Genomic DNA, 117,053 nt, shown 5'->3' on the forward strand with positions numbered 1-117,053 from the left:
ACCCTCAGATCAGAAGGACAGGCAGAGCAGGGATCACGTCAGGAGGCACAGCAGTGGCAGGGTGACAGCCAGGGCTGGCGACAGGAGGGAGGGCAGGGCTCCCTGGAGCCCCTTGCTGGAGTCAGTCTGCCTTGGGAAACTCCACGCTGAGGGTTTAATCTCCTGCTCCTGCAGATAGGCTTTTCCATATCAGCTTCCTTCTCCAGGCACAAGGCCCTTGGGACTTGTGAGCCAGCATGTCCCCCCACTCTTGGTGGCAGGAGGCAGAGGGCAGCAGGGGGTGGCACCAGCATGGTGCTGATTTCACACTGGTTTGTCTCCTGAGCTCCCAAAAACAGAGCAAAACTCTGGGTAACTCCCAGCCAGGCCCCTGCAGCCAAGCCTGACCCCCAGGCCATGAGCACAACCCAGACCACTGTGTGCTACCCTCCAACATAAAAACTTGGGGTTTACAGAGACTCTTCCACAGCCTCCAAGTTGTATTAAATCACTCCAACTGTAACCTCCACCCTCCACTTCCATCTTCAAGGTCCCTGTGCCTGCCAGGAGCTCTGGCCCATCCACACTGTCTGTGCCACCCAGACAGAGCACGGGCACCAGGTGCCAGTACAGCAGCTTCAAAGGCTGCCTTGCTAAACAGGGAGTCACTTAAGCAAGGCAGGGAGAGCCCCACACCTTTGAGTTAGGAGATCTGAGAGAAACACCTGTAGGATTGAGGAGCAGAGCAGAAGCTTTGAGAACACCTTCAGCCCCAAAAAGATGGGTAGGGGCAATCTCCCTTCCTCTGACACCTACACCTCTCTTGAAGTCCTGGCTCATGTGCTAAAAAGATGATAGTTACAAAGAAAAACAGAGAGGGAGGAAAGCATCTTCCAGCAAGGAGTAGTGAACACGCACATCCTACTGCTGTTCATTAAAAGTAGCTAATAATCTCTTTTTTTTCCCCACCCAGATAAAGCACTGTGTGTAAGTAGATAAGAGGCTTACATACCCAGGAGGCTCAATTAATGTTCTTAGTTCACACGGCCTCAGGTAGGCAGCATTGCTGACCCCCAGCTGCAGCTACTAAGTGTTTAAAAGAAATCTTTCTCTTAAGGCCTTAGAATCCATAGATTTTTATTTTTAGTTATCCCTATTACCCTCCTCATCTCCACAGCACTTCAGCACAATGCTCCCTGGCTCCACAGGCACTGCTGGCTGTACACCAGCAGTCTGACAAGAATTCTCTTCCCTCTCCTGTCACCTAAATCCTCACACAAAAGGAAGAGGCACCTGATGAGCCTGTTCCTATCAACCCCTGCTGCTGGGATGGGCAGGCTCAGGTAAGAGTTCAGGGTAAGGGCTGCTTTGCCCACCTGTGTCCTCTGTCCTGCAGAAAGCTGGAGCTGCCTCTAGTGCTGTTTTGAGCGAACATGGAATAGAAACATCTGCCTGTTTTTCCTAGTTGTACCCTGACCCACCTTCCAGGCTCAAGTTCCCTTCTGGAATCATTGGTGACCACATGTGAAGGTGACTTTCAGATGCTTTCAATTCACAACCTCATGCTCTCCCCACCACCCCATCTTGTAGCTAACGTCTCTCACAGGAGGGTGAAGCTGAACTAAACTCTGTGTTCCATCCCTAGGTGAGGTACACGCTATCCCAGTGCTCCTGGTTTCATCCTGCATGTATAAACTGGTGCCTGTTTCTGGAGCCAGCACACACCCTTCCCCTCCTGCCTGCTCCTCTCTGCCAGCTCAGCCCTCCCCTGGGACTGTCAGAAGACAATATGGGTGAGCTCTGCTGGCTGTCATGGCAGGGACACTTCAACAGCATCTACACTCAATGGGCTAGAGAAGATTAAGTGCTCTCTTTGCTTCTGAAAGGCCCATTTAATTCACTTTCACCCTCTCTTCCCCCTCCCCCAGACCTCCCTGGCATCCAGGACACAGGGACTTTTATTACACCACTGAAAATCTCGAAGAGGACTGATCTATTTTTTTTTTCCTGTTCCACCCCTTAGAGAAATATCTCTAGTGATGGGCCACCAAGCTTTTGTGCCTGCTGTCACACACATGCAGCTCCAGTCTCACGACAGTCTTCCAGGGGGTCTCAGCCAGCATCTGCCTTGGGCTCAGATGGCCCTAAGTGCAGAATTTAAATCTTGGCTATGGGTAGGGGTGTCTCTGAGAAATGCTGTCTTATCAGCCAGGGACAAAGATTGTCTCTTCCTGCTTGGTCCCCTTCAGTTTTTCAGTGCAGAAGCCCTGAGGTGCTGGCAGGGTGGCAATAAGATGGGCAGGAGGCTGCAGCTGGCACCAGGATGGGACCAGCCTGCCCCTGGCCTTCCCACCTCTGTTTCTCCCTGTGCTGAGCTTCCCTTCCAGCCCTTAGAGCTGAGCACCTGTGGCTGGCCACAGCTGCTTGATGGAGTAGTTGAAATTCCAGAAATGTCTGAAATTCATTCGGTTTCCTCAGCTTGTGCTGGGGCTGCTGAAACCCTCTTCACTCCACATTTGTCCTGCTGGATCTGAGCTTTCCTCGGCGTTGCACAGGCAGGAAGCTGGGCTGGGTTTATGCTTAGTGGGGGAAAGCAGGCTTCAGGAAAGAGAGGAATCATGGGCTTTGCATGCCTGTGCCTTCCTGTGGCTCAGCTCAGCAGCAAGTTTGCTGTGTTACCATGGGGCCAAGCCCTGCCTGGTGTAACAGCCCCGGGGATGCATTTGCTGATAAAGCAGCAGCTGTAGCTCAGCATCCCTTCACCTGCCAGGTGTGGGGTCTGGGTTTAACTGGGAACAGGCTGGATCCCACCAGGGCAGACAGCTGCAAGATGCACTGGCTGTTAGGGGCTTGATGTTGGTGTCCCTGGAGCTACCTCACTAAAACAAACTGGGAATCCAAAGGTTTCTATTAGGAGAGATATGAGCAGGGAAAGGCACATCTGTCTGTTTGGTGAGCTCCACATCCCAGAGCGGTTTCTGTATCTCCCCTGCCCTTAAGCAGGAGGGGTTTTGGGTTAATCCTGCATCCCCTGCCTGCTTTTAAAGTCCAGCACCCCTCCAGCCCTCTCATGACAGAGGCCAATGCCTGATGTGTGACAGTGACTCTGCACTGCTCTAATCACAGTTCCTGCAGTGGAGGAGAGCACCTGCAGAGAGGGATGCTGCTGCCTTCAGCCCTGTTCTCAGCTCTTTGCCTTAGACCAAGATTGTGTTCTTGTAGAAGACTGTGGCAAAACTCCAGCTGAGCTGGAAGATCTCCAGTTTCTTCTTAGGAAAACTTGCTGAAAGAATAGTGATAAAAACAGTATTTCTGAAAGAAAATCAAATGCCAAGCAGGAATAGTATTGTCTCCTAAAGATGAGCTAATAAAGAGAAAATCCTGATAATAAACTGCAAGAGAAATGCTGAGCTGCTAGAAATCTGGTGGGGCTGTCCCAAATTAGCCTGTTACCATGCAAATGCAGCACATCTGGATTTTCTTTTGTTGCTCTGACATTTCTTTTCCAAAAGCCGTAAGTGTCCAACATGGCTTTCTTCTTTTGTCCCCCCTCCAAGACAGTCCTGCCTTTCCCAGTGCTCAGTCCTCTGGCAGTTGTGCTTTCCTACTGTAAATGGGTGAGGTGCCAGCCTGCACCACTGCTGGGCTCTGGAGAGATTGTTATTTGTCCTGGCAGGTGAATCTGAGCTGTATGAGGAAATCTGAGCCTGTCACAGCAATGCCAACGTACCCTAAAGCAGCCTTCATGGGGAGGGGGGATATATGGCACATCTTCTGACCTCCACTGTGTGGGAAAGACAAAGATGTGAGTAAGGCAGGGTGGAATGAGTTGTCTCAAGACAATTGCAGGCTTTTAAGGTCAAGGATTCTTCCATGGAGTCCCTGCCATGGGCTTACCCAAAGGTTCCTGTAACTCTTGGCTCTGCCATGGGGGTTGCAGAGGGGGCATTTTCCACCCAATAAACTCTTGCAGATGAGTCAGGCTATGGACATGGGCAGAACTTCAGCACATCCTGGATCACCCACAATTTGGATAAGGCATGTTGACCAATACCTTCCCTTCACTCAGTTGAATTCGGGAGAAACTTATCAGCCAGTGGGTTGCTGAAGTTTTTTGCCTTTTCACTTACACATTGCTTGAGAAGAAAACACAGCTTTCTGCACAGCATGTGTTTATTCAAAATGAGTTCTTGAACTCCTTCCCTCCCCAGGTTTGGGACTGTAGGACCTCTGTGGTGACAAAGCTGCATTGCTTGCTCTGATGGGACACAGGTCAAATTTCTTTCTCAATCCCTCACTCCAAACAGCCTCTCCAATATTTGCTTTTAAAAAATCACCCTTTCCATGTCCATTCTGCCAGTAATTGCTCTTACTGGAGTCTTTCATAGTTCAAGTGCTGTCAAAAGAAGAAAAATTGCCCAAATAATCTTATTCCCTTAGTGTTATCACACACTGACTGCTCCATCCAGAATGTGTCTGCAGGAAGGTAGAGATGGAGTCACCATAATAATTTCTATAATGGCACAGCTGAAAGTCTTTAAAGGCCCCGTGGTTATGGGCAGGAAAACCTGCAGTTAGCAACCAGGTCCAGTTTATGCAAACACAACCTGACTCACAAAAGCCGTAGTCAGAGGAAGAGTTGAGAACTCCTTCTGTCATCCCAGGGCTCTTTCCAGCTTTCACTGGGCTGGCCAAGCTCAGGGAGGAGCCATAGCCTGGACTGTACTCTGTCCCAAAGCATGCTCTGTGTGTCCCAGCAATTCAAGCCCCTCTGTCCTTTCCCCAGGCCAGCCTGAGCTTGTCTGCACAGCCCCGACCCCTCTCACCACCCAGCCAGCTGCAGGGCAACACACAGGGCTGACACCTGGGCCATGAAGGCTGTCACTACTGCTAGGAGAGCAGCAAGAGAGCCCTGAAAAATGATTTTCAAGTAGCATAAACATTTTCCAAGCCCCAGTACAAATGGAGAGGATGTTTCTGTTTCCAGGTCTGTCCCATCATGTCAGGGCTGGGGAAATCTGGGGTATTCTTGACCTTCCCTGGGCAGAGTCCCTCAAGCCCACACTTCACCTGTTCACACTGTCATAGCAAGCATTATCTCAGTTCTCTGGCCATTCAGTAACAACTGTCTGATTGTGCTTTTTAAAGACATAAACTCCAGAATGTGCTGGAAAGAGGGCCCTGAGCTTCCTTTACAGTGCAGCAGTGCTGATGTTCTCTGAGTAGCACGGCTACCTTGAGACACTGGACAACACCCAGCACTCGTTGGGTGATGGATGGTCAGTGCAGGATATGTACTTGCCTCCTGGCCAGCCTATTCCTCTTGCCCGAGATCAAGTACAATCTCCTCCTGGTTCTCTCTTTTGTTAGGTTTTTTGGGTTGTTTTTTTTTTGGTGGGGGGCAGGAGGGAAGCAGAGGAAAAGCCAGATGAGCTTGTTCATGGCAGAGATGTGACTGCTGGGTGCCCGCAGCCTGTGTCTGTAGAAGGGATGATCCTGCTGGGCTCTCTTCCTCCAGAGATCCCTGTTGCTTTGATTATTATCCTTGCAGCCAGGTACATTGACCTGACAGGACCTTGTTCCTACCTCTTGTGCACATCTCTCTGTCTTCCCTTTCTCTGAGAACAGAGCTCTTGGCTGGAGGGTCAGGGTAGATTCTGTGCCATGGAAGTCTGGGGCTGGGATATTTAGAGGAGTATTCAATGTACACAAGTTTCAGAGCCATTATCTAAGCAGGAGAGGAGCAGGGGTCTGATATCAAAATCACCTACCTCTGCTTTTGTCCTGGTGCTTCTCTGCCCAGGCCAGGCAGGCAGGGGAGGAATGAAGTGCTGACCTCCGTGTGTGTGCAGCCGTCAGAGGCTGTTGGCTGGTCACAGAGGTGTTTCTGCTGCTGAACTCTGCGAGCAGGGGTAAAAGGTGATGCTGAAGGCAGCATTGCACCCAGGGCTGAGCCATCCGTGACTCGGGGGCAGACAATCTTGGCAGGGTCTGTGGTGTTTCCCTGTGTGCTGCATCATGCCAGAGACTCCCTGTTCACGAATGAGGGCACAGCTACCAGGACTCTAAAACGCACCACTGCCATCTTTCTCCCCAGACATCCTGGCTCCAACCTCCTCAGGTTACCATGGAAGCCACAAAGAGCTGCCAAAATTCGCACCTTGTAAGAACTTCAGAGTGGAAACTCCGAATCTGTGCAATTTCCACCCTTTCAGAGGCAACATCTCCATCCTTCTCCACATCCCCATCCTCCCTCCCAATACTTTGTTATCCTGCAGATCCACAGGCTGGACAGGCCCCCTCATTTCAGCACCCATGCCCTGCAGCTGTGTGCTCTGCCTGCCCCAGCCCTCAATGGAGTCATTGATAGCAAACCCTGGTTTGCTTTGGCCTCTGGTTCAGCTCCTCAGAAACCCTGAAAAAGAGACACCGGCATTTCCCCTATTTATATCTAGGAATTGGGCATTTCAGGAGGGACACACAGCCCCAGGCCTAGAAGTGCAGCAGGACCCAGAGGATTTGACTTCATCTCCTCCCTGTTCCTCCTCAGAGCTCCTCAGGGATGAAGAACCTTTGCTTTCCCAAAGCAGGCATCCCTTTCTCAGTACTGTGGGTACAGAGACCTCACCACTGCTGATCTCCCAGTATATTTGATATATATATTTGAAAGCCCTGGCTCTCCACCACATGTTGGCCAGCTCAGAGGCTGGTCTAATTTAGGGACTACCTGCATGTGTTGTGGGATGCCCCCAGTCCCCTCCTTCTTGCCCCTGAGGTGCCCTGGTGAAAAGGCACGTCCAGCTGGTTCACTGGCTGGTGCTTTTGGCTTTATGCTAATGGAAAGTTTTCCTTCACAAGGCATTTTTTTTTCCTCCAGCCAGTCACAACTGAAGTCCAGTCCTCAACTTAGCAAGGACAGAGCAAAGGTCTCTGTATATGACTTGCGGGTTCTGGCTGGCAAATATTAACATCATATATGGTTGTTGACTTTCCAGGTTTACAAATGTACAAGTCATACACTTTGTGGACCAGCTGGTGGGAGATATTTTCTTTAAGCTCTTTCAGAGCACCAGGGAAGAACACTGAACGTTTCTTATCCCCAGGCTACATACTTATTTTATCCTTAAATGTTCTTAGTAACTATTCACAGATTAACTCTTTAATTTTCTTGAGGAGGAAAGGTCAATAGATTATAGACAGCAAGGGCTACGAGCAGAGATAGGACAGCACAGGTGACAGCCTTTTTTATCACTACAGGGTGATGCAGAGAATTTAACAAGCTGTGTGTTGCAAGGTGAAAATTACACAGGACCAACATTTTGATGAGTTAGGTAAAGATTTATGTATCCATATTAAATATATGTATAAAAGCACACACACATGGAGAAAGTGAGCTTAGTTAATGGTTGAGCCTGGCATTTACATTGCCTTTGTCATATAAGGAGCCAAGCATGTTTTATCATGCTACACAAGGGCAGTTTTCCCTCACCACTGAAAAATGGGGGCAGATGTTTCAGTTTTTCATAGCAACAACTTGAAAGGGAAATGTCCAACAAAGCTGCTGGCCAGATTGGCAAGTTTTACTGGAGGCTGCTAGCACAGAGTTAGTGCTCTTCTTCCATCAGGTACCAGGGGAAACTTGAGAGGTATTCATCCCTCCATGTATCCAATGTGTTAGAGTCCAGTCACCCCAGTCCTGCCCAATGCCCCACTGTGCTTTGTTCTTACCCAATCAGCCAAACCCCCCTGGATTTTACTCCACATCGTGCCCTTCCTGATGAAGGATGTTGATTGATGGAGTTTTGCTGTCTGGATGTTCAGCCTAAGCTGTTTTTACCTTGGCACATCATCTTGCACCACCACACACGGACCAGGGCTGTCCTAACCCTGAGGGTTACTACTCCATCCCAGGGAGCAACTTTCCATCAGCAGGAGAATCGTGTGGTGCCCACAGAACAAGAGCATACCCTTACTTCTGCCTTCATCCTTACTGTTGCCCTCCTCTCAATCCTAATAGTTGTTCTTTCTTTTCCCCCTTGGTTCCCCTTTCACTTCCCTCCCTGTCTCTTCTCCCCATGCCTGCTCCAAGCCATCTCTTCTTACTTGCCTGCCTGTATTTTTTAAAATGAAAGGGCTATACAAACAGAACCCCGTGAGTGCCAGGCTAAATTCCTAAAACAAGCTTTCCCTTCCGGGAGGAGACTCAAACACTTTCGCTCATTGATTGGGCCGCTAGCTGATACTCAGCCTACCCCCCTCCTCCTGTATTTTAGATGGGTTTTCTTTTTTTATTAAATGTGTCTAAAAAGACCAACAGATTGCCCGTGAATGACCACACAGTAGAATCCTACAAAGCTCCCATTCATGGCCAAGAAATTTGTACAATCCCAGTGGTGCAACAGAAAGACAGCTCTTTATAAACCTACCTGAGTTAAAAGGTCAATGGCCATAAACTCCCCCTCCCTGCTTTCCTGCAGGGTTTAGGTTTTTAATAGTAATCAGTGCTTTTTTACTATCACAAGGAATAGGTCTTTTGAAGGGTGGGGGGAAGGATTATTTTTTTGCAGGAGGGCTGCAGGGAAAGAGCTGTATCATGCTGAGAGATGTGCCCCAGGACCCCTCCACTGCTGTCCTCTTTATCCAGGAAGGGATGGATGGATGAAACCTGTCTTGATTTGATTTTAGCTACTGGGTTTGGAAAGCAGGACAGTGCTTTGGCTTGAACATGATCTGAAACATGAGCTGAAAGAGCCTCCTGTAGATGATGACGATGGACATGGTCTCTGAGAGAAGACAGGAAATGGAGTTATGTGATCAAGAGTCCTAAAATCAGGCCAAATGTTTTGAACAGGCAAGAACAGACAACTTTTGATAGTGTCAAAAGTACTTCCAGCAGCATCCTTTCCTCTCAATCATCTGACCATGGAAAAGCTGTTCTATGTGCCTGAGACCCCTTTTAGCCTTCAGTTGCTTTGTTATAATGTACAGACAACACATAGGTCTCTGCAGTTTCATGTGCACTAACAAGAGGCCATAAAATAATGCCTGAAAAAGAAAAAACAGAAAAAAAACAGTTCATCATGGACAGAACATCCAGGTATGTGGGCAGCTAACACTGACATGTCTCTCCACAATGGCAGAGCTATGATAGAATTAGGTGCTTCCAAGAGATACTCATGGAGAGGCAGGTACAGCAGGCACCATTAGCTTTTCTACACCTCTGTGAAAGCAAACTCTGCCTTCTCTGAGCAGATTCCTCAGTCAGCAGGTTAAGAAGAGCCTATGAATGTTGCTCATTAAAACCTGGGGTGGCTTGCCAAGGAAGAAAGCATGTGAGTACTTTCTGCTGTGCTAAGTCAGGACCAGTGAGACCCATTAGCAGACAACACTCACAGGTTTGTCCAAGAATGAACATTTGCCACCCTCTTGGATTTATAGGAATTAACCTAGGTACTTTTATATCTCTGATAGTTGTAAAAATGTGATTCTGAAAATGTTAAGTAACTTTTATAGAAATTATAAAATCCTTTTCCTAAACATCTCTGAGGAGAGAGTCTCCACTGCAGTAAATAGCTCATGGGACCATAAATAAGAGGAGCTGCAGGTGATTTATGATTGTAGCATGTATTTCCTGTCTGAGAAACATGTTTTTATTCAGGAATTATTGGGAAAGAACTACAGTTCCCCATGGCAGTAGGGATAAAAGAATGGTTGGGTGTAGATGAAGGCAGGTGCATGTTTGTTTGAAGAAACTTCAAAGGCACCAGCACACAAACATACTTATTGTGGTGGGAATAAAGGGTTATTTAAGTTCTTCCATTAAAAAATATCATTCGTCAATTGTTTTAACATATTTAAGATGTTTAAGCCCTTATTAATATCCTTTAAATCTCCCTTTCACACACACTGTAAAGCCTTTCAACGAAGGACTCATTTTAATGGACTTAAATGTAATCTTGTTGTTTAGCAAATAAAATGAAGGTTTCACTAATTAAAAACGTTACAACATTTAGACTGGTCTTTTCTTTCCACTGCTTTAATTAAAAAGCATCTTGGGGGAAGGTTTCAAGAGCTGTACCCAAGTTTGATTTATTAATTCTAATACCAAGGCCAAAAAGGAACAAGCTGTTCTTGAAAGAATTTCATCCAGGAGATGTAGAGGGTGGGAAATAGAAAATGTAGAGGGTGGGGAAGGCTCGGCTTAGCTGTGAGCCACTGGTTCAGGTGGTGGGCTCTGAGCAAACCCTTCACAAGAACAACAAGGGGGCACGTGAGGCAGAGATGGCATTGCTTAGTCTCTGTTGCCATGGAGAGCAGGGTTAAAATAGACACACTCTGGAGTTCAAGGATGAGGAATGTGCTCTTTGGGTCCCTGAAGAGCAGCCATAGCGACGGCATCACCCATCAGGAGAGCTGCATCCCTCCCAGCTGGACAATGGGGGGACACCAGCACTTGCTTTGTAGGCTCCTGGGACACCCACACCACCCTGGCAGGAGGTTCAGGCACAGGGAAAGGAGCAGGGCTGAGATTTGGTGATGCCTGTGTGTGTGCTGAGAAAAGGTGGGTTACTCATAAGTGGGATTAGCTTCCTGCTAATCCTGGGCAGCATGAGTGCTCCCTGCAGAGCCCCTGCTGACTCCCACATGGATCTGAATCCATGTTTCAGTGGAAAACTAGCCAGGAGAGGTTCTACTGCCTCTGCTTTTTCCTTCCCTCACTCAAACTCCTGTTGATGAGCACCTGCTCTGTGCTCAAAATCAGTGAAATTTTCAAGGTTTGTAAGAAAGCTTGTGTTTATTCTCTAGGGCTATTTTTAAACACAGATCCTTGACCAAGTTAGACACAAGCTGGCACAATGGAGTAGGGTGACCAGCTGACTCGCTTCAGAGAAAAAGGAATAGCTGGAATAGTGGACTTCAACTGGCTTTGCCTTTAGGAAAATTACAGTGGCACCACACCCTGCACCTCCTCTCCCTTCTCCTCCTCCTGGCAGTGCTTGAACAAAGACCAAATTCCAGCCTGGTTTGCATGGACACCTTATTGGACTGTGCCACTCTGTGTTTGACTCCAAATCCCACTACCTTGACTTTCAGATGATGTGAGGCATTGAATCAGTGTTAAATGGCAGGGAGGCAGAGAGGTCCTGGAGTCCCTATAGTGCACAAGCTTATGAGGAATGGTATCCTAAGGGCTGAAGCTGTTTTTCCTTTCAGAGAATGGCAAAGGGATAGGGACTTGCTTTTCCCTATGGAAGTTGGGCAGGATGATCATTTTAGGTCCCTCTCAACTGAAATTATTCTATTCTATTCTATTCTAGTCTAGTCTATTCCACTCCATTCCATTCCACTCCATTCCATTCCATTCCACTCCATTCCATTCCATTCCACTCCATTCCATTCCATTCCATTCCATTCCATTCCATTCCATTCCATTCCATTCCACTCCATCATCTAAGCTAAGTTTCCTTTGATAAGTACAAAGATGGTTGCAGTCGTGGCTCCTGCCTTATTCTGAGGAGCAGGAATGGGTGAAGCCTGGTGATGAAGGTGAAGCTTCTCTAGCACTGACCTAGGCAGACGCCCACAGCTCTGACCGTGGCAGAGGGATGGCTCTTCCACCCCTCAGCACTGAATGCTTCTTCCATCCCTGGGTGGGGAAGCCCTGAAGAATCCTTTCAATCTTGTGCTTGTTTTACAACCTTCACCTCGCTCAGCACCTGAGCTGTGAAAACATAAAGGATGAGATGGTGGGAGTCTGAAGCTCAGATTCAGCATGGCACCTTGCCACTGACTAACACAGAAGATCTCTGGGTTCACTGCCTCATCCTTCCTAGACTATAAAAGATATTTTCAAAGCTTGGCCTCATGTGTCTTTACTGATGTTGAGCAATGACACCACTCTCCAGCTCAGTCACTTGCATCTCTCCCACACATCTATTAAAGGACCAGCAACAACTTTTAAAGGGAGCATGAGACATCATCCACTTCTGGAAAATGTTAATGTTTTCCTGCCTGATATGCTCAGCTAGGCTGGAATTATTTTTTTTTTTTTTAAAAAAAGGACTTTTCCACAAGATTTCTGGGAGGGGTCTGCAAAGAGGAACTTGTTGTCAGCCACAGTTCATGACTAATGTAATATAAAAAGCAACTGTTTGGCAAGACTTTTGACAAGGAACTGTTTCAGAAATGAGGGTATTATTTTATGTGCAAGGTTATATTTAGAATTTGTAGACTGCAGAGTCGCAAGAAAATAATTGCATCAAGGAAATCTGGTGGAGTCACAAACCATGAAAATGCAAAGCCTGAATCACCCCAGCCCTCAGGAGCCTGGGATTCATTCCACCAGTGCTCACAGCAGCTCATCCAGTTGTTGGAATTTCCTTGACTTTAAAGCAGTTTATGCTTCCCTGTTGATACATTTACAAAGGCAATAACTGCAGCATGTGAGAATGACTGAAGCTGTAAAATGGTTTCTAGACCCTTAGAGAACAGGATTCAAACTGTCTCGTTTTGAATTATACTTCCTCCTCCTGGCACGGGTGCCTCTGAGAGGTCTGAAGATAGGAATCCTCAGGAATTTGATTATTGTTCAGACGTGGCTTTCCACACTGTGATTCACACATTTGGGCATCCTGATGTCACTTCTTCCTAAGAATGTGTCTAGAATACAAAATGCCCCAAGATGAGATGGCAAAGCATTGGGCTGTGACACCCTCACCCTTTCACCTGGCAAGATCCTCTCATGGCAGCTAAAAGCCCCCCAAGCAGCTGTGGGCAGTTTGATAGTAGAGGCCACAAGGAAAGCTGAGAGATATTTCATTCCAAATTCTTGTGCTGGATCACAAAAGTGGTCTGATCTGGTGGTTTCATGTGTAGTCTTTCAGACACCTTAACTGTTTGCAGTTGGCTAAATGGATGCTTGATTTTTTTTTTAATTAAATAGGTAATTTTTTGAGATTTCACTTCTGTTGTACAGTGATGGGTCAGGTATGATCCTGACAGTCACTGATCTCACCTTTTCTAACTAAAAGCATGTGTTTATCCCAGGGAAGCGGGACACATGAATAGTGCCAAGGGTTGGCTCAGGTAAACTGGCTTTACAAAAAACCCATAATGTCTCCTCTTCACTCCTACCTCTGAGCTGAAGGGCATAATGACTTTCAGTTATTTTTATTTGGTCAGGAAAGACAAGACCCTTGTCACAGCATCCCAAGGGGCAGATGAATACAAACTGTCCATGGCTCCCAACCTCCCTCCTGCTGAGGGGCACGTATGGTACCTAAGAAGAGTCTCTTTCTTCACAGGTCAATACACTGCCATAGTGTCCTCAGCGAGCAGGAAGGAGGGATGGGGCAAAAGAGGGTTTCAGAGAAAGAGATGAGAGTGGTGGTGACATTTATTTCAAGACCTTCATGATGAAAGGTTCCCCATGCTGTGAGGACTCATTCATGCCATTTCAGAGCTGGCATTCAACCAGGGCTTAATCCGGGACAGAATGAAATCAGGCATTATGAAGAGATGGATGGTTCTAATTGAAATAATAACATAAATATAATTGAAATATAAATATATATATGGACAGACACATGCACACTGTGTAAAACCCTCGTGGAAACAACAATAACCTTTTAGCTCTGCAAGCCAACCAACCTATTCCTGTAACTGCCTCTAATCTGTATGTTTGCACCTGGGGTTCTTTAAGGAAATGCAGAGTTGTAATTAGCTGGGGGTGTGGAGAAGTCAGATGAGTGGGATATTCACACTCTGAGACCAGAGTGTGAATGTGCACTAGGTCACAGGCAGAAAGAGCCAGCGTGCCAGCCTCGTCCCAGGAGGACATTTTACGTGCTCTCCATCATCAAACAGCCACACACTGCAACTCACAAATTTCCTCCACTGACCATAAAGCTTTTCAAAAAACTTTCCTTCTGAGTTAGTCATTCAAAAAGTTACTCTGTGACATTAAAAAAAAAAGACCCTTGGATTTCTCTAGGCTGCTGCACAGCCGTGAAGCTGGTACCAAGCTGCCATGAGGCCTTACAGTGCCTACATTGTTGGTGGGAACCTTAGGGAAAGAGGTTTCTGGATGTGCCCTAGCGTCCACTTTCAGGTGATAACTTCTTGGCTAATAAACACATTTAAAACACAAAATATGAATTTCCCTTATAGCTCAGGACGGAGTGGCTGCCAAGCATTGGCAATTAGGATTATGTCTGGAGAGGGAAGGGGCTTAGCCAGCACCTTTGGACGTCCAGCACAGGAGAGTTGGCTCATGGCTGAGACTGCTCCCACATCTGGCTGAAATTGCTGGCTGGCTGTGACACTTAGGTGAAGTTTTAAACTGGGCCTAGGTCTGGCAAGGTAAGGCACAGCATGCCCCTACAGGTTCCTACAGGCCAATCCCTGGGTAAGCAGTTCCTTCTTTTCCCTGTTCACTGTTTCTGTCCTGGTTTTATCTTGGGGATTAAAGCTGTCTACAGAGTCTCCAGATCCACACCAGCAGTGTCAAAAGTGTTCAGGATGTTCCACGAACAAAACCGAGGCGTTTAGAAATCCAGATCTCCAATCAGTATAGCACAGCCCGCAAAGGGGCTCTTGTCTGTTCCTCTCCTGGACACTGCAGACCATAAAGACACTTTTGGAGGGAGAAGATGTTGATATTGTTTGTGAGAAGGATGCTTTGTAAACAACTGAGAGCTGTAGCTATCCTGAGGTAACATCGTGGTGTGACTAGTGGGGCAAACAGAGGACTTGACAGAGTGAATGGTGGAGCTGAGAGCAATGTGGAGACTTCATTTTGTCGAGGCAGATGTTGCCATTGGGTGGAGTGTCTGGTGTGTGTTCTTGTCAGTGACAAGTCTGAAAAATGCCAAAAAATTGTCATCGGTGATTAAGCTCCCTCACACAGGGAGGCTTTGGGAATAGCAGTCAATGGCTTTATAATTAGCAAAAATTACTGAGAAAAGTGTCATTTGGATGCTTCTTTCCTCTCATCAAAGACTTTCCGTCTCTAAGTCCCCTTCTGAGCTGGTCTGCCTCCCAGCCCATCTCTCCTGTGATGACAAGGGACAACAGACTGCCTCAGATCACACAAGGCAGGATGGATTCACAGTTGCCAATTTGTGAATCATGCAATGACTAAAGAATCTCCGCCGGAGTCTGCTCCTCTGAGTGCCAGTCAGCATTTGCATTGCACCTGATCCTGGCTGGGTGGTCAGTCCCAGGCACGGTGCTCCCTGCTGGGGCTCACTCCTGCCAGCTAAAGCAGTGGCTCGCTCAGTAGTCTTGGAGCTGACTAACACAGCCAGAAGTCTGTGCTCTTGAAACTCTTTGATCCTCCCTGCCTGCAGCCCAAAGATCTGAACTAGAACTAGGACCACATCAGGGCCTTCATCTCTGAGCTGGTCCTGCTGGATGGATCATGGCTCCTCTACTTGGTACCACTTCTCTAGCTGGATCACGTATGTGTGGCTGGAGGAACAGGAGCCTGGCAATGTTTAGAAGCAAGATTACTGACTTTTTCGGCATAAATTGCACTCAGGAAATATATCTGCTGTGGTTTGCATGCTTAGCTCCCCACTATACAAGTATAAAGCTTGGCCATCACAGCCCAGCCGATGTGCAGAGCGTGCAGAAGCCTGAGCTTTTCCTTCTGGAGATGATGAGCCCCAGGGAACTGTGACAAATTCACACCCATGCTGGATGAGGCCCCAGGAGAATGCACAACCCCTTCCACAGGCAGATTGCATACATTAGTGTAGGAATTTCTCAGGAAAACCCATTCTTGGAGAGAGCTGGCTTCTATTTAGCAAATGCCACATGAAACGAGCTGTCATGAGACTGCTGTCTTTTATAGCATGATGAAGCCGTTTATTTCTTGACCTCTTTTTTTTTCTTGAAGGAGTAGTTTTGAATATACAGATTTTATCTCCTCCTCAGAGGGAAATTCACCATCTTTGTGTCTGAGGCTATATTCTCCTTCCCTGGGGGCTGGGCAAGCCTGCCTGTGAACCTGCTGCCACTCCTACGAACCCAGGGAGTGTCACCAAAAAAGTGTGATTAGGGTTCAAGGGAGCTGGTGGCGCTGTGGTTGTGTGCTGGCCCCAGGTGAAACAGTGACAGCCAGAAGTGACATGCTGAAGTCCCATGTCAGTGGGAAAAGTGTGTATTCACTCACAGGTGAGTTGGCTGCTTGGATGTGACTCTGTTGATTGTAGGGTAATTGTAAGGGATGGGGGAGCAAAGAAGGAGGGAAGAGGGACACAACACCACGTGGAAGTGGCAGATGCTGCTTCTGCTGCATTCAGCAGCTGATCCTGTGAAACACACCACTGGAAACACCAGACAAAAGAAATCCCTGCCCACTGCTTCAGAGAGACAATTGGGTGAGGTCTGCAGAGGCATCAGTGGAGAGAGGGCTCCCACTGCAGCCAGCACTCAGCCCCCCCAAGTCCCACGGCCTCCAGCGAGCCCTGAGCAGCATCCTGCCAACAGACTGGAGCTTCTTAAGCCCCGAAGAGTGGAAGTGTTGTTCCAGGCACAAGGCAGCAGTGTTTAAGCCGCCGGCCCCCAGGGCTTTCTCTCTCAGCTCTGTGATTGCGTCATGTCTCCTGTGAGGTCAGCGCTCAGGTATCCACACGGAGTTTCTGCCACTCCCGGCTCTCCCCAGCAGGATGTGGCCAAACCATCACCAGGAGGGTGCAGTGGGATTGTCCCTCCTCAGTAGTCCTTTCTTCAGGGGCTGGCTTCCCCCTGCACGCCCATGAGAGTCCTGTGGTGGGAAGAAAGGGGCATTTGTTTCTTGCCTACCGTTAATAGAAAGGGCTGGAAGTGTAACCAGAAATGACAACCTGAGTGAAATGTGATGCCTCTAGAGGGGCCCAGAAGGCAGCAAAGTGGTGCCTTCCAGCACGCCAGAGACTCTTTTCTCCCCTTCTCCAAAGAAGCAGTCAGCTTGGGAAATCTTGTGCTCACAAACATATATTTTTCCCTCTAAAAACAATAAATGGTGTTACAGATGGGCATAGCTGACGTCCAATATGGCCACACACTGTGAAGCTTGGCAGGCTTCCTGTGCTGTTGGTAGGCTCTTCGTTTCCCAAGGAGACTTTAGATACTTCCTTCTGCTGCAAGGGCCACACATAGAGATGGAACAATCAGTTGGAGGATGCTCTATACCCCATCCCATCCAGGATCTGGGCAGAGGATGAGACACCAGAGCCTGACTGGAATTTGTGCCTCCAATTCCATCTGCCACTGCTGACCTGCAAAAGCAGAGCCTGCCTGGAGTGTAAAGGTCCAGTCCAAGCTGACCAACCCATTTCTCGAGGCTAAATTTCAGTAGACAAGGCTGTAAATTCATGCATACACAGAAATGACCATCATGTGGAGAAACAGCTGAGACCATCAGCTGCCCTTTCAGTCTCACATACTGCATGGCCTGGGCTGATTTAGACTCATCCTTATCTCTCAGGTACAAGTGTTTTGGGAGCCTTTCTAGGCACAGATGTTCAAGCAAAGGTCCAATTCCATCTGAATAAGGTGTAAGCAAGGAAAGAAACATTGCTTGGTGTCTGGCTTGGACAATGTCTAATTCTCAAAAGCTGTTCACAATTTTCCCCCAACACTGTCTTTGACCAATAGTTGCCAAAATTAAAATAAAAAAAATAAAATAAAATTAAAAAAAAAAAAATCAGACCCTAGACAGATGTTAGAAAAGTTAGAGCAAATAACTGGAATGTGGCTTCATACCAGGAATCTAAACTATGAACAAAACTCAGCATCCAGTTGTCATTGCAGCAAACATAGGACAAGAAAGCAGAAACTGACCCAAGACCTTGATCTTTTCCACACGTCTGCAACACCAACCTGCTTCCCTGATTCGCATCCCCTCCCGGCCCTCCCAGCTCCGGGCACCACATCGCCCGCACAGGCTGCCCTCGGTACAAACACCAGCACGCTCACACACCCACACACACTCAGAGACACTCTCACACACTCACGCTCCCTTTCCTCCGCCCCACCCAGCCCACAGCTCTGGTTCCCGGCGGTGCCCACGGCAGGGATGCTGCTGATTCACGCGTCGTCCCCGGGGCGGCCCTCCCGCATCCCCGGCTTTGCCCTCCCGCGTCCCTGGCTCTGCCCTTCCGCATCCCAGGCTCTGCCCTCCCGCATCCCGGGCTCTGCCCTCCCGCATCCCCGGCTCTGCCCTCATCATCCCCCGGCTCTGCCCTCCCGCATCCCGGACTCTGCCCTCCCGCATCCCCGGCTTTGCCCTCCCGCATCCCGGGCTCTGTCCTCCCTCATCCCCCGGCTCTGTCCTCCCGCATCCCGGGCTCTGTCCTCCCTCATCCCCCGGCTCTGCTCTCCCGCATCCCCGGCTCTGCCCTCCCGCACGTCGCTGGCACACGGCGGGCCCGGAGCACTCTGGTGTGAAGTGGGGCACTGGGGCAAACGCCGGCCGCATGGCAATGAGCAGAGAGCCGCCCGTGAGCAGACGCGGAGCAAAGGTTCCCTATTCTCCTTTCTTGGCCGCCGGCACATGTGGGGCAGCGGGGATGTGGGAGAGGAGGGAAGGAGCGGCGTGAGCCAGAGACAGCAGCAGTAGCTCGGCCGCGCTTTGGGATGAATGCTAAGCAGACCCCACCGAGCGGGAGTGCCCAGATGAATGGGATCCTTTCACATCAGCCTGACAGAGGAGGGATTTCATAGTTCTCCGAGCAGCACAGAGCTGCCTTAATCCAGCAGATACAATGCCCTGCTCATACGGCTCAGGAAACAAAATAAATATGTTCTTGCGAAGACATCACAATGAAGCTTTTAAGGACTCAGCATGAGAAGGCTCTACCTGGTTCTCGGGTCTCCTCGCATGTGTGGGAGTTAAGAGCCAGGCTTTTTATTTTCTCCCTCTCTTTGCTTTTCTCAACATTTTCCCCCATCGCTGAACCTGGCCCTGGGGTGGAGGAGGAAAAGAACATTTCCATATAGGCTGTCCTCTGAAAACAAACAGAAGCCATCACCCCCAGGCTAATTCTAAGGAAAGCAATCACAGATACGACCAAGAAAAAATTTACTCTGCAGATCAAGTAAAAATAGGCAGAAAAGACAATAGCTGAAGGGATAATGTCTTGGGAGTACAAAGAAGGTGTTTGCTCCCCATGTCTACCACTTTTACCATCTCTACCAATCAGCCTTCACTGCACCAGCAGGTTGCTGTAGTTGTGGCTGCAGGTTGACCGTGGAGTGAAGCTCTCTGTCAAGGACCAGTGGCTGTTCCTTCCACTTTCCCATTAATCCCACATGCAGGGATTCAGCCGAACAGGGTGCAGTGTAGCGATACCAAAGCCGGTTTATTTCAAAAGCAGCTGTGAAGCTGGAGATGAGTCCTTTGCACCGTGGCTCATTCCTCAGCATGTACCCAGGCCTGAAGGATTTCAGGCTGCTGCTCAGCAGAGACTGGTACCCAGCAAGCTTCAAATGGCTTTGAGACTCTTTCTGCACTTGTATCCAGCCATGGATGGAGAGGAGTCTTTAGCACTGGTGGCCAACCCAGCTGCCCTATTCTGGCCACACACTTGGTTTTAGATATTCTGGCCTTTTGTTGTGTGATCTTGCTGCATCAAAGAGCATTTACTCCACGGTGTAAGAGTGATGTTGTACAGGGCATCTACAGCACCCTCACTGTGCTCATGGGGTTGTTTATGGTGCTGCCATCAGTGATGCTTCGGTCCATCCTTCCCTTCTAAGACTTTTCTTTTCCAGGTGACACACTGCCTTGAGAAGTGACTGGGTGACTTCAGCACACTTAAGGTATATGTGGTCAATTTCTTATTTCTTTGCTGGTTTGGGTTCCCAGTTCAAGGTGACCTTTGTTGTGCTGGGAGAGGATATATTCATATCTCTGCTAAGAGATCATGAAGGCTCTTTGAAACACTGCAGCTGAAACCTCTCTGAGGAGATGGGCTTGTAATCCCCAGAGGTTGCAACAGAATTATACCACATATATGGACAAGTGACTGCCTTCACTGGCCATCTGTCCTGTCCCTGGAGTGGAGGACCAGGTAAGTGGGTACCTGGTACCTTTGGTACCTATCTGGAACAAATTTGAGCCTGCAGGACTCTGCTGTCATACATCAGCCCTGGAGGCTTCCTGCCTGTTCTGCATATGGCAGGTACCACACAGCAGCATAAAAATGTCAAATCCACCCCCAAGATGAAGAGCTTCTGTCAAACTAATCGAAGCATAAAGACATTAAAAAGCACAGAGGCAAAGGTTTTATGACCAGAACTGGTGGCTTCCCCACCAGACCTCCCTGAATAGACCCAGGCCACAAAATGTCAACTGACAAGGGCAGAAATTTTCTTTCTGTCAATGAGCAGAGACATGCCTTTTGGAGACAAAGCTCTGCTTCCCACAACCCTAGCAGCCTGTTAGCCCACTGAAAGACCTCTGGTCACATTTTGCTTTCCCAAAGTGTTAAGCTCTGCTGAGAACCATTGCTGATGCCCATTGCTAATGCCCATCACTGAAATGGAAACACTCTCTTCCCAAAATCAGCCTAAATGTGGCTCTTGCTGTTGGATGTGCTTTCGCTCCCATGCTCTGCAGCCTGTCTGGATGCAGAGCAAAATGCCCATTTCTCTGCCAGCTTCCCGTGCCCCTCCGTGTGCGAGCGCCGCCGTTCCCGTGCCAGAGCTGCCCAGATGAGGCGGAGGGCTTGGCTGGGATCGTGGCAGCCCCACGATTCCCCAGGCCCACGAGGTACCAGCACTGCCAGACTGTGTCAAACGACGTGTGAGTCACCACTCAGGCGAAGCAGAAATCCACAATTCTGGCAAAATTTAGGCCCTTTTATTATTCTCTCTAGCAGCCTTACCGAGCTGGCTTTTTTAGCGTCCCAAACCAGAGTTGAATAGAGCTGCCAAGGGCTGTCGTCCCAAGTTTCTGTTTCTAATTTCCTTGCAGTGGAGATGCTGAGATGGCTGAGAATATTTCATTTTGCCACCTGGCTGCCAAAGGGCTGGGTCTGCATTTTGGGTGATGTCACATTTCCTGAGTTTTGGAGAATGGTTGTCTCTCCTTTCTCTTTTGGCGCAAAATGAGCTCAATCATTCAAAAAAAGAAATCCCTCATGAGCTGCCAAGGAAATACCAATGAGAGAGACAGGAACAAAGGCACAACTGTAAAATCAGAGGAGACAAAAGGATTCAATAAATCTATTGGGTTTTTTTTCCCACACAGGCTGTAACATCCATGTCAACTAATGACAAGAATTATTTGGTGACGTTGGAAGGACTTGGAACAAATCTGTTCCTCCTTAACAGCCCTGTGTCTAAACCACCCACCCCAGTGGGTTTGTGGTTAATCTGGCTAAGGTCTATGCCCTCTTGGGCACAAGCTGTAGCTCCCATACAGCCCTTCCTAGCAGGATTCATCTCAGAGATGTCAGGGAGATGACTAATAACAAAATGTGCTCTCAAGCCCGGGGATTGAATTAATCTGTGTGGCCAAAAGCCCCATTAATAGTCTGTACACACAATATATATAGTTACCTTTTAAATATAGAGGCTTTGTCCAGAGGTATTTCCATTAGCCCTGTTTACTCCCTAACCACTTGGGCTCAGACATCTCGACGTCCTGAACCTAAATGTGGATAAAGTGCGAGGCAGCTGTCCAAAGGGTGAGACAGAAGGGAAATCACTGTGCCAGGCAGCTTTAATGGAAAAAAACATTTGGAGTTGCCACAGTTCAGTATTTCTTTTTTTTTTTTTTTTAACCTGGGTAGACCAAAAAGTTCAACAACTGGGTTACATCAGAGGTAGGGATTAGGTGCTCAGTTTTACCACCACATTAGGTGCTCATGGAAAAGGAAGAAATATCAGTCACAAAGAGAAAGCTAGATTTGGTTATTTGAATATCTCACTACTGGAAAATTTTGGAGTCTGATTTGCTGGGTATTCCCACAGGAGCAACAATCTCTTTATGTCATTATTTGCCAGAGCATAGCATTTCTATCAGTTTGCTAGTAAAGTGACCCCAACTTCTTTAAGAACATTTGCAACCTCAAAGCATCTATAAAAGAACCTCTCTTCGGTGATTTTTTTTGGGTTAAGAAGTATCCAATGGCTCCTTCCTGTTTGCTCCTTATGCTGTGCCACTTGGGATTCGAATTGCACCAAGTTTTGATTTTGGTTTGGTTTTGTTCTTGAGGGTGTTGACTTTGGGTTTTTCCCCTTTCTGAAGTAAGAACAGGAAATCAGTTTAGAAGAGCAACAGCAAAAAATAGCACCTCTATGGTGAGGACAAGTGAGCAGAGGACAGGTAATGCTTAATGAATACAGGGGTTAGCAAATATTTTCACCCAGAAACAACGTTCCACCACCTGTAAATAGCAGCAATTCAAACAGAGAGCTCAAGCTCAGAAATAAATACATGAATCACTGTTTTTATTCCTTAGTCACATTAGTTACTGAATCCTCGGGAACTCCAGATCTTCCACTCTCCTGGTTGGGCTGGGAAAAGCAGAGGTGTAAGGCCAAATGCTGACTCAGAGCAGCAAAGTAAAGCACATATGTGACAGAAGGGCTTTCAAGAGCAATCCTCCGTGCAGTCTGTTTTGTTCCTGCTAGAGCTCTTCTGAGGCTCTTGTTGAGGACTCGCAGCTTTAAAAATAAGGTTTGGTTTGATCAAAATAAAAACGAAGCTTTCCAGCTAAAGGAAAGCCTGAGAGTCTATGGCTCTGGGTGGTTCTGCTGGCTGGTGTGGAAAATGATGCAGTAGGGGTGTGATCCCAGCCATGGATGGCTGTGGGACTGCACTGCTCTGTGTTGCCATCACTGCCTTTAGACAGTCCTTTGGGCTGGCTGCAGGAGATCAGTGCAGGTCCCAGCTCACCAGGGAGGCTTCTGGAGCATCTCCCAACATGCCAGAAATGCCAGCCACAACACAAGCTTTTATTCCCACATTTAGCCCCATAGAGAAGCACTGTTGGTGGTTTTGGCAACGATGAAAACATGTGGGGAAAAAAAAAGGTTCTTGGGAAAGGAAATGGGGAGAAATGAAAAGGAAGACCCTGAGACTGGGTCTCTGTCACCTAAGGGACAAAGAGAAATAGGTATTGCTAATTAATGGGTGTGTTTCAACATTATGTAAAACGTTTTATAAAGTCTCCTTTGAGCAAGAGCTGCCCTGATGTGCTGGGGGGCGTTTGAGCCTTTTCAGGTCTCACACCTCGGCCCTGCCCAGCCCTCAGGGTGCTCCTGCAGGAGGGGGGTATTCACACTCCTGCAGTGCTAATGATTTCTAAATCATTAGATTTAGATCATCCGCCTAAACCCTGACACTCAACCCCGCTCCATGGACACACACCGACATGAAACACTCCCTTTGAAGGCCAGGAGGACACGACTGAAGTTTCTTCCTGGGAGAGTTTCATCTCCATCCCCAGGGAGGTGCCCATGGGAAGCATTGTTTCATTCCTACCAGCCACGGGAAAAGCTATCCCTCTTTGCCTCACTGGTACTGATCTATTTTAACATACTCAGACAGCCCTGGGCTCACAAGGCTGTCTGTGCCTGATCTAGAGCGTTTTCTTGGCTCCTGCTTTGAGAAAGGGGCATGGGGGCTCTGTAGAGCAGCAATGCCAGCACTGAGGGGCAGAACACCTTCTCATTGCTGAGCTCTCCACCCCAGACACACACAGTTAATTTCTTCCTCAAGCACTCTGTTGACAAATTTTACAGGAGGCTGGGAAAGTAATGAAAATAGTCTGCACTGCATGTTTATTTGAAAAATGCTATAAAACCCCCTGAATAATTTTCACACTGAGGTGATCTGACCAGCCAGACATGGAATACTTAAGTGGGTAACAGCCCCGGGGCTGCCTGCATCACCCATCTGGGCATGATGCTCTTTGTTGCTGGTGCTGCTCCAGCCATGCCTGGGGGTGAGACAGAATCTGCTGCTGGCTCTGGGCTGCTCCCATTGGAATCCAGCTGTGGGATTGACCATGTCAGTGTCAGGATAACTGTGCTCTGCAGTGCTCCTTGATCCACTCCCCTCACCCAGAGCACGGGATACAGGGAATGAACCTGAGCCAGGAATGCTCCTGCACTGGGAGAGTCTCATGTGGGGGCTTAGGGTAGCAAAGCAGCATCCCAAGGTGAGGAGAGTCAAGGGGAAAAGAGGCAGCAAGGAAAAAACAGGATTTCCTTTCTGATTTCAAGGAAAGAAAATGACTTAACCATTCAGATGTGGTGAATTAAATGTGATCTTATCTCACGATGAGAGCATCATGGGGAGCCATCCTTTCAGATGAAACTTCACAGGTTCCTCTCCCTAAAGACTGGACATTTGCAGATCAAAGGAACTACAGATTCCAGTGTGCAATGGTCCCTCTCCTTCTGGAAGGTCTGAAGGAATTGTGGATACTGCTGGATTGAAGTATTTTCACTAGTAAGGCTCCATGCCAGTACAGAAGTTTCTACAGTTGTTGTCCTTGCTCCATCCACTGACCTCAGAAGTATTTTCCTCTGTGATACACTAATGCTTTTCCCACAGATGTTAACAGAAGGAAGATCCAAACTCACCGTCCCTGTTGGTGAAGCAACTTTACATGATGGTCCCCTTCCAGCAGATCCTTCGTGGATGTGTTGGGGTAGTGAGAGGTGGCACTGAGAACTGGTAAAGAGCAAGGCTCTTCTCAAAGAAGGGGATGGACCACAGCAAGTCTTCTGGAAATCTTCTGGAACACTCATGATCCACAGTGGAAAAGCAGGAGGGGATCAACACCTTCATGAAACTACATGGCTCTTTTGGAGGGAGGGATTTCTCTCATGGGGTGGCTAAGATCAGAGTTTGGACCTGTGTAAGACAACAACTCAAGTTGTCCTGTGCTTCAGGAGGACCCAGCAATGCTTCTTGCAGTGACCAAACCTCTTCCTCCCTCTTCTGTGGCAAGAAATGCCAGTGCTCTGCCTTCCCACATCAGCACCTCTGTCCCCCAGTGAGGCAAGGAGCAGCCTCAGGAGGGTGGGCAAAATCCCTTAGCTGCTGGCACTCAGTGCAGGAAGGGGACAAACACTGCAGACTTCCTGAGCAAACAGGGAACTCCATCCTGTGCCTGACACAGCCCCTCCAGCCTCCCTTGCACGAGCCATCCTCTCCCCTCCACCAGACTGACCATCTGCCAGCCTTCCTGCCTGTTCCTCCTGTCCCCTCCTTCCTGCCTGCCCAGATAGGCTCTCCCACTGAGGGAAAGGAAACAGCTTCTGTTTATTCCCTTTCTTCCATCTGCTAGAGCATAATATGAGCTCACTCCACCATTTTCCCCCTTCTTTTCCCCCTTTTGCCTTGTTGAAGGAGCCATTCTCCACTGAGCCAAGGGACAGTCAGCTGCACTGCTCCACTGCACATGTCCACACTGAGACAAAGATGATTGTCCTTGGTCCAAAGAAGAAGATTTAAATGCAAGCAAAATCTTTCATTTGGCTTCACCACCTTTAGATATTTGTCACAGGAACATAAACTCAAAATACCGAAATAACATGAAAAATATCTCTTCTATTATTGACCTTCCAAGGTTTTTTAAAAAAGTGTGTCTGTCACCCAAATGAATTAAGAATGGATCTTTCAACAGAAGGAAAATTTTAAAAATTCTTAATGCTAATATCACTCTCTACTGAGCTGGACAGCCCCACACAGGACACTGCAAAGCTCTGTGGGATTTTGGGTCTGGGATGGAGTGGGAAAACATCATTAACTCCCTTGCAAGGCTCCTCCAGCACACAACACCTCTGTTATGGACTCATAACATGGCACTCGTGGTGTTTGCTCCGTTCCTACACAATTCCCTGCAACTTTCTGTGGAGCTTAAGCATGTAAATCCTGCATAAATACATAAACTGATCATTTCATAATGAAGCAATCTGCTCATAATTTTTGTAGGAAGAAATGGTTCAAGAACAGCTGGGGATGGGGAGGGTTGAAGGTTCATTCTTTTTTTTTTTCTATTTACCCAAGCCATGTTCTCTGTATGCAACATCAGATTAAGGTGTCCCTTGCAAGACTAGGGACTTGCAGCAGAGCCACATTCAGCACAACAGTATTTCTGTGACAGTGTGACAGCTCCCTGGGTGGGTGTTCTTGCTACGCTCTACGTGAGTCCCACCTCATATATTTCATTAATACTCACTGCAAGCCTCACCCGTGGGAAGTTGGGAGTGTGTTTGTCACATCTAGAGATGGCAAAACCCACCCCAGCACCTGGGAGCAAAAGGAGCTGCTGGAAGCATTTCTGCACTGCACAGGCAGCTCCCAAAAGCCAGCAAGGAGCCCAAGCCTCCTAAAACTAATTTTTTTTGGTAGTGGGTAGAGGTGGGAGGAGCTGTCCCACCCCCACTGCAAGTTATCCAAGGTGAGTCTCAACTATATTGGTCTGCTTCCAAATAAAAAATATGATTGCTTACACGTAGTATTTATATGTTCCTCCACCCTGGTTTTGGCTCCTTCCCCCTTTTCTTCAGAAACTGCAGGCTGAAAAGGGCCATTCAGGGAGGCTCAGCAGAGCGAGCACGGCTCTGGCCCTGCTGCCAGCTCCCTGCTCCACAGTGAGCACAACAGATTTTCAGCAGGAGAAAAAGCTTCCTTGGCCTGTGTTAACATTTTCACTTCTCACACTCAGACTATGTTCCCTTGGGCTTTTTTGTTTTTTTTCTCTCTCCTTTCCTCTTTTGACACTAATCATTGTAATAGAGACCATAGCAGCCACCAGGCAGCAGAGCAGTAGCCCATGTAAACTCCAGCTGAATTCTCTATATCCACATAAGCCTGAGGAAGCAGCACCTTCTTCCCACGACCCTGCTTCTGAGACTGCACTAAACTGACATAGAAGGTCCTTCGTTTCTGCCCCTGAAAAATATTTGTAGCTGGTTCACTATCAATAAGTGCAAAATGGAAAATAAACATGAATATGCATTTCCCTGTTGTGGATTTGGGCATATGTGAGGTTTTTCCTCTTGTTGGAAACGGAATTTCTTGCTCTCTATAGTATATTAACTATGTCCTAGTGATCAGATCTTCAGCCAGGACAAAGCAGTGTGGCTCCACTTACTCACTGGAGCATGGCTGATTTGCATTTCACAGCCAATTCACCCTCAATTCCAGTGCCCTACAGGCTTGTACAAACACACTTCCAGTGCCTCCATAATTGCTATGAAGCTGATTTTCAGGGGAAATCTGAAATCTCTTCGCTGTATGTCAACTCTCTGAAGACATTCGTAGATTTTGGGATTGATACCCTCTTGTTATCAGTGCAGGTAGTCTGGGCAGAACTGGGAAAGAAGCTTTTCATTGCTCAGGATGTTCAAAGATAAGCTGAACCTGGTGGGAGAAGCACATGGAAAACTCTGGAGCATACAGAGTTACCTTGATCCTTTTGCCAGTCACAAAGCCAGGAAACACAAAACTCCACAGCTTCTGTTTTTTAAGCATGTCGTCACTGGGATCAAAATTGGATTTCCCAACTCCTGCAACCAAAACTACTACCAAATTGTAATGGCTTTTGGACACAGCCTGTGTCAAAATAGAGGACACTGCTCTACAGAAAAGCTGTGTTCCTTCCCTGCTGGCTGTGCAGGAGACAACTCTTCCCCCAAAGGCACCAAGGTCCATTTGCTGTGATTCAGGGTCATGTTTGTTGTACACAAACACTCCTCCAGCCTTTGGGAACTTGCAAAAATATTTGTGAGTGCAATGACGGTGCACACAGCATCACAAAGATCTACCTGTGAAGGGAATGGCTATGGAGAAGCACATCATTATTGTCCTGTTTTTGAAAACATGCTTTATACAACCAGGGCGCTGGACCCTGGTGGCCAATTGCCAAAGGCAGATGAAAAGTGAGTGAAGGATGCAGCACACAGATTGCCCATGGGCTGGCTGGGGTGGTTCAATAACTCCATAAAAACATGAAGGAGAACATGTTGAGGGCCTGCTCCCATGCCAGGGTTTGTGGTTGGTCTGCCAGGATGCTGAAGAGCCATTCCCATCAATTCAATCCCAAGCTGCATCTCCTTTCCAGGCGGACTGAGACAAAGGAGCCAGAAAGTGAAGCTGGGTTTGTGCAAGATTTTGCATGGGAAACAGGGAGTAATGGCAAGCCGGGGGGAAGCTCTGCAATAAACCAAACTATGGGAAAGACACAATGCTCTTTGCTCCCACAGCAACACCCAGAGCTACACCATCCCTTGAGGACTGCTCATAAATCCCAGCCCATCTTCGCTCTCCAAAACCTCCCTGGAACAAAGGGTGCTGCCTGATGTAACCAGACCTTGTCCTGGTGAGCATGGCAGAGCAGCCCCCCAAGAGCAAAACCAGGCCACAGTGTCTCCCTGGCATCTGCCACAGCACTCCAAGTGCTGCCCAGTTTCAGGGACCTTACAAGCTTTTCTTCTCCCCATGCACTTGCAGTGTGTGTTTTCTTTGGCTGCCTGGCCCCAGTCTCCTTTTCATTTCTAATTTTTGCATTCAATCACTTTACGCACAGCAATTGGCTCCGGCTGGGGCAGACACAGGTCCTCACTTGTTCCAGCCAGAGCCATAGACCACAGAGTGTTCTGAGTCGTGAAGAGGAGGAAAATGGTGACAGAGAAGTCACTGACAGACCCAGGTAGATAAAGGACAGGGCAAGTGGAGGAGACTGAGTTGTGGGGATGTTGGCCCAAGGGGTTTGTGGAGCTGGGTGAGCTCCACTTTCCTCAAACAACTTTCTGTTGTCTACCCAAAGGAACATCATGTTTTTTAAAAATCCCAGCAAATCACAAGTGCCAGCTGAATACAAAATACAGTGTTCATGGTTGGGTTTTTCATCCAGGACTGGTTTTGACTGTATTTTTCCTGTTGTTTATTGCCACTTGTGTGCGTAAGATGGTGTTGGCATGCCCTGGTGAAATGAGACACTGCTGGTTTGGTTTGCTTGCTCTTCTCCAGGAAGTGTGGCTCCCCTGTGGGACCTGGTCCTGTTGCTCTCTTCTGCCTCATCATGTAAATGCAGAGGCTGTGATGGTGTCTGTGCTAAAAGCCATTACAGAACTGGACACAAGGGATGTCCCCAAGACCGTACAGAGGACTGCGGTGAAGGTGGGCACAGGATCCAGCTCTTTGCTCAAGTACAGCCTCTGTCCTCACACAGGGACAAGAAACTCATTGCCATGCAAGCCACTGAGGGAACTTTGAAGGGGTAAAGCCCCTGTAAAGTGGTGGCCATCCATACACCACACTCTGCATCACACCCTGCAGCTGCACCGGGACAGACCTTGTAACCTAATGGCAATTAGCAGGTGCACTGAAGATGGCTAAAGAATTAGATAACACTCTCTCTCCTTGAAGTGCTTATTGTTTGTGAAATGTCTACTGTGGGACACTGCCAGCTTGGTCAAGCAGGATTCTATAATGATCTTTACAAACATCAGTGGCCCCATCTATAATGTCACCAATGTCCTTAGGACTAGGTTAAAAATCTCCAGGTCTTAAGGCTAACATGGTTTCTCAAGACCTCTTTTCAATTTTGCTTTGACAGGTGACTTACTATTTACTTCTATTGATTTTACAGCATGGAAGGGTCCCATTATGAAATAAAACACTTCTGACCCAAGACACATATTGCTTCTGAAGTATTGCCCGAACACAGGCCAAAAACTGTCAAACTGTCTCAGCCACTCAGAAAGGCTCAGAAATGAGCCACAGAGCTTGTCCTGCCCTTGGGAAAATTCCAGACCTACTACTTTGATCACCATCTTTCAAAGCCTTGTGTCACAAGCAGATGAAAGGAGATGCCTTTTGAGAGGGAAAGGACCGTGGTCACCCCTGTGGTAGCCTGGCACTGCAGGAGTTAAACCAGCAGCACCTCCGAGGGGCTGGAATCCACAAAGGTGTGGAAATGGCAGCCAGCCCGTCTGAAGTGCTGAGTTTGCCCAGGGACTGCTAAATTCCTGCCTCTCCCCATGCAGTTGACATCTCCATCCCCACCAGCTTGCTGGCTGCCTTCCCCTCCCAGCAGAGCTGGGAGAGAGAAACGAAAACACAGATGACTGTGAGGCAGAAAATGCTCTGAAAAGGTGGTTTCTGGCACAGGAGGGTTTGCCGTGTCACGGGCACTTCTTGGCTGCAGCCCTACAAACAGCTCCCACCGAGGCAGCCAGCAGCCTGCGAGGAGGAGGAGGATGGAAAAGTACCGGGGAGTGCTCGCCCACAGCCCTCCTCCTCCTCTGCAGACACCCCGCATACACACACAGCCCTGCTGCGGTATTTAACACAGGGCTGTGGGACTGGGGTGCTTCCAGAGGGCCTCGAGGGGTCACAGACCCCTGCACTGGGAGCAGGGAGAGCACAGGGAATACACGACCTGGTCCTTGCAAAGCTGCATTAGGAAAAGGTCTCCGGCTGGCCCTGCTCCCACAGCTGACCCAGAACGTCACAGGGACAATGGAGGGGTCACTTGGACAGCCTCAAGATTTCCAAGCCTGTCTGCAGGCAGAGGTGCTAAATCTTTAAACAGCTCAAAGTCTGAGCCTCAGAAGCAGTGAGAGGACAGACAGCCTGATCTGAGAGCTGGATGGATATTTTGCAGTCACTATTTAAAAACGGGACATGAGCAATTTATAATGAAGCAGTGTCACCAGCTGGCATCTGAAAAGCATTTCCTCTCCGTCAACAAGCAGGAGAGAAACTGGAGGGAATTGTGCGAAACCAAATTTCATTTGCCTTTATTTATATAATTATTCCCCAGCTCAGCAGCTAAGCAGCCTCAGAATCAGTTTTGGGATCAGGGTTCAGATCAGGATGTCCCCTGATCCAGCAGCAGCAAGTGCCTTAAGCCCTGTTTGTGGTGTGGTGTGGTATGGTGCAAAAGCTTGCCAAGACAGCACCTGTGTATGAATATTGGCAGTGGAGTCGTGCCCATATTTTCTTAAGCTGATGCTATGTAGGAGATAAGAAAATTCAAATCTCATGTTTGTGGGCTTCATGCAGCCATGCAGAGAAAGAGAAACAGCTTTTCTCTACCTCTGAATCTGATTTGCCCATTATCTCCCAGCTCCTGTCCTCCTGCCTGGGGAATAATTGGAAATACAGATCTCTTTATAATTCTCCTCCATAAGCACATGAGTCAGAGCTGCTGCCTTCATTTGCAGGTAATCACACTAGTGAATGCAGCCACACTAGTTCCTTGTCTTTTAGCATCCTTAGAGGGAGTGTTTCAAGTTTTAATGCTTTGGATCTGAATTAGCTCTTTCAGCTCATTATTTATGGCCATTTCTCCTGACCTGAAATGGGTCCCACAAACTCTCTGGTAAGCTGAATGAGAGGTGTCCTAGGGTGACTTTATGATGCTTGTATCCCTAATCTCTTGTATCATCTAATTCCAAGGGAGTTTCTGGAAATGTCACTGCCCTCTACTCAAAACAGCATCATCAACAACATTTAGCTTCATGATTTTCCTGTCATTTAATGTCACAACTACCCCTTCTATGCCTCTGCAGCTATCAAGGAGTCCTGAGGCCTGTGCAAGTCACTCTTCTCTGTCACAGAAACACACAGTGCAAAGCATGTTCCTTCTGTCTTGGCAAAGGGCAAAGGTAACGTGCTGCACTGCTGCTCAAGTGATAAACCTTTAAACTGCTTCCCTGGTCATCTTCAGTGGGCAGTAGGTAGTCAGCTCTGAATTCACGCCTCAGTTTTCATTACTCCTGTGGCTCTGCTCTTCAAAGGCATTACCATCACATACCTGTGCTAGGGCAGTGCTGCCACAACTCTTTTGTAATAGGAAATCCAGTTATTGAGAGGACAAGACTCACCAGGGGTCACAATATCCCCTCAGAAGCAATGCAGGGAACTGAACAGGTCAACACTGAGCATCCTTCCTCCTACCAGGGTGTAGGTAACCTGTGGAAGGAGCAGCACTGCAATTAATAACTGCCCCTTAAGTACAAAGCATTAATGCCACTTGCAATCTGACTCACACCAGCCCTTAGAGTCATTTATGAATGAGTGGTGATTTGCTGTCAGTTGGGTTTCTGGTGTTGGACAGCAGGAAAAATTTCTTCATCAGAAGGACTGTCAAGTGCTGCAACAGGCTACCCCAGGGCAGTGGTCACGTCACCATCCCTGAGGATATTTAAAACCTGTGTAGATGGGGCACTAAGGGACATGGCTCAGTGGTGGACTGGGCATTGCTGGGTTCATGGTTGGGTTTGATCATCTTAGAGGTTTTCCCAGCCTTAATGACTCTGTGATGCTGTGACCTCCCAATCAGCAATCCTGCTCTTGTCTCTGAAGGTCCTGGTGTGGTAACACGGGAGGGAGGGAATTGGAGAGCAGCACTCCTCACACCTCCAACCACCTCACCAAGCTTGCAGCTTTGCTAACGCAGGAGAAGCAGTGGTGTCTCCATCAGATGCCATGGGGGCTGATTTCTGCACTGCCCAAGTGCAAGGCTGCTCTCAGACCCCACAAATAACCATCTAACCCCAGATAACAGTTTAACTCCCACTGAATTCCATTAAAGGATTGAACAGCATGTGTCTGTTGAGTTCTTCAGGGAAAAACACAAAAGCAGCAAGCAAAGGAGCCTGTTGATTTAGGAAGGGTGACAGGTAGAAAACAGCTGTCCAACTGAGCTGAGGAGCATGCAGCAAAGTGCAGGGCCCACTCTGAGCCTTGCTAGACAAGAGTGCTCTGTGCACTGAGAGCTGCAGGACTTCCAGTTCTTCCAGAAGTCCAGGTCTTCATCGCTGTTCCCTGCCAGATGCCTGTGGTCACCAGCTCCAGGGCACTGGCAGCCAGGACAAGATGACCAGAGCTGCCTCTTCTCTCCTCAAATCACAGAGTTATGCAAATTGCTCACTGGCTCAACAAACTGCTTTAAATTAAACATAGATGTCTTTCTGTTTTTTTTTCCTTTTTCACCTGAAGGTTGCAATGTTATCTGTGGTACCACTAAGACCAAGAGGGTATGTTAAATTTTTGTCCTCTTGCCCAGGGTCAAAAGAAAATCATGGCCAGCAGGCAGAGCTAATCCAGTTTGTACTCTAAGCCTACACAGTCCTCGGTGTTTTTGTTTTATCACCCAGAAAACCATCTCCATGTACTTTCATGCTGTTTTTCTGATGAATCTTAACCTTCTCCCAAAGTATTTCATCCTGCCATCACTGGCAGGAGCCCTGGGTTTACGTCCTCATTGGTACATTCAAACTCAAAGCAGGAGTGCTGTGTTAGGGCTACTTCTAGCATTCCCATAATATTTCTGCTGCTTTCCCCACACAGGCACTCTTTAAGGAGACTACCCTAAAACCCCTGTAGATTTCTGGTTAAGAGCTGCAGAAACTTTGGCTATTTTTATGCCACAGCACCCTACTGCTTTAAGTTCTGTTCCTGACTTTTCTGAAGCTGAGGAGTTTACCTTCTCTCCAGCCAGGACACCTCATGATATCTATTATAACAGACTCACTGATGTTTTTAGGAAGATTCACTGGTGAGTTCCTGGAACAAATACCTAGCAGCTGGAGCAGGGCCTGGAGAAAAGACATCCTCCATAAAATCCCTCTCTACAGCTGATTAGAGCTCAGCAGGCTTTTCTGTGAGACACTAATGCAATCCTTGCTTTCAAAGAGGGACTTTTCCATGGTCTGAAGTGGATTGTTTAGTGAACTAAGCACTGGACTGAGAACAAGACTCTGCTTTTCAGCCCCAGGGCTGCCTGCAGCTTTGGTCCCATCCTTTAAAGCCATTGAGTCAGTTTTTCATGAGTTTGTGTGAAGAGGCTGCTCTCAGGCTGTGTGTGCACTGCCAGCAGCACAGCCAAGCACAGTTACCCCAGGTAGCTTTAAATGAGTGATCTGGAAGGAGCCCAGCCCCAGCTGTCAGTGCTGTGGACTCAGCCCTGTCCCCCAGCAAGGAGCAGAACCCAGGCTCATTCCAGGGAGCTGGGAGGCTCCCAGTGCACCAGAGAGTCACCAGCAGAGATGTCCCACCACGCTGCTCAGCCCACAGTTCACATCACTGCTGTCTGGGGGTTTGACACTCAGAGCCACTAAATTAGGGCTGCCTTCATTTAATGTGTGAGTGCAGTAACACAGACCTGCCCAAACCCTGATGCCTGCTGCACCTGCAGCCCTTCATCCCAGACATACACCTGGCCAGACAGGTGCTTCTCCAGCCAACCCAGACAGGGGAAATGCATCTCTGATCAAATCTTAAAATCTCTTTTTCTCTTATTCTTGCTTTCTCTCTCCTGGTATTTTTTGGTCCCACTGGGTGCTGGAGCTTGTGCAGAGGTGTCTGATGTGTGAAGTGAAATATGAAGTCAGCCATGGGCCCTGCAGTCAGGATCTGTGAGTCTACAACAGCAGCAGGTTGGCAGCTTCTCAGAAGACAGCGCTAGCAATCACCCCAGGACAGAAAATTATGTCTGAGTGTGTTTGAGGTCAGTCTGCCCTGAGCTCTGCCAAGCATCCCATTGAGGCTTCAGCTCTTATTAACCAGTTCCTTCACTCCCCTGCAGCTCCTGGTCACACCTAGAAAGGAAACCTCTTTCTCCATCTTTGCACACTGAATTTCCCCAGCAAGAGCTCCCTGCAGTGCAGACTAAGCCCCATGGAGATTTTGGATCCAGGGTGGGGGAGGCAAATATATTGCTGTCCAGAAAGCCAGAAGCTGTTATACCAGAGCAGTCTCCTCTTCATCCAGCCTCATAAAGCTCACATCATTTCTTTTGCTGTACTGAAAAGTGACCATTTATTCCCAATCAACCCAAATTCTCTCATCTGGATTCTAATCCTGGATCTCTGATTTTGATCTTGGGGCAGCAGTTTCCCATCAACTCTCTGCAGGCTTGCTGCTTTGGGGGACCTTAAAATAATTGAATTGTTGTTTCATATTATATGCTTGTACTCATTTGCCAAGTGTTTTTCTAATGAGAATCCTGCTCAAAGTTGGGTTTCAGAAGAGGTCCTTGAGTCACTCCTTGTAACATAGAAAGGAGGAGGTTTTCCTCCTGTGCTCAAGCTGCCTTTAAGGTTAAAGTGATGCAGGCAAGATAAAATTACGGTGTCTTTGTTATGAGACTGTCAGAAAGGACAAAAGTGAGAGGATTTGGCAGGGCCAGCAGCAGGGAGGAGATGCTCTCAGCATCCACTTGAAAAAATGGCAGGAAGTGTGCTGGACTCTTACTCTGAGTGGGTAGGAACCATCAGCCCAGGGATCATGGACCTGCCCCAGGTATTCATGGAGGCAGGGTATGCCTGGGGCCAGAACTGTGGTTTGTGGGGTCAGTGGGAAGGACCCTGGGGTGTGGAGCAGCCCTGGTCCCAGGCAGTGGGAAGGGAGGATGCTTTGGGGCACTGGGTGAGGGTTAGCGTTAGGGTGAGGGTTAAGGTTAGGGTTTTAGTGTTGGGGGTTAGGGTTAGGATTAGGGTATGGGTTAGGACTAGGTCTCAGGGTTGGGTTAGGGTTAGTGTTAGGGGCACTGTTGCTTGATTTATGGGCAGCTAAATATGTGTGAAGCAGAGATTTTTGACATGGCTGTGGGCAGGGCTTTGCACTTCACATCCCTCTTTTTAAATCATGGTACTTGTGTGTTTCTGAAGTTAAAGTGAGACCTCAGTAAGGGTGGAGAGCTCAGACAGTTTAGGAGTAGGTGGCATGCAATAAGGTTCCAGTGTCAGTCTCATCAGTCCTCTACTCCTTTATCAGTGTCCCTCAAACTAGAAACCGAAGTTCTTCTTTTTTCAGGCATCTCACTGAGCCCCAGGGATCAAAAAATGCCACGTGGATAAGATCATACCTCACTCCCATAACGCTCTTTTTGGACATAAGCAACATCCACCAGGAAACTCAGAAATCCAGGGAGTGCAAAGCCCCCAGTGACTCATTTCATGGAAACACCCAGGGAGAGAGAGGCCTGTGATGGGCTTTTCACTAGAGTATGGATAAGGATGAGCAACTTGGGTTTGTCTTGGAAGTTTTTGCATTAAAAGAACTCCTGTTCTCTTTGGAATGGTTTCAGCAGATGGAGAAAACAGGCAAGAGCTCCTATATTAGGTTGGAGAGGTCTTCAAGATAGAAGGACTGGCTGGTTTTATACACTGACATGGGGTAAAACTGAAATTGGGTGGCTTTAGCTGAAGGAGACACCAAGCACTTTGATACTGAGCAGTAAACTGGGCTCTTGGCCCTTGCTCTCTCCATCCGTGGGAGTGGAGTTTCCCCAGAGCTGACCACCCAGGCTGGCAGCCTGCAGCCCTGACAGGGGCTGGGGGAGGGAAGCAGGAGCATCATGGCCAGCAGTAGCTTAGTCTAATCCCAGCCCCTGATGCACATGCTGCCCTCCTGAACAGTTTCTTTCTTGCAGCTTGAACACTCCGCATTGTCCTTCCCCACCATTTCGCAGGCAAGGTCCTTCTCCTGGCTGCTAGTGTTAACACAGGTTTCCCTTGTTCTGTCCCTTGAAATTTCCAGTAAAGCACCTTTAATACAATCTCTCTGTGGCTGTGCTAATTATGTGTGAAATATTTTTTTCCCCCATAAACCAAAGAAAACAAATCAACACAGTAAGATCCTTTCTCTCAGGCTCTTTGGCAGGTCTCACAGTCGTCAAAAAAGTTACCAAAGGTCCACACAGTCTCTGCTGTCTTTTCAAAACAGCTTCTTTTGGGTTCCTGTAAAAGGACCCAACAAAGGAAAGGGTAAAACAAATCACAAAGCCCTGAAAGGCTATTTCCCACCTGAGTAGTCCCAAGCGAAAGGACAGGCTGTCTGCAGAATGTTTGTGCTCCGTGTGGGGGCTGAAGAGAGCAGGGAAAAGGGGTAGGGTAGCACATATCCACAGCCCTCCCTCTCTAGTGTGGGGATTTCCTTGGTCTGCTAACGCTGCTTCCACCTTTGCAGCCTCAGCTGCTGCTCAGTTCCATTTTCCCATGCAGTGGATCCGGCTTTCCCTTGCCACCCAGGGCATGTATCCAGCCTTTTCTGACAGTGCTTGGGAAAAGAGGGGGCAGAAGCTGAAGCACAAGACCCACTGGAGAAAGCATGCATGTCACTCCTTCCAAGCAAGAAAATATTCTTATATATATATATATATATATTTATTTTTTTTTTAAGCCAATACCAAACACTTATCACTTAAGGGAACACTATTCCTATATTTAGGGAGGGAGGGAGGGAGGGAGGGAGGGAGGGAGGGAGGGAGGGAGGGAGGGAGGGAGGAAGGAAGGAAGGAAGGAAGGAAGGAAGGAAGGAAGGAAGGAAGGAAGGAAGGAAGGAAGGAAGGAAGGAAGGAAGGAAGGAAGGAAGGAAGGAAGGAAGGAAGGAAGGAAGGAAGGAAGGAAGGAAGGAAGGAAGGAAGGAAGGAAGGAAGGAAGGAAGGAAGGAAGGAAGGAAGGAAGGAAGGAAGGAAGGAAGGAAGGAAGGAAGGAAGGAAGGAAGGAAGGAAGGAAGGAAGGAAGGAAGGAAGGAAGGAAGGAAGGAAATTTTGACACAGTAGCTGTGCTATAGAGCATCATCCCTGAGCAGATATCAAGGCTTTTGGCTCCCCAGGCCCTCAGACAACTCTGCTGCAGTATCAAAGTCAACGCACGCCTGCATTTTGTTGAAACTCTACGGCACCAGAGCAATGCTTGCTGTCTGCTTCTCTGAAGAACAGGATAAATCTCACCCAAACCTCAAAGGGGCAGATTAGGGCTGTGAGTATAGCATCACTCTGCCTCCCCCAGCCCCACATGGCAGGAGTGGCCAGGGCTTTCTGCAGCACTGAGGGGTGTCCCAGGCTGAGCCCCAGCAGCTGCCCCAGCCCTGTGCACAGAGGTTTGTTTCTGGGAATGCTGCATCTGGCAGGGCCCTTCCTACTTCACAAATATTGACACTGGGATCTCAACATCCCAGCCGAGGAATAACATTTCCAGAGAGCCCTTGATCTGCAGAGCTGCACTGATGAAGATGGGGGAATTTGGATTTTAGTCCTTTGCTTTCCTCTCCATTCTAGCAACTTCTCAGGTGGATTTGTCCAACTCTGACCCAGATTCAGGTACCAGGAACCTCTGGAGAGAAGCTCAGCAATGCCTCCTTGGAGCTGCAGCCACCTCTTTGCAGGCCAGTGGGGGATGTTTCCCAAAAGTGTACAGATGCCAGGAGGCAGCAGTTGTCAAAGAGAGACCTGTTTGGAGCTCCAAGCATGGTCCCAGCTGGGTTTTTAGGAAAGCAATAGCAGTCAGTAAAGTAGAAGTGTACAGATTGCTGGGAAGGTGTCCTGAGGACTTTTCCCCTGCAGCCTTACTTGGTCCAGTGTTTGGCAGTGAGTGCAGATCTAATCCCAGCACGGACGCAAAAACCTGGGGCAGTTCAAAATGTTCTCTTCCAACACGAGCACAAGCCAAGGCAAGCTTTTCTTGCCAGCCACAGCACATGTGCCTCAACCCAGGCTCAAACCTCTGCTGTTCATCTTTTACACCTAGAAACTCAGCAGAAGGCAGAAAGAGACACCAGGCTGAGGGAAGGGTCCAGCAGCATTGAGCTGAGGAAGAGGAGGAGGCTGTCTGGAGCTGTGGTAATAATGGAGACGCATATGAGCATCTCCCTAACTCTGGATGCTTTCCTGGGAGCCACAGTCCAGTGCTGGGGAAAGGATGGGAGGGGTCACAACCCCCTCTCTAACCATGGTCTTGTTAATGGAAGGTTTGTCTATCCCCCTGAGAACTCAGAGCTATAAGGTGAGAGAGGTTATATATTCCACTGGCAGAAAAAGTAGAGGTGTACTATTAGGAGTAACCCCGAGGATATTTTTGGGCCTTCTGACCTAAAACTGCAGCTCCACCTACCCAACCTACAGTCCAGAAAGAGAAATATTTGTCCTCTCTTCTGCAGCAAACAAAAGACACATTTGCTGAAATCTGGAAAACAAAGAGTGATATTATGAAACCAGAGGGTGAGATTTCTTAGTTAAACTGAAAAAGAAAGAGAAAGACTAATAACAAATGCAAGAGAAGTGGAAGGAACAAGCTACCGACTCACTGCCAACCCCGAGGTTGGATAATTTATGGAGGTTTCCATGTGTCATGCCTTAAGAAGCCCCCTACATTCTTTTCCAGTTGTACAGGTTTGCAGCTGAATTCAGACAGCTCCAGCAGTTGCAGATAGCAACATCCAGCACTGATCTTACATCTACATCTGTTATAGGTGGGTCTGTGTAATTACTGTCCAGCTGAGTGAAGCTTTTAGTGGGGTTTTGGGTTTGAGATTGACTTTTTGACAACATTTTCTTGTTTACTAGAATGAAACCTCTTTTACTTGCAAATTAAGAAGTGAGATATAAATGGGAAAGGGAAAATGAATATTCTGGGCAGGACTGAGAGGGTTAAGAGGCTCAAGGGGATTGTTGTGTTAATAGGATGGCAGAAGAGGCCAAGAGATGAGTATACACTTCTTGTTTAGGACAGAAAACCAGTTAACTACTGTAACAAAAGCCCACTGCCTGCTGTGAATGTTCTTGGACAGTCTGCTTAAAAAATGACCTCTGGGCTGTTGCTTGCCAGCAGAGCCAAGTCTCCCTGCAATCCCTTTATTCCTCAGCTGAAGCTGCTCAGCCTGGAGGATTCCTGGAAAGCTCTTTGCCACCAAGTGCCTTGGCCTAGTTCTCTGCAGAGGCTTTAAATTACCAGCACAGTGACCATGACCTTCAGGGTGGGAAGTACAGAAGTTCTTTCCAGCTTTCAGGAGAAAGCTTTACCCCTCCAGAATAAGGGAGTGTGGGTGGGGAGCACCTCAGTCACCCCTCAGCACTGAGATGCCTGGGTTCATCCCTTCAGTTTTTCAGCAAAGCCTGTCCAGAGGACAAGCCATATCAGTGCTCTGGAGCAGCCCTTTCCATGGGTCAGGTTGCTGCTGGTGTTTCTGTTGAGCTTTCTTTTCATCACCAACAAATCAGCTCAATATTTCCTTGTGAAGGGGCATTGATCAGGTACTTCCAGTGACCTCTCCCACCTCCAAAGCACCTGGCACATCCCACCAAGCCCAGAGAAGCTTTTTGAGGAAGGCAGATGAAGCTACACCTGCTACCAGAGCCTATTTGTTTCCTGCTCTTTGCACTCCCACATCCACTGCCTGCCTCTTCCTCTTCCTGACCTCAGACAAGCAAACACTTTCCACTGGAACACAACAAATGCCGTAAAAAAACCTTGTTCCACAAAAAAAAGAGTAAACAAAGCTACAGAGGAACTCTCTGCAGAATTCCCTTGAACAGCAAATTTCACCAGGGGTCAGGGAGACCTCCAGGCTTCCCTGCTGCCACAGGCAGAGGTGGGCAGACCCCTTGGGAGCCCTGCAGGGAGCTGGGAGGGCTCAGTGTACGTCACCTCTTGCCAGAGCAAGAGGGTGCGAGACCGTAAATACCCAGCACAGCAAACCTGCCGGGCTTGACGTAACCCCCCGCCAGCTTCCAAGGTCAACAGCACCCTGTTTATACTGTGCAGGGTGAGAGGAGGCATTCTGGGAGAAAGGCAAACAGAGGAGATGTCCCATGCCCGTACAAAAGGGGCTGTATTCCCGTGTTGCTCCGTCCCGAGTTGGGAGGAACATAAAATTAGCACTGTTTTCATTTATTCATTGTACAAACATTCTGCGTGGTGCCCAGCCCCACGTTTCCTTGCTGAGCCTGCAAGTCTCCATCAGGGAGGCTGGGAGGGGGGCAAAGTTAGGTTCAGTCCAAGCAGCTGATTAACAAGGTGAGGTGAGGGCACGAAAGTGGCAAAAGGGGAAAAAAGGAGAAAGGGACAGCCGTGAGTTGTGTGTGCACAGCATTGCCCTGGCCAAGAGAGCAATCCACGCTGTGCCTCCTGTGCAAAAGCTATTTCACTGTCACCCAGGGATGGCCAGGAAGGCTGGACTTGTGTCACACACTGTGAGCATGGAGCTGGGCAATAAGAGGGACAGCAAGTCCCTTGTGCACCATGGACTGTGAAGTTACGTCCCATCCGATTAATAGCCCTGTGCCACCCCGGGCTGCCACCTCGCCACTGCCCTCTTCCCTCACCTAGGAGATGTCAGCCCTTCCCTGTACCTCCAAACACAAGAGCAAGTATCTCTGGGGAGCCCTCCTCAAGTGCAGAGGGGTGAGCAGCCCCAGGACGCTGGCCATCCCCCCTGTGTGCCCAGCCCCAGCCCAAATGCTGGTGTGAGCCCTGACACCACATATTTTAAGCTGGTGATGCCCATCACCTCCAGATTTTCCTTCTGGGCATCCAAGGATGAAGATGAGTTGCTGGGCAGCCAGGATAAGCATAAGAGGCCTCATCTTGATGATCTGGCATTGCCAGTGCCAGATCTTTAACCGAATGTGTCCATCCCCACTCCCGCCATACAGCCCCATTGCGCAATCGGAAAGACACCAAGGGGACAAGAGAAGCAAAAAGAAAAATATATTTATTTTAAAAATCCACTGCCAAACAGACCTCGGTCTGTGTGCACCATCCCACCCTCCAGCCCAGGATTCTATTTTTGTCAGGGGATGAACAAGCCACAATATCGGGGTGGGGGCGAGCCCCGCTGTTTACGTCTGCCAGCGCAGGGATGGGCTGAGAGCAGAAGGCAGCTCATTCAGCAGGAGTCCCAGCCTCCTGGCCACTGCAGGTTCAATAAGTACTTTGTCCAGCACAGGAGGTTCAGGAAGGGCAACGTTTCCAATCCGGGATGCAAACAGGGCTGGGAGAAGTCGTGTGTGTGAGTGGGGCTGGATTTTTAAATATGGAGTGAGTTTTCCACCTGCACCAACAAGGCTGATATTCACAGTGGAATAAAGGGGCACAGGTGCTGAGTTTGGTGGGGAAGTTCCTCTGTGTCCTTTTTACCCCCAGATGTTGACTCATTTTTTTTATCCCTTCCACTCTCTCAGGATAAAATTTAAGTAGGCAAAGCCTCTCCTGGGAGGTTTTAGGCCCCTCCTAATTTTTAGCTCGAGGTGTGTCAGCAGTGTCCCTTTTCATCCCTCCAGGGGGACTCCAAAGTAAGACCATACAATGACCCCCTCATGGATCAGTGACAAAAGCCATGACATGGACATTTCTATATTACAACATCCTTTCCCCATCACGGCATCTTGGCTTGGAGAAATCCAGAACCCAAGAGTGAGGGTCAAAGCTGACATTTTGGGGTGGCAGCTTCACCCTTACGGACCATCACTGCCCAGAGAAACAGCTTAGCAGAGCAGCAAACACACCCCTGGACTGCTGCAGCAGATAAGGGCTTTGCTGGCTTTGAAAGAAGGAAGAGGGCTGGGAATGGAGATGTTCAGATGTTTTGGCTCCACCACTGGCTTCACCCATAGCCTTGAGCAGGGCACTTTGCTTCTGTGTGCCTCAGCTCAGTGGGTGTCAGAGCTCTGGCAGCATCAAATATGGATCGCTGAAGGAAATTGTGGCAGCTGATCAAGAAGTGTCTGTTGCAATGTCAGACAACTGACTGTAAAAGCATGAACAACACTTCTGGACACTAGCCCAAGGGTCCTGGATTGACCCTAAATCTTCAGAACCTGAAGAGTGTTCACAGACTGAAATTGTGCACCTCACTCTACCTGTGCACAGAGCCACTGGGATCACACAGCCCCTTCTCACACCAGCAGGGTTTTTTAAAAAATGCCAAATTAGCTTTTAATAGGACACAACAATTCCAGAAATTATAAGGGTTTTAGGGACACAATACCCTCCTTTTCATTCTGAGAGTAAGACAAGCTGAGAGCTGTAGATGACTGCTCTGGTAGTTGTAGGGAAGAAGCAGCAGTTCACAGCCATGAGGGTTTGATTAGCACAAATTTTAAAAGCAGTTTGAAAGGTTTATTCTACTATTTTTCTACTTCTTTTTTCTTTCCTTCTTTCTTGGCTGAAAACCTACCCAAGCCCACCTGTCACAGTTTTTGACAACCTGCGACTATCACCTTAATTGACACAACCTTCTTCTGTCTGGTGTTTTTCTCTTTTCTGGCCATTTTCATTCAGTGACTGCTTCCAATATATACATTCTGGATATTCAATAGTTTTCACAGGAAAGCTATTATCCACTTTTTCTTAGCCACAGGGTTTATTCTCTGTTCAAATATTCATGCTCCCTGAAGGCTAAACTTGATTGGGAATAGACATAAGCCTCCTTTTAACTTTATAATGACATGTAAAAATCTTACCTAACTGCAAGCACTTTTGCAATGTGTTACCTGTATTTCAAAAAGCCATGAACTGTTGCTTTCTCTCTTTAAACAAAAAACAAAAGTCATCTATGCCACTTTTTTTTTACCTGGCCACTCCTCAGCTTAAAGAACAAACAAACACAAGAGCAGTTTATGAATCACTATTTCTCTGAACATATTTAGCTGTTTTTCCAATCCTTCCTGATGCAGACAAAAAACTGGGACAGCCAGCAGGTACTGAGCAGTTTCTACCCCTTTCCTGAAGCTGCTAAGAAACCGCTATGTGTAGAGCATCACATTTTCCTAACTGGTCAGCTCTGAAGTGGAATTTTCTCTGTTCCCTGGCTTAAGCTCACCAAAGGTTCAAATGAGGTTTTCTTTGCCAAACCACGGCAGCAGCAGTGGGTACAGAGGGCTCAGTTATTCCACATCAAAACAACTAAACCTGTACATTTCCCAAAAGATCTTTATGTTATGGGGAGAAAGGGCTGTGGCCAGGCATGAGCTGTTTCGGAGTGTCTCACGTACGTGAGTCTGAGCAAAATCAGCCAGGTCACATTTTATAGATCCTGTCTATGTGTCTTTTACACCCAGCTGGAAATACCGAGTCCTGCCTGGAGCATGAGCTGTCATGCCCCATCTGCAGCGTGTTTTGCCTGTCTCCTCTCATTGCTATGGCTACGCCGTGCTGCCCATGAGGAAACACCCCAGCTCACGGCGGGGACAGGCAGGGGATGATCCAGCACAGCCCTGTCTGTCCCAGCCCACCCAGCACCTGCAGGTGGTGGCAGCCCTTGGATAGATCCAACGTGCTTTGAGAAGGTGGGAAAGGCCCTGGTTAATCTCGGCAGATGAAGAATTAAATTTGATATGAACAGACAGCAGATGTATTGACTGACAGGTTTGTGAGGTGGGGGAAGCAAGCACAACCACAGGCTGGGCAGAGAACAGATTGAGGGTTCACTCTCACTGAGGAGCAGGACTTGGTGTGGGTAGATAAGAAGCTCAGAATGACCCAACAATGTGCACTTGCAGCCCAGAAAGCCAAACGTGTCCTTGGCTGCATCAAAGGCAGTGCTTCAGGTGGCAAAGACACTGTCCTTCCCAATGTCCTTTCCAAAGCTTTCCCTCACTGCCCTTTGGACTTTTAACATATGGGCACCCGGAAAGTTTCAAAATTGATATCTAGTGCTGCACTACTGGGGAAAAAAAAGGTGTGGGGGGATAATCCAAAGGGAAATTCACAACCAAAATTTGGTATTGAGTCTCTGGGATGGAATAAGGTGCTTGGAGGAAGAAGTGAGGCTCCATGCTCTGTGGTCTGGGAGCATTACCTGTCAGGATGATGGATGGTGGTTATGAGCCTCAGGTTAAAAAGTGAGGCAGTCAAGGAAGCAAGTTTTGAAGTGAGGCATGGGACCAAAATAATTTATGGAGAGAGGAGAAACTATAATATCACAAATCAGACGGAAAAGCAGGATCTTGGGAAAAGAGCGCGAAGTGCAGATATTAAAGATCATATTAAAAGAGAAATAGAAAGAGATACTGAGAGAGCTGTGTGGTTTTGGTGCAAGGGGGGCATGGGGGAGACCTGCCTGTGCTCAGTTTCAGGCTTTACCTTTACTTTAGGCTGATGGTGCTCTCTTCCATGTTAGAAACAACAGATTTTTCAAACAAAAGTGCTTTTCTCTACTGTGAACACCTCAGCAGCTTCTCACCTGCTCCCAGCTGTCATCTGGCCCCTTCAGAAGCCAAGGTCTGCAGTCACAGACCCATTTCCTCCTCCCCAGTCACAGCTTTTTATCCATCTCAAAGGTACCAGCAACCCCAAAGGGAAAAAAAAAAGGAAAAAAAAAACCTACTACAGTCCTGTCAGCACTTTCTCACAACTTCACTACTGCCAAGGATTCAGTTATGGAATCCTCTTTAGTTTTGGGGTAGTCTCCTCAGGCTCCAGCATTACTAGATGTGTGTGCAGGCTCTCCATTTCCACCCATTTCACCCCAAATAACCTTTAAGCAAACTCATTCCCAAATGCCTCCTTTCTCTGCCTTTATATCACTTATCAGTTCCTGATGCTGCAAGTGCCTCCCTTTTGCTGAGCATCCTTTCCTTCCCTCTATCACCTGCCTCCCTACCTCAGCAGCAAGTGGGGCCATGCAGGAGTTCCCTGAACTGTCCTGTTTGCTGCTCTCTTTGGACTTCCCAGTGGATCTGCTCCTTTCTGCTCACACTGCAGTGATATTGACTGCACTGCAGGCACACATACTTTGCTCAGGTTCCTTAATTAGCTTCATCTTATTTTAGTTTGCATAAACCACTTTTTCTTTTTATTACACAAACTATTTCTTCTCTCTCAACCACTTGTGGTGCCCCAGTCAGTTTGCTTCCAAACCAGAGGGCTAAATTTAATCCCCCACTCCCCATTCAGCTTTCTCCATTTACAGTATTTTTTTTTTGGTAATGCTTTTTTTTTTTCCCTTTCTTTTCTTTTCTGGGTTGAGTGTTTGGTTTGGGATTTTTTTTTCCTTCTTTCCAAGAGGCCGGGCTTCCTTTTTTGGTCCATAAGCCCTCCTATTTCCCCCTGCCCCCTGGATGCCTGCCTACCTTTACTCTAAAATCCAGAGGAGGATCCAATACACTTAGAGTGCCAGCTCTTCAAGAGGTATCTAAGGAGGCTGACAGGAGTTTGATGGTCTCTTTTGCAGCCAGTGGCAGCTAATGTGGTCTGAAACCCTCTCTCTCTTTTTTGCCATTCACACACAGTTCTTACTCTTCAAGCTTGCTGCTGCTGCCACTGCCTGAAAGGACCTGAAATACCACATAGGGAATTTTGATTTCTTCTGGGAAACCAGGGAAGGAAAGAAAAAAACCCCCAAAAAACGCAGGAACACTCATCTGGAGATTGTGAAGAAGACACACAGCAACAGCAAGAAGTGGCAAGCTCTTTACTTCTTGAACACTGAAAAAGACCTCATTTCTCTGCCAGGTGTATGGGACTTAGATTCTGGAAGCACTGCACTGAACTGTTAAAGGTAAAGTATCGCACTCTCCTCCCTTCTCTCTCTCTTTGGTGTCTTTTCCTTAACTTTCCTAAGTGCTCTACAGAAGCAGGCTCTCAGTCAGTGGATTGGTTGTTTCCCTGCTGAGCAACCAGCAGAGAAATGTGAGATAAGTTGTAAAATTGATTGAGCTTTTCCCTCCTGCAAGCAGCGCTGCTGTGGAGGGGAGCCTGGGCTTCACCTCGGCACATCCCCACCAGCACCCCACACCTGATGGGGAGCAGATCTATAGCCAGGGGCAGCAGCTGTGAGCCAAGTTTGTTGGTTGGCTTGGGGAAGGGAGGGGAAGCAAGGATGGATTCAGTGGTTCTACAGTCAGAACCGTGACGTGGGAGAGCAGAGACAGGGGTATCCCCATCCTCCCTCCCCAGACCACCCTCCGACCCGTCAGTGGTTGTTTGTGATGGGTTTCAGCTGCTGCTGGGGCTCGGGTGCTGTGTCTGATCCTGTTCCCGAGCTCTGGGGATGGAGGTGCTGTCCTGCTGATTTGTGGCCAGCGTCCCAGCCAGCACAGGGGTCTCCTGTGGCTGTGGCTTTGCTCGGTGTCATTGCCCTGCCACGGGGCAGGCAGAGGGTGACCCCTGAGCTAGAGTGGTGCTGAGCTCTGGAGGGGCTGACAAATTCAGAGAATGAAAAGAGCCAGGATGCCCGAGGGTTTGACAGCTCTCCCCTTATGTGAGGATGTCAGGGACTGGCTGCTGGCAGAGTCCCCTGGGCTGCTTCCAGTGAGCTGCTCCGTGTGTTCCTCAGGACCTGCCCGTTTTCCAAATCCATTCACAGACGAAGCATATTTTTAGAAATAGTTTTCAAGGAGCTGAGCTCTTCTCCAGAAGTAGAAAAAAGGTTTTATTTGTCAGAATCTCTGTCAGAAATTACTTTTTTCCATTCATTTACTACTCTTTAGGACTTCTCATTTGAATCTTGTGCTCAGTAGATCTCTGCACATAGCATAAAGAGCACATTTTAACCTTTCCCTTTGGAGTTGTTTAGCCAAGAAAACGTCAGTTTGTAAAGCTTTCCTGGGTTTCTAAAATAGCTTTGCCAGATGTGAAAAGGGGGAAATGTCCCACAATGAAATAGTTGGGAGAGAGGAATTTCTTAGCATTCCTCACTACTTTGGTTTTCATCTATAAGCTCCTGGTAAAGGATATTGGCTGGGCAGAGGGGCCAGTGGTTTGGGCACTGAAATTTGTGGGGTTTCAAATCCTGCGAAGGCACTATTGGAAGCTGAACTATTTCTTTCTTTGCCTTGGTTGTTTGATGTTATATTTTCCTGCTGGCTTGAAGAGACTGTCTCTGCCTGACAGGTCAAAGGGGACATTGCCTCTTTCTGAGATGTTTCAAGTTGTTGTCAGAGTGGAAAAGGGGAGGCATCACCTCCCACCATCACTGGACGGGACAGAGGCTGAGCTCTTTCTGCAGCCTGAGCAATCTTTGGGGGGAAGCTCCATCTGTTCCACTTGAACTGCTGTTTAATGTTTCATATAATCACCTCTGTGTACAGTAGCCAGGTTTGACAGCAGCATGAGGCCTGGAGGATGAATGGGCAAAGAGAGCAGACAGGATAGGAAATTGATGGTGTGAAAAGAGGGGGAGGGAAAAACTTACTAAGGAGAAGAGGACACTAAACAAAATTCAGCAGGCTTAGATTCCATCAGAGCAAACAGCTCGTCGCTGTAAAACATTCCCAGTAAGTGAGGAACATTAAGGGAAAAGAGAATGGATGGTATCACTTAAAAGACAGAATCAAATGAATGTACATGAAAAAAAAGGTCAAATTGTTGCTCAGTGGTCTTGCCCAGGAATGCACATAATGATGAGGAACCCCAGAACTCCAAAATCCACTCCATTACTGGTCTTCACTCTCCTTTCCCTCTCCGGTGGGGCAGATCCTGTGCCAGCCTGAGCTGCACGGACCTGGTGCCTTCAGTGCCTCCCCACGCTGCCCGACACCGCCGCCAGCGCGGGCTGGGGCACGGCCAGCTGGTCCCTTTGAAAAATCAACGGGACCTTTCTTAGCCGCCTGAGGCATCTTTTCCACCGACACCCGCCTCCGTCTCCTCGCTTCCCCTTTTCCCTTGCCAGTGGTGGGATGGCTGCTCTACCACAAGACAAGCTAACCCAAGCTGCTCTCCTCCGCCTCCTCCTCCTCCTCTCCCCCCCTTCCCGAGCCCTGTGCAGGCTCCACGTGTGGAACAAGCCGGGCTGTGTGTGCCGCTCGCAGGCAGCTTCCCAGCAGCGGCAACAAAAGCCGTGTTCATAGCGCCTCTGGACCACATAGGGAGCCAGCGCACGGCGGCTGCGAGCAGCCCAGAGAGCCGGGGCTGTTTAAAGAGCGAAGGGGAGAGAGGGACAGCAAAGAGAGGGAGCTGTTATATATTTAAAAAAAAAAAAATTACCTGAGCCCAGTGCAACAACGGAAACCTTACAGTTTACTTTTAAAAACTCAGAGCTTCCTTGTGAGTGGGCAGAACAGCCCGGCCTGTGTGTGCGGGGCAGGGCTGCGGGCTCCGCTGTGTGCACAAGGGCGGTGTGTGAGCGCTGCCGCCAGCCCTCCCCTCAATGGGCTCACAGTATAAATCTAAAGAAGCTTTTTGTTGGCCTGATGAATAGGCAGGGGGTTTTGTCGCGCTACCCGCGCAGCCTTTTTTGAGACACTTCACACCGAGATTTTTTTTCCTCCTCCGTGTGCTTTTCGCTGGACTTTCCTTTTTTAAGAAAAATTTCCACGTCTCGCTTGGCATGACATTCCACCTTCCCTGCGTACATTCCACCTTGATTGCTGCGTACAGAGCAGAGAGCAGAAGGGTGGGAGAAGGATGAGAAATACCAGAATCACTCTGCTAGGGCACCCCAAGCCCCTCCATGTGCTTCAGCTTTTGAAATGCCCTGAGGTGTTAAGTAGCAGCCCCACAGACCGCCTTGCTCCCACTTCCTTCCCCTGCTTTACAAGCCCAACTGCTGTGCCATCGGCTGTGGTGATCTAATGCTCCCAAAGGCTCCAGAACACGGATGGAGGCAGCAGAGCCATGTCCCTGCTGCTGGGACCAAGGATAAGGGAGATGCTGTGACTTGAGCATGTTGGGCACCCAGCGATGTCCAGCAGCCACCAGGACCCCATTCCTGCTGGACACACTGTCCTGGAAGGTGGCAGTAGCCTGGAAGCTGCTTTCCTGTGGGTTTCTGTAGTTCTGGCAGTTCCTGAGCTTGGGTGAGGGGAAAACCTTGCTGTGCTGGGGAGCTGGGCAGGAGGAGAGCCACAGAGAGAGTTCTGCTGAGAGAAGGGAGGAAGAGATGAAAGTGGGGTAATGAAAGACTTCTGCCAAGCATAATCCTTTGGGTTTTTCACCTTTGTAGTTGCTCTTTATGTTAACCAAGGCATAGCAACTCATGGCTTTTCCATGAGTTTATAGAGCAAGCCAGAGGATACCTGGGGCAGTAAAAGTGGGGAAAATTTTGGACAAGACCCAAAATTAACTCAAGTGAATGAATAATCCTGCCTTATTGCTCAGTTCCTGCCAGGTTGTCACTGATTGTGTGGGGGCTTCTGATGGCAAGGAGCAGTGACTGCTGTGAAGAACTTGGGTTAGGGGATGTCCCATGAGAGGCAGGTCTGGACAGCTTGACCCCAGTGCTTGCTGAGATATTAATGAGGCACTACATGACCCATGAACACAGGGATAGTCCTGGTTGCCTCTCTCTTATCAGGGAGATAAGATCACCTGGGAGCCACCTGGGAGCCACCTGGGAGCCAGGGATCTCCTGACACTGCTTGGTGTGGGGCAGCTGAACCCAGCCTCCCTCTGCGCCCAGCACGGCCTAGGGTGGGTCCTGGAGGAAAGGGACTGGCTTCAACAGAGGCCACATCAAGTGACAAGAGACAAAAGGGCAAGAGCAACCACCTCATGACATGGGGATGAAGTGATCAGGACAGGAAATCTCTTCTGGCAGGGTCGCGCTCACGGGTTAGGCCTGAGAGGAGTAAAATTGTCTATTAAGCCATGCCAAATAAACCTAGTGTGCATTAGAGGGAGAATATGGAATGTAAATACTCATGCTTCAAGGCAGAAGGCAACCACTAAGTGCCTCATGTTAAAAAGAAACTTCCTCCTCAGCAATTTACTCCCTATTTTTCGATGATGAAAACTTTGCTCTGAAGCTGGTAATATAGGTCTTGTCTAAGACAGGATACTGGTCTGAACACACACCATTGGTTTCATTGGGTCTGGCAATTTTCATGTGCCTTTGGCTTCTCCGGTGCCCTTGGTTACTGCCCAGTGGGAAGAAGACTTGGGCACTTTATTATTTGTTTATTTAGTAGTGTAGACAACCACTGAAAGACAAAAGGAATCGTTTGTCATGGCTGTAGGACATACAGATTTGACTTAATAGGAATAATTTGACAGGACACAGAAATCTGTTGGGGAAACTAAAAGGAAATAACCAAGGAACATCTCCTGCCTGAGGTTAGATCACAGACTGGATGAGAAAGGTGTGTGGAAAAAAATGCAAAGGCCAGCAGCTGATAAACAGATGAAGATGTTGCTGATCCCTTCCTGCTGGAGCTCCCATCCATCATTTGCACCTCTGCTGAGAGAGCAGTCGCTGTGCTGGTGATTGAATAACCTGTAATCCACAGCAAAACCTGTGGCTCCTGCTGGGATCCTGCACAGGGTCAGGGATAAACACCCCTGGAAATCCCCAGGCACCACAGGCTTTGCACAGGGCAGGGCAGATTCAGTAGTTTTGCTGGCATAAATATACTGACTGCAGAAGATTATTCCAGCTTAGCAGTCCTGTGGTAGAGCAGCTGTAGATCTCAGTATAATTAGCATTACATCATCTGTACCACAGCTTCAAGGTTGAAATAATCGTGTAGGTTACATATTGGAAATTACAGAATGGCTTTCAGATAAATGATTAACTGTCACTGTTACTCACCCCCAAAAAATAGTTTCTCTGGTGGTTGGTGTATAAATAATAGCCTGTACCTCTATAGTGCTCAGCTTCAAAGTAATACTTCAGTGCTCTACCACAACAAACACCCTCCCATTCCGTAATAACTGGTCTGCAAATGATGTCTTTTCCTCTGTTGTAAATTATACCATGCAGTTACTGCCACTGCTGCTATTGCATTCAGTCTGGTGAGTAAATAATACTCTTTCCCTACCATTGTATCTGGGGTTTAAATAATAACCTGTCCTCATGCAGTAGTTGGCATGTAAGCATCACCCTCATCCTGCCTGGCACTTTGGAGTGCACAGAACATCCTGCTGCTGCAGAACAAATTGTAGCTTTCCTGTCCATAGTATTTGCCCTCTAAATATTGCTCTGCTGTTTTGTATAGCACTTATTGTATAAATAGTACCCTGCTGCCTTGTAGTAATTGATATGTAAGCGATCCCATCAGGCTGGAGGGTTCTTACTCTGCTGATATTGCCTACTACACCAGCACTGTGCAGAGGGCTCCCAGCTTAGCCCTCCACCACTGATACTTGGGCCTTCTCTCAAAAAACAGGGTGGTCAGTGGCCACAGGGCTAATGCTACCCTGCAACCATCACTGTGTGTCAGCAGGAAAAGGGATCACCCCTTTGCTTAGCCAGCTAGCCCATGGGATTGTGACCCTCCCTCGTGCCCTTCAAGACCACTTTTCCAGAGTCAGGACAAAATCCTTGTGCCTTCATAATTCCCAGATTCTCTGCAGTTTGTCTCCTGAAATGCTATTTACAGCAGAGGTCACCTGCTATTGCGTGGCTTCCTGCCTGTTACAGGAGACGTGGAAGGATTCAGCACCACCAATAATGTTGAGATGTGTTCAGCAGAGGACAGGAGGGTCTTCACTGCTCAGCTCTGAATCTGTCCAAGCCCAGCATGCCCTCGATTCCCTCTGCGGTGCTGCACCCATTTCATCTGCAAAAGCATTTGCATATCAGCATAGAGAAAGGCACACACACCTTCCTTTGTACCCATCAGCGCATGAATGTGCTTTGGACCATTTTGGCCATTCTTTTGCCATATCCAGGTAGGAATGTGGGTTACAGACATGAAGAGCTCAGAGTCAACCAAGATCTTCATTTCTGCTCACCTTCAATGCTGTGCTTCCAGCTCTCACTGGCACATACAACAAACCTGAATTATCTCACTCAGGCACCATCACCCCTCTGAGAAATACGGCTTCAAGTTCAGTGTGGGCTATGAAGCCTTCCTGAGAAATTAGTTCTTGAGTGAGCTGGCATCTGCTGAATATCACACTGTCCTTTTTCAGCTTTTAAATCCACAAAGGATACCTCACTTCTGCTCTTGTTTTGGTCATTTGCATACAATTGCCATTGGCCTCCTACTTGGATAAGCACATGGAACCAACATAAACACATGTACTGTGTGAATGTAGTGCTCAGCCCTTTCTTTCCTAGATGCTAAGGTTCTCCACTCCTCCTGCATATTCCATGGCACCTCATCTGTTCAGATATTGATGGAGAAAGGGTGTTTTAGCAACTTCAGAATCACAGTCTAGCAAAAAAGACAAGAAGGTTGGAGTTTTTTATGCTTGAAATGGAAAATTTCTCACACTGCAGTCTCAGATCAACACTGACGCTTTACTCATTTCTCTATTATGTGTATTGGCAGAAGTGAAGATAAATACATTGGTTGGCACCTTCTCTTCAACCCTGGCATGGTTCATTTCCAGTTTCTTCAGTTCTCCAACTGGATTGCTTTCTGTTCTGTAACGTCAAGTGCAGCTGACTGGTTTTCTGTAAATCTGCATGCAGTACCTCACCCATCAGAGATGTCTCTTTCTTCTGTGCTGTTGGGTATCATTAAACAATAATGTTACTAAACTGGTTGGGTATGAGGGTCATTAGATATTCAGATAGCTGATTGGATTTATCTCCCTTATAAAATCAGTCCTTTTCCAGAAGTTGCTTTAGGGTTTCAAAGCCAGTTTTACAGCAGAGTACGCAGAGACAGAGAAGCAGTTCTGCAAATGCCATTATGTGCCTTGCTCATCCATTTGCATCTCTAAATTCTGAAACACAGTGCACAATTGGCAGATCATCAGAGTTTCACTACACAGATTTCACCTCCCAGAAATCTCACAAGAGATATTCACCCTTTGCTATTATGTCAAAACTTTTACTCAAGATCCTTGAAAGTGCCACATAGAAGCAATCTGTTAAATATTTTAATGACCAGCAGGTCTGGTGTCTCTTGATTTCCAAAATACCTGCTTTTAGTTTTCATTCCATTTTGCAACATCCTTATGGTGGGAGGGAGATTCACTTGTGCAGAGCATTCACAGGGCCCAGCCTGAGGGCAGAGGATGTCCAGCATGGATTTTGTACATTCCCAATGCCCACAGGAGGCTCAGAGGACTCCAGATACTGGCTGGACAAAACTGGAGTCTGTATGGACCAAACTTAAGGGGCCAAAATTAATATCACTGTAGGCCCTCACCTTCCCATTATGCTTTCATTAAAAATCATTAAATGAAAGGTTGACTCATTCAACCACGTTTGCAGGAATGCTCCTCCTAAATGTTGGAGAATATTTTTGGTTTGAACATTTAGCTGTCAGCTATTTTCCTGAACATCTCTCCTGTTGTGTGGTTTACTTCAGTGGAAGTTTGTGGTGCCCACTAATGCTGTGTTGGCTCTTCAGTTGCAGCTATGGAATTTCCATGATCTGCAGGCTGCTGTGGGACACTACCCAAATGTTATGTATGATTTCATCCAATTCTCACACTGTGTGTAAAAGTCATAGAGGTTTTTCCTTGCTATATTGTCTCAAGGAATCAATTCTTCTTCTGTGTGGAAACAGTGTTCTCTTTGCCAACTTGTGAAGATTTAGACATCCTTCTCGGGGCTCTCCCTGCTGTCTTTTCAGGACTTGCAAGCAGTTACCTGTCTAGACTAGGTTTTAATAGAAGAATTTGGGATTAATGTTCCCAACCTCAGAGGTAAATGGCACCTTTACTACTGATTCCAGTGGTAACTGGATCTGGCCACCCGAAAATTTACCTGCCCATCTTATTGGAAGAATGACAAGATGGGTTAAAATAAATCATAATTATTACTTGCCTTTGAATTGGTCTTCTATGCCAGTAGTACAAAACAAATTTACTTTTGTACAGTTTCTCTTAGTATTGTTGCATATTTGAGTTAAAATACCAGCATAGCATGCTCCAGGGTCCATTTTAAAACCCACAACTCCTCCATCAGTGCTGGACCATATTTGCAGGTTTTACACAATTTTCTAGGCCGTTATTCTGCCAACAAGGGGATCTGTGTTGGTGCCTGTCTGTTCCTCAAAATGTGGGCACTGCTGGTTTTAAGGTGTTCCACATATCTCTGGAAAAACAACATTTTCTGTTGCCCTTACAGAACACTTTACCAAACAGTGGACAACATTTTGGAGCTCTCCCTTAGCCACATCTTGTACATAGGAATTTATTTACCTCTCGGAAAACTTGTTTTTCCCATGTAATTGCAGTTTGGGTTTCCTCCATACCTCACTTTCTCTTTTTGAAGGTATGACATACAGACTTTGCTTAGCAAACTGCAAATTTGGGCTTAGCAGCAGCAGCCCTCAAAATGTCCATGGCTTGTGTTAAGATTACATTTCCTTCCCTTCCTAGTCTACACCTTACAGAATAATTTTATATTTCCTGTAAGAGCCTTGCTTTTTCTCAGGATTCCCGTGGTCTCCCCAAATTCACATTTAGGCTCTCTAGGCTTGGCCACCTTTCTAGATGCTGAGATCTCTAAGGCAGAGACTGTCACCTGTCTGTCCAGTGGAGCCCAGAGATGTGAGCTGTAATGATTACTGACATTCATTCATTGACTCTAGACTGAAACCCATTTTGGAGGGGGTGATTGTCTTCCTCGTGCTCTCTCTTTCAGTGTCACATCCACACCATTTTCTCCTAAGTTATACCATACCTAAACCCATTTATAAGGTTTATAAGATTAAAGGATCTCTATATAGAAAATATACATTCAGGTCACAGAGTTTGGCTTTATTTCCAGTGAAGTGTCTCTGTTTTGGGGGTAGTTTCAGCACGTGTTAGAAGGGAACAGACCTTTCAGTGTGGGCAGAGTTTCAAGAAGACACTAAGACCTCCTTAGGGAAAAAAAAAAAGGAAAAGTCTGTGATTGAATTTTGGACTGAGTAATGGGTCCCATATGATTAAAATTTTATCCTTTTATCTTTGTTGCTTTTTTCAGGAAGTGTTTGTTTGAAGGGTTTTCTTGGTGAATTTTTGGCCTGAGCCAAGATGGAAATCTCAAGACAAGCAACTGAAACTCTTCTGCCACTTATTCTCTCTTAGGAATGAGGAGTCCCCCTACCTTTCCTCCTGGGTGGGTGAATACATCACCTAGAGAAAAAGATCCATTGCTGGGAGGGGTCAGAGGCTGAGAAAGGACAATTTCTTGGGCATCTTTTCCATCATCTTGCTCCTTTCTTTCTAGCTCTCTTGCCAGTCTCATAGAATAGGGCTTAAATCTTTTGAGGTCTCTGATGGATGATCCTTCTCTGTGGCAGCCCCAAAACAGGCTTGTTTGGCTGTGAACCATTTTGTTGTTATCTTCTTTCTTCTCATGGTTTGTTCTCCGCTGTACTATTTGGCTTCATTCTAAAGCATCACTGTAGTAGAAAAACACAAGAGAGAGATTTATTTTCTGCCTGGAGTACCCTCTGGTTTCTTCCCAAGAAGAAAAGGACAGTCTGAACCAAAGGCAGGAATTACTGTTTGGACAAAGTGACCTGACAAGTGAATAGGAGCAGTGAATGAGTGTCCGTGCCCAATGGAAGTGCCCCTAGCATGGAGAGCTGAGCATCCCTGGGTGTTCCCTGCACAGAGAAATCCCCTTGGAATGACTGGTGCAGGACAGGACAGTTGGCTGCACTCTGTTCTCCAAAAGGAACGGAGCAGTAGTGAATTAAACAGAGAACTTACTGACTGAGCCAGTTAAGTTAAACACACACAGTGTGTCTTAGTTACGAGGGAAGAGAGCACTGCACACCAAAACGGTCTCCTGGTACAGGAACAGTTTGAGCACACAAAAAAAAGGAAGGAATTGTACAGGGATGCAGTGTTATGAAGATGCTCAGAGGTGTGGAGCACTTCTTCTTTAGAGACTGGCTGGGAGAGCTGGGATTGCTCAGCCTGGAGAAGAGAAAGCTCCAGGGAGACCTCAGAGCACCTTCCAGTACCTAAAGGGGCTACAAGAGAGCTGGAGAGGGAGTTGGGACAGGAACATGCAGTGACAGAACAAGGGGAAATGGACTCAAACTGACAGAGGGCAGTTTACATTTAAAAAATTTAGATCAGCACTGGTTGATCTTTAACATCCCATCAAACCCAAACCATTCTATGATTCTATGACTACCGTGAGGTGCCATGAGATGGCAATGGCTGGGGGAGTGACTGGGGGTGAATATAAAGGGAAAACATGAAAGAAGAGATTGTCTGGTGAGATTTCAACAGGGCCTTAAGCCATCCACACACTTGCAGGAAAGCCCCTGGTTTGTACAGCCAGACAGCAGCCTCGGGCACTGCCCCTGCCCAGCAACCGCCGGGGGCTTGGCTCCATCCCTGGACGGGACCAAGGGGCTTTGTCCATGGTCCACAAAATCCTTCACACTGCTAAAGCTGTCAAGAGGGGGACAAAGTGGTCTGGGAGAGCTGGTCAAGGAGGAAATGAGAGGAGACAGAGAACCATTCTCCTGCTGTCATGCATGAGGCAGTTTCAGGGGGTGCAGTGCCCAGCCATTGATTAAGTTTTCCTAGAACCAGAGATGAGAGTGAAAAGCTGTTTCTCTTCCTTAATCCTTCCTGTACCATTCAACCTCCTGGAGAAATACAAGCTGACATGGCTGTTTTGTGCTCAATTTAGTTGTCAGAGGTTTGCTGGCAGAGGAAATGGAGAAGTAGGAGAGTCTTGTTCAACACAGCCAAGACAGAAAAACCCTCATTTATAGTCTGAATGAGAAGCTTGTGGTCTCTTTATTCTGTGTGCCCTCTCCATAAGCTGGAAGGCAAAGTGAGCCCAGTACCTTCAGAACTGAGAGTGATCATATCATTCCCAGACAACAGGTCACTTTGGTGAAAACCCACCCCAATGCTCTAGTAAAGACCCTTCCTTTGGCACCAGAGTGTGTGAGATCCTTCAGCAGCAGCAGCAAAACTCACACTTGCATTGTGGTTTGGAGTTTGTGTCACTGCCAGAGAAATTATCTAAAGTCCCAGTGAGTAGAAGCTGAGAGGAAAAGCTCTTTTCTCCTGGGACTTCCTCTGCTTGCCTTGCACCAAGAGAATGTGTGAACATTAGGTTTGCATGTGAGTTTCTAAGGAACCACAAATACTTTGAGGATCTGGATATAGGAGAAAATAGTAATCCCTTGCTTCTCCAATGAAAATGCCAGTGATCTGCTCAGTAAGAAAAGAGTGTTCTCCATCTTCTGGAATTATGAAGGAAAAAAGATATTCCAAGAAATTGGTAGGTTTCAAAAGTTGCAGGTTATTTATGGCAAATAGTAGCAGTCTCTTGGAGCACTGGCACCACATCCTGAACAGCACATGGCAGGATGGCTCCCCTATTTCAGCCAGTAACCAGAAAACCTCAGGCCCTCTCCCATGCCATTTGCCCTTTTGTCTTCCAGGTCATCCCAAAGGGAGGATCAATTTGAGATTCCACCTTCCTAGAAAAACTAAACTGTTCATGTCTTGAATTTATGAGACAGGAAATCTACTTGGGAGGAAAACTGGGGCTGAAACAGCCTCATTTAAGTAAATCTAAGCACAGTGTTTACACAATGTCTGGAATTAATGCAGAGAAAACTTTCAGGTGCCAAGTTTGGAAAGAGAAAATGGGGAGAAAAAGAGGCACATACTGAGACTGTGAATCTGGAAGCTCTTCCTCCAAGTTGGAAGAAAGGTTGTTTTTACTGCTGTTAAGCACCAGCAGCATGCTGCTCTCTCTAAGGCAAAGCCCAGATAGGATATGATTGCTCACCTATCTCTTTTATGACCAAGATCTCTTTTATGTTCTCCTCTATTATGAGGAGGTTTAATATCACCAGCTGTGTGTATTTCTAGCATGGACAGCATCACCAAAGATCGTGGTGGAGTCTGATGAGTGCAGCCCATCAGTAAAAAGTGTCCTTACCAGGAGGTTGCTGCAGTTTTGTATCCTGTGAGAGGTGACCATTCCCATGAAGGGACATTAAGGCAATGGGGCCCTGTGGCCACAACATGTCATTAGTGTGATCCAGAGTGTAGAGAGACCCTACAGGCACACACATGGTCCTGTGGCTCTCACCTTGACTCTCCTGAGGTTGTTGTTATTCCAAGCTAGCACGATATTTTCTGTCTACCTGGAAAAATCATTGTGAATTTGGCAGGAACCAGCTCTGCAATGTCTCTTCCAGTGCCGCCCAGTGGTGAACTTGCACATGGTATTTCTTAGGAGCACTCAAGGTGATTTTGGGTAGCAGAGTATTAACAGCTACCAGATCTGGGCAGGTATGAACAGAGTCTGTGAAGATTTAGGTCTCCATGCCTACAGATTCTCTAATAAAACATGGTTTCAAACACTTTATTACTTCCTGGAAAGCCACGCTTCTGAAGGACTGAGCTGGGTCAGAGCAGAAGGGTTGTCCATGAACTCTTTAAGGTCTCTTCCACCCCAAACCATTCCATGGTTCTTTGGAATCTTCTGCCAGCATAAAAGCACTGCAGAGATTTGCTGCTCTACAGTCACATCTTTTCCTGCAGCCAGAGAGGGATGATTTCTCATTGTTAAGGCTGCATCTTTGCACAGATGAGGTTTCAGCCTTCTGAAACAAGTGAGAAGTCAAATTCTGCACTGGAGGGAAAATCTCCAGTGCAGACTGTGCATCATCCACACCCTCCAGCAGAGCAATAGGACATCCTGAGAGGGGGGCAAGTGGATGCTGCCATTCAGATGAGCTCTGCCTGTCCTACAAAAGCTCCCTCAGAGGATTTTCCAGGTCCCTCAATCATTTCTTCCTCCTTCATGCTGGGCTTTGGTAGCTCAGATCCTAGGTGCACAGAAACAGCAGCTTTTGTGGTTTTCATGGGATTTGTAGCGAGCCAGTGCTTTTGGATGGAAATAGTTGTCAGTTGAAGGACTTATTCTTGACTTCCTTGGATCATGGCCCAAGCTGCCATCCTCACTCCCCACATCTGGGGAGGATCTGGTTTCTCTTCTTTTGTGTTGTGCTGGTTTTGCTTCCTGTGTCTTGGGAAGTTTCACTAAAGGCTTGACAGCAGCTCCAGAAAAAAAGGAGGATATAAGGTCTTAAGGATATAAGGAGACTTTGTGAAGTGCATAATCACCCACCACTTCCTAAAAATTAGATGTCTAACAGTGCTCCAGGGTCCCTTGCTGGCTGACAGAAAAGGCTGAACCCCTCTTTAAAGTTCTCAGCTGAGACACCTATTTTATGAGGAGATTAACTGCTCTTTAGAAGTTTCAGTTCCTCCTCTTGGACTAGTGAGGATTTTGAGCATGAGCTTCAACCAGTCTCAAAGGCTCATTGTTCCCTTGAATTCAGAGGCTCCAGTGCCTGTTTGAGTGTAGCTCTGGCTTTCCATATCAAGCAGACATTTGGAGCCATGGCAGCCCAGGGCTTGATGCTGATCCCACACCTTGCCTGAAAGGCTCCAGCTGTCATCTGCTTGCCTTAGTGAGTATTTTGAAATTTCTCTGTCCTTGAAGGATAGAAAAATTACCGTGGTGGGTGTTGCTAGTGGCAGACAGTTCTGGTTTTCCTGCAAGAGGGATAGTTTTGGAATGGCTGGTGGCATGGGCTTCTGCTCTCCTGGAGCCTGTGTGTTTAACTTGCTGCTGAAGTCAGTGGAGATATAATATAAAACCAATGTAAATCAAGGGAAGATGAGAGCTGTCTGTGGCAGATATCAGAATTGAGATAAATACCTGGGAAACCTTTTGTGTTCAGTAGGAGTTTTGTTCCAGCCCATCTGTCTGAGCTTGGATCACTACCTGAACCTAGCACAGAACTGTTTAGGTTTTGTTAAGACTTCCTCTGGCATCTTGTTCATTGGAAGCATGAGCCTTCAACCTTGAGCATTTTGGCTTTTCCTGTAGTGTGTGAGCAATATAATCACATAAACAGTCAGATTATGACAGACTGCCGCTGTTTTATTGGAAGAGAAGTCATAAAGACACTGAAAAGGGTAGAGCATAGCACCAGCTTTGGGTGTCTGTGTCAGAGGACAGAGAGGAGCTCTGGAGTTCATGTCATGGCTAAAGGCACCCTGGTACCTTTGGTCACCAGGGTGCATCTACAGAGCTGTGTCTGACCATGTCCATGCCTGCAAGGGCCAGGGGTGCTTGAGGACAGGAGCCAGCTGAGGCTTGAGGAGAAACCTCACATTATCCCTGATCCTCAATAAATGTTCTCTGTTTTGTACACTGAAAATGCCTCAGTGCCACCACTTTGCCATCCCCTGGAGCAACCCAGGCAGGCTGTGCTGCAGGGCTGACCACATCCCTCAGTGACAAAATATCTGAGCAGGTGCTGCCATGTGTCTTTCTGATTGGGAAAAAAAAAAAGACTTTTTTGTTGCAGGGATGGTTTCAGAAACTGAGCAGGCAGGAGCAGCATCCAAGCTGCTCTGCACATAAAGACCTTACAGAATGGTTAGGAAGCCAGAAAGAATGGAATATTTTTCCTATTTTCTCTACAGCTGAAAAAACATGAAAAATCACAGGAGTGCATTTATTGCCATATTTTTGTTCCAAAGTTTTGCCTTATTTAAAAACAGAAGAAGAAGAAATAAAACTGGCTTTGCCCACCTCTCTCACTTCACCCATCCCCCTTTCCTTCCCTCCCATTTCCTGGACCTGGCTGAGGTTTTTGACTGAAAAACCCTGAGTCCAGCACAGAGGCTGAGAACACACAGAGGGACACTGAAGTATTTGTAGAGATCACAGAGGAACAGCCTGCAGGTTTACAGAGAAGAGGAGAAACCACTGTTTGATTCTGAAGCCTACAGGGGCATAGGATGTGCTCTCCTGATGCCCCTGTCTGGGTGATGGGGTCTCCTCAGACCTCATCAAACCCTTGGTCTCAAATGTTGGTGCCTGAAAATAGTAATGCTGAGATAAGGCTGGATGGAGGTGACCACATGTCCTAGAGAAACTAAGGTCCATTCCATGATGGAGAGTAAACTGGGGATGGAAAACCAGTTGAAGAAAGAGAATCCAAGGCTAAATAAACAGAGCTGAACTTAACTCTTGCTCAGGAGCCTCTTTATATCCATAATTTTAGAGGAAATATTGTCTTTGGATATGCCTTTATGTCCAGACATATCTTTTAGGTAATGAGTGACATTTTATCAGCTGCCAGAAGCAAAATGTAAGTGTACTAAAGGAAGCTTAAAAATTGCAAACAAGGGTGATTAACATGGTCTGGAGCAAGTAAAGGCCACAGGAAAAACTTCAGATGGGACTCAGTTAAAATAGACTAGAATGGAAAATGCTTTCCAGCAAGCAAACCTCTTTGGCTGTGCAGCAAACAGGCCATCTAGCTATTTTCCACTGTACAGTCTGACTGTGTGGGTACTTTTTTGAACTTCCACTGTAGTGACTTTTCCTTTTCTTGCTCTCCCTACATTATTCAGCCCTGTGAGAAGCTGGGGATGTGGTTGGAAGAGCAAGGGATTAAATCTGTCTGTGCATTCCACCCACACACAATTAGAATCTCGAATAAACATATTTATATGCAGCCAATTTAGGATACTGCACACAATCTGATACAGAATTACAGTCTTAGGAGTAAAATAGAGTGGCAATAAACTTCAGTGAAAGGGGCAGCTGTTCTTTGGGGTGGGGAGCTCCTGAGCATACCAGCAGCTCCCAACCTTGTCCTTTTCAGAATGGCAAGAGTTTTTTCCTTAATTCTTCCTGCCCAGGCTGAATTGGAGAGGTCCTTGTTTCTGTCTTGGGCACTGGTTAGAGATGGTAGGATGGCCGGAATTCTTGTGGCACTTTGGTTGGATTCTTGTTGCTCCAGACTGCTCTGTACCTGACACAGGGACAGATGCAGAGGCACAGCCGTGACCTGGTGTAACTCGTCCTGCCTCCTCCTCTCCTCTCACCACAAAATCTGCCTGCTCCAGCTGCTCTCTCAGAAAGTGCAAATGGAGTTTTGCAGGAGAGCAATCTGCAGGGATGGGAGGTGTTTTTGTAGCATGGACCTGGCAGAAAGCATAGTGTAATCCCTGCTGCCTGTCTGGAAGGCTCTGTGCTGAAGAATTACCCCTCACAGTGCTCCCCACTAGAGCCTGGACAAACTTCTCTTTTCAGCTCCACCAAAGTGTGTGCAGAACAACTTTTCTTCAGGGTGATTTCTGCCAGAAGAGAAGGACCCTGCCACTGAACTGGAGTTTGCCAGCAGTGATCTGGTAGTGCCTGTGGGTGTAGGAACTCACCTTTTCCCAGTAGCCAGAATATCTCAGTGATTTTCAAAGAAGTAATCAAAGGAGGTTATGTCCAGAGGCCTGAGTTATTTATGATACACAGGGTAGGGGCATTGACTGTATTCATAGTGTGTTTCCAAGATCCCCTTCTCTCCTGAGCCATTCAGCTACAGCAGGGGCCAACCTCTAAGATCCTGAGCAGGGGACACTCCTGCCACTGCTTAGCTCCAGACTGTACCATGCTTTTACTCAGTCTTGCAGCTCAGCCACTTATCCTTGAGCACTTTTCCTCTGTGCCAGATCCCATCCCAGTGGGCACACACTGATAGTCCCACACACTGAACTGCACCTTCCTGCACCCTGGGCACAGCCCACTCAGTGTGAACCTACACCCCTGTGAGAGACAGCATCCACACTTGAGCCAGTCACCCTCCTCTGCCCCCACAGTCAGTCTTTTTAGATGTTGCTTTAGAATGACAGGAACAACTTCCCCAGTTTCCTCATCAAGACAGACCAGGTCTCCACCATCTGTGCTCTCCATATCCGCTCACACAGACCTCCCTCTTTACTCACTTGCTTCCAGAACTGCTTCTTCAAGCAGCTGTTTACTCATGGGCATGTGCCTGGACATCCAGGAGAGACACCCCAGAGCAGGAGTGTTGCAGCATGGAACCCCTGCTGTAACAAGGGGACATTAATCAAAGGCATTCCCAGCACAGCGAATCCCAACCAGGGCTGCGTGCAGACTCAGGGCTGGATCTCCTTGGCGTGCTTCAGGGGAATGAAAAATGAAGATCAACACTGCAAACAGCACCCTGAGGAGTAGGTTGGGTTTCTCACTGGCAGGGACTCAACACTTTCGCGGAATACACCCAAAACATTGTTATTCTGATTTGTTAACTGCTGCTCACAAGGAAAATCCATTTCCTCTGGGCTTCTGTGGGATAGGAGGAGATTGGGATTTTTCCTCCATGGCTAAACCAAACTACAAATATACTGCTGGTCCCAGCTGTTGTCATATGAGGCTGTTTCTCCTTATGGAATAGCAGCATAAAACTTGAATAAACCTAAGAGAACGTGGGCTTGTCTTAGCTTTTGAGGCAAAGGAATTGTCTTCTGTTTAGGGCATTCTGTTCTGTGATGTCTACCTGATGATCGACCTGCTCTCCTCCTATCCACTGCCAATGTACACACAAATATCAACTGAGAACAATACCAGTTTGCTGTAGCCACAGACCCTATGAGTCTTTTCACCAGTCAACTCCTGTTATATTTAAATATCTCTGCCTCTTTGCTCTAGGATGGCTCTATCCTTTAGTAGGTAACCCAGGTCTAAAGCTGCCTGCCTCTCTTGGCTGAGTTTATCCCATGACACTGGGGGCTATTCAGCTTGGTTGGGTTCTGGCAAAATTCAAGTCAGTGAAAGGTACCTCATCTAAGCAGTCTGGAGAAGAGGTTTTTTTAATACTCAAACAGGTATTTTACTAGTGGTTAGAAGATTGTCCCTTCTGCCCTGCAGGATCCACCCTTACAGAAACTCCATCACTTCCTTTGCTACCAGTTTCAGTGATCCATCACCCACTGTGCAGAATGTGGGCTTTGTTTCCCATTTGAGTTTACTCAACCTATGTCTCCCAGCTATTATTTCTGGTCATGAATTTCTGCTAGATTAAAGAGCCCTTTAGCACCAGCAGCCTCTGATTGAAACAGTATTTGTGCACAGTTGTCAACTCCTCAGTTTTTCTTTTTTCATTGTTACCACAGTTAGGTTCAAACTTCCTACATTCTAGTCTTCCCCATACAGCATTCTGTCCAGCCTTGATCCTTGCTAGTGGATATTTCCTCACCACTTTTTTCTATCTTCATGACAGCTCAGAGGTGCGCAAAGTATTCCCATTGTTCACCTCTAAAGCACAGAGAGGAATTCTTGTTTGGTTTACTATTGGAAAACAGCAATAGCTTTCCTGAGTGACTTCTTACTAGGACTCAACCTCCCATCACCAGGCATGCATCTCTTCTGCAATTTTATATTTGATTCTATTAAAATACAGTCTATATGGAAACCCATTGGATCTAATACCAACCCTGGTAGATGCCCATTAGGAATATTTCTCTCAAGGTCTCTCAGATGGATCCCATTATGGACCCACAAGCCTGGCTTCTGCTAAGCCATTTTAATGGATGTACTACTGATGTTACACATCTTCATATGACAGAACCCTGAAAAATTCAAACCTTATCAAGATCAAATTACATTGTGTTGCAGCCATGCAGACAGCTTTATCAAACAAGCTTAAAATCATGCTAAATAATAAAGCATTGGAAGCACCTGTTTTATACACAAGTACCTTAATTAAGATTAGTATTACATCAATTCTTCAGTGCCTACTGAACTAAACCCTGTATCAGATTTTCCATTATTTTGCCTGGAATTTGTGTCAATCAAACTAGCACATATTTATGAGGCTCATCCTTGTGTATCTTGGCTGACTGTGGACTCAGTGCTTCAACACTTGGGACCTGCCCCAGCGCCCCAGCAGGGATTATGAAGGAACATCAGCAGGCCAGCATCTCACTCAGCCAGCCCCTGAAGGACTCCTGGCTACAGCTGCTTGGCCAAGCTGATTTCAGGCTGTTTGTCAGGAGCAGATGGTGTTTCCAACTCCCCTGGCTTTACTGAGGAGCAGAAGGCACTCCATTGCCCCCCACAGCCCCTCCTGTGGGCACAGCCCCTTCCCACTGACCCCATGCTGGCTGCCAGGCTCTGACCTCCTCTGCAGCGGGGCAGTCGGCTCAGTGGAGGGAAATGGTGAAGTCAACTGTCCTCTGCAGCAGAAGTTTGTAATGCATTGTTTGTGCAGACATCACCCCTCGCCAGAGAGACACCCAAACACGTGTACAGCTCCCAGGGTTCTCCCTGAGGTTAGCACTTAGCTGAAATTTTATCCCCATGCACAGCAGAAAATGGGATATCTCCATTTGGTCTTGTTCAGCCCTACAGATGCAAACCCAAGTCTCCACACTCCTCTGCCAATGTGTTCCATCCCTGTTCTCTCCTATTTTCTGCCAGTGGAGCTGTCTCTATTCACTAAAGATAAGGTTTTGTGGTGTGTCAGATTCAAATGAATGAGTGCATGGAGGTCAATTTTTTCATCAGTGAAAGGTTAATGCTGAACGGTACAGGATGGGGTTTATTTTTGACCTTTTCTTGTGCCAGTGAGGATATGTAATGGAATTTTCTACAAGTCCAGCAGGCATATACCTGGAATGTTACCTGTCAGCTGAAGTCATCTGGAATTTTTCTAGATCACAGGAGTGAAACAGCCAGTATTTGAACCTCAAAGGAAACACCAGTGATTCAGTAGGTGTGGTTCTTCCTTCTGAGTCAGGGCTGAAATGCAATGCCAAACTGTGCTGGGTTGCCAGAGGACTTCGTTTTTATTTGAAATATTGAAACCAACTTGAGTCTTTGTGGTGATTTAATATAGCATGATATTATACTGGACGGTAATCCAGTTAGGATTAAATTAACTGGCCTCCCTATATTGCTTCTGTCACTCAATGCCAGCAGGATGATTCTTTCTTTTCCTGAAGCCTTCAGAAGAATCAGGTTGCTCTGACTAATTGAGGGATCCTAAGAAGATATTTTTAGGGTGGATTTAAGATGCCCAGAACTGTATCCTGTGGATTTCTTGTATTAGTTCTGGTTCAGTATGCACTTGAGGATATGCTGGCTATCAGTGCAGGAGTGTTGGACGAAAGAGTTGTAACATTTGACTTTTCCACCATGCAGAGGGCAAATTTCCCTTCAGAGCATTTTAATAAATATAAAATTCTTCCAACCATCTGCCCTGAGAGCCAGTGCTGGCTTGATTTGGGATGCCCAGTGAGGGACTGCTCCTGTTCTGAGACAAAGGCTTAGTGGATGTGATGGCCCCTCTTGAGTAACTACGTAACAGGTGAGTGAAGACCTGTTGTAAAATTGTCTTTATGCTCCATAAGTAAGACTGAATCACAAGAGAGAGAGTGGGAAAGCAGTATTTTTAGTGATATATAATAACACTTCAGACTGTTGTACATAGCAGAACACCTTTTTTATTTGTCTCATGGACTGATTTCCCGAAGCAAGAAGCACTTTGAGGCAGAATCCTTCCTCAAGAACAGGCTTTCCCTGCTGGTGTGAGGAGGCTTCAGGGACAGCGGGAAACATTGCACTGCCCCACAACAGCATCCACAGCACTCAGCTCCCTGTGAACACACACAAATCCTTTCTCCCTGTGTTGTTTCTTGCAGGTAAATTATGACCACTTTACTATTAGTGTTTGTGTGTTTGCAAGTCATCACGGCAGCCGACTCTGTGGAGCTCTCAGGTACGTGTTCAGGGCATGGCAAAGCAGGACTGAGCCCTGTGCTGCACTCTGGCCCCATCCCCAACCACAGCCAGCCCCCAGAAATAAATGTGCCCAAGATCTGTGCTGTGCACACACAGGGCTGCTCTGTTTGGATGGCTGCTGTGCCACTGCAGCCTCTCACTGCTCTGGTGCTTGGGAAGCCAGGCAGATAGCTGCAGATTTGTGGGGAAACTGTGAGAATGTCAGCATTTCCCTTTTGAAATATTATCAGGTGTGATCTCGTAGAGTTGGCAGCAGCTATGCTGCAGCAGAGCCCTTTGTTCCCTTCACTCCCATACCCAGCACTGGTCCAAAACTCAAAATTGCCATAACTCCGCTTTCTAGACTAGACCAAAAAAGTTCTGTCTGAATATGTGGGTGCAGGTTTGCACAGCAGATACAGGCACTGGATCATATGGAAACATGGAACACTTTGTACTACATGTGCTATTGATGTAACCATTGCTCTGTTTGGGAACTGACAGACAGTAGTGATGGCCTGGAAGTCAAGATACCTGAGCAGTCTCCCCTGCGTGTTGTCCTGGGAAGCTCCCTGAACATCCCGTGCTACTTCAACATCCCAGAGGAGCAGGACCCCAGTGTCATGCTGACCCCACGGATCAAATGGAGCAAGCTGTCCAACGGGACCGAGGTTGTCCTGCTGGTGGCCACGGGCGGGCGGATCCGGCTCAACGGCGAGTACAGGGATGTGATCTCCCTGCCCAACTACCCCGCCATCCCCACCGACGCCTCGCTGGAGATTAAGGCGCTGAGATCCAACCACACCGGCATTTACCGCTGCGAAGTCATGTACGGCATCGAGGACAGACAGGACACCATAGAGGTCCTGGTGAAAGGTGGGATCCTCCTCTTTTCTCTCAGTGCCTTGCTGCTTGGCCCGGGCACAAGGGAGGAAGAGTCACTCAGGCAGAGAATGCAGTGCTCTCCTCATAGGAGTAAGCCCTTTCTCTCAGGTCACAGAGAAGGTGATGGGTGGGTGAGCAGAAGCCACAGGCCAGGAATTATTTTAGAAGGCTAGGACCAGACTAAACAAACCAGTAAAATGACTCATGGCAGAATATGACAAGAAAATTACTCTTCAGGCAGAATGTGAGTTACAGAGACAGCAAGATGACATCCTTGGCAGGAGGAGGTACTGGATACACTAGGCTATTGCTCTAGCAGGTAAAGCTGGAACAGGGCCCTTATCAGACATTTAACTTTTTTCCAAACATTTTAGGAGATGGGATGCCCTCATCTGGAGAACTGGGCTGTTCTGGAAAAACTTCCATTACCGTATTGCAAAGCCTGTCCTAGTAATAGGTGGATAAAATAACAAATGTTTTGTGCAATCCTTCTCTTGTTTTGTGGTTTTTGCCTTCTGTATAAGACAGGGAGACAGCTTCCACTGCAGGACTGTACAGGGCAAAGTTTAATTTTGCCTTTTTCTTGTGCCTTCTCTGGAAGGTAAGGGGCTGGTGATTGTGAGTAGTGTCCATTGTCTTTTCCAGGCATCGTATTCCACTACAGAGCAATCTCCACAAGGTACACCCTGAACTTCGAGAAGGCAAAGCAGGCCTGTATCCAGAACAGTGCTGTCATTGCCACCCCCGAGCAGCTGCAGGCTGCCTACGAGGATGGGTACGAGCAGTGTGATGCTGGCTGGCTGGCTGACCAGACTGTCAGGTGAGAAGCCACACAGGGGAAGGGAAAGCCACAGCAGCATTGTTAGGGAATGACTCCTGTAATGAAGCCACGAACTGAAAGGGGTTTCTAAATTGTAGCTGTTGTAACTGCTGGTGTGCAAAGGGGGGTGCTGGATTGCAAGCCATTCTCTACTAGGGGGGAATCTCTAGTGGGAAAGCAGAGTGGCCACTGTCCTCCTCGGCTGGTGGGGACAACTGGGTGGATAATGGTTTCATTCTGATCCTCCATCCTCCCTGAACAAAACCAATGCTGTGCCAAGATGCACAAATTTGGCTCAACCAGACTGAGCTGTGCATCCCTCGCTGGGGAGGCACCTTGTCCTCACGTCTTTGCTCAGTGTTTCAAGGGCCGTCAGAGTGAGGGCAGGACAGCAGATCATCCTTCCCCATAACCTGGGAAAAGCCATAAATCACGACTTGAGCAGTCCTCTGCAGCTGCCTCCCAGCTTTCTGCAGCTGCCAGGATCCTGCCCCCACTCCTTATCCACAATCTCTCCTCAGGTACCCCATCCACTGGCCCCGGGAGCGCTGCTATGGCGACAAGGATGAATTTCCAGGAGTGAGGACCTACGGTGTCCGTGAGCCAGATGAAACCTATGATGTTTACTGCTATGCAGAGCAAATGCAAGGTGATTTGGGGCTTTTATTGTTACTAGATGCTGAAGCAGCCAAAGCCCTGATCATGCCTAGACTGGACAACAGCAAATAGAGAAAAGACAGGTTAAAGCTGGAAAGCACATACCCTCACCAGCCCAGATGTTCTCTACAGTCTTTTTATTAGACCTTGGACAATTTTAATGTCAAATGACTAATGCAGTACAGAGGGTGGAGTCTGTCTAACTTCCATCCACGCCATAATGCCTGGTCAGCCATTTGAGTGTGTGACTATCAGATGTGTCAATTATTCATGCTTATGACAGGGATCCATTGGAATATTCAGCACAACAGAACTGCAATTATCCTTTATCTCCCCCTTGCCCTGTGGCTCCAGCTGGTGTGGTGTGTTTTGCTCAAATCTGCATTTGGTCTGTAAGACTCACTTTCTTCTGATCTTTAAAAAGTCAACAACATGGGCTCACATTTCAGCTCTAGCACACAGAGGCCTTCGTCTTATCCAAACTCTTAGGACTGGGAAAGAGCCAGAAAGGGAATTGGGATCAAAATGTACAGGTAATTCCAGTGCTGATGGATGGTGTGATTGCAGGCAAAGTCTTCTACGCCACTGCCCCAGAGAAGTTCACCTTCCAAGAAGCTTTCGACAAATGCCGCAGTTTGGGAGCGCGCCTGGCCACCACGGGGGAGCTGTACCTGGCCTGGAAGGACGGCATGGACATGTGCAGCGCGGGCTGGCTGGGCGACCGCAGCGTGCGCTACCCCATCTCCAGGGCTCGCCCCAACTGCGGGGGCGGCCTGGTGGGCGTGAGGACCGTGTACCTGCACGTGAACCAGACCGGGTACCCCCACCCCGACTCCCGCTACGACGCCATCTGCTACAGCGGTGAGTGCCCACCCAGCAGCGCCTCTGCGCACCAGCAAAGAGAGCTCCCTGGCCAGACACGGCCTCTTGCTTCTTTGTTGTTGTTTTGGGGTTTGTTTTGTTTTAAAGCGGAGAGACAGCAAGTTTGGCAAAGGACTAAGTCCTCTGCCCATGTTGAGGTAGAGAGCAGATCCAGAAAGGCTGCTTGACCTGTACATGGGAGGCTCTGCAGAGGTAAGGCAGTCCGTGTCTCTCCAGTGCTCCCACACCCTCCTGCTTTTAAAGCTCTCCTGGAGACACGAGGCAGAGCTCTGGTGTTTCATATACAAGGCTTTGAATGCTGGAGGAGGAAGTAGGAGAAAGAGAACAGGTCTGACCCTGAAGGTGTGTGTAGTGATGTGATGTGGTGCAGATGCATGACTGAGTTTCCACGCTGGAATAAATCTGAGACTGACGCAGTCTCTGGGAATAGTGGATTAAAATTGCACCCAGGAAGTGAAGAGCATCCCTGCTGCTCCCCTTCTCTTCTAACTGTACACTTCTCCCTGCAGCAAGAAGAGGGAAAAACACAGTGATACATGTCTCTATTCAGGGCAACCACAGGCCAACATTCAAATAGGATTGGCATGGTTAAAAAAAAAAACAATATTTTAAAATATGTGTTGAGACCCTTCTGATCAGATCTGTTGTGCCCAGATACATCTCCCAGACCCGTGGAGGTACCCAGTTATGTGGCCAAGCTAAAGACTGGTCCACTAAGCCACAGCCTTTCAGTTATCTCAGGGTTTGCCTCTGAAACTGCTGCATATGATCAGTCCTTGTCTGAGCATCTTTATAGAAATCCCTGAATCCCTTGAGATCTGAAACGTACTGGCTAAAATGAACTAGTAGTAAAATGAAATTGGAAAAGGAGCAGGGAATGCATTATTAGAGGAAAACCCAGGCATTGTCTCATACTCTTTCCCTTCCCAGCCAAGACCTGCCTTGCTGCACATCCAAGATGTGATCCATCTCCCCCTTACCTGCCCTCACAGTCCTATTTCGTGCTGCTCTGCAAACCACTGGCCTTGTCATCTGAGCTTCTCAGTGCCACGTTAAGCACATTCTCCTAGACCCAAGGGATGTGGCTTGAACAGGAAAGTGATTTGGAAGGGGAAAGGTGGGAGCTGTTTGAATGTGTTTGGTACAGCAAGTGGCCTCAGCTGCCCTGGCACTGGTTAGGATGCTCATACGGGATGAGCTCCCAAGTCTTGGCGTGGGCAGAGCAGAAGGAGATCGTGATCCTGCTGAGGTTTCACGCACCAAGTGAGAGCATCCAGTTGTCTTTCTCCCACGGCTCAGACAGGTGTGCCGTGGGGGTATCCAAGCTCCCCGACTTCCCTCTGTCCACCTTAACTTCCGTGCAGCAGGCACTAGAGGTCAGTACAGACTTGGATATGGGCAAGGTGTTCCCGGGAAGGAGAACTGGAAGGAGCGCGGGCAATGTCCCCTCTGATTAACCAGATCTGGTGGCTCGGTGCCTCGTGACTCTGCCCTCCGTACTGAGGTATTGTACAGAGCCACAGTGCAGGAAGGAAAACCATGTCTTTTACCAAATTGTCACGATTTCCCTGGTCCTCTCAGAGCCAGAGACTCCCAGCTGCTTCTCGGAGGCAGCACCAGTGGGGTTCACCCCATCGGACTGACATCACCCTCTCTCATTGCCGCTTTGTGTCCTGCTGCAGGGGACGACATTGAGAGCCTGATCCCAGGGCAGTATATCGACGAGATTGGGAGCGAGCTGGGCAGCGCTTTCACAGTCCAGACTGTCACCCAGACGGAGGTGGAGCTGCCCCTGTCACGCAATGCCACGGAGGAGGAGGCCCGCGGCAGCATCGCCACCCTGGAGCCCATTGAGATCTCGCCCGCTGCCACCGGGCTGTACGAGGGCTTCACTGCCCTGCCCGAGCTCTTCACCACCCCTGTCACGGTGGAGACAGCTGCCACAGAGGAGGAAAACGTCACCACGGAGGATGTCACAGCGCTGTGGACTGCACCTGAAGAGGCCACCACCATAGATTTAGGCACTGCCGTCACCACCATAGCCTTAGGCACTGCCAGTGACACTGAAACAGCAGAGGTGAGCTCGGTGGAAGAGGTCACGGGGGTGACTGCCACCCCAGGACTGGAGTCTGCCCTGACGTCCACAGCAGAAGATCAGCTTGTGAAAGTGACAGCTGCCCCCGGTGCCGGTCACCTTCCCGAGCAGCCCATCTCCCCCACAGGTATGTCACAGGACTCCGAGAGGCCTGAAGGTCAGCTTATTCCAGAGGTTACCATTCAGCTGAAAACAGCCTGAGTTCCTGCCATCACAGAGGGCATCCAGGTCCCTGGAGGCCTTTTTGGAGTCAGGGACAGGCTGAGCATCTCCATCACAGTAAGGCAGGAGGGGTGAGGAGAAGGCTGTGGGCCACCCCATCATGTGCTGACCAGGGCTCAGCTGGCTGATGCTTGGGCTGCAGTGGTCACACTCTGCTCTCCCATATCCATCTGACTCCAGGGAAGGGGAAAGTCAAGGCAAGAAGACCTTAGAGGAGGGTCTAAGAACATCATCCTCAGTAACAGCAAGGCTCCATGAATGAGGCATTTCCAGCAAAAGGGGTTTGAGAGGGCCTGGTCCGTGCACTGGTTTTTGGAAAACCATTTCTGGTCACACATCTCAGTGCAGGGGGGTCCTGTACCTGCTGTCTCACCACAGCTTCTTTTCCCCCCAGGTGTGGTGTTTCACTACCGTGCAGCCACCAGCAGATACGCCTTCTCCTTTGTCCAAGCCCAGAAGGCCTGCCTGGAGAACAGTGCTGTGATTGCCACCCCCCAGCAGCTCCAGGCTGCCTACGAGGCTGGCTTCGACCAGTGTGATGCTGGCTGGCTGCGGGACCAGACAGTCAGGTAAAGTTACACTGACCTGGGGAAGACACCCTTCAAAATTACTATTCAGCCATGAAATTGAGGCATTATTCTGGTTTGTCCTGCTGCTCTCCTCACCAACACCGAAATCTTTGCTGACCTAAAATTTTCTCCAGGCCATGATATTCAGTGGCCAATAGACATGTTCTTGTCCACTTTTTTTCCTCATTTCCTCACCTGTGTATACATCTTGCACCAGTGAGCCTTTCTGGTGTGTAGGAAGAGTAGCAGAAAATTTGTGTTTATTGCCTGTAAGTGGACTTGTCTCTGAGTCACACTGCTCTGAGCCTCAAACAGTGAAGAGTTCATGTCCTGCTCCCAAGCATACTGAGGTCCTTCAGTCCTGCCTACATAAGGCTGACCTTGGATTACCTCCTCTCTCCCTTTTTTTGGTAGATATCCCATTGTGAATCCCCGAAATAACTGCATAGGGGACAAAGAGAACGCTCCAGGTGTGCGGTCATACGGCATGCGCCCGGCCTCGGAGACCTATGACGTGTACTGCTACATCGACAGGCTCAAGGGTACATCCTCCCCCGTCCCCTGGGCACTGCTGCCGAGCAAAAGCGTGCTCCACACCTCCACCTCTGTCTGCAGATGGCGGGGATGCAGGGATTCACCCGTGTTTTCCCTCCCATCCCTCAGGCGATGTGTTCTTCGCAACCCAGCCGGAGCAGTTCACCTTCGCAGAAGCCCAGCGGTACTGCGAGAGCCAGAACGCCACGCTGGCCTCTGTGGGCCAGCTGCACGCGGCCTGGAGGCAGGGCCTGGACAGGTGCTTCGCGGGCTGGCTGGCGGACGGCAGCCTGCGCTACCCCATCGTGAGCCCCCGGCCCGCCTGCGGCGGGGACGCGCCGGGCGTCAGGACCGTGTACCAGCACCACGACCAGACGGGCTTCCCCGACCCGCTGTCCCGGCACCACGCCTTCTGCTTCAGAGGTACCCTCCCAGCCCCGGCAGGGCGCAGAAACCTGTCTCCTCGGGGAAAGGGATTTCAAAAGGGCGTGCTGGGGTGCTGGTTTGAGTGAGGCACTTCACCGGTATCTTGTATTGTGAATTTTTGGAAACTCTCTCCAATGTCTTTTTGTTTCAGCTCTGCCTCCTGTGGAGGAGGAGGGGGTCACCCCATTCTTTGAAGATGTGCTGGCAACACAAGTGATCCCCGGAGTGGAGGGGGTGCCCTCTGGGGAGGAGGTGACCATGGAGACAGAGTCTGCCACTCAAACTGAGAATCAGACAGCCTGGGGTACAGAGGTCTTTCCAACCGATGTGTCACTGCTCTCAGGTGGGTTCAGAGCTTCCTTGTAGCCTGTGTCATGCTGGGCTGGTGGTGTAGGGTTGGGACCCTCACAAACTAAAAATAATTTTTCCAACTCCTTCTCTTTGTCTGCTCTTTCTTTTCCAGTGAGTCCATCTGCTTTTCCTCCAGCTACCATAGCACCAGACGAAACAAGTACCAATGCTTCTGTCAGCGAAGTGTCAGGGGAGGTGACTGAATCTGGAGAGCATCAAGTCAGTGGTGAACCTTTGGCATCGGGGTGGGTACCTGGAGTTCCAGATACAAGTGGAGAACCAGCTTCTGGAGTTTTTGAACTTAGTGGAGACCACTCAGGGATTGGAGAGAGCGGATTACCATCAGTAGACCTGCATGCCAGTGGCTTCCCACCTGGAGAAAGTGGGCTGCCCTCGGGAGACCTGAGCGGTGTGTCTCCTGGCGTTGTTGATATCAGTGGCCTGCCTTCTGCGGAGGAGGAGGTGTCGGTGTCTGTTTCAAGGATACCAGGAATCAGAGGGATGCCACCTGAAGTGGAAAGCAGCGGGCTGCCTTTTGGAGTGAGCGGAGAAATCTCTGGCACTGAGTTAGTCAGTGGCGTGTCCTCTGGAGAGGAAAGTGGACTCGCCTCTGGTTTCCCTACGGTCTCTCTTGTGAATACCACGTTAGTGGAAGTTGTAACGACAGTGACAGAACGGCAAGAGGAGGGAAAAGGATCCATTGGAGTCAGCGGTGAGGAAGATCTGTCAGGGTTCCCATCCTCTGGGTGGGACAGCAGTGGTGGAACCCAAGGCTTGCCCTCAGGAGCTGAGCCCAGCGAGGAGCCCTCGGGGGCCCCCGAGCACAGCGGGCTGCCCTCGGGAGGGTCTGAACTGAGTGGGTTGCCCTCAGGACTGGATGCCAGTGGAGAAACCTCTGGAACACAGGAGATCAGTGGCCTGGTGGACCTGAGTGGCCTTACCTCTGGTATTGATGGAAGCAGTGAGGCCTCCGGCATCACCTTTGTAGATGCCACTTTGGAGGAAGTGACCACAACCCCGCCAATTACAGGAGCAGAAGCAAAAGAGACTTTGGAAACCAGTGGATTGCCTTCAGGAGACGAAGATGGATCAGGCATGGTATCTGGGAGTTTAGACACCAGTGGTGAGCCTTCCGGGCATGTGGACTTTGGTGGGAGTGTTTCTGGAGTGCTGGAGATGAGTGGATACCCAAGTGGAGTGATAGACAGCAGTGGAGATATCTCTGGAGTTGATGTCACCAGTGGTCTGCTGTCTGGAGAGGAAAGTGGACTCACCTCTGGCTTTCCCACGGTGTCTCTTGTGGATACTACTCTGGTGGAAGTTGTAACGCAGACCTCAGTGGCACAAGAAGTGGGAGAAGGACCATCTGGGATGATAGAAATCAGTGGATTTACTTCTGGAGACAGAGGACTATCTGGAGAAGGGTCTGGAGCTGTGGAGACCAGTGGGTTTCCTTCAGGGGCAGGAGACTTGAATGAAGAGCCATCTGGAATCCCAGATATCAGTGGAGGCTTTTCTGGAGCCACAGATCTAAGTGGACAGTCCTCAACAGTGACTGATATCAGTGGGGAGGCCTCAGGGCTTCCAGGAATCACTTTATTCACTTCTGATTTAGTAGAAATGGTGACAAGACCAACAGTATCACAGGAGCTGGGTGGGGAAACTGTCACATATCCCTACAGCTTGGGACCAAGTGGGGAAACCTCTGCATCTGGTGAACTAAGTGGGGAAACATCTGCACTGCCAGAAAGTGCTCTAGAAACATCAACAGCTTATGAAATCAGTGGTGAAACATCTGCATTTCCTGAAACTGGTTTAGAAACATCCACGATTCATGAAATCAGTGGGGAGACATCTGCATTTCCCGATTTTAACACAGAAACATCAACAATTCAAGAAATCAGTGGGGAAACCTCTGCATTTCCTGAAATTTTCACAGAAACATCCACAAGTCAGGAAGCCAGGGGTGAAACATCTGGGTATCCTGAGATTATCATAGAAACATCCACAGGTCAAGAAGTAAGTGGTGAAACTTCTGCGTTTCCTGGAAGTGGCACAGAAACATCCACAATACAAGAAATCAGTGGGGAAACATCTGCATTTCCTGAAATTAGAATAGAGACATCCACAAGTCAAGACATCAGTGGGGAAACGTCTGCGTTTCCTGAAATTAGAATAGAAACATTCACAAGCCAAGAGGCCAGGGGTGAAATATCTGGCTATCCTGAAATTAGCATAGAAACTTCGACGGTCCACGAAACCAGTGGAGAAACATCTGCCTTTCCTGAAATCAGCATAGAAACTTCAACAGTGCATGAAATTAGTGGAGAAAGTTCTGCATTTCCTGAAATTAGAATAGAAACATACACAAATCAAGAAGCCAGGGGTGAAACATCTGCCTACCCAGAAATTAGCATAGAAGCTTCAACGGTCCATGAAACCAGTGGGGAAACTTCTGCATTTCCTGAAATCAGCATCGAAACTTCGACAGTCCATGAAATCAGTGGGGAAATGTCCTCCTTTCCTGAAATTAGCATAGAAACTTCGACAATCCATGAAACCAGTGGTGAAATATCTGTATTTCCTGAAATTAGAATAGAAACATCCACAGGTGAAGAAGCTCGAGGTGAAATATCTGCATTTCCTGAGATTAGCATAGAAACCTCTACAGTCCATGATATCAGTGGGGAGACATCTGCATTCCCTGAGTTTAGCATAGAAACACCAACAAGTCAAGAAGCCAGGAGTGAAACATCTGCCTATCCTGAAATTTTCATAGAAACATCCACAGTTCAAGAAGTCAGTGGGGAAACTTCTGCATTTCCTGAAATTAGAATAGGAACACCCACAAGTCAAGAAGCCCGAGGTGAGACATTTCCTGAGATCAGCATAGAAGCATCCACAGTCCATGAAACCAGTGGGGAAGTCTCTGCATTGCCTGCTGCTAACATCAGAACAGCTGCCACATCTTTGGCCAGTGGGGAGCCTTTTGGTACTCCTGAGGAGAAGGAGATTCCTGACACAACATCTGGATCTGTGACACACTCTGTCGCAGGCATTTCAGGGGAAACCTCTGTCCCAGACACTGTAATTAGTACCAGGACTCCAGATGCTGAACCAACACAGGGACTCAGGAACCCTGAAGAGGCTCAGCTTGAAATGGAGCCTTCCCCTCCCGTGGTGTCAGAACAAGAGACAGAGACAGCTGTTGCTCCAGACAATCCCCATCTGCTGGCCACCACCACTGCTGCCCTGCCCCAAGTCTCACAAGAGGCAATTGACGCATTAGGACCCACTACAGAAGGTAATGTGTCTCATATGGAAGGGAAAGCTTTGTGGAAGGGAAGGAGGGGGCATAGCTGTCAGGTTTTTTGGTTTTTATACAGCAGAGAATATTAACACGGAAGCAGACATTGTTCTGATGGAAAGCCATAAACATGGGGTTTTCCACATGTCATGATCACAGAATCACAGAATTGTTTAAGTTGAAAAAGACCTTTATGATCTTGGAGTCCAAACACTAACCCAGCACTGCCGAGTCCACCACTAACCCATGTCCCTTGGTGCCAGCTCTACGTGTCTTTTAAATCCCCTCAGGGGTGGTGGCTCAACCTTTTCCCTGGGCAGCCTGTTCCAATGTTCCACAGAGTGGCTCCACCTGCCAGAGTTTTCCACCCTGCATGCAGCTGAGAAGTTGGAGAAGATGGGCTGCTAGTCTCAGTCCTGTTTCTCCTTCCGTGGTGGGCTGACTTGCTGCCTACAGCTCCAAGTATTGCTCAGCAAGGGGCCACCCTCTGGTCTGTGTCTTATGCTGCTCTCTGCAGCTACAATAGGATAAACGTGTGAGATAATGCTCAGAGCATCATTGGCTTTTGTCAGATCTATTGATAAATGCCCATCCCTCCACCCTGCCTTTTTAGTGTTTCAGTGCTCTGTCTTTGGTTGAGCCCCCTTGCTGCCACAAAGAGACACAATATTTAACCCTAATTAACCATTTATGGTGAAAACGCTCTCCTGGCACCATTTCCTGAGAAGAGTTCACATGCTGTGAAAGCATTAGTGCACTGCAGTGAGAAAAAAAAACAAGATGCAAGACATTGTGCCTCTTGGCCAAGGGAGATGCCCAGTCCTGGTAACACAGGATGTCCAGCAGCATCCCTGGACACAGCTTGGTTTCCATTTGCTGCCATCAGAAGCTGGCACCTGGGGATAAGCCTCATTAAAAAGCCATCAGTGCTTGTGCTGTTGGATGAATGTCCTGCATGTGCTCACTTCTCAAAAAACCATAGATTCATGTAGGACCACGTGTTGCTTAAATGTGGTACAAAAATCCATGTGCAAAGAGATTTGCTCACTTCCTTCTGGCAAAAGTGTCACCAATTCTACCCCTTCCCACATAACCTCCTAAACTGCTTCTTTTGGGTGGATTTACACCATTCAGCATAGCTTGCCCTGGGCTCAGTAAGGGTCTGTAAGTGCAGGGCTTTGTGAAGCTCAGCCTGGTTTCTAACGTCATTCCCATCCCCAAAGTGTTTCCGATGAGTCACCGCAGTTCCCTCTGCTCTCTCCCTGTGGGAGCACAGGTAATCACAAACCTTTGTTCCCTGAGCAGCACATCCTCCCCTCTGCCTGAGCAGCTGCCCTGGGACATGCAGGAGTGGGAGAGGGCAGATGGGCAGGGACATTCCCACAGCACTGCTCCAGCCTGGAACAGCACCCGGGGCTTGCCAGGGTGGGACAGGAGTTATGGACCCAAAAACCCTTCCTGCAAAAGTAGGCTCTGCTTTTGGGCCGTGCCCACTGCCACGTCCAAGCCCAGAGACAAAAATAAGCCAGCAAAGGCAGCATGGAGGGGGAGGAAGGAAGCCAGTGAGGCTCACTAAAAAAAAAAAAAAAAAAAAAAAAAAAAAAAAAAAAAAAAAAAATTTAAAAAGATATTGGCCCCAAAATATGGATTTTATTCCACTGCTTTTTCTTTTTAAAAATTAACCACAAGGCGGTTGCCAGATTCCTCAGACCATTTGTTAGCCAACATTTTTGTGAAGTATTTTGAAAGAAAACCATGTGTTCAGCAGCTCATGTGTGAAGAATCTTGAAAAATGTTCTGAAATTGGAATATGTGTATTTGCAAGTCACAGAGAGGACAATGTAACAGCTGGGGTTTCTTAACAGGAGACAGCAAGAGGTAAGCAACCACTGCATGAAGTTTAATTGTAGACTTCCAAATTACAAATGGACTTGAACACATGTGTATGGCTGGTATTCCCACCAGGGAAGATTTTCTAGGGTAAAACTTCTCTTTTATTGGTAAACTTTACTACAATGTCCCTACAGAGTTAAATGCAGCACTGGTCAGGCTATGAAGGAAGCTTATCTAGGTGGCAAAAAAGTTTGTTGAATGTGAATTCAGAACATCCCTACAACAAGGCAAGCCTCTTCTATAGAATTACAGCAAAGAGATGGCAAAAGAAAAAAAAAAGAAAATTTAAAAAGAAAAAAAAAAGAAAAAAGAAAAAAAAAAGAAAAAGAAAAGGAATCCTAGGTTTCCTTTTTTCGGCTGTTACTTTTTACAGAGCTCTGGAGATTGTGAACAGGGAAAGTCTACAAGGAAGAATCTAGGCTGGATCCCAAAATATTTCCCATGTTGTGGCTGTCTTTTCACTTGAATCTTCCCAGTCTTGAAATTTAACTCTTGCAAAAAAGATCTTGCAAAAAACCTCAGCTCCCATGTGCATGCCTTGTGCTGTGCTCAGGGTTTGTAGGGTGCAATGGGTGCCCAAGCAGTGCAGTGGATTTTGACTGACATTAAAGAACGGGTCAAGCTGGTTCAGCTTTTCAGGAGCTTAGACTGAGGAACAGGAAGAAATGTGGATTTTGCCCTCTGGCCCTGTTGTTGGAGGGTTCCAGTTAGATCCAGCAGTCTATTTAGTGGGATGATTTAAGAAGAATGATATTATTCTGCTCTGTTGGAGCTAAAAGTTTCTCTAAAAGCCAGAGCCAGAAGACCGAAGATTAACACTTGGAGTGCCAGTATGTTTTAGTTTTTAACCAAATTGAAAGCTGAGCGTGTACATGCCTTTAGTCAGCATTTGATTCCTTCATGAGGACAGGAACCCCACAAGCTGAAAGAATTGTCCATAGCTTGGCTTCCTCACCCAGGGATTTGCCAACTCAGCGGGTCTTTTTGCTTCTGGTAGCATTTGAAGACAAATAATTATTAGCTGAAAATACATGCTGGCACTTCAGTGAAAGGCTGCGGTTTGGAGCTCTCAGACCAGTCAATGACTTAAAAACTTCATGCCAGTTGTGGGGGAAAAGAGAAATGTGCTGAAATGGCATCTTTTAATGTTAAATTTTGCTTGTCTCTGGTGAAACAAGTCCATGAAGTCTGTTGCCTATGGCCCCATACAGCAGAAGGATGGAATACAAATGAGGAAAGATCTTAATAGGCTTTCCTCATACTCCACAACCTGGAATTCCAAGGAATTGAGTTTTGTTGGTCCAGAGAAACTCATCCAGAAGAAAAGTCAAAAAAATATTCACCTGATTCAGAGTGTTTCACCCAATGTGGAATGCAAATTATGTTCTCATGAAGAGGATGGAGGTCCCAATCCTGGCTGAGAGGCACAGACCCTTTGTGGTTGAGCAGATGATTTCATGTCTCCTAGACACAGTGTCTGCTTCGCATCAGAAGTTAATTTGCTGAAACAAAATTATACCTCTTCCTCTGCAGAGGTAACCTACAGTCTTGGATTAGTTTTATTTACACGTCCATTTAATTTTACACAAAATATCTTGGTGACAGAGATCCAAATTTCCTGAGTTCTTCTTCCATGAGAGCATTAGACAAATTGAAAGTTCCAGTAGATCAACAAGTCCTCCTTGAAATTTGATGGTCTCTACTAAAAAAGAGTTTTTTAAAGGCTGAAGCAATGCCTGCTCCTTCTGCTGAATGGAGGCTTTGATTCAATTATTGTAATTAATTATTTTAATGACTTAATTGTTCATTGTAAGTCAGTAGTTGGCTATTTGATGTTCAATACTAGCATTTAACTTAAAATGTGAGAGAACAGGTTTCTCCAACTCCTCCCATTCTTTTCATCTGGAGTCACCCTACAATTGCTCCAATGTTTTTCTTTGATGTTTGAGCTATCAGATCAGCAGTTCAAACTTCCTAGCAGACTCTGAAAAGCAAATTTAATTTGTACCTGGATTTTTTTTCCCAGTCTCTAGGAGATAATTATCTAGTTGGTCTCTGATTCCCTCTTTGGATAATTGCACTTACAAGGAGGCCTATAAAGAAAGGGTGAGGGGCACAACAGGCACTGTTGGCATCCCAAAAATGCCTTGCCCTTCTCTCTGACCTTTTCTGCTCTGTAGAACAAAACCAGGAGGATATAGAAATATCATGGAATATATTACTAAATCTGTTATTCAAAGCTTCAGGGAAACTACAGTTTGTTCAGGCTTTGAATGATAGCATCCTCTCTGCTCACCAGCTGCTCCTCCTTAGTAGATGTTTTAAGCACAAAGCTGACATTGTTTAATGGATATTCTTGCTCATCTTCCATACAGGCAGCCATGAAGAGAAGTGCACAGACTGCACTGTTTTAGGAAATGGTAGCATTGTTTCTGGTATTGTTGTCTCAGCTTGAGATGAAGAATTTTAAAAGCATTTTCTTCTCACCACTGACACTGCACGCTCACTTTTACATGAGCCTTCTGAGCAAAACCAGGGCCAATCTATTTTTCTTTCATTTCTTCCACATTTCTCTTTCCAATTTCCATGATCTACTACAATTTTTTTTTTCAAAGGCATTGGGAGAATCATAGAATCGTAAAATAGTTAGGGTTGGAAAGGACTTTGAAGATGATCTAGCTCGAACCTCCCCCTACCATGGGCAGCGATGACAAGAATACTTCTCTTGTTTTCAGTTGCACCAAAAGAAAATTATTCTGACTAAATATAGTGTATATCTGGCAATGGAGAAGTCTTAGGAAGAAAATGGTGGAACAAATTCAAACTTTGTGTTGCAGCTGTGTACCTCCCCTTGCTTTCTCCAGCCAACAGTTTACATCTTCCAGATGCAAGACCTGGTTTACATAGGCCATTTTGTTTAAATCGGTTTATTAAAAAAAAAAAAAAAAAAAAAAAAAAAAAAAAAAAAAGTATCTAAAAGGTAGACCTTGAGTCCTGTTAGTACCAAAAAATAGAATTTGTTGTGACAGTAGAATTGAGGAATTTTTGCAACTTCTGGGCAATATGAAGTGCAGTATGAATCCTCTTTAGAAGAATTGCTAATTCTGCATTATCCTCGTGTGTTAATAACACGTTCTAACTGGGCTTCCTATTCTTGGCACCGCGAGGCATTTTCTCCCCGCCTTTGTTTTCCAGCTGCAGCTCTGGAGAGCGAGGGCTGCCTCCCTTCTGCATTCCTCGACTATCGCTGTCCTTTGTTAGCTCGGGTAATAATAGCAGTGGTCTTGTCTCCTTGTCAGCTGATAAGCGCTTGAGCTGCATCGCAAAGCAGAGCTGACTTTTTGGATGGCTGCTCAGCCAAGCAAATAAATAGCTCGTGTCTAAATCCTTGAGTGTCAAAGTACCTGGCAGCTCCGCGCTGAGCAGAGCTGGCACACCTAGCGTGCTGCCGGCTTTGCAGCTGCCTGAAGAGGTGTGCAGCGATTTGCTGACCTCGTCCAGCTCTAAACAATGTGGAAGTGGACACATTTATAGTATATAAAAGGCTATGAAAAAAAAAACAACAAACCTAAGTGCTGTGTGATAGATGAGATTTTTTTTAAAGGGGTTCTCACCTCCTGTAAATCGTGTTTGTGGCTTAGGTGCTTTATCCTAGAAACACCCACAAACCAATTTGCCAGGATTTCCAGAGGCAACGTCATTGCCAGTCTTACCATTTAGACCTTTCCTGAATAACTCTGAGATCCAGATTTTCTGGAAGGACCCGAATCAGCAACCTTTCTCCAAACTGACAGATATAGTTGAGTTTTCCAATATCAGTTTGGTGAAGTGATTCTACATCTTGATAGAGAAGGGGTCACTGCCTCAGCAGCCCAACGAGCTGAAGGGGAGCTTGGTGTTTATAATCATCACATGTTTAAAACATTTTCTCCCCAGCCATTTGAAGCTTGTGGGGGAAAAGAACTGTCTTTGTCTCATTTGTATTTGTTGTTTGTTTCTCCAACATTACTTACAGGTACACACCCTTTCTCTACCTGTTATATATAAATACATATATATATATATATATATGTAGAGAGAGATATGTAACATATATATTATAATCAGAGGTTTGTTTTTACTGCATATATAATATCTGCAACCATACTACATGCAATATCTGCGAAAGGAAACTGTTCCAGACTTATTTTCCAGCTGGAAATTTGTGGCAATGACTTTGCACATGTGTGCCTGCTCCCCCTCCTCCGAGACTAGGGATGGCAGCACACAGCAGGTCTCCTGCATCTCAGAAGAGATCTTGGACACGCCAGGTTTCATTCCACATGGCCGAAGACAGCTGAAGGCTCATTATCCCCCGCTAAACATCCAGCTTTAGCTCGTGAGAGTGCTTTGCTCCCACCTCTGCAGTGTTCTTTCCACTTCATGGAGCCTGACGAATGAAGGGAAGCCTTTCCTTACGTGTTCAGCTGGAGCCCACCAGAATCAACATGAACTTCTGCTGCCACTGCTGTTGGGAAGCCCAAAGGGCCTCCTGAGTTGCAGTCACCCCTCAGGATTCCTTGTTTTTCTTTATGCTTTCTGTCTTCTAGGAACTCCAAGTGTGACTAATAAGCAATACTCAGCCAAGTTCTGCTCCTCTATTCTTCCTCTAGGCTTGTGACTCCCATTTTGTTCTGGGAAGTCTCAAAGTATTTACTAGTATCATGGAAACAGGAATTATCTTCATTTTGCAGCGAACAAAGAAATCCAAAAACCTTTCATGGGATTTAGAAGGGCAATGCAGAGTGAAAATTTCCTTCTCTCAGAGAAGAACTGCAAAACTGGACTAAGAGGCTCATCAGCCATCTGAGGAATGATTTCACCGCTCATAGTGGTACAGCCTAGAGTAAAGATGACAATCTTCTTGCTCCATCCAGATTTACCATCCAAGGTCAGAAAGAATTTTTTCCATCACTTAGGCACATTACAGAACATGTCAGTTTTTAGATGACGTATCAGACCTTGGCCACTGAGTCACTAGACAGCCACAGGGGGTATAACGCCCATCTGTTCTCTTGTGCCTGAGGACACTGAGCAGCTGGGCCTCAGCTCCAAGAAAACAATATCCAACCAAATATATCCCAGTCAGAAGATGAACACAGATCTTGGGGAGTCGCTGCTCTGCACTGCTATTTCCACAGCCAGCATGTTTATCATCTTTGAATGTTTCCTCACTAATCCTGTCATCCACAAGAAGAGCATGGAGTGTTAGTCATCACTTTTAAAGCCTTACATTTCTCCTGAGTGTGAAAGAAATGCTATCTTACATGAGGATCTAACCAGCCATCATTTAGCCCAACCCATGTGGATATATTCCCATTTTCTTACTTAGTCTTCCTCCTTGCTTCTGAGCTGAATGTATCTGAAAACTTTCTGTTCTGAATAGCCCTCCTTCTGATTCCAAACCTCTCTCCACCAAGATGGAGTCCACAGCTGGAAAGGTTGTACCAGCTTCTTCCATCTTCATCAAGCAGAAGAGCACATAGTGGGGACAGGTCTGCAGAAAATGTCACTGGACTCCAGTATCCCTCACCAAGGAATAAGCATCCATAGCCAGGCCTAAGATCCTCAAAGAGAAAAAGTTGAGGGGCTCTGAACTGCCTTTGAACTCACTTTTTTGCTTCTCTAGACTTTCTTCATCTTCACTGAGAAGAGATTTCTTGACCGGAACTTCATCTAAATTATGGTTAGGAAGAAATGATTAGTGAGGACAGACAACCAGGAACGCTGGTTAGGAGACAGAGATCTATTTGAGGAGGTTTCTATCACTTATGGAAGAATTACACATTCTTAATCATAGACCTTTAGCTGGTGGAGACACAGACACAAGTTTGATGCATCAGGCAGAGGCAGTGGACAAGGAAGAATTACCACAGCCAGTGCTGTGTGTTGGATACATCCTGCTGAGCTTTGTTCTGATATCTTCAGAGTGGTGTTCAACCATCAGAAAACCAACATCTTCCTTGTAGGGTGGGTTGGGCCTCTTGCCTTCACTCTTCCAGCAGCAGCAGTGGCAGTATGTTATGAAGCACAACCCTCCCAAGTCCCCCCAAAACAACCAATATTCCCTCCTAAACAAGCAAGAAAACAAGTTCTCCTGTTGGTGGAGTTACCTCCCAGAGCCCTAATGGAAGCCCTTGATTTCTTGCAGACACTGATGTGTGCCACTCAAGCCCCTGTCTGAATGGAGCCACCTGCGCTGATGCCATCGACTCTTTCAAATGCTTTTGCCTTCCCAGCTACGGAGGGGACCTGTGTGAGATCGGTACGGCCTCCCTGGCTTCAGCTAATCCTACTAACTGCTGCACCCAAAAAAAAAGCTGGTCCCCTGTGCTCCCATCAGTGCTGCCCTCATCTCAGTAAACTAACCTCTAACAGCAGCTTAAAACACACACGGTAAAAGCTCTGAGACTTTTGCATATCTAATTTGAAAAGTTTGTTCCTCACAGCACCATGTCCTCTAAGATTCCTAAGCAGGAGCTTCTGGTGTCTTCTTCAGGTTTCTCTTTGTTAAGTTTCTTTGGTGAAGCTCCACACAGGTCATAACGATGTTGATCATGGAAATTGCTGTCTCTTTGGGTCAAGGGTCTTTCTGTTCATCTGTAACAGTAGGGAACTTTCTGAGTACATCTTCACCCCAGGCAAACTTTTTCTGCTACACTGGAATTTTGTAGAAGGATGCTTCAACTGAGCCATGAAAAATGACTGTGTTTCTCTCAGAGAGGATACAGCTGAGAGAAGCATCGTTCACTCCAGGAGTCTCCACTGATTTGACACAGCATGACATTTTTGTCATCTCCTCAACGTGGCTTCCTGTGGCAAAATCAGCAGGGAATGTATCTTTCAGAAAACAGGAAGCAACCTGTATTTCCATCAAAATTAGGCATTCTGACCTGCACTAATACTTCTTTTTGTTTCTACAAGGAAAGAAAAAGAGATTTTTCCTTAAAGCTGATGAAAGTCCAAGGTTTTATCAGTTTAGCTAAGGGGAAGCTCTCCTGCCTCGCTCAAACAAAAGAGAAATAAGGTTGCAGTATCTCCTTCACCTTGGCATGAGTAATGATAATGTATGTTGGATTTTCTCTTTCCCTTTCTCCGCATCTCTTTCTGTTTCCAATATGAACATATGGAGTAGACCATAAGGAGAAGGTTCAGGATCATTGGACCTTCTGGGCAGGAATTGTGCTGTCTTAACATCAATTTTCCAACTGATGTTTCCAACTGATGCAACCGCATCAGTTCTTGGTTTACCCGCCCATGATACCTCTTGTTAAGAATCTTTGTAATGCAGGGAGACTTTCCACCCTGTGACTACTTATGATATTGTTTCATCCAAGCCAGACTTAATTTTCTCTTTTCTCTGAATTATGGGCTCTGATGCCTGGGAGATGCAAGAGAAAGTCAGTGCCCCAAAACTCATGGGGAATGTAAATCTTCATAGTCCCAAGAGACAGACCATCCTTGCTGTTGGTCTCCAAGAACAACAGGACACTGTAGGTGAACAAGGCAAACAGACCGTCTCTTTTGTCACCATGAAATGTCCTTACCAGGGAACAAGATTTTCATCATTCTTTTCCAAGAAAATTGCTGTCATACTTATCTGTAAGAAAAAATTACATACGAAAGCATGGCCTTTCTCCTAGAAAAGGATAAGGCATCTGAGAGGCTGAGATTAAACACATTTCATTTTCTGTTTCCTTCAGTCACATGTGGCAGACAGGTATGTGGTGTTGCATTGCATGGCAACTGCTGAAGGCCTTTTCTGGTGGTTTCTCTATTTGTCTATACTTTCCCCCATCCGTGATTTTAGGTGGTTTTATAAGTGTGTTCAGTTCCTCAGTGTTTCTCAGATGGTAAAAGATCTTCTGAAAAGCTGAGAAATGTTTGTACTTCTTTAGCAGCTTCGAAGCTTTTTAATTGAGATTTAATTCTCTCTCTCCACTATGGTAAGTTTCTGTCTCCGTTTCTTTTCACCCATCTTTCTTTCGCCATCATTTCTTCTCAAGAGCTCCAGAATCACACCAAGTGAAGTAACCACCCAAACCTGGTGATCCCCTCTTTCATTTTCAACACATATGCATTGATTCTGGACATCTGGGTATGGGGTTTGGAGGGTTTTTTTCCAAAGCAAGAAAACTCTGCAGGCCAGCACAAGTGGGAAGAGAGGTGTTCTTGCCTGGTCAGTTCCTCAAAAGCAGACTTCAGGAACATTACACAGGGATTGAATTTCTCAGAAATAACTCTGCATCATTCAAACTTTCTAGTAGCACTGTGGACACAGGGTCTTCCACACAGGCTGCCCTCTCTGTGTGTCTTGGATGTGTTCTGACAGTTTTCCCAGAGGATTCCTAGAGGCAACTGTGTCAGGGTGTGCTTTTTAGTGAAAATGACCATGTGTTGTCCCATGCCATGGGAGCATGAGCTGCTAAGAGGTGAGTTGAAAGCTTTCAGACACATGCACCAACCCCTTTTCATTCCTTCTCTGTGTTTCAGACTTGGAAAACTGTGAGGAAGGCTGGACCAAGTTCCAGGGCCATTGCTACAGGCACTTTGAGGAGAGGGAGACTTGGATGGATGCAGAGACCAGATGCCGACAACATCAAGCCCACCTGAGCAGTATCATCACCCCAGAGGAACAAGAATTTGTGAACAGTGAGTGCTGAGGACACCCTAAGACTGGGCGTGGGTCTACAGGCAGATTTATCCAAAGTGATGTAAAAACCACCATTTGCCCCACTGGTGCTGATATGAATCCTAACAAAACCTCATCCTTGTATAGGTGCTCATGGCAGGTTGAGTGGGGAGGGAGCTGGATAAACATGATGTAAGGACAAAGGGCATCAGAAAAATGACCCAGAGGCTACAGAGCCAGGGATAGCTGAGATGGCAATGAACTGCTTCCAGCAGTGTGTAGGACAACCATGACTCTCTTCTCCCCCTCCTGCTCTTCCAGGTCACGCACAGGACTACCAGTGGATCGGCCTCAGTGACAGAGCTGTGGAGAACGACTTCCGCTGGTCTGACGGGCACTCCCTGGTGAGCCTGGAGCCCACAGCATGAGTGGGCCCAGCTTTTGGGGGTGGTGGAAGGGCCCCATGGCTTACACATTGAGTGCTTGGGTTGGGCATTGAGTGGAGGCAGTCCTAAACTTTGTAGGGCTCATGGTTTTCCCAAGCCTCCAGAAAAGCTTGTCAGGTTCTGGGCAGCATCACAACAGAAACAACTGGTGTAGGGGCAGTGCTGGCAACCCCTGGGCTCTGCTGAAGAGAGGTGGGGTGAGGATGAAGGAGGGAGTAGGAGAGACCAGGGCCCAACCTTAGATGAAGGACTGTCCTCTCTTGGCAGCAATATGAGAACTGGCGGCCCAACCAACCCGACAACTTCTTCTCGGCGGGCGAGGACTGCGTTGTGATGATCTGGCACGAGAAAGGCGAATGGAACGATGTTCCCTGCAACTACCACCTCCCTTTCACCTGCAAGAAAGGAACAGGTCAGCACCCTGTGCCGTACAGGCAAGGATGGGGGACTCAGCAGGTGGCCGTGGGTCTGGAGCGGAGTGCCCAGTGCCCAGGAATGTGGGTTCTGATTCTGCAAAGGGTGATCAAAGAGATAAAAAGAATCAGAAACAGAAGTTGGCCAAGGCCCTAGGAGAAAGTTTCACAAGGACTTGAAAATAAATAGGACAAGCTATTAGGATTCAACATCCCCAGTCAGAGTCATACCCTGGCTGCAGGATCAGTCCCACACACCAGCTCTGTGCCCATGGACACAGGCAGCAGTTGTGATGTTCAGTTCTCACAGCCTCTCCAGGAGGCAGGAGTGGAGCACCAAGGCAGACCCCTTCCTAATTTCAAATCACAGAATTTCCATATCCCTCTGCCCCTAAGCTTTGTGGACAGAGGCAATCTCTAAGGGAGTCAAGGTTTTACCCATGGAGGAGTGACGAGGCTGTGCACACCCAGCCTGCCCTGGTGTGAGCTGCCTGCTCAGCCAGGCAGGCATTCCCTCGCTCACTCCCCACGTCTCTGCCCACCTCCCACAGTGGCCTGCGGGGACCCCCCTGCGGTGGAGAACGCCAGGACCTTCGGTCGGAGGAAGGAGCGCTATGAAATAAACTCCTTGGTGCGGTACCAGTGCGACCAGGGCTACATCCAGCGCCACGTGCCCACCATTCGGTGCCAGCCCAGTGGGCAGTGGGAGGAGCCACGGATATCCTGCCTAAACCGTACGTCCTGGGCCCTCACTTTCGGGTTAGGGCTCCCTGCTGGAAGGAGCTGGGAATGAGGGGCATCATCTCAGGGTGCAGGATGGCTCTGAGCCAGGCAGAAGGGGACACCGTGGTTCCCTTGACTTCTTGGAAGTTTCCTGTATGATGGCCCCATGGGAGATGACATCTTCTGGGCCAGGTGTGGACCACAGAGCCTGGCTTGCAGGACTGCCCTGGAGACCCACCAAGGCAGAGTAGGGGCAGCTCCAGAGTCAGGAAAGGGCAACAAGGAGCTTACCAATGGCCCAGGCTACTCAGGGAAGGGGAAAAATGGCTTCTGAAAGGATGAGTTTTGGCACAACCTACATCAACAAAGAGAATAGGATGGGAGAGCTATGGGGTCCCCAAGCCCTTCCCTGGTGGCCCCCTGCCCTGGGAGCAGACAGGAGTCCTGCAGCAGACACAAGCCAAGGCACAGGGCTGGGTTCCTGACTCTCCTTCTGTCAGGCCTCCAGCTGATGGCAGTCAGCCTTCTTCCACTGGTGTCCCAGCCCAGTCCCAGGCCTGCCTACACCCCTGTCCCATCCCTGACTGCCTGCAGCTTCCCAAGGATTTTGTTGGCCTCAGAAAAATCACATCTGTTCCAGTGGCCCTCTTGCCAGGTTCTGGTCCGGCTGGGCAATTCCAGATAAAGCAGATTAAGCATTGGTCCCACAGCCAGGGAAAGCTGATACGGGCTTAAGGGACAAACCTCTGCCCTAGGGAGGAGATGAAAGGAGGAGGGATGGAGGAGGTGTCCAAGGGCGGCTGCCTGGTGCAGACCAAGATGCTGATTCCTTTGGCTCTGCTGTGTGTCTGGAGAGCTGCAGGCTGTTCTCGACATGGACCGCCAGCGATCAAGAGACCTGCTCTGCTCCCAGCCTTTGCTGTTTCCACCAAAATCCTCCTGCAATTATCACAGGGAGACTGGCACCAAAGATCAGGCAGAAACCTTGTCCCTGGCAGCCAAATGGGGCTGTTCCCCCTCCTGTGACCTGAGCGCATCACACTGCTAATGCATCTTGGGGTTGGGGATTTAGGGATGGACAGGGCAGTGGGTGAGATGGGGAAGAGCTTCCCTCCTGCCTGGGCACAAGGAAGGGATGGGACAAGCAGCCGTGGAGATGATGCTCCTGCCCGGGCTCTCTCCGAGCCCCGGGCAACTTCTCCCCTGGGTGAAGCAAAGCGCGGGCAGGGAGAGAAGGGCCGATTGTGCGTGTGCGGGCGGGCTGGCGCCGGGGCACACACAGCCGCCCCCGGGCAGCGCTGCCTGCGGCTGCCCGTGTTTTTCCAGGCGGCCAGGGGCCGCGGCGGCCAGCGTGGGACAAGCAGCTTCTCTGTCCCGGCTCCTGCCAACAAGGTGCCTTTTCTTCTCCTCCACAGCTTCCAGCTACCAGCGCAGGCTATACAAGAGGAGCCCCAGGAGCCGGTCGAAACCCAGCGGCAGCGCCGTGCACAGACCCACCCATTAGAGCGGGCCCAGAGACCGAGGGGGAACGCGAGAAAGAGAGATTTTTAACGGAACAGTTATATTAACAGAGTCGATTTCTTCTTCTTCTTGTTGCTTATTTGTCATATAAGGAAAAAAAATATATTAAAGACAAACCCACCTTTGTGTATATATATAAAAAAAATTGTTTTTCCAAGCACCAAAGCAAAACGAATTAGATCTCAGCATTTTTACTAACCGTCCGGTTCCAATTATCTTCGTGCCTTTGGGGACGGGGAGGGGGGAGGGTTTGCAAAGGGCAGGGGGTTAAGTTAAATAATAAAGATGATTATTTTTTCCTGATTTTATCCACGAACAATGTAATTATTTCTGTTATTTAATCTCCAGGGTGAACAGCACCTTATGGGGTTTTATTTTATTTTATTTTATTTTTCCAGAATCCTTCTACTGCTGCAGCACGTCAGGACGGGTGGGGAAGGGCCGGGGGGCTGTGGTGGAAGGAGCTGTGGGAGGAGGGAGGCGAGGGGATGCTGAGAGCCGGGTGCTGGGGGCTGCAGCCCTCTCTGCTTCCCCACTGCCCCCTCTGCAGTGCAGCACCCGTCCCAGGACAACGTGCTCTTTCCAGGGGACCGTGCGGGGCACCAGCGTTCCCTGCACCTATTTATATTTTTGAACATATCCTATTTTGAAAGAATGATAAATAATAAAGAAAGCGAAATCGGAATGGGAGTTTTGTCAGTGTTGGTTTTTTTTAGGGAAGAGGGATGTCTGGTGGGCTGGGAGGAAAGGGTTCTCCCATGGCAAGGCAAAAAAGAAAGGGAACCCAAAGAGGGTGGTTCAAACTACACAGGAATGGCTCAGCCCCAGGCAGCACCTAAGGGACCATGGAGGTGGAAGGGGTGTCCCAAGCCCCCACTGAAGAAGGGCCCTAGAGCAGGACACTGTCCTCCCTGTTCAGCTCTCAGTTTGGGAGGGGGTTAACTCACATGCCTAAAACCCATCTAAAACCCATGGCCAGCAGGAACTGCTTCACCTTCCAGCTTTCAATCCTGACTCCCAGGGGGTTAATTAACACTCACTAATGAGGGAACACAAGGTCCTTGCAGGAGCTGAGTTGAGCCAGAACTAATGAGATGCTCAGTCAAGGATGAGACAGCCAGGGATCCCCAAATCCTTTCTCCACAGCAGACCTTTCTCTTGAGTTGGGACAGAGATGGGGACACAGCTATGTCACTCCAGGGCTTTCTCCACCATTTTATTAGAAGATGTCCAGAAAAACACATCTTTGCATAGCCAATGCTCAAAGAAGAAGGCACCAGAGTTGAAATGGAGTCCAGGCAAGGGGCACATAGAGATAAGGCACTTGTGCTCCAGCAGGGACAGGCACAATGGCATCCTTCAGCAGGACATGCATGGGGCTGGAAGAGGGGCCAGGATGCAACGGAGATACCTGCTCTCTGCTCTGGCTGAATCCAGCCTTGCCTCACTCCCTCACAGCCTTGCCTCGTGAACTTGGAGGCAGGACCAGCCTGGAAGGGCAGGTGGGTGTCAGTGACAGCCTGCCACGGCAGGAAGGGGCCACCACCCATGGGGTGATACAGCCAAGTGGGATGGCAGCAGCAGCCCGTGGGGATCGCCCTTGCACACATCCCATGACAGGGACTGTCCCCTGCTGCCCAGCTGACAGCCAACCCAAGCAGCTGCAGGTGCCAGCTGCTGAGCAAGGTGTGGAAAACAGAAAGGAAGGAAACAAAACAAAACAAAAAGAAACCTCCCCCCACCCCACCTCTCCCCAGTAACCCCTAAAACAGCCCCTGGAAATGCCCAACAATGGGCACTGGCAGGCTGGAAACATCCTTTGTCCAAGAAGGATCCCTCCCAGCTCCTTATCTCTCTCTGTAGCAGAAGACTCCAAACCTGCCCTTGCTGGGGAAGCCGAAGCTGCGGACACCGGGCTCCGCGGGGCCACAGTTGGCCCGGGGCGTGACAATGGGGTAGCGGACACTGCCATCTGCCAGCCAGCCCGCACTGCAGCGGTCCAGCGCCAGGAACTTCCAGGCGGAGTAGAGCTGCCCCACCCGGGCGATCTCGGCCCCTGCATCCTGACAGCTCTGCTTGGCCTCCTCCAGCGTCATCCCAGCCTGGCGGTCCAGGTAGAAAACCTCTCCTAGGAGGGGGAGAGGAGCATGAGAGGGGAGCATCAGTGCCGAGCATCATCCCGAGCATCCCCATCTGGAGCATCGCTGCCTAGAACAACCCCACCCAGAGCTGTTCTGTGCCCTAAAGCGAGGGACACACAGCACCTTCCCCAGCATCCCAGTCCCCACCCCTGGCCCAGAGCCCACCTTTGAGCGCCGAGGAGAAGCAGAAGGCATCAAAGCGGTGGAGGTGCCGGTGGCGCGGACCGTAGCTGCGGATGCCCGGGGCGAGGTGCACGCCCCCGCAGGGCTTGCGGGGCAGGCGGATGGGATACTGCACCGTGCCATCGGCCAGCCAGCCCGCGTTGCACCAGTCCAGCCCCTCACTCCACGCCTGGAAGAGCTGGTTAAAGTTGGCGAGGATGGCACCTTGGTCCTGGCACACTTGCTCGGCTTCGTGGAAGTTGAGCCTGTACTGCCCGCGGGGAGGCTGGTAGGGGAACACGATGCCTGCAGGCAGATGGGACACTCAGCTGGCTCAGCGGGAAATCCACCCAGCCCGAGCCCAGCCCCAGCAGGAGCCGTAGGGGTCCCTGACCCGTGTCAAATTCAGGCTCTGGGACAGGGACCACCTCAGTGTGGCGGAGACAAGGCTCAGGCATGCAGGGATGGGGCCGCTCCGGACATGCAGGCGCCAGCAGCGAGTTGCCAGCGACATCTGGTGGCACAGGGACACACGGGCTCGGTCCTGGGGACACAAGGACCCCCTGACGGGGACAGCACCTGCATATACAGGGATGCACAGACTATAATGGGGATGTAGGGATTACCACCACCACGGGGTTGTATAGACCACTGTTCTGGGAACACACAGACAGTGGTCCCGGGGAGACATGGACCATCCCTGCGGGGATGGAGAGATCATTGTCATGCAGAGGCACACGCTCCAGGAATCGGGATACAAGGATCAGCATCATGGGGACAAATCCACCATGATCCCAGGGGACACGTGGACCACAGCACGGGGATGAATAAACCTCTATCGCGGGGATGGATGGACAACAGAACCACGGGAATCACCACTTTGGACACAGTCACAGGGACTGGTAGGGACAAGTCACTGTGGGAGGCAGGGTCCAGAGACCAAAGGAGTGGGGCAGGGACAAGCAATAGGGACATTTCCACAGCTCTGAACTCGAAAGCCGTGTCAGGGCTGAGTCAGGTCCCTCATGACAAGTGAGCAAGAGAGGCTGGGCCAGCCACCAAGGATCATCACTGGGATATCCAGAGCTGGAAGGGGAGGCAACAGCTCCACGTAATGCAGCACAGTGGGAAGATGGGTGGGTAAAATCAGGAAATGCTGCAGCCTTAGGGTTACTCCCAGCTCTGACTCTAAGAGCACCCTTGGTGTCCCAGCTGGGCAGACAGCTCTGGGCTCACTCAGTCCTGAGGCCACAGAGCCAGACAGACGCAAGGCACTGCCCCATGACACCAAGCATCCCATCCTCTTTCTGCCGTGATCAAGCTTCCCAATCCCCCTGTCTTGCTCTGTTCCCAAAGGAGAAGGTACCACAGGAAGGCCAGGTTCACTGGCTTGTCTCAGAAAGTCGTGTGGTCCCCAGCAAGCCCCCACCTTGCAGCCGGAGGTCCACAACATCGCTCTCATCCTCCAGCCCATCGATGACCTCGCAGCGGTATTTGCCATCATCCTTCAGGCGCACATCGCTGATGACCAGCGAGGCCTCGTGCCGGCTGCCCTGACGGAGGTGAGCACGGCCCTTGAAGTCCCCAAAGGCCATGTAGGTCTTGCCAATGGCCACCATCACATCCTGCTCTTTGGTGTAGTCGTCCCGCAGCTTGGACCACTTGATGCGGATTTTGCGCTTAGGCCCCAGGTCAGGCTCGTAGCGGAAGTGGCAGGGCAAGGTGACATTGGCACCATTGTAGCTGTAGACAGGGTCTCTGGAGGTTTCCACCACTAGTCTGGATCCACTGAAGTAATCCACTGTGGGGAAGAAGGAAGGTGTGTGCCAGATGGGTGGGCTGGGCAGCATCCTCAAATCTTCCCTCCAGCCACCACCTCTTCTACCATGAGCATCCCCCAAGTATCTCTGGAGCATTCCCATCTGCTTCTCCGGGCCCCAAGTCCCACCAAGTGATGGGTCTCCACCCCACCCAGAGGCAGAATGGTACTTCAGCCTCCTGTGACAACCTGCCAGCCCCCATTGTCCCCAATATACCTTTGTCCTGCCCGTCGTCATTGTCATTCATGATGTGGTTGTAGTAGAATCCATTGTAGAAGGGATGGTAGGAGCCACTGGCCAGGCGCAGCAGGGTGGCCTTCAGGAGCAGTGGGAGCAGCAGCATGGCTGGGAAGTGAGGCTGAACCCTAAGTCTGGGCTGCAGAGGGGGAAGGACTGCTGTGACACCCCCAAATAGCCAGGAGAAAGCCAGCACTGCCTGCCAGTGGTGTCAAGCAGACTCCATACCAGGGGTGGGAGGGGTGGGAAGAGCCAGCAGAGCAGCTCGCCTTCCCGCAGGGGAGAGTGCAGGCAACCTGAGCCGTGGCCCCAGACCCGCCCCCCAGGCGGTGCTCTCAGTCCCCTCCATCCTCATCCTCCTGCCTGGCTCACACCACACATTCACTGCTGCTGCCCATTGTAGGGGTGCCCATTGTGGGGAGCACCGGGTCCCAGACCAAGTCAGGGATCGGTCAGCTGAGAAATGGGATCCCAGGGTGTCCTTTGAACAGGGAGTACTGGGAAAACTTCACATAGGGGTGCAGGGGGAGAGAAGTGGCTGAGCCCCACTCTAAAGCAGCAAGCTCGGTTTACAGAGGCAGCCAAGCGTGCCACCCGACCAGGAGTGAGGGAGAGAGCTCGGGCTGCCCCTGCTGCCCCGGCTCTGGACAAAGCCCGGCAGCACTCGCTGTCCTGGCCAAGGACCCCCTAGTCCAACCCAGAGCTGCTGCTCTGCATCACAGACATGGCTGGCACTGACCCCATGCAACACATTTGGCTGCCAAAGCACATCCCATGGGTGGGGGGTAGCCTGGCTGCCTCACAGCACCAGAAATGTGCACTGCCCCGAGCCCTAGGGGCCAGGACACCCAAGGGTGCCCTGCACGGAGCTCACCCGGGGCGCCACCAGCAGAACTGACTACTTGTGAGCATTCCCGGAGCCGGCAGAGGGGGCCCGGCACTCGGCAAGCGTCCGGCAGACCCCTTCTAACACAGTGGGGGGAGTCTGACATCTGTGCCCTGCCTAGACAAGGCTTACGAGTGCCTGCAAACATAACCCGGGCCAAGGGGCTGCAGGAGAGCAGATGCTCAACCCGGAATGATCCTATATGGGGTACAGTGGTGCTCTCCAGGGTCGGGGCCATGAAACCGGCTGCTCTCACTGCAGGATACTCAATGCCAGGCTCTCCCCTGCAATCAGTGCCTCTGCTCACCATGGGGTGCAGCCACACTTGCCACACACTGGGGCCAGCAGAGGTGGTGTCCGAGGGAGCAGGGTGCAGTGGCTGGAGCGCCAGCACAGCCCCGGAGCCGGTGCAGCACAGTGGCACTGCTGGCACCGCAGGCACAGGGGCTCCACCACGTGCTGCCCACGCAGCAGGGTGGGCTCGAGGCACGGCAGCTTCACACCTCGGTCTGCAGGGCACCAGCCCTGCTCCCCCTGCACCCCAACGCCCAGTGACACCCCCCAGAACCCAGCGCTGCAGTGACGTGCAGCATGCCCAGTATTCTCAACTGCAGAGCCATGAGCATCGTGCTGCAGCACCCAGGGCAGCAATGCCTGGCACCCAGCACGGTGATGCCCAGCTCCCTCCATGGCAATGCCATCCCCCCCTGCCCTTCGCGGCAAGCAGGGTGCCCATCACCCCGGGGTGCCAGCCCTCCCCAGTCCCAGCACTGGGGTCAAGCCCTACTCACGCTGGTTGCGGGCAGGCTGCAGGCAGGCGTGCAGGCAGGCTGCAGGCAGATGCACTGTGTTTAGGGCTCTTGCAGGGCTGAGAGGAAGCAGCTCCAGGGCCTGCCTCTTAAAGGGAAACACACGCCTTTCCCAACCCCCTGCTTGCAGCCCGGAGCTGGGGTGGGTGCCCCCGGCCCCCTCCTGCCCACCATGTCTGGGTGGTGGCCTCACCGTGCGTCCACACACTGCCCACACGTTCCCCACACGCTGTTCACACACCTTATCTGCAGTGTGCCAGCTGCCTTCACTGTCCCCAGCTTGGAAGGGACAGCAGTGGGGAGAAATGTGTCCTGTTGGGGTTGGTGGGATCCTGTAATGTTCCAAGCAAAGCCTCAGTGAAGCCACAGTGCCAGGCAAGAAGAGACACCCCTTGTTCCACACCCCACTGGAGGGGACTGACCAAAGTTCCCAGAAAAGGTGGTGTCCAACACACACGTGGCAGGAGCACTACAGGCACCAGCAGCTCGGGACAGGTGGGCTGAGGCATGGTGGGCAGGTGAGGCATCTGTGCCCAGGATGTGCAGGCAGTGCCTGCCTGCTCTGGAATTCAGGAGAGACAGCTGAGCTGCAGCATTCAGTCTTGTCAGGGTCTGCTGTGGGGGCAAAGCAGAGGCACAGAAACCAGGGCAAAAACTCTGGGGTGCTCAGTTGCACCCATCTGAGAAGGCATCATCCCTAAATTTGGGCGATGCCCTCCATGCCAGCTCCCAGTGGCACACAGACAGGCAGACCCTGCTCCAAGAGGATCGAGTCCTCAGGAAGGGCAGCACGGCAGCAGCACCGCCAGGGGATGCCGGGCAGGGGATAGACAGAAGGGACAAACAGAGGAACCGCGATGCGGCGTGTGCCCTGACCCATCGACCCGCTGTCCCAGCCCAGCGCGCTGCTTCACCCCCCACTTTGTTGTTTTATGGCAAGGAAATGAGGCGTGGGGGCCCCGGTCCGGCTCTCGCCGCCGTGCAGGACGACTTCAAGCCGGAAAGAAAACAACCCGTGTAAAAATAAACGGCCCGAGGCTGGCTGCGGGGTGAAGGGGGCCGGGACCCCCTCCCGAGAGCGGCCGGCACGGAGCGCTCGGGGGGCGATCCTGTCTGCCCGTCGCCGCCACGCTGATAGCGAGCAGCCAGCGAGGAAACGGCCTTATCTGCCGCCAGCGCCGGCACGACAGCCCTGCTCCCCGGGGAAAGCCCCGGCCAGGGGTGGCTGTGGGACCCGGGCTCTGGAGGCACCGCTCTTCCTTGTTCTCCTTTTCCCTGCACACCCACCAGCCCTGCCGAGGAGGGGCGCGGCGGAGCCGGGCTGCCCGGGGACACGGGAGTGTGACGGCCGGGCACGTCGCCTGCTCGCCTGCCCGGAGCAGCCTGTCCCGCAGCCCACAATGGAGGGACAATTACATCTGCCGGCATGGGGCCACTGCACTGCCTGCACCCTGGCCGAGGGTTCCTGCTACCCCCAGCCCTGCCGCTTGGCCGGAGGAGATGCTGGGATGGTGTCCCAGCTGCATTCTGGCCATCAGTGCCTGGCTGCAGCTGCATGGCCAAATTTTTCTAGTAATCTACCAATTGGGATGGTTCCCTCCACCCCTGAGCTGTGCAGAGAACAGACAGCCCTGTCAGGGCATGCTGTTCCCTGGCATGGCTATCCCATTGTTCCAGATCCGAGGAACAAGCCCCACAGCGTCCTGCACTGCCTGCACCATGGCGCCTGCCAGCAGCCATCCTCTGGCCCGCCTGATGAGGGGAGCAGCGGCAGGGAACAGGACAGGGATGCTTTCAGCCACCTATTTTCAGCAACAGCTCCTGGCTCACCTTAGGCCACAACTCTTGTCTGGATGTGGCCAACGATTTCTCCATCTCCTCCTAGGGAGCAGAAGCATGAGGAAGGATCTGGCCACCAGCAGTCCCTGAGGAATAAGAAATCTCCTTCATTCCTTTCCACCTCTCACCCTCTTTTTGTTTTACAGAGAGGTACCCTGGGCGTGATCACAGGTTTCACGTTGAGCAAAGCTGTGCAGGGTCAGGGAAGCTCTGACCTGGGAACACGTGTTTAGGGCACATGTTTAGGGCTGGATGAATAGGAGCATTTGGCTGAATGGGAGCCATAAAAGTGTCATCTCTGTCTTCAAAGCCAGCGCCTGACAGCTCTGCTGTGGCCTCACCAGAGATTTGTCCATGAAATGCTGCTTGCACAGGATGATTCCAGCAGGAACACTCACATTCCTGGTGGGATGGAGGAGCTTGTGATCTGTGCTGGTCTTTCCGGGTGGTGGTGAGAGGATGCTCTCCCCGACGGCTGCTTCCTGAGGAACCAGCTCCCAGCAGCTGGCAGCACCGGCAGCAGGCAGCAGGGTGCCGCAGCGTGCCGGTCATCCCGCCTTCCTGCTGTCCCAGCAACCCAGCCGCGTCCGGGAAGAGCATCCGAGGGACAGGGACAAGCCCTGAGGGGCTGTGAATGGCACGGAGGGCACTCTGGATCTCCCAGTCCCCCCATCCTGGGGCTCCGGGGAATGAAGGAAATGCCACAAGGCTGGGAAGGGGCTTAGAATCTCAGAGGGGCTTGCTTGGGGGGTAGCAATGGGCAGGGGGAAGCAGTAGCCAGGGGCTGAGGATGCATCCCCCACTCTGATGTGCAGCATCTGCTCCCATCACCCTCCTCATGGAGCCTCTGCCATATCCCTGGCTCACGGCTGTCTTGGCTGGACTCAAAGCGAACTGCTCTTATCTCTGCCTCAGCTTCCCGATGATAAGGATGGCATGTCTGGAGGTGAACTGGGCAGACTGTCCCCCCTGTCCCTGGCTCTAGCTGTGGCTGCTATTTGTCACCAGGCAGCTGCAGCCACAACCACAATGAACTCAGCCTGGTCTTCACAAGCAGATCCCCAACTCCTGGTGCCCACAGCTGGCATTCCCAGGGCAAGGCACGAGCCCACCTCCCATAGGCAAGGCCCAAGGAGGACATGCCTGGCTGAGCAGTGCACTGGTGGCTGCAGGAGATGCAGGAAGATTGTCCAGAGCTGCAGGGACAGTGAGCTGTGGTAAGACATAGGTGATGCTTGGCTATTCATGCCAACTTCAGAGGTCTCTGCCCAGTGTGGCAGATTCTGGACATGAGCAAATCTCCTCTGTCCTGTTCACCACAATGCCCCTTCCCTACAGGGGATCACATCCTCAATGCAGGCAGATCTCCTGCTCCAGCAGCATCCATGCCCCAGCCCTCCCCAAAGGGCTCTGCTGGGAACATCCCTGCAGGTAGACCTTGCAAAATTCACAGCTCCCTCCAGCCCTGGGAGTGTACTTGGCTGTAAAAGCTGATCTAGCTCCAAGCTGGGGGATTTGCTCCAGGATCAAAGCCAAAGGAGGAGACACAGGGTGTGGGGTGCTGATAGAGGCTTCCCCTCCCCAAGTCCCATCCCGCCGCGCCTGGCCAGCTGTGAGCAGTCTCCAGCAGCTGCGACAGGGTGGAGACAGTGGGAAAAAAGATGCACACAGAGCCATGAAATACCCTGTTTTTCAGGCAGGGAAGGGAGCTAGGAGGGTCTGTGAAGGCAGGAGAGGTCCAGGGCCACCCCCCAGGATGGAGGAGTAGAGGGGCTCAGAGGGAATCCTGGAGGATCACCAGGCCAGTCGGGCTTTGGGAGATGGCTTTTGGGGAGGCACAGAGCAGAAGAGCCAACATCCCAAAGTTTCAGCTGGTTTTAATACTGTCAGAGACACCCCAGAGTGGGGCCATCACTGCCATCCCACCCGGGCTCCCTTGGCCCTTGCCAAAGTGAACCCACTGCCAGCCCAGCCCCACGGCTGCTTCACATCCCAGCAGGCAGGGACAGCCTGCCCATGCTCCCACCTGCCTCTCACTCATCTCCTACTGCTAATCCCAAGGGCTCGAGCATTGCAAGAGGCTCCCCTCCACCCCATGTAAAGGGAAAAAAATCAGGTTACAAAAAGGGTCATGGCACGCCTCTCTGCCCACTGCATTTGGGTGGTTTAACTGCCACCTTTCCCATCTTTTCTCCACATCCTTGTGGCTACAAACCACCTCTTCTCACTACCAGATCGTAGTTCCCCTGGTCACCACTGGGCTCTGAGGACAAGGGACAGCCAGGCACCCCAAACTGCAGTAAGCTGGGGATGATGGCAATGCTGAGACTTGGGAGGCTGCTGAAGCTGGCATCCCAGGAGGGCAATGGGCAGTGCCTGCCAAAATGCCTGCTGTGGTGCCTGCCAGAGTGCCCAGCAGGTAGAGCGACCGCCAGTGGGGATTTGGTGCCTCTTGACAGGAGCCATCTCATCACTCCACTCGCACTATGTGGTGCTGACATCGCAGGCAAGGAGACTCAGGGCCTGGCAAAATGGGCAGGGGACAACAGCTGAGCTTTTTCAGAGGATTTTCACAGCTCCTGCTTGCAGACAAGCAGGGAGCAGGAGGGACGTCGGAGGCTGCAAGCCAGGGGAGCCTGCCCTAAGACCCTGAAAGCTGCTGAGCTCCAAGACACAGTTCAGGCAAGGGACTGCCACTGGCTGCAGCCTCTCTGCTGGAAGCAGAAGCAAGGAGAAAATTTGTCCCCAGACTTAGCTGAGAAGATAAAGCCAAGCCCTGGTTGCAGGACAGGGTCCCCCAGCAAGGCCTCATTTGCAGGATGGTGTCCCCAGGAAAGTCCCAGTTGCAGGAGGGGATCTCAGCCCTGTCTGGAGCAGCACGAGGACAGGTGCCGTCCCCACATCCCACCTGCAAGGGCCCCGTCAAGCGCAGTGCTGCAGCCCCAGCACCACCGTGGGGCAGGGGAGCCCTCTTGGCCACCTCCTGAATGTGGGGACACGGAGAGGGGGGTGTGAGGGCAGAGCAGGAGCGGGCAGGGGCAGGCAGGGTGCAGGCTGGGCAGCGGGGAAGAGCAGCCCCGTCCTCCTTCCCCGCGCCTACTCGTCGCAGCCCAGCAGCTCCACGCGCAGGGTGATGCGGTTGTTCCAGGCCACGGGCAGGATGCGCACATAGCGGGCATAGAAGGGCACATCGAACACGTTCTTCTTGTGGGAGTAGTTGTCACTGTTGCCTTGGAAGATCTAGAGGAGAAAGGCGGGTATCAGTCAGTGCTGCCAGGAGCCCAGGGCAGCAGTCACAGCACTGACTGACAGAGCTGAAGAAGCCTTTGGAGAACACTCTCATGGTGTGACTCTTGGGGCGTCCTGTGCAGGCCCAGGAGTCAGATGCAATGATCTTTGTGGGTATCTTCCAACTCAGAATATTTTTGTGGTTCTGTAACCTCAGCCCCACCACTCATCCCTCCCCACCATGGCATATCTGAGCCCTGGGAAATCACTTTGCCCTCCCCACACCCACCTTGGTGTTGTTTGTCCGGGCATCCCGGTACAGGGTCCAGTCCATGCCGTTGTCACTGTAGGCCACCTTGTAGGCTGCCACATACTGGATGTGCCCAAAGTCACGGGCTCCTTGTGTGATGATGCCTGTCACCTTCTTCTGGTCCCGGAGATCAATCTGGAAGAGACAAGGCTCGTCACAGCTCCTTGCAGGAGCAATGCTCCCACCCTACAGCACACTCCATGCTCCAGAGGCAGCCAGAAAAAGCTGGCCCTCAGGGGGTCAAGAATGGAGAAAACACCACTCGACCCCCATGCCAAGGCCAGACAAATCATAAACTACAACTGTGAAATATTTGATCCTTCAACACTCACAGCATCCCTCAAAGCAACCAAAAGTGGGCACAAACCCATCTCAGCTCCCTTGCCCACCCCTGCCAACTCCACATTTTTTGCCGGAAACATCAGTTGTGGGAAGGACAGCAAAAAATCTTGATTCAAAAAAAAAATACAGGATTCACAGAGGAAATGCATTTCCACTGGAAAGTAATTCTGCCTGAGAAAACATGTAGTTCAACACAATCTGACATTTGGGTTCTAAGTGAGGCGGTTTCTATTCTCTTTACTCTGCCACACTGCGTTTGCTGCTGCTGGCACATTACAGGATAAACCACCAAAGGAGCTGAAAGCCTCATTATTTAGTTCTGTTTTCATGCTCATAGAGGGCAGTTCCAGCTACACAATTTGCATAAATCCTGAGTGTACATGTAAATCTATATACACATACACAAACAGGCAGTCTGTGGTGCAACAGCCCAACTCAGTGTGTCATCCCGACCCTGTCAACAGCCAACATCTCGATAAGCTGGTTTATTTAGAGTTGTGAGGCAGCTGCTTTCAATCACTTCCCAAATAAAAAGTGGGACAAATATCTAAACTGCTTTGTCCTATTATGTCATGGAATCATGTGAAAAGTACAAAAACAGGGGAGGAAAGGAAACTGAGAAGGAAATGTCAAAACTATTTGTTTCTATTCCAGACTGGGAAGAGAAAAGCAAGCCTGATTTTTTCCTGCAAAACAGAAACATGGTGTTCTGGGCAGCCAGGGGGTGTTGGGATGGTCACTCCAGGCTGGGATGGCATTTCCTCATGGGGTGAGACAGAAGTGCACTACTTTGTCCCTATGGGCACTGATTCTGACCCAGAGCTCCAGGACTGCTGTTAAAACCTCTGGCTGTGGTGTCATCCTGACCTGCCCCTGTGATCCCTGCTCAGAGAGAGCATTGCTGGACTTTGTGACTCACAACAGGGCTCTGGCCACACCAACCCAGCTGTTCCAGCCACCCTGAAACAGGAGGTGGCCCTAGGCACAGCTGGAGGAGCTGGTGAGGAGACATGAGGTTGCAGAGATCACAGACCCACCTGCAGCCACTCAGACTGGTCGTTTTTCAGGGCTGTCCAGGCGTTGGTTTTGCCTGTCATGTCCAGGCGAGCGTAATGAGGGTGCCAGGTAAAGGCATCGATGCCCCAGGTCTTGAAGACACTGGAGGCTGTGATCTGCTGGTCGGAGATGAGGCGGGATTTCATGCCCAGAGGCTCCGAGCAACCTGCCGTGTTGAAATACACTGTAACACAACAGTATACACAGGCAGTGAAAACGAAAGAGACAACTGCATGGCTGCAAGCAAAACCCTGCAGACCTGTCAGAAGCCATCCCCACATTCTCATTCCACTGCCTGGAGCAGCATCAGAGCCAGGCAAGGAAATGCTCGGCAGATGCGCAGGGCTGCCTTTTCCCGGGATTTTTAGCTCCCAGCTATTCCCTGGCCCACAGTGCCTCCTGCTGCAGGGATGAGTAGATGTCCCCACAGCACAGCACAGCCCAGCCCTGGACCACAGAAAGCTTTGGCAGGAGGAAGAGAAGGATGTGGAAAGAGCAACGCAAAGATATCCCCAGCCAAAAGCATGGATGGCACCACACCCACGCAGCAGCAGGACAGGACCCAAGCCCCCAGAACATCCCACTCCCACAGCGACACGCGAGTCCCACTCAGTTCCCAGGGATGTGCTGCAGGGCAGGAATGCAGGAGACACAGGGAAAGGGCTCAGGCTGATGATCCCTTACATTTCCCAGAGGACTTTGATCCTCTGCTGCTTTTCAAGCTCTCCAGCAGGAAAAGCAGTGGGTTCACAGCTCAGATGAGGAGGGGAAACAGTAAGAACTCCTGGCTTGGGAAGGTGTTAGCAGTGTGAGAATGCAGCTCGAGCTGGCTGAGCCGATGGGATTAACGGCTTGTGCTGCCCAAACACAACCCTGGGTATTTCCAGGCATCAGCTTGAGGAAAAACAAGCACCGACAAATCCCTTGTCCTGTGGGATCAGAAGCAGGCCAAGGGGTGATGCCCTGCCCCGTGTCACCCCCTGCCCTGCAGCCCCAGGGAGGGACATTTACCGTTCATCTCGCAGCCGATGAGCTCGAAGCGCAGCGTGCAGGCACGGCGGCACATCACGGGGTAAATGCGGATGAACTGGGCCGTGATGGGAGGGTTGAACATGTTGGTCTGCACTGTACCATAGTCGCTGTTCCCCTCAAAAACCTGCAACAGTGGTCAGGGCTCAGTGCCCCAGCTCTCCCACAGTCTCCTGTATCAAATCCTTTGCACAGCAGACAGAGAGATCTCAGCACTGCCAATGGCAAAAGAGCAGAGAGGGGGAAACTGGGCTATGTTTTTGTGCCCTGGAACAGTGCAGGACCTTGGAGGAGCTCCAACACTCTAACAGAGCTTTGCAACATTCCCTGCTTCATCCTCACCCCCACAGAGCCACACATGCAGCAACACCCACTCCCAGTACCACAATGCTCCTCAAACCATGACAAGCACAGAGGTAGCTTGCTTCTTTCTTTTTAACATAATAAATAGAATCAAATTGTGGTTTATGCACTTTTTCCACTGCTGCAGAAACAAGAGGAATTTTTCGATTTTTTTAAAGCAAAGCAGATACTCCCAACCGTTTCCTGGATGCTCAGAAAGCCAGCAGGAGACACTTGCCACAAAGAACTGGGAGCAGAGAGTGCTGCAATATATAATATTCCAGCTTTGAGAGACATGGTGTCAGCTAGTGCTCGCTGCAGATACAACACCCAGCTATCCAAGCTGCTCAGTAGCACTCCCAGACCAAGCCCAGTTCCCACAGTGTGTCAGTGATAAAGATACTATCTGAATGACTTAAATAAGTCAGTGCTGATTCTTTGGTTATGCTTATTATGGTCAATTAAAGAGACACAGGGAGTATTGCTTGGCACTGGAACTGCCTGTGCCATCCTGCTGCTAGGATAGTTCCCATCAATTCCCAGCACAGCTATGCCCCAGGTCAAAAGCACTTTCCCACACACAGGGGTGCAGCTCACAGCCACCTCAGCAGCCACAGCAGCACTGGATGGGGGGAGCTGGGACATCCCCCACACAGAGCACAGCAGCCCACCTTGTCTACAGCCTGCTTCTCATCCTTGAAGAAGGTGAACTCCCTCCCGTCCAGGCTGTAGGCGATCTTGTAGGCGCGGACAAACTCCTGCTGCCCGACGCGGCGCGCGCCCTGCGTGATGATCCCGCTCAGCCGCATCTTCCGCAGCAGGTTGGCCTGTGGAGGGGAGAAGAGAACGAGGGGGTGCAGTGAGGATGGGATGCACAGCCCTTGCATCCACCATGACCACCAAGTCATTGTGGGAGGGTGGGCATTGGGATAAGGAAAGGGGCTGCTCAGGGTGCTGGAACTCCCGTGTGGAGGAAGCTCTCCATCCCTCCAGCCTTGCATCCCAAGTTGGGCAGAGCAAAGTGGATCATCAACCCATGTCCCATCTTCCTCCAATGGACTTGCCTCCTCCAGGCACATCCCAAGATGCCCCTGGGTGGCAGCTTGATGCAGATATTTAGCCCCACATTTGCCACCAGGAGCAGTGAAATCCCATGACAGCAGCACTGCAAGATCAGTCATGGCTGCTGGACTGCTCTCTGGGCTGGCATTCCACTCCTGCCACAGGTACCTGGATCCAGGGGCTCTTGTCATAGTTGCTGGAGGTCCAGGCATTGACTATGCCGTGGTTGTTGAGGCGGGCGAGCTCTGGCCCCCAGCGCTGGAGGCCAAGGAAGCCGTAGTAGACAGAGGATGCTGAGAGCTGGGCATCAGAGATGGCTCCTCCTTCCATGCCCAGGAGAACAGCACAGCCTGGGGGCAGAGGAGAGATCAGGATCAAAGAGAGACAGTAACCAGGGAGCAGAACTAGGGGTCATTTTTTTGTTGTCTGGGGACAGCGCAGGAGAGGGAAGCTCTCCTGCTCTAGGGGCAGGCTGTCCCCAAGGTGTCCTCTCCTCATCCCTCAGCCAAAACCACAGTATCCATCAGTCCCCCTCACAGCACAGAGGTCTGGAGGAGAAAGGGCCTTCCTGGGGCACTCCAGAGAGGAGAAAGCACATTTCTGAGAATGTTCCCTCCATTAGGACCAGGCCTGCTTGCTTTAAGCGCAGCCACAGCTGCCCTCCAGATGCCCTAAACCAGTATTTAGGATGGTGAGAGCCCTCCTGGCAATGAGGGACAGACAGAAGGGAACAGGAGGGAAAGGGAATTCAGTACAGTTGGTGGCAAAGACTTACGGACGTGGCAGGTCTTCCCCAAGAATGGAGAAGGACATTTGCAGCTGTAGTCACCGTCCACGTCCAGGCAGGTGCCTCCATTTTTGCAAGGCTGGGAGGAGCACTCGTTCTTGTCTAGGAGAGAGGGAGGAGGAGCTCAGGAGACAATTCCAAAACCAGTCCTGGAGAGAAGACCCCTTCATTCAGTGCAGCGAGAAGAGGGGTAGGCTTCCCCTGAACAGGGGCCATGGCAGGGTTACTGATGATGGGGTGGCCCAGGTTGAAGCTCTAACCCAAGGGCTCGTCGACACCATGTCCCCACTGAGTGCAGGTGCACCAGGACACAGAGTCACATCAAGGCTGGGAACCTGCATGGAGCAGGCTGAGCCTTGAGGCACCCCTTGTGTTATTACTTGAGGCACCAAGTCCCTCCAGAGAAGCAAAGCAAGTCTCAAACATAAGCTGTCCTCACACCACGGTCCTTCCCTCCACCCTGCAAGCTCCAAAACAAGCCATGATCCCTGGCACAGCCTGGTGCCCCACACAGTCACAGCTGTACACACTGCCCAGTTCTCACCCGAGGGGTCCCCAAGCTCTCAGTGGACAAGCTTGCCCTGCCTGCCCCCAGCTGTACTCACTGTTCTGGCAGTGCACTCCATCGTACCCTGCAGGGCACTTGCAGATGTAGTCAGTGAAGACGTCACCCCGGTTTGGGACCAGCTGGCACTCACCATTGTTGTGGCAAGGATTGGGGTGGCAGGGCCCTGGGGAAGGGGAAAAACAACAGCAATATAGGCACAGGTGAAAAATACGAGCATCCAGTGGGCTTCCACTCCCCATAGAAATTGCATTCCTCCCAAGTGGATCCCATCACCATAACCCTACTCAGACCTCTGCTCTATGTGTCCATCAGCCATCAGAAGGACTGAACCCCAGGGCCAGTAGTGCCGAGCTAGGACAAGGACTAACTCTCAGCAAGGCTCCTGGCTGACATGGAGCACCTGGGAAAGGGTCAACTCCTCACCTTTCTCCGTCTCATTGCAGTCAATCCCAACATAGCCCTCAGGGCAGATGCAAAAGAAGGGGGCCTCATTAATCCCAGTCAGGCAGGTGCCCCCATTCTGACAGTGGTTCACGTCACAGAAGTCACCTGGAAGTAAAGCCAGATGTCACTGCAAACTATCATTAAGGCAGCATCCACCAGAGCCCCACGCACAAGGAGGCATCCCAGCCCAGCAGCAGGAACTGGTCTGCTGCAAATCTTCCAGGGAAGGGAGCATCTGGCAGGGACAGGCTGCTGGACATTGCACAGGGCTGCTGGCATTCAAATGCTTGAGACTGGGAGCATAACCAGCAGCAAGGACCTGCCCTGTGCTGGCACATTAAAAAAGAGGTTTATGGATGCTATCTGATAAAGTGAGTACATGGGAAACTCAAGTCTTGGTGCACTAAATGTTTTTGACACTTGGCTGGGAAATATGAGTGTCCAGGTTGAGGCTCGCTCAGGCATGAGAAACACAGGAGGATTCAAGGGAATGGGGCTGGTGCTGTTGCTGGGTTTTGCTAGTGTAAGTTTGTACTTACAACAACACCAAAAAAAATCATTGTAGGGGGAGCTCACATGCCTCAGTTCCCAGATGCTGGAGTCACGCAGGGAGGAAGCACAAGGTCCCTCTCTGCAGGACGCCTGCCAGACCTCCATCACTCTCCCAGCAGCTCCCACAAGGCAGCCCTGGCTCACAGGGAGGTTCCCCCAGGGAGCTGGTGGGGCTGCACCATCTTCCCTGCCTGTTCATCCATCTCCAGCATCTGTCACGGTGTAGGGTTTACGTGGCAAGGTGGTGGTGCCAGAGGGCTGCAAAGGTGGCTCAAAGAGGACAACTGGAGCTGCTCCCATGCTGGAGACTGCCAGTCCCACTCAATGCCAAAACAGACCCTCTGCTGCTCAAAGCTATTGCCCATCACCAACACTAGGCTTGCTTCTGTGATAATATATCCAAGGTAAAGTAAAAAACACTGTGCAGCAGCTGAAGAAGAGGAGTGAGAAAAATGTGAGAGAAACAGCCCTGCAGACACCCCTGGCAGAGAAAAAGGAAGGAAAGGAAGTAGTCCAGGTGCAGCAGCAGGGATTCTACTGCAGCCTGTGGAGAAGACCTGTCTCCCTGGAGCCTGTGGAGGACCACAGGGGCACAGATATCCACACTGCAGCCCACAGATGACTCCAGGCTGGAGCAGTCTCTTCCTCATGGACTGTATCTCATGGAAAGGACCTGCACCACAGCAGTTCATGAATAACTGCGACCCATGGGAAGGACCCACTCTGGATCTTTTCCTTCTTTTCCCCACCCTGTCCTGCTGAGGAGGGAAGTGAATGATGTCAACCCCCTGTACCCTCCAACCCTCTACGCCCATTGCAGGGCTGAATCAGATTGCAAGAGCTGGGCTGAAATTCCTCCCACCCTCAATTTATTCTGCCTAAAAGCTGCCAGGCAGCAAGGTTCCATAAACCTAGACCAGATTTCCACAGGATTGGCTGAAAGCCTCAGTAACTCCTCGTCAAACAGGACAGCACATCCCTTGATGCCAGGCATTTCTCTGCCATGCTGCGGAAGTCAGAACAAGGGCTGAACACAGCTGGAGACCTAGGAATAACCCTTCACTATCTGCATGACCTGGGGAAGGTGGAAGTTGATGAGCTGTGGGCTCACTGCCCAGACCCACACCAAACAACGCAGTTCTCATTTGCCTAAGCTACTACTCAATGAACTCCTACTCATTAGTCCTTTAATAGCAGGACTCCAAGTTAATCCTACTCCTCCTGACACTCCTCATGCGTAGGGTACACGCTGGTGGCAGGCAGGCCAGCATCAGGTGGAGGTTTCCATAAGGATGCTGCAGCTCCCTTAGCCCAGCCTCAGGAGGCAGGAAAACTCGGGCACCAGTTCAAGTCACTGCCTGTGCTGCTCTGCCTGTTCTGCATGACCTCATGCTCCATCAATGCGCTGCCCTGAGCTACAGCATGGGAGGAGAGGGCTCCTGCTGATACGTGGGGATGCCTTTGCCCCATGCCCCTCCACCCCCCCACAGGCCTTGGGCACATCCATCCAGCCCATCCCAAGGATGTCTCCCAGCAGCCAGTCAAGGCTGCACAGACTGAGCTACTTCTGTTCAACAGTGGGAGGCGGCTGCTTCCCTGGGCACAGAGTGTCGAGGAACGGGTGCTCCCCAGCATCAGGAGTGTCTGGGGTGTGATAAAGAACCAAGGTCTCCTCCCAGGATTGGGGCTGGAGGGGTCCAAGTTTTATACTTCATTTATTGCAAGTAACTGGACTCCCTTTTATCCCCTCCCAGGAATAATCCCTTACGTGGTGGGTGTTGGTAGCCAGCCCCCTGCCTAGCAGTGAGGCACACAGGTCACTTTTTCCACTGTAGCAAGCAGTTTTGGATGCTCCTGTTTCTGGGCTGTTTCAGGCCTGGTTTCAGAGCTGTTCAGCATCTTCATCCTCCACACACACATTTTTCTCCAGTTAGGGACAGAGCTGTCACAGGCTGAACACTCAGGAACCGAGGCAACAAAGATCAACCACTGCTTTTGGAAATGTTTGCTTATATGAACCCACAGGCTGGCTGGAAGGCAAAAATAACATCCTCCAAATACTGGGACAGCTCATCCCAGCGGGGCTGGGGGAGGTCAGGTCTCGGGAGGGCAAAAAGGGCACCTCAGCCATCCAGGGAGAACAAACATAAGCAAGGCCTTCCTCACCCCTCCCTGCTGCCCTTTGTCCCCTGACCTGGAGTCTGCACTTAGGCTTTGCTCCCCATTTCCCTGTTCTCGTCCATCCCTTTTGGAGCCAAGCGCCCCAGGCATGACCCACGGGGTTATGATGGAGCTGCTGCTCCCGGGGTTGTCCTGGCCGGGCCAGCTGGGTGCGCAGTACCAGGCGGTCCCAGGGACGCTGTTTACATTGCGAGCACGGTTATCTGAGCCTGAAAGCACCGGACAGCCGGCTGAGAGACTCTCGACTCGAGAGAAGGGACCGTGGACCTGAGACCCTCCGCTCCTGCAGCAGCAGCCCTGGGGCTGCACGGCCTCTCGCACTGCGTGCCCTGCAACCCGCACCGCAGCCTGGACCCACTCACCCTGACCCCAGATCCTCTCGCCACACGTCCCAGATCCCCGGTACCGCGGATGCCCAGCATCTCGTGTTCCCTTACAGATCAGACAACCCCTGCACCCCGTTCAACCCCTACAGCCCGCATCCCTTGCACCCCACATCCCCAGCATTCCGGGCTGTATTCTGCACCCCCATAAACTCACCCTCTCCTGCACCGCGGGTCCCCTGCACACCAGGCAACCCTGCACTCCAGATCCTCTGCACGCTGGCTGCCCTGTGCCTCGGACCGCCCCGCACCCCGGAATCCCTGCACACCGGACAGCCCTGCACTCCAAATCCCCACCACTCCGGCTCCCTCGCATTCCAGCCTCCCTGGCACACAGGTTTCCCTGCACGCTGGATCCCCCGAACCCCGGGTTCCCAATACCCCAGATCCCTGGAATCCCGGCTCCCCGGCACTCCCGATCCCCGGTTCCCCGGAATCCCGGCTCCCCGGCACTCACCGGACACGAGCAGCAGCAGCGGGAACACCACCGATACGGCGAGCAGAGCCCGAAACAGCCGAGGCGCCCGAAACAGCCGAGCCTCCCTCATGTTGCGTGCCGAGCCGCGCCGAGCCGTGCCGTGCGCTCCCCGGCCAGGCGCTCCGCTGGGCTCGGCTCCGCTGGGCTCCGCGGGGCTCCGCTGGGCTCGGCTCCGCTGGGCTCGGCTCCGCCGCGGGGCTCGGGGCGGGCAGTGACTCAGCCCGGCCCGGCCCGGCGCGGCCCCACGTGCTCCGCCGCCCGCCCCCGGGGCGGGCCCGGCCCCGCCGGCGGGGCACGGCCCGGCCCAGGCTCCGCGCCCCCGGGGTGCGGGCAGCACGGGCAGCAGGGCAGCAAAGGTGTCTCTGGAAGTGAGAGGCACCGCGGCCACGCTGATGTTTCAGATCCTGGCCCTCGGGTGGTCGGTAGGGACTCCCTGAGCCTGGCAGTGCCCATGGCTCCTGGCCCTGGCTGGCAGGCAGAGGGTGCAGAGCTGGACCGGAATGTACTGGGGGCTGCCAGCGCTTGGCAAAGGAAAAGCTGTTTTGCAGCACAAATCCTACTTTTCTCTCCCTGGGTGGGATGAAAGCTGGAGAGGGCTTCGATTGACAGTGAACACTAGTGCCCTGTGCCATCCTTGTCATCCAGCATGCCAGTGGCATGGGGTTTCCCTGAGTTCCTCCTAACTAGCAGCAAGCTTGCAACCAGGTCCAGTGAATATGTGAAAAGGATTCAGAGTGACATTACAGCTTTCTGCCCAAAGCACTGCACCACAGCTCCGCTGGTCTGGCCACAAACCAGCTCCTTTTTGAGCTGTGCCCAGCCACCAAAAGCTGGAAAAGCCCAGCCATGCTCTTGTGAGGAACTGGTGCCCTGTGGGGAGCTCTGCCCTGGAAGGCAGAAACATATTTAGTCCTGGAAGGCTAAAGTATATTCAGGCTAAATCCATATTCAGCAGCAAATTCTTTGGAAAAGAGCACTGCACAGCACAGGAATGCTGGATCATTTGACCTTGTAATGGAAATCCACTCCAAACACTCCTCCTCCTCCTAAACGTGTAGCTGATTTTATCTCATCTTGCAAACCCCTCCATTTCAGCATTAACTAAGCCACCTCAGACACTCGGGCTGCTCATATTTATGTGTTGACTCTGCTCGAGTGTTGCTACATTTCCACCTTGGGCAATGCAGCCACGCAGCCATCCGTGAGCTGGGCAGTCCAGCTGCATGCCATGCACTTTGACCAGTCTTCCCGCCTCCACTCCAGTGTCCAGCTAATTCCTTTGTCAGACACAGCCGGTGCCCATGAGAGCATCCAGAGTGAGAGTGGCACCCCAGGGAGATACCCAGTGGCAGGTCCAGCCACCCTGCTGCGCTGCCGACTTCTCAGGGCACCAGAGAATGAGAAACACATGGAACTGGACACGTATCCCCACCCACACCCACCACCCTCGCTGCTGGTGTTTCCCTAAATTAGTAACAACACAAAGAAACCTCCAGGTAGAGTTTAACTCCGGTGTAGGGAGAAACAACAGCTGGAAAGGAGGGAGCACATAAGACACAGTACATGCTTTCGAATAACCCTTCAACCTCAGGGTAATTACTGCTGTGGTGTTCCGAGGAAAACAAGGTCAGGAGGAGGAGAGCACAGGGCAAGATTCCCAGGGCTGTGCACAAGCAACTAGGACAAGGGTGTTTGTTCAGTCTTTTGAGGGGTTACTGCCTGGATTAGTCTCAGAGAGAATGCAAGACCCAAAGGGAGCTGCAGAAAAAGGATCAGCCTCTCTAAAAACAGAAAGCAGAATGTTTTCTTTCTGTCCCCAGAGGCATGAATGCCAATGTCCTAGGAACGTGCATGGGAAAGGATATTAAAAAGCGAGTTGTGGAGGCCAGATGGAACAGTGCTCTCCACAGGGACAGTGCTTCCTGCAAGTACCAGTGGCTCTTTGAATGGAGACCTGCAATGGAGAGGGGTATCCCATGAGAAACTACACTTGGGAAGTGTCTTTGCTGTCCCAGTGGGCACAGGGAAGCTCTGGACATGGGCAGCAGAGAAGAGAGAAGAGCAACCTGTCAAGGACAGGGAAGAAATGAGGAGCAGAGACAGCTCCCACAGGCAAACACCACGCCCGGGCGCCTACAGCCGCCAAGTTTTTGCAAGGGATGGCTCTACTTGAAAGAGCTGGGTAGGTCGAAGGTCAGGCGTAATTTCACTCCCTTCTGCAGGGACTACTTAGGCCTTGCTATTGCAGTATTTACCACTGGGTTTGGTTTCTTCTGAAGGGAGATCTGCCAGATTCTGCTGTGTGTAACCCTTTCCAAGCTGTGCTGATAGCAGATAGCCTGGTTCCTGTAGCTGGGGTGATAAAGAGGAAAATAGATGAAGATGGAGCCATGCATTTCTCTGATGCAATCTTATTTATTTCCCAGCTTCTACAAAGGTGTTGTCCTGTGAATAAGAGAGGTGAGCAATACACAGGTGATCCCCTGCCCAAGCATAAAGCCCCCATCTGTCATAAAACTGACCAGAGTGCATCTCACTGCTGATAAATGTGCAGTGACAGCTTTGGTATCAGCACAGTTTCATGTTCCTTCCCTCCACTCCCTCTCAGAAACTCACAAGACCTCTCCTCACCACAATCAGGCAGCAAAGATGCCCCTCCACCCTCAGCAAAGTCCTGCTCAGCCCTTGAATAGATCTTTTTTTAGGCAGCAGCTCCTATTGTTTAAACAATCTGTTCTGTAAAAAGTTCACTGGCTTAGGTCTATCTCAAAAGTCAGCTGTTACACCCCAGGGGGATTACCCACCCAAAATACTCCCACAACACTCCTTGCAATATGATTTTCCTGTCTCACCCCAGCTTTGAGAGCCCCCAAAATATCCCTGACAGAGGTAGAACCCATCCTTCACTGGCACAACTCTTTTTTAGAGTCGAAAATTGTGGTTCAGGCAACAGCACAGGTCCTGGGAAAGTTTCCTGCCGTGTGGGATCGAGCCTCCCATCCTGCCACACGTGTTAGCCACTCCGAGTGGGAAGGAGAAACGATCTGTGGCACCATAGCAGTGGATTAAGCCCCAGTCTGCTCTTAATCCCTCTAACAGGATCACCAAGGGCTTGTGCCAGCATCTCTAACCTCCTGCAGCCCCAGCCAGCGTCACTGCCCACTGGCCTAGCAGCGCGTGGTTTCCAACAGCTGACAAAGACATCCACTGGCTGGGACAATCCTCGCATGTAGCCAAACTTCTCTGTTTAGTTTCTTGAGGAACAAAAGGCTTCCACACTCTCTGCCCTTTCCACCAAAAAGGCAACAGTTTCTTTAAACACAGGCTGTACACTTAGGGATGCTAATGTTTAGGAATCTGGAACTTCAGGACTAATCAAAAAAACCTAGATACTGAATATCCTTGGGGCATGGAAAGTTCCATAAGGATACTGAGAGCCCTTCAGGATATCTGAAGGGTTCTGATTTAAAAGGAAGAAGGCAAAGGGCAGCACCATGCCCTGGTTTTGCTCTGCTGCCCACTGTTGATCCTGTCGGAGCTCAGATGAGATTCCAGCCAGTTTAACTTCAAGTCCTTTGCTCTAACCTAAATAAACAAGATTATACCCAGCTTAGAGATGGTGAGTCTGTGTAAGGTACTTAATATAAGCACCTTTATATAACCCCCCTCGCTGAATCCTTTGCAGTCTTTAAGGATTTATCCATGCTTATCTCCAGCAGAAAAGGTGTTGCCTTCAACTTCATTTAGCAGATGGGAAACCAGGGGCTGGAGGGACTTGAGGGAAGGACATATCTCCCTTTATTTTGGCCATCCAAAAGCTAGACATGCAGTCTTGGCCTCTTACACACATGGTGGTAATCAGCCAGTGGTAACAGCACCACTTCCAAAGGTCATTTGTAAGGGCTACAGCAGGAATTACCCTGGGAAATACCTGTCTCCTCACTGATGATGGATTAGCATCGACCTCAGGCCAGGATTAAAGCCCTTTGTGGTGATGGTTCCCTGTGGTGCTCACCTCAGAGCACTGCCCAGGACACAGATGGGGCACAGTCCACATCCCAGACATGCCTTGCCATCTGTAGCCTGTTCCTTGGGAGCACCAACCTGTAACAGGAGCCCACACTCCATGGTACACCACGGTGCTTAATAGAAACTCATGATGGATTAGAAGCTGGAGCAGCCTGACCAGCGCCAAGCAGATACCACAGGAAGATAAGCCATGGCTCTTTTGTTCTTTTTCAGGAAGCTCTTTGAAAGCTCCTGCCTTGACACAAAGCACTAAATTGTATACTTGATTGCTTTATTATCCAGGTTCCTCTGATAACCCAGGTTTCTGTGGCAGGTTTCTGATCCTCATCCTCTTACCACATTCACAAGACCCTTCCTTACTCAAGCCACCAATTTGATGCCTGTGCTTCTGGCATATGCTTGATGGAAGGTCCTCCAACGCCTGCAGGGCCTAAGGCAAGCTCACAGTCTGATTAAACACGGGGCTTGATGGCGCTAATGCTGTATGAATATGGAACAGCACTAATGAACTCTAATGAGCTGGACCACAGGGTTTGTTTGCAAGAGCCCAGAACCTGTCCTACCGGCTGGTGGAGAAGAGGCAGTTTGCTCATTACCGCACACTCCCCTCCCATCCATCCATGCCGAGAGAGGCTCTGCCCAGGTGGAGGCCTTATTAATTTGTAAAGTTGTCTTTTGATCTCTGTATCTCGTAGCATAATGAGATGGTTTGAACTCTGCCCATCCCACCCTCTCTGTACCTCCTGCTTGCTCTGATTCCTCAGAATCTGGCAGGCAAGGGGAGAACTGCCACAACTCTACGATTCACTTCTTCCTGGAGAGAAGCATATTTGTGGCCTTCTAAAACACAC

General features: G+C 49.6%; 3 protein-coding genes across 6 annotated transcripts; 1 reads left to right on the top strand and 2 right to left on the bottom strand.

The window, feature by feature from the left end:
• Positions 1-44,372: 44,372 nt before the first annotated feature.
• On the top strand, positions 44,373-93,253 carry ACAN (aggrecan). 2 transcript variants are annotated; one of them, XM_063413006.1, is made up of 18 exons: positions 44,373-46,231; positions 67,024-67,100; positions 67,607-67,978; positions 68,633-68,807; positions 69,329-69,456; positions 70,032-70,325; positions 72,029-72,568; positions 73,058-73,232; positions 73,647-73,774; positions 73,896-74,189; positions 74,344-74,535; positions 74,656-77,847; positions 85,934-86,047; positions 88,276-88,434; positions 88,736-88,818; positions 89,128-89,272; positions 89,825-90,007; positions 91,412-93,253. In XM_063413006.1, exons 2-18 carry the CDS (start codon positions 67,031-67,033, stop codon positions 91,498-91,500), a joined length of 6,333 nt encoding a protein of 2,110 aa, XP_063269076.1. In that variant the 5' UTR covers positions 44,373-46,231; positions 67,024-67,030; the 3' UTR covers positions 91,501-93,253. The 2 variants fall into 2 exon arrangements, with proteins under 2 accessions (XP_063269076.1, XP_063269075.1); XM_063413005.1 differs by lacking the exon at positions 85,934-86,047 and having other exon boundaries at positions 44,375-46,231.
• Positions 92,713-97,675, bottom strand: HAPLN3 (hyaluronan and proteoglycan link protein 3). 2 transcript variants are annotated; one of them, XM_063413009.1, is made up of 6 exons: positions 97,555-97,675; positions 95,857-96,016; positions 95,250-95,621; positions 93,824-94,126; positions 93,396-93,645; positions 92,713-93,007 (listed from the first exon to the last, which is right to left on the bottom strand). In XM_063413009.1, the coding sequence occupies exons 2-6, from the start codon at positions 95,981-95,983 to the stop codon at positions 92,962-92,964; spliced, it is 1,098 nt and encodes a 365-aa protein (XP_063269079.1). In that variant the 5' UTR covers positions 95,984-96,016; positions 97,555-97,675; the 3' UTR covers positions 92,713-92,961. The 2 variants fall into 2 exon arrangements, with proteins under 2 accessions (XP_063269079.1, XP_063269080.1); XM_063413010.1 differs by having other exon boundaries at positions 92,713-93,645; positions 97,555-97,674.
• A 3,595-nt stretch (positions 97,676-101,270) lies between these two features.
• On the bottom strand, positions 101,271-112,392 carry MFGE8 (milk fat globule EGF and factor V/VIII domain containing). Of its 2 annotated transcripts, none has more exons than XM_063413007.1 (10): positions 112,153-112,392; positions 108,559-108,684; positions 108,173-108,298; positions 107,556-107,669; positions 106,949-107,130; positions 106,390-106,545; positions 105,359-105,503; positions 104,329-104,531; positions 102,929-103,084; positions 101,271-102,651 (listed from the first exon to the last, which is right to left on the bottom strand). In XM_063413007.1, exons 1-10 carry the CDS (start codon positions 112,241-112,243, stop codon positions 102,508-102,510), a joined length of 1,443 nt encoding a protein of 480 aa, XP_063269077.1. In that variant the 5' UTR covers positions 112,244-112,392; the 3' UTR covers positions 101,271-102,507. The 2 variants fall into 2 exon arrangements, with proteins under 2 accessions (XP_063269077.1, XP_063269078.1); XM_063413008.1 differs by having other exon boundaries at positions 104,329-104,513; positions 112,153-112,389.
• Positions 112,393-117,053: the final 4,661 nt, after the last annotated feature.

The sequence above is a fragment of the Prinia subflava genome, chromosome 15 (genome assembly GCF_021018805.1).
Source record: "Prinia subflava isolate CZ2003 ecotype Zambia chromosome 15, Cam_Psub_1.2, whole genome shotgun sequence".
NCBI lineage: Eukaryota > Metazoa > Chordata > Aves > Passeriformes > Cisticolidae > Prinia > Prinia subflava.

What these genes read in the sequence shown, in the direction of transcription:
- ACAN (XM_063413006.1), top strand. Translation starts at nt 67,031, where the DNA reads ATGACCACTTTACTATTAGTGTTTGTGTGTTTGCAAGTCATCACGGCA. An exon ending in CTATGCAGAGCAAATGCAAG is followed by an intron (nt 69,457 to 70,031) that starts GTGATTTGGGGC and finishes GTGTGATTGCAG; the next exon opens with GCAAAGTCTTCTACGCCACT. An exon ending in CACCTGCAAGAAAGGAACAG is followed by an intron (nt 89,273 to 89,824) that starts GTCAGCACCCTG and finishes CACCTCCCACAG; the next exon opens with TGGCCTGCGGGGACCCCCCT.
- HAPLN3 (XM_063413009.1), bottom strand. Translation starts at nt 95,983, where the DNA reads ATGCTGCTGCTCCCACTGCTCCTGAAGGCCACCCTGCTGCGCCTGGCC. An exon ending in TGACGACGGGCAGGACAAAG is followed by an intron (nt 95,622 to 95,856) that starts GTATATTGGGGA and finishes TCTTCCCCACAG; the next exon opens with TGGATTACTTCAGTGGATCC. An exon ending in TGTGGACCTCCGGCTGCAAG is followed by an intron (nt 94,127 to 95,249) that starts GTGGGGGCTTGC and finishes ATCTGCCTGCAG; the next exon opens with GCATCGTGTTCCCCTACCAG.
- MFGE8 (XM_063413007.1), bottom strand. Translation starts at nt 112,243, where the DNA reads ATGAGGGAGGCTCGGCTGTTTCGGGCGCCTCGGCTGTTTCGGGCTCTG. An exon ending in CTGCAATGAGACGGAGAAAG is followed by an intron (nt 108,299 to 108,558) that starts GTGAGGAGTTGA and finishes CCCCTTCCCCAG; the next exon opens with GGCCCTGCCACCCCAATCCT. An exon ending in CATCGGCTGCGAGATGAACG is followed by an intron (nt 104,532 to 105,358) that starts GTAAATGTCCCT and finishes GTTGTGTTACAG; the next exon opens with TGTATTTCAACACGGCAGGT.